Here is a 144,179-nt window from a genome sequence, read left to right on the forward strand (position 1 = left end):
TTCCTCACAATTAAAATTGTTTTTGTTGTTGAATAGTTTTCAAAAATGTTTTAGATATTAACCCCATATTAGATATACAATTTGTAAATATTTTCTCTTATTCTGTGGGTTTCATTCCCTTCATAATGTATTTTGATGAACAGATACTCATAATTTGAAGCCCAACTTATGCATTTTTTTCTTGCCTGTACCCTAAGAAACCACTATCAAATCTAAGGTCAAGAAGATTTTACTCGTGGCTGGGGATATGGCCTAGTGGCAAGAGAGCTTGCTTTGTATACATGAGGCCCTGGGTTTAATTCCCCAGCACCACATATACAGAAAACGGCCAGAAGTGGCGCTGTGGCTCAAGTGGCAGAGTGCTAGCCTTGAGCAAAAGGAAGCCAGGGACAGTGCTCAGGCCCCGAGTTCAAGGCCCAGGACTGGCCAAAAAAAGAAAAAAAGAAGATTTTACTCTCTAAGAATGTTCTAGTTTTGCTTCTTAAAGGTAGGTCTTTGATCCGTTTTCAGTTAATTTTTGGATGTGGTATAAAGTACGTATCTTTTATTTTTGTATGCAAACATCCAGATTCTCTAGTACCGTTTATTAAACACAGTCCTTTCTCTAGTAAATAATGTTAAAATTCATTGTGTATGTGAAGGTTTATTTCCATTCCATTCTACTGTCTCTCTGAATGACGATGACAATGGCACACATCTTCAAAACTAATGTTTCTTTTTGTATTTTTTTCAAGATCTCATGTCCTTTAGATCAGACTGGAACTCAATGCATACCTGGAGTCCACTGCAGCATGGTCATATGGACACGGACGTGGCACACTGGGGCTGTGCGGCTGTGGTCACATGGACAGGAACAGGTCACACCTGGGGTCCAGTGCACAGTGGTCATAAGGACAGGAACAAGGCACATGCTGGGACTGCAATGGGATTGTGGAGACCCCAGGTGGGAGCTGCTCTGGAAGGAGGGCTGCATAAAGAGATCAGTTAGTTATAATCCCAACTCTACATCTAAAAGGTACGTGCTCACAACGCCCTTAACTCTGCAAAGTTCAGCTTAGTCTTTTACTTTCAATCTATAGAGCAGAAGTTGTATTTGCTACCTCCCAGACCTGTCAGCGATACAGTGAGTGACATGGATGCCATGTAACAGCATGCATTCTACCATGGACTTATCTGCCACACACACATCACTTGGTTATATGATGTGTTCTGATTAGGTCCTTACATTAAGTAAGATTTTCTGATGACAGTTGGTTCAATTTGAAGTGTTTCAGTGAGAGCTTTGTAACCCGTCATATGTCAATACCTGGAAGCAGGTCTCTATAGCAGACGGCTTTAATCTTCTGCTGCACACCAACCAGTGAGGGGAACCCATAAGTATGGAGCCTGTGTGGGTGAAGCACGGAGTCACCTGGGAAGTTGTCATCTCCCTCCTGATTCCTTTGTGTTATTGTCTGTGACTTGCAAGTGCTAGTCACAACAGAGGTCTGTGTAAAAGATAAAATAAGCATAAACAGCAAAAGCTTTCCCCTCGTCACTTTAGCTTCAAGGAGGAGCAAAGGGCAGGGCTCTGGTAGCAAGTCATGTTGGGGCTCCCTTGATAGCTTCACACCAATCCACAGAAGGCAGAAAGAAATCTCTTCATCTCTGCATATTAATTAAGGAGGACAGATGGCCCATGATTATCCAACCATATGTAGGTCAAGGCTAAATAAATTAATAAGCAACTTAATTCTCAACCACCTCCACAAGCTTATGGGGCATCTATGAACAAACAACTGCCATAGAATCCTAGGAAACAGGAGGTACAGAAGGAGAGAGAATGCATTTTCTTCATTGTACACCAAGCTTCACAGCCTGGTAGGGGACATTTCAGTCCTTCCACCACATGTTGATTTCTAGATACTATTTATGGTGTTAAATGAGCTGAACATTATACATCTTAGTTGTTCATGTGTAAACTGTATAATGCAGCCATCAGTTTTTGTTTTTTTCAGTCATAGGGCTTAAACTCAGACCCTGGACATTGTCCCTGAGATTTTGTATTCAAGGCTAGCACTCCCACCACTTTGAGCCACAGTGCCATCTACCATTCTCTGGTGGTTAGAGATTTAGAGTCTCACAGACTTTTCTACCCAGACTGGCTTTGACCCATGATATCCTCTGATCTCAACCTCCTTAGAGGCTAGGATTACAGCCATGAGCCACCAACACCTGGATCAGTCTCTTCTAGTTAGGCTTTCCTTAAGTGATTACTTTAGGGGGAAAATGCAAAGGAAAATAAGAGCCTAGAGCAAATTTAAAAAAAAAATCTCACAAGAAGGCCATATGTTCTGGGGCCAAAGGAGGGATCAGACAATAGGTTCTATAAAAGTCCAGGTCAGTACAAAACCATTGCATCTAGGACTGCTGAAGGCAAAAATTGATCCATACCTGAAGAGTCCATGGTGGAATTTGAGTACTGGTGTATTCCTGGGTCTCCTAGAACTCCCTGTAGTTTTTCCTTTCTTCTGTTCTTGCTCCTCAGAATGTGGTCACTTGTGTGTCACTGGATTCTTCTCATTCCCAGAGTAAAAATGATGGCTTCTTTTCAAGCCATCATCTTGCTCCTTCTCTCAGTAACTTTAATGTTTGAGTGTTGTTTCTTTGTGTGCTAGTGGCTAAGCCCAGTGTTTTGCTTAAGAGTTACTTTACACATTAAACTAGAACCAAGGCAAGTTAAAGCAAACTTAAGCTTTCTTCTCATTTTCCCTTCCATTCCCATGTAACTTTGTCATCCTTCCTTAAGTCCTCCCAAACAGGGTCCTTTGTCCCTTAGCCTATGCATGTTACATATTTTTAAATTATCCTTTATATCACAAATAAAGTTCTAATTTTCATTTTGCCAATCCTGTGGCTTGAACTCAGGGCCTGAGCACTGTCCCTGGCTTCCTTTTACTCAAGGCTAGCACTCTACCACTTGAGCCACAGATAATATCATAGAAGTAGCTCAAAAATCTTGAGAAGACACTATACTAAAAGACAATTATACTAAAATTATATTAAAAGACTTAATATGCTAAAAGACAATTTCTCTATCCACAGTCCCCAAAGAGAGTAAGTGCTGATTCAGGGACAGAGGTTCTTTAGGCCTTGGTCATTTTCAACATCTGGTTCCCACAGAGCTAAGAAAAACAAGATGGGGGGGCTGGGGATATAGCCTAGTGGCAAGAGTGCCTGCCTCGGATACACGAGGCCCTAGGTTCAATTCCCCAGCACCGCATATACAGAAAACGGCCAGAAGCGGCGCTGTGGCTCAAGTGGCAGAGTGCTAGCCTTGAGCGGGAAGAAGCCAGGGACAGTGCTCAGGCCCTGAGTCCAAGGCCCAGGACTGGCCAAAAAAAAAAAAAGAAAAGCAAGATGGCCTACAGGTATGGGCACAGCTAGGTCTGGAAGTGAAGCCCTGACATCCCCTCCACCCTGCCTTCCAAAACTAGGCATCAAGGCTAGCATGGACTACAAAGAGACCCCATTTTGAAATAAAACAATTTCACCCAGAGAAAGGAACTACATTTTGTAGACTTGGAATATCATCTGGAAAAACAAGACTAAACAATAGCACATTCTGACTTTTCGAATTTACTGAGGCAATATGTGACCTACTGTTAGAAACTATTTTATTGCTGGGCCCTAGTGGCTCATGCCTGTAATCCCAGCTACTCAGGAGGCGGAGATCTGAGGATTTTGAAGCCAGCCGGGGGAGGAAAGCCCCTGAGACTCTTATCTCCAATTAACCATTTAAACCATTCAAAAACCAGAAGTGGCTCAAGCTAGTAGAGTGCTAGCCTGGAAAAAACTCAGGGATAGCGCCCAGGCCCTGAGCTCAAGCCCCACGACCAACAAAATACAAAAATAAAAGAAGATACATCTGACCATTTGTTTCCTTGTATGTACCTCAAGAGAATCGCAAACTTTAAACTGAAAGGACTTCATTCATCTTATTTATTTTTTTTTTTTTTGGTGTGGGTGTGTGTGTGCTTGAACGCAGGGTCTAGGCATTGTCTCTGAGCTCTTTTGCTCAAGCCTAGCACTCTACCACTTTGAACCACAGTGCCACTTCTGGTTTTCTGGTGGTGAATTGGAGATAAGTCTTACAGCCTTTCCTGCCTGGGCTGGCTTTGAAATATGATCCTTTGGAGTAACTATGACTACAGGTGTGAGCCAACAGCATCCAGCTTCACTCATCATTTCTAACCATGCACAAGTCTGTATTTATTTATCAATAAAGAAATAGTTCATGCTATTAACTAGCAAATAACTATTTCCTGATAACTAGGAAAATGCTAATAACTTGGAAATAATAACTATTTCCTAAAAACTAGGAAAATGCCTAACAAGGTAATGATGAGTTGTAGAGACACGATGATTAGGAATTCAAGAATAATCAATGTAACTATCATCACAAAATGGAGTAAGAGTTTGCCAAAATCTCTCTCCCCTCCCCCTCCCTCCTTCCCTATCCTTCTTTCCTTTCTTCTCTTCCTCCCTCCCTTTCTCCTCTTCTGTCAAGTCTACAAATCTGACTAATTCTATTCTGCCACCTAGTGGCAATATCATTAGGCATCAGTTTCCCATGCAAGAATAAAATAATAAAATTCACTTAAGCTCTAAGAAATTAATTGAAAGAGTGTGCACAAGAGAAAGTCACAACATTCCACCAAGTGCAACATAAGAAGCATAGGAGAATGCCAAAGTATAATCTCAACCTAGCAAAACAAGTTAAAAAAATAAAATCTAGAGCTGGTGGTTCACGCTGTAATCCTGTTCAGGAGGCTGATATCTAAGAATCACAGTTCCAGCCATCCCAGGCAGGAAAGTTCTGAGACTCTTGTTTCCAATTAACCACCTAAAAACAGGAAGTGGAGCTCTGGTTCAGACAGGTAGAGCACTGGCCTTGAGTGCAAAAGCTCAGGAACATCACCCAGGCCCTGAGTTCAAGCCCCATGACCGAGCCAAAAAAAAAAAAAAAAAAAAAAAGAGAGAGAGGCATTGACCAAAAAGCATTGTACTATAACTTGAGTCATGGAATTAGTAGCCCCTTTATATAACTACTTAGTAATAACAGTACAAATAAAATAAAATAGAAAAGATGATAAAATGATTAAAACACTATTTTTGCCTTAGTTTTAACAAAGATGTATAATAATCAGTGATGAAGGATGCAACCCTCTTAGAGAACCTTAAAATTGATTTTAATTTAGAATTTCAGCTTTTAGAAATTTATTCTAGGTGATCACTCCTCATTTATATACAAATATTGATCTGCAAAGGATATCACCAATCAAATTAAGTTAAATAATTGTTCATAACATCCAAACATGCCATAGCTCAAGTTCAACCAAAGGCAATTAAGTAAATTGCATCTATACACTATAACACTATGTAACTAGCAAAAAAAAGAAAAATGTTTTAATTCAGAACTATCAAAACATCAGTTCAACTCCACTAATTAAAAGAGTAGGTTACAATTCTTGATTCTGTACATATAGTGCAATATTATGTTTTTCTTTTTAAAGAAAGTACTACTGGATATTGTATGTATGCTTATCTGAATGAGGGAAGGGAAAGAAAAATGAGGGAGGGTGTAACAAATATGAAAGGAAATGTACTCACTACCTTATCATGTAACTGTAACCCCTCTGTACATCACCTTGTCAATAAAATTTAATTTAAAAATTAAATTTAAAAAAATCAAAAAGAAGGTACTTTTTTTCTTCTTTGTGCTTTTCTGAGTTTTCCAGTGTACATATATTGCTTTCAAAATTACTAACACATATTGTAAAATTTATTATTTCATAAAAATACACTATTCCAGTGCTGGGAATATGGCCTAGCGGTAGAGTGTTTGTTTCATATACATAAAGCCTGGGATTTGATTCCTGAGCACCACATAAATAGAAAAAGCCAGAAGTGGCGCTGTGGCTCAAGTGGTAGAGTGCTAGCCTTGAGCAAAAAAGAAGCCAGGGACAGAGCTCAGGCCCTAAGTTCAAGCCCCAGGACTGACAAAAAAGAAATAAAAACTGCACAAAAAAACACAATTCTCCAATCAAATTTACACTTTCATATTTAGCTGAGTAGAAATAATTTTGAGTTAAATAAGATTTCACATGTTTGTGTTCAACACAAAAATGATATTAAAAATCTTAAATGGTTTCAAGAGACCATTTAAAGCTAATAAGCATGGTTTAAAAATTTCTCACTAAAAATTTAGAACTACATACCTCTTTTAAGAAAACACTTGGGGCTGGGATGTAGCTCAGTGGCAAAGCACTTGCCTCACAAGTGCAACGTCCTGGGTTCAATCCCCAGTACCAATAAAGAAAAAGACAAAAGAAAGAAAGAAAGAAACACTTGCTGGGTGCTGGGTGCTGGGTGCTCAAGTCTATAAATCCTAGCTACTCAAGAGGCTGAGACCTGAGGCTCATGGTTGAAATACAGCTGGGGCAGAAAAGTCAGTGAGGCTCATATCTCCAATTAACCACCAGAAAACCAGAAGTGGCACTGTGGCTTAAAGTGGCATAGCACTAGTCTTGAGCAAAAGAGCTCAGGGACAGCACCCATGCTCCATGTTTAAGCCCCATGACAGACCAAAAGAAACAAAACCCAAAAAGACCAAAAACAAAAACCACTTAAATTCAGAGACCAGTGTCTCTTGACACTGGACACTCCTACCTATTAAGGAGACTGAGCTATAGAGGATCAGAGTTGGAGAACATGCTGGGTAGAAAGGTCCACAAGACTAAGCTGGATGTATGGCTTATATGGTAGCGTGCCAGCAAAGGAAGTATGAGGTCCCAAGTTGGGGGTTCTGAGTTCAGATCCAAGTACCAGCATATAAACACACACACACACACACACACACACACACTCTCTCTCTCTCTCTCTCTCTCTCTCTCTCTCTCTCTCGGGTTTATTGTTCTAAATATTGATTGTTTTGCATAATTTTTATAACATCTGACTAAAACTTATTTTCTGAATAATAAATTTCAAATTGACTTGCTTCTAAAAATTAAAGCATCAAAATTACCCCCGGGGAATAAATATTATAAAACTTCAAAAGATGATCACTTACATATGACAAATAACTGAAAACCAATATATTTACTGATGAATACCTCTTTTTCCAAAGGAGAATATATAAGATTACATGTCAGGGTGTGTGTGTGTGTGTGTAAGAATTTTGGGTGGGAGCTATTGCCTGGCAAATAACCCAGGCTTCCCACATGCTAAGTAACTGTGTTCCATCATTAAGCAACACGCCAGCTGTATTTTAATATTGCAATTTATAAGAAGATATGTGGGTTGACACAAAAAGAAAATAATACATTTAGTGTGCAGAAACTACCCGTTTCTGCCAATATGTAAAATACTTGTGAATCCTATTGTATGTAGTAAAATGAATGGAAGTTTAATAACTGAAAGTTCATTTATAAAATATAATGGTCTTCTACTAGTACAGTTTGAATATTATAGCGTTCTGAGTATATTCTAAATAAAAATAGTTTAAAAGTCAATTAAAATAATCCAGAATAAGTGCTTTATTTTTTTTAAATCCCACCCAAACTCAAAAACCATCATTTATACCACTGGCAATAACAACAACAAAAGAAATCAATGTTATAACTCCTAAAAATACTTATAAGCATAAAGCAAAAATTAGAAAAAAACAAAAAGGAAAAACAATATTACCTTTAAATGGATAATTTAGCTACTTGTGACATGCCCATTTGCAGATGTACTAATAACAGATTCATTTGAAGCAAGATATTTGTTTATAGCAATATTCCAACCAATCCTAAAGTTTTCAATTCCATGTGCAAGTTCTAATAGAATCACAAAATTGAATCTCTTCTAATATATAACCATTTTATGCCAATTCAGAAAACTCTATCCAACACACCAATAATGAAAATCATGAGGTACAACTAAAAGGAGAAAAGCACAATTCAAAAGTCAACGTACTTCAATGTAACTACATATTTCTACTTTTATTTTTAAAGCTTTATATACCTAAAATACATATATCATATTTTCTTTGTGAATTTAAAAAATATATACATCATCTTCCATTGTTTTCCATGTCCAAATATGAATTGATAGTGAGGTCATTTGCTTCTTTAAGAGCTCTATAGAAGAGATGAATACAACTTACTATATCTTCTTTAAAAAGTATGAGCTGAAATGTCAGGCATTCCTCATGTTACTTTTAAATGTATTTTAGGAATTTTGTCTTGTAAACATAGCATTAAAGAAATACCAAGGCCAAAGTGCATCACTGGGGGGCACACACAAACTATCCTTGTTTGTGACATTAGGGAAAGTACCTGTGAAATTTATCTTGCTAGAAAAAAATGCTACCGCTTTTCTCCCTTTTTGTTTTATCTGGTTATCACAATTAAACATCAGAAGATTTTCCGACATAAATACTGATGTCAATGTTGATTTTAAGGACACACGACTTTCATAACAGTCTATTTCTCAGGCATTGTTGAGACTGAGGCAGCACTAGTCTGGTGTGAACTGTTGCAGGGTCTTACGAAGTATTCCTTCTGGGAGAGTTTACTGTGACGTTCAGCTCACTGGCAGATGTAGGCTTAGCACCATTTGGTGGCTTTGTAGAGGAATTAGATGGAAATCTATGACGATTATGCTCCTCACCAGAAGTAGATGAATGTCTTTTTCTTCCAAATTCCTCACCAATAGGGTGCTGCAAATTATGAAAGGCAGCGCGGTTTACAATTTTACTGTCTCCATCCTTCAGAATCTAAGGCCAGATTTTTCCAGCAGGGAGAAAATTATTTTGGTGCTCCAGTAGATTTTTATCAATACAGTGATTCCCTACAGCACTTAATGTATTAAACTTAAATTTCCTCCCTAAGCAAATCAAAGGCCTACTAGTATTTGTTCATTTTTTCACTCAACAGATACTTACAAAGCTCCCTTGTTTTGGGGCTTGAGCTACAGAACAGGGTGTAAGAAAAAGACATAGGCATTTCTACTGACTCCATTCCTGAGCCATCAAATCTATTTACCCAGAACCAAAAGACCAGAAATCAAAACTCACAGCAGAAATGGAGCTCATCTTCCATTTACTTTTCTGTTCTACATTTTAGTTCTTATTCTTTCTTCATTTCTGTAATAGTTTTCTCCTTTGTTCTTACTTTCTTACATCCATCCCATTTTCTTTGTTAAAGCTTTTCTTTTCCTTGTGAAATCAAACTGATTAAAGCCGTCTTTCCTGTCTGCACATAGCAAGGCTTGTCTTAATTTAATTAATTATAACTTTTGTGTGGTGCTGGAAATCTAACTTGGGGCCTTGCATATGCTTGGTAAGTACCCTACCTCTGAGTTCTATATCCCTTCCCTTAATTTTATTATGAAGAAACTCTAAATCGACATCAACATGTCACAAAAATTATATGGGTAAAAATACATTAAAAAGGTAAAAATTGGGGGGCTGGAAACACACCTCCGTATAGAGCATTTGCCTAACATGCACAGAATACTGGTTTTAATGCTCAGTACAAGAAATAAAACCAATTAAAAAAAAAAAAGTGTAGCTAGGTGCCCAGCTACTAAGGAGGCTGAGATCTGAGGATCACAGTTTGAAGCCAGCCCAGGCAGGAAAGTCTATGAGATTCTTTTCTTTTTTTTTTTTTTTTTTTTTTTTTTTGGCCAGTCCTGGGCCTTGGGCTCAGGGCCTGAGCACTGTCCCTGGCTTCTTCCCGCTCAAGGCTAGCACTCTGCCACTTGAGCCACAGCGCCCCTTCTGGCCGTTTTCTGTATATGTGGTGCTGGGGAATCGAACCTAGGGCCTCGTGTATCTGAGGCAGGCACTCTTGCCACTAGGCTATATCCCCAGCCCCTATGAGATTCTTTTCTTAAAAAAAAAAAAAAAATATATATATATATATATATATATATATATATATATATATATATATATATGAGCCACAGCACTACTTCGGCTTTTTCTGTTTATATAGTACTGAGGAATCAAACCCAGGGCTTCATGCATGCTAGGCAAGTACTCTACCACTAAGCCACATTCCCATACTACGAGACTCTTACCTCTAATTAACCACCAAAAAGCTGGAAGTGGAGCTGTGGTTCAAGTAGTAGAGCTCTAGTCTTGAGCAACAAAACCTCAGGAACACCACCCAAGTCGTGAGTTCAAGCCAAGACGGGCACATGCACACACTTACACACACACACACACACACACAAAGTAAACAATTTTCACTGCTACTGTGAAATTAGTAGCACATCCAGAAATAGCTTATCAAATCTATAAAATGCTTCACTGCAGTGTATCAAAATTAAAGTGAGCTGACAATTGTACTGTATTTATATAAGATGCTCATATTTAAGAAATGTTAGTGGGGCTGGGGATATAGCCTAGTGGCAAGAGTGCCTGCCTCGGATACACGAGGCCCTGGGTTCGATTCCCCAGCACCACATATACAGAAAACGGCCAGAAGCGGCGCTGTGGCTCAAGTGGCAGAGTGCTAGCCTTGAGCGGGAAGAAGCCAGGGACGGTGCTCGGGCCCTGAGTCCAAGGCCCAGGACTGGCCCAAAAAAAAAAAAAAAAGAATGGAAAAAAAAAAAAAAAAAAAAGAAATGTTAGTGGAAAAAATACCTTGTAATTTTCTGCTTAGAAATTGTGCCTGTGGCAAAGTGTAACTCCAAACTGAAAACTACAATATTCAAAACTGAAAACTAAAAAACAAAAATACAAATTTGGAGCTAAGAAAATCCTTGGTAAGGTGCAGAAATATGTGAGTAATGAAAAGAATAGAGGATGTATTGGTGATACTCATTAGACACTGGAAAATGAACTATACAACTTGTGGATGGGGACAGGAGGGAAAAATTGAGAGAGAGCAAGGGAAGGGGAGACACTGTCCAGAAAGAAATGTACTCATTACCTGACTTATGTACTTGTAGCCCCTGTGTACATCACATTTATAATAATAAAAATTAACTTTAATAAAGAATAAAGAACTTAAAAACTCACATCAACACGGAAGTCCTCTAATTTCTTAAACCTACAGAGGTATTCCTGAAGTTGTGGGTCAACAGACTGTGTTTTAGATTGAGAATATTTCAGATAGGCCCAAAATTTTTCTAGTCCATACAGCTGACCTGATAACAAAGAAGAATATGCATTGTAAGTTACATGGAATTCTTTTAAACTGACTAGGCATAGTGGTAACTATAATGCTAGTAATTCTAGCACTTGGAAAGCTAAAGCAGAATGGTGAGTTTAAGGCCAGTTGGGCTACATAGCAAGACTCTATCTCAACAAAACAAAAATAAAAGCCCCAAAGATCCATATTAAACATGTGGTTTGCGGCTGGGAATGTGGCTTAGTGGTAGAGTGCTTGCCTAGCACGCAAGAAGCCCTGTGTTTGATTCCTAAGCACCACATAAGAGCCAGAAGTGGGGCTGTGGCTCAAAAGGTGCTAGTCTTGAGCAAAAAGAAACCAGGGACAGTGCTCAGGCCCTGAGTTCAAGCCCCAGTACTGGCAAAAAAAAAAAAAAAAAAGACTAAACATGTGATTCAACTAGTAATAAATTATTTCTCTTCAATATATTCTTTCTTAATGGCTTGTCTTCTTGTTGCTCAAGGCTAGCAGTCTACCACTTGAGCCACAGCCCCACTTCTGGGTTTTTCTATATGTGGTACTGAGGAATCTAACCCAGGGCTTCATATATATGAGGCAAGCACTCTACCACTAAGCCATATTCCCAACCCCAATATATACTTTATAGATCCTGAAAGTAAGACATGCATTGAACTAATAAATTAACAACAATGATAGCTAACATTACTGAGTATATGTAGCAAATATTTAAGTGCCTTAGTATATGATACACACACACACATACATACATATTAATTTGAAACATAAATCTGTAACAGGCTGATAAAACAGGCTGGCAAGATGAAGGAACTTACCCAAAGTCACAAAGTTACTATGCACTGGAAGTAGAACTTTGACCAAGGGATCTGGCCTACCCCCTGAACTTTTTACCATGTACAATTGTGCCTGTCCAAGATTACCCACTGATATTACATAAAATCCTCAATTAGCACATTCGCGAATCCATAAAGAAAATACTTGAGAGCTTTAGTTTCTAACACTTCACAGAAAAAGTCTTCTGAACACCATTAAAGTTCTCCATCCTTTACCCATGAACCATAATAGACCTTAAATGGTTTACCATGAAGACATAAACTATAAATTCCTTATTTGTTGACAGATTTAGATTTATAATTTCTAAACAATAACTTTTGTTTTTACCAGATTCATAGTCTTTTTTGGTTTCTTCCTGGAAATCCTTAAAAATTTCTTGTCTGAATTTTTTTTCCAGTCCATAACTATAAAACCTGAACAGACATTCTAACCCATACCTATGAAAAGGAAACAGAAGTTTTACAGTAAATATTTTGCCATAATACCACATTAATATAAGTATTAACAATCATAGCAGTATTAATATAAACATACATAACATAAATAACTAAACAAGAAATGAGGCTTAATGTGTAGGTTTTTAGGAGAAATGCTAATTAGTAATGCTTAAATGATTGCTACTGTTTTTGATGACTCAGTACAGTGAAGGTGTGTGAGAATCTGTAGCCTTTGACAGCTTCAGACCTACAGTGTGTCTCTCCTTGGTATCTCTGTAGAAATTGGGGATATTTTTTATTTTTCTTAAACCAAAGTTTATAATCACATGTTTAAAAACTCTTGAATGCAATATTCACTCTAAAGAGATAATAAGGCCACTCTTAATATTTTGTACTTTAGAGTCTAGGTAGGTGCTTTACCACTATTGATGTGATGGACTCATTCAGTAACAAAGGTAAAAACCTAGTGAAATGGTGCCTAACAGATACTCCCTGCTTTGGTTATTAAGTACAATTAACAGTACATACCCTGATAAAAGATCACAAATCAGAAAAAAAAAAATTACTTGCTTTTCCCTATAGCTACCTAGAAAACCTGGGACAAGTTCTGCACAGTGGATCAGCCAACACCATGGGCTCAATGTCCAACAAACAGTGATGAGCAGAACCCATGAAAGGGAACAAAGCCATTAAAATGTTAGCAAAAGACCTTATACCGGTGACTCAATTAAAAGATAGAACAATTAAAAGATGCCTCAGGGGCTGGGAATATGGCCTAGAGGTAAAGTGCCCGCCTCATACACATGAAGCCCTGGGTTCGATTCCTCAGCATCACATATATAGAAAAAGCTGGAAGTGGTGCTGTGGCTCAAGTGGCAGAGTGCTAGCCTTGAGCAAAAAGAAGCCAGGGACAGTGCTCAGACCCTGAGTTCAAGCCCCAGGACTGGCAAAAAACAAAACAAAAACATAAAAGATGCCTCAATTAGAACCCCTAACTCCTGAGTGTCTTATGGAGTGGAGGTTATAACTTCTAAGGCTGATAGGCTGATATTCACAGGAAGCAGGATATGTAAAAGTATGGGTGATTTTTTTTTTTGTAGCTAAATTATTTACAGGATTCAGAGTGATTGTCCACAAGTATAAAGGCTTCCTGGCAAGCCAACAAGAGAAATGTACGATGCCAACTATATATTTATACTCTAATCCTTTGTGAGGCAAGCATTCTTGCCACTAGGCCATATTCCCAGCCCTTACTCTAATCCTTTGCTTTGGCAGCCAGAAGTGATGCCATTGGTTGAGCTTGTATGACTGAAAGTTACGTGATGGGCTAGGAATGTGGCTTAGTGGTAGAGTGTTTGCCTAGTATGCATGAAGCTCTAGGTTTGATTCCTTGCTACCACACAAACAGAAAAGGCTGGAAATGGTGCTGTGGATAAAGTGATAGAATGCTAGCCTTGAGCAAAAGAAGGTCAAGGACAGTGTCCAGGACCTGAGTTCAAGCCCCAGTACTGACAAAAAAAAAAAAAAAAAAGTGACACGATGAAGGCCTTAAAACTCAGAGTGACAAATGTGCTTTAACATTCCTCTACCAGGATTATCTTATATTGACTATATTAAATGAGAGCCAATGAATCTCAATCTTACCTAAAGTCCCCTATACCCTATGAGTTTATTCATTATTTGGCCATATTTGGATTTCTACTTTTTTAAACAGATTATTTAAAGACAAAGAGTGTTAACAACAAAATTAAAATATGCAACCTAATTTCTTGAGGTAAGAGCAAAGGCAAATGCTAGCCCTTTCAGTTGTAATTTATCATGCACCATGATGAGAAATCACTAACATTTGAGAAGTGGAGCTGTGCCTCAAGTTGTAGAGCACCAGCTTTGATTGGGGGAAAAAGAAACTTAAGATTCAGAAAGAACTTTATCTGAATTCTAGGCTTATAATCAAATATTATTATATTTAAAATAGGAATAAAAATAATCTTTCAAGAAAAGAACTTGTAAAGCTCTCGGACCAGAGCTGGCACACTGAAGAGATGTAGTAAATATGAATGCTGTTCTTCCTGAGTTCATCCTACTGGGGTTTTCAGTCCATGGTTAGTACTGATCTTCCCTCAATAACACATACTGTAAATATTAATGTGTTAGGTCCTTCACAGGTTTTGTTTAATCTTTACAATAGCTCTATGAAGATATCTATCATAATTTCATCCACTTTATGCCAACCCAAACAGAATAATCTCCAATTAATTACCACAAAGCAGAAGGGGAGCTTTGGCTCAAGTGGTAGAATGCTAGCCTTGACCAAAAAAGCTCAGAGACAGCACCAGACCCCTGAATTCAAGTCCCAAGACCAGCATACACATAAAAATTTTACCTTGGAATCAAATCAACACATGCAGTCACATATGTGTGTACATAAAATAAGTAGGTCTTATAAATCAGTTCCTAAATTTGCAACAATATATAAATCATGAGGCTAACTTCAGTGAAGTCTGATACTTTCTACTATAGTTTTAAAGCAAGTCAAAATCACTAAATTGGTTTTGCACCCTACTAAAGGGAAATAGATCACAAGGACAATGAGAACACTGAGATTAGGAATTACCTTTTGTGCCAACTTGGATAAACTGGAAGTCAATATTAAAGCCATGATAACTGTATAAATCTGAAAAGTGTGGTAAGAAAAAGTATAAAACAGTGCTGGGATTGATTATAGACCAGTATTGGACAGAAGTCACAGAAGCAAAGGTACATGTGTCATGTATTTGCTGTTCCCAACCTAAATAGAGATTTCAGACAAAAATTAAATAGGCTTTGTTTTTCACATAAGTCTGGAAAAATACAATTTTTATCATAAAGATTATTTATAGCACTTTAATCCTTTCAAAGGTCACAACATCTGATTAACAATCATTTATTTGAACTGGATGAAGAAAAATATTAGGTAAAATTGTTGAGTGAACATTTTATCTTTTTTCTTTCTTTCAACTTTTGTTCCTTTTCCCTTTTTCCGTGAACAAACAGCCTCCATGAGTCTACTTCACCCTCTTGGTCTTGTGGGTCTCATCCCTATAGGCACTTTCAGACCTCCCTGAACGTTGCTGAAGGAAACAGGCTCCATGAAGGACACAAATACCATGAGTTAGCAAAGCAGGGGGGCAAAGAAGAGACGTAGAAGCAGAGGCAAGAAATATATATTCAAAGCACAGAGATCTTGCTTCATTGAGAACATGTACTGCTACTTAAGAGTACTAGGGAGCTAGTGGGGAAAAAGTGAGGTTGGACAGGGAGGTCCGGGGACTTATGAGGAGCTTTGCTTTTTCTTACCTTAAAGAAAATCTTAAAACTTGATTTGGCTTTGAGCATGTATAAATTTGGGATATGTAGACACATGTAAATGACATCTACAAACAGTGGAGCATGGGAGGAAAAGTTATTTTTTCTCCTGAGAATTGCTACTTATTCTGGAAATTCCCAAAATCAACACCAAGAATTCACCAAGGGGGCTGGGGATATAGCCTAGTGGCAAGAGTGCCTGCCTCGGATACAGGAGGCCCTAGGTTCGATTCCCCAGCACCACATATACAGAAAACGGCCAGAAGTGGCGCTGTGGCTCAAGTGGCAGAGTGCTAGCCTTGAGCGGGAAGAAGCCAGGGACAGTGCTCAGGCCCTGAGTCCAAGGCCCAGGACTGGCAAAAAAAAAAAAAAGAATTCACCAAGGGGTGCAAAGGAGAATGAGAAGGTTCAAAGACTGATTTGGGAGAAATGAAGTGAGTTGAGTTTAGAGGGGGAGTGAGTGAGGATATCCCAGCTGTCCTTCCTCCTTCTAATGCTATGGAAGGAGTCCTCCTCTTGCTAGTTTCCCCTTCCCATCCTCCAGATCCAGATTATAGGAGAGAAAATATTTATAATTATATTTGGTCCTTGTGCCAGTCTCCAATGTTTCTACCAATCATACCATCAGTTATTTATGACCTCCTACAGTGTGGGGCTGATCTGTATGAGCATAACAATATGGCAGGAAAGTGACAGTATGTCATTTCCATATGTAGGTTATACAAGATACAGACCTTAAAGTTATCTTCCTTTCTTACATTACTAGTTAGTATGCATGAAGCCATGTTGTAAAATACCCTATGGGAGGGTACTGATAACCTCTGCCCAACAGTCACGTGTTGGAGCCTCAGGAGGATTCTCTAGCTCAATATACGTCTTCACTGACAGCAACCCCATCAAAAACAGATTGTATCTACTGGGAGATCTTGGGCCAGAACCCCCTGGATGCCTGGATCCTAGAGTCTTGATGCTACGGAGCTATGACTTAAAAAATGTTTGCTTTAATCTTCAGAGTTTGTTGGTAATTTGCAATGCAGCAATAGAAAATGGACACAGGATTCATTTCCATTATGTTGTACTACTTTCAGTTTGGTTACTTCAGTACTTGTTTCTTAAGTTATTTTTTTTAACTCGCCAAGTTAAAATAACTAGAAAAAATTTTACCTATAATTTTCTTTTGCATCTTCCCAAGCAAGTTGTCTAAATTCCTCATACATTTTTTTATTGAAGTGATCTCTGAGGAAAAAGGACCAGAAACGAAAGAGGGTATTCATTTCTTGGGACTGTCCAATTCCCAAGCGTTTTCTCTCTGGAAAAAAGTACAAATAGCAAACTATTTCAAAACTAAATATACCTTTAAAGCCAAGATAACTGGCATTTTGTATATGAGGCAAGCACTCTTGCCACTAGGCCATATTCCCAGCCATAACTGGCATTTTGTATAGCTTGAAATGAACAAAGCTAAAGCACATTGATCCTCAAAATATAATTGTATTTCTCAAAACAAAGGACAAATACTAACTTATTTTATGATAATATGCTTGCTCAAATAAGAAAAATTTAAGTAACAAAAATATATGCTAAGTTTTATTTCATAAAGTATCTAAGCTCTAATAAGTAGATTATATATATAAACAAACTGAATTAAAGCCATTATTTACTTATAAAAAATTAAATAATGTTATTCAGATACTCCATGAAATAATTTGAATTTTTAGATTATTTTATTTTCAAATATATCTAGATAAAGCACAAGCATCTTACCATTTAGACATCTTCGACGATACTTGTGATATACTTGTTGGGTAAAGCCATTTTCCTTCAAAAGTTCATGGGAAGGATGCTGGAACTTTGGGAATGAGTGAGGAGTACATCCACAACTTCCTACTAGCCGTACACTTTCTGAAGGTAAAGCATTTGAACTGCTGTTTAAGAAGGGGGGGAAAAACTTCAAACGTAAATACCCAGAAACAAGGGTATATACTATTTTTCTTAGTAATGAGTGCCTGAACAGTATAAGAGAAAGTAGTCCCTATTACTCAACTGACATACAGATCTACATATGTCCAACACACAGGTGAATTCAGATACTGATAAGGAACAAAATCATAAATTTTCAAACTAAAACAGCAAGAACATAACTAGCTCATTATCTTTCCAGATCTAGTATTTTTAAGCAAGATTATGTTTTTATTATCATTATACCACTGAAGAAATTTTCAATTTAACTTGAGTAACATTAATATAACACTGAATGCATAGAAAAAAGGGACAGAAACTAACATAAAGACAAAGGTAATTTTCTCAAAGGCAAACTTGCAGTTCTCCAATTCACTTCAGCTTCTGAAATATCACCCAAATCTACCTTTGTTTTCAACTGTACTCTATTACTCAAATGCAGGCCTTCCTGTTCTTTCACTTTATTTAAAGTGATTTTCCTGACAAGGACCTAAATCAATGGTTCTCAAAGACTAGATACTTAGAGGGGTCTTAAGAGCCTTCAGAAAGTCACCAAAATCAAAACTGTGTTCATAAAACAGTAAGATAATGTGCCCTTTCTATTGTGTTAAAATTTGTTCTGATGGCACAAAAGTGATTCATATCTGTGAAACTCTTAATCCCCAATTAGCCACCAAAAATCTACATGTGAGCTGTGGCTCGAATAATAGAACATCTGCCTTGTGAGAAAAAGCTAAGGTACAACCACCAGGCCTGAATGCAAGCACTAGTTCTGGCACAAAAGGAGGGGGGGGAGGGAGAGAGGGAGAGCGGAAGGGGGAGAGGGAGAGGGGGAGGGGGAGAAGGAGCAAGAGAGGGAGGTGGGGGGGGAAGGAGAGGGAGGGAGGGAGGAAAGTAGGAAGGGAGAGGGAGAGGGAGAGTGAGTGAGAGGGAATGAGGGAGGGAGGGAAGAAGGGAGCGAGGGAGCGAGGGAAAGAATGAAGAGAAGAAGATAGACAAAGATAGGAAGGAAGGAGGGAAGAAAGGAAGAGAGAGAATGAATGAATAATGGGTATCTTAAGGTGAATGTAAAGCATTTGTATGATTCCCTCATTCTTTTTCTCTTCTTTCACTTTTTTCCTTTCTTTCTTTCCTTTCTTCCTTCCTTTTTTTCTTTTGCTCCCTCTTTTCCTCCCTTCCTTTTCTTCTTGTGGTGATATTGGAGCATTAAGCTCCTTAACTACTTCTCTCTCTCTTTTTTTTTTTTTTGGCCAGTCCTGGGGCTTGGACTCAGGGCCTGAGCACTGTCCCTGGCTTCTTTTTGCTCAAGGCTAGCACTCTGCCACTTGAGCCACAGCGCCACTTCTGGCCATTTTCTGTATATGTGGTGCTGGGGAATTGAACCCAGGGCCTCATGTATAGGAGGCAAGCACTCTTGCCACTAGGCCATATCCCCAGCCCCTTCTCTTTCTCTCTTTTTTTTTTAGGTCCAAGACCAGGACTTGAACTCGGTTCCTGCCACTTTTGCTAACTGGCTAGTGCTCTACTAAGCTACACCTCCAACCTTCCCTAGCTACTTCTCAAGCCACTTCTTGCCTTTTTTGTTTTGTTTTGTTTTGGTTTTGGTTTTTGTGATAAAGCTTCCTCTTTTACATTTGCAGTCCTGTTACCTCACTCAGCTTGGAAAGACATTATAAATGTGATATTATACATATGAATAGCCACACTCACCTTGGAACACCACTTTTAACTAGAAAAACTAACAAACTATAGATATTTATGATTGGTTTTCAGTTGTTTCCTTGAAAATGGACAAAATGAAAACAACTGAATATTTGATTCTAACGATAAACTTTAAAATTTCAAACACAAATGAGATTGGTGGTATTATAAAATGGTAGTCATCTTAGAATATAGTTTGAGAACATGTCCATACCAAGATCTGCGCACAGATTTTTACAGAAGCTTTATTCATAATTGCCAAAACTTGGACACAACAACATGTCCTGTGATAGGCGAGTAGGTAATGAAACTGGTATACCCAAGGAAAAGACTGTTAACACTAAAAAGATATGAGCTACCAAGCCGTAAAAATACATGAAGGAAACTTAAATATACATTCTTAAGTGAAAGAAGCCAATCTGACAGGGTATATATACTATGGTTCAACTATAAAGACATTCTGGAAAGACAAAACTATAGAGACAGGTCAACAGATCAGAGAATGCCAGAGGAAAGAATGAACTGGTGGAGCACAGAAGACTTTTAAGGTAATGAAACTATTCTATATGGTACTCTAGTAGTAGACACATGTCATTCTACATTTGTCCAAACACATAAAATGTCTATTGGCAAGATAACAAAATGTCTATCAGAGGCTATGTGCTTTGACTGATAAAGCAGTGTGAATGTGGATTTATCAGACGTAACAAATGTGCCACTCAAGTATGAAATGATAGTAAGGAGGAAGGCAATGGCATGGGGTTGTGGGAGATGAGGCCTACGGGAAATCTGTATTTTTCCCATTCCATTTTACTATGTACCCTTATACTGTTTTCTTTTATTAAATTTTTTAAATTATTTATTGTCAAAGTGATGTACATAGGGATTACAGTTTCATATGTAAGGCAGTGTTTTAAAATATAAGATCTAGTAAAAATAATCTATCACTCATCATTATAAGTTGTCATCTCTGAATTAAGTTCCAAATAGGAAGGGACGATATCTATCTTGTTCCCTGTTGTATACTCAGTACCTAGAAAATCACATTATGAGTCCCTGTTTTACTATGTGTATTACTTAATAGAAGCAAACATACCCTATGATATGAATCACTAAGAAAGATTTCTTTACCTACATGTTTTAACTAAGCTAAATATTAATAAGGATCAGCCCCATGTCTTCTAGGATTACAAGCATGAGCCACTAGCACCTGGCCCCTGTTCTTTTTGAAAGGAGAAAACACATCATACTGCTTTGTACCTAACTGGGACTCAAATGGTTTTCTCAATGGTCTTTTTCTGAGATAAGTAACAGCCTTTAAAAAAGGCTTATTGGGCTGGGAATATATGGCTTAGCGGTTGAGTGCTCGCCTTGCATGCATGAAGCCCTGGGTTCCATTCCTCAGCATCACATAAACAGAAAAAAATGGAAGTGGCGCTGTGGCTCAAGTGGCAGAGTGCTAGCTTTGAGCAAAAAGGAAAAGCCAGGGACAGTGCTCAGGCCCTGAGTCCAAGCCCTAGGACTGGCAAAAAATAAAATAAAGCAAAAAAAGGCTTATTACAGCAAAGTGAAAAACACATTTCCTGCTAATAACCAGATAACCAAAACAATTTTCCCTATAAGGAAAAAAATCCCAAATAAAGTATTTTGTTTCCTATTCTTTGTATAGTTTGAGTAGATTGCTTAGCAGGTAAATTCAATAAATATTTACAAGAACCTAATAAATGCTATTAAGAATTTGGGATCTTCCCAAAGATAACTTTCAAAGACCTATGTATGTTATAAGTCTAAGAATCCACATTTGTTTAAAAAAAAATGACTTAAATGGAAAACAAACTGCCTACTATATCATCCCCCTACTATACTTATTTTATTTATTTTTTTAACTGTAGTTTTTATTTGTTTTTTTTTTTTTGCCAGTTCTGGGCCTTGGACTCAGGGCCTGAGTACTGTCCCTAGCTTCTTTTTGCGCAAAACTAGCACTCTGCCACTTGAGCCCACAGAGCCACTTCTGGCCGTTTTCTACATATGTGGTGCTTGGGAATCGAACCCAGGGCTTCATGTATACAAGGCAAGCACTCTTGCCACTAGGTCATATTCCCAGCCCTATACTTATTTTAATACTGTCTTGAGTTTTCCCTTCTTTTGATTCTTTTTATCTTCATTGTCTTGTAATTTGCTGACATTGATTTTTAAATATTCCCAAATATCAAACCAGTATCATTTTTAACAAACTTCAAATCAAAACAAAAAAGCAAACAGGGTACCTGACAGAGGATGCTCGTGGCTCATGATCTCTGGAATCCATCACCCAACCAACATGGCACTCTAGAGGGGGGTCTGTATTGTGCCCTGTTTTCCTCTTTCGTGGACACTAAAGGCAAAAAAGTCAGACATTGCAATTACTTTTGGTAGTGTGAACTTCAAAAGTAAAACCCTCTGACTCTAAGGATGACACATTATGAAATCATATGAAGTCACAAAACTCAAGCATCTCACATATAAGTTACAAAACCTAACAAGCATGGCTCTTTGCACCTTCTGATACCTTTAAATATACCACTCAATTATAAAAGAAGTTATTGCCTGTTGGGTTTTTGGGTTTTTTGGTTTTTTTTGAGCCAATCCTGACGCTTGAACTTGGGGAGTAAGTGTGGTCCCTGAGATTATTTGCTTTAAACTTTGCAATTCTCAGATCTCAGGCTACTGAGGAGCTAGGATTACAAGCATGAGCCACCAGTAACTGGCTAAAAAACTATTTCTTAACCCAAGAAAACTTCTATGGTAAAAACACCATTGTAAATAAATTCTTACAATCTAAAAAATGAACATTAGCTGGGCCCTGGTAGCTTACTCTTGTAATCCTAGCTGCTCAGGAGGCTGAGATCTGAGAATTCCAGTTGAAAGCTAGCTCAGGCAGGAAAGTCTGAGACTCTCTTATCTCCAATAAAGAAACACAAAGCAAGAAGCAGAGCTGGGGCTCAAGTGGGAAAACACTAGCTTTGAGCAAAGAAGCTCAAGGACAGTGCCCAGGACCTGAATTTAAGCCCTAGGATAGGCACAGAAATAATGCGCATTAGGGTGCTGGTGTAATCCTAAGTACTCAAGAGGCTGAGATCTAAGGATCATGGTTCAAACCCAGTCTAGGCAGGAAAGGCTGTAAGACTCATTCTGTAATGTTAAAGGGCATAAAATACAGACTTCATAACCCTAGTCGTTTTGTGTACCTTAAAATCAATGGCTTTTTGTTATTTCACAACAGGATAAAATCTAGGTGTTTTGTTAGGATCTTGTAACCTGGATGTTCAGGGTGTTTTAAATGTCTTTGCTGAATAAATTCTAGGAGATTCTGGAATTGCTGTGCTCACAAGCTATTTGATATTTCAGAAGCAACTTCAGCAATAATGGCTCATACACACAAACAGCTTGTGAGCTCATTTATCAGTAACACCAGAAAAATAGCTCAATGCTAGGAAAATATTTTACTTTGAGAATAAATTCTATATTTTTCCAGGTCCAAAGGATTTTTCACTAGAAATGTTTCAAATGTATTACAAAGAATTCTTAAAAACCCACATGCTTGGCAACCTTCATTTGCCTTTAAAAAGTTTTTATTTTGTTCTGTTTATGATTTTTTTTCCTTTTCAATGAAAGGCTGAAACTCACTGTGTTATCTTCTCTAATCTCACTTCTTTTTCTGTTTTTCTCCCCAGAGACAACTCTTTTTTTCTTTTTGGTCCAGTTCTGGGTCTTGAACTCAGGTCTCTGAGTGTTTTTGCTCAAGGTTAGCATTCTACCACCTCAGCCACAGTTCCTCTTCTGGGCTTTGATTATTAGATGGAGATAAGAGTCTCAGTAATGTTCCTGCCTTAGCTGGCTTAGAACTGCAAGGCTCAGATCTCAGCCTCCTGATTTTCTAGGATTACAGGCATGACCCACCAACGCCAGGCAACAACTAAGCTCTTAAATTTGGTATTTTGATTACTGTTAAGATCATTTTGCACAATTAACTTTAAATAAGTAGTTTCATACTTTTTTCTTTTTAAACCAGTCCTGGGGCTTGGACTCAGGGCCTGAGCACTGTCCCTGACTTCCTTTTTGCTCAAGGCTAGCACCCTACCACTTGAGCCACAGCTCCACTCTGGCCTTTTGTTTATGTGGTGCTGAGGAATCAAACCCAGGCCTTCATGCATGCAAGGCAAGCACTCTACCACTAAGCCATACTCCCAGCCCCTCATACTTAGAGTGAATTTATACTTTCTAAGTTTTTGATGTTTTATTCTTTTCGTTATTTCTAAATTAATAGTGTCCTATTATACAAATCAAAATTTATCTATTCTCCTCCCACAGAGATGAACACTCATGCTATTTCCCCATCACTGGCACAAAAAGAAAAAGAAAGAAGAATGGTATTAATGATCTAAGCTTCTATTCTAATAAATTAGGAAATTATGAGCAACATAAATTCAAGCATGAGGATCAAAAGAAGAGAGTCAAGTAGCAGATACTAACAAAACCAGAAGAAAAAACTATAGTCCCAGATACTCAGAAGAGCAAGGCAAAAAAATCAAAACCAAAGCCAGGCGTTAGTGGCTCATGCCTGTAATCCATAATCCTAGAGACTCGGGAGGCTGAGACTTGTGATTTGAAGCCAGGCTGGGCAGAAAAGTCCCCAGGGAAAAAAGTCTCTGTGAGACTCTTTATCTCCAATTAAGCACTCAAAAATGGAAGTGGAGCTGTGTTCTAGTGGTAGAGTTGGTAGCCTTGCACACAGTCTCAAAAACAACATCCAGGCCCCGAGTTCAAGTCCTACCAAAAAAAAAAAAAAGGCTCAAAACCAGTCCCAAAGTCCAAGCCAAAGGTTGAAAACCAGCCTAGATAAGATAGTAACCATTCACAAAATAAATAGTATCTAATACATATAAACTTGCAAAATTTTGAGTTGGAACTTAATCAACCCCTATGTCAAACTAACAGATTTTTAAAAATCAGATTAAGTGAAATCATGAGGCTGCAGTCGGAAAGCTGTAGAAGGTAGAAACTCTGTAAGACAAACAAGCCAGTTTCTTCAACGTATTGTAGGAAACAATAAACTGTAAGGAGAAAATAGTAATCAACTGACTAAGAAGTAACTATCAATCTCTCATAAAATTTGGGTCTAGAGATTTGAGGAAATTGAAAAAAGAAATGAATAAGGAAATCTGGACTCTATATGTTTGACATTAAGGAATCCTATTACTTTTAGATATAATAACATGATGTTATCTGTAGTCCTGGGGCTTGAACTCTGGGCCTGGGCACTGTCCTTGAACTTCTTTTTGCTCAAGGGTAGCACTCTACCACTTGAGTCACAATGTCACTTCTGGCTTTTTGAGTAGTTTATTGGAGGTAAGAGTCTCAAGGACTTTTCTGCCAGGGCTGGCTTTGAACCATGATCCTCAGATCTCAGCCTCCTGAGTAGTTAGGATTACAGATATGAGCCACTGGCACACAGCAATTATTATCTTTTAAAAAACACAGAAGGACTCACTGCATGTCTGAGGGTTTCACTACCTAATTCATTCATTGCATGTTTGAAGTTTTTTTTGTTTTTTTTTTTTTTTGCCAGTCCTGGGGCTTGGACTCAGGGCCTGAGCACTGTCCCTGGCTTCTTTTTGCTCAAGGCTAGCTCTCTGCCACTTGAGCCACAGCACCATTTCTTGCCGTTTTCTGTATATGTGGTGCTGGGGAATTGAACCCAGGGCTTCATGTATATAAGGCAAGCACTCTTGCCACTAGGCCATATCCCAGCCCTGTTTGAAGTTTTTGTAAACATTTTTCAAGAAAAACTAAAAAAAAAAAATTAGTTGCACTTGCCTGGAGATGTCAGATTCAGTTTATACATCTCCCAAATATATGTATTTTTTCTATTACAGAATTTTTATTGGTCTGGGAATGTGGCTTAGCAGTAGACTGCTTGCCTAGCACACACAAAGCTGTGGGTTCTATTCCTCAGCACCACATATATAGAAAAAGCCAGAAGTGGTGCTGCAGCTCAAAAAGAAGCTAGGGACAGTGCTCAGGCCCTGAGTTCAAGCCCTAGGACTGGCAAAAAAAAAAAAAACAGAAAGCTACAGTTAAGAACTGCAATTTTTGAGTCTTTAATATGTTTTTCTTTTCCTGTTTCTTTTTTGTCAACTTTAACTGTTATATTAAAGTAAATCCTTGCTAAAAATCTTCAAACAAAATAAGTCCTAAAATTATTAAACAGATGGGAAAAGAGCCATTTTTTTCTTCTCTTCTATACCAGTACAAGGGCTTGAACTCAGGGCCTCATTCCCTTGCTCAGCAGTTTCTGCTCCTAGGTATTGTTCTACCACCAGAGCCATGCCTCCACTTCCAGCTTCTGGCTGGTTAATTGGAGATAAAAGTCTTCCGAATCTGTGTGCCTGAGCTGCCTTTAAACCTTGACTCTCAGATCTCAACCTCCTGAGTAGTTAGGCTTGAACTGCCAGCATGCAGTCTGAAGATATATTTTAGAATCCATAAAGGCACTAGTGTATTTGATATATTTATATGGAATACAAAATTCTTTACAGAATAGTGTTAAGTAGCTAACACAGAATAACATAAAGGTCACCATTTTATCATAAGTGCAGTAACTGATGGAGCCAAAAACTTCTGAATAGGGCTGGGGATATGGCCTAGTGGCAAGAGTGCTTGCCTCCTATACATGAGGCCCTGGGGTTCAATTCCCCAGCACCACATATACAGAAAATGGCCAGAGGGGGCGCTGTGGCTCAAGTGGCAGAATGCTAGCCTTGAGCAAAAAGAAGCCAGGGACAGTGCTCAGGCCTTGAGTCCAAGCCCCAGGACTGGCCAAAAAAAAAAAAAAAAAAAAAAAAAATTGAATAGAAGCTAAAAAACTGAATATAGGGGCTGGGGATATGGCCTAGTAGCAAGAGAGCTTGCCTCGTATACATGAGGCCCTGGGTTCGATTCCCCAGCACCACATATACAGAAAACGGCCAGGAGTGGCACTGTGGCTCAAGTGGCAGAGTGCTAGCCTTGAGCAAAAGGAAGCCAGGGACAGTGCTCAGGCCCTGAGTCCAAGGCCCAGGACTGGCCAAAAAAAAAAACTGAATATAGCTCATTGGGGATTATAATTTCATAGAATCACTCTCAAGGTCACAATTACAAAGGGAGAAAGGTACCTTTACAATGAAGAAATCTAGTAGGCATCATCATCAGTTCTGACCACATCAATCATTTACGTATCTCTTGAGGTACCCTGAAGAGACTGCATCACATATGTAATGTTCCTGTAAAAGATATTAACCCAAAACTAGTTGTGTGAAAATTCAGGTAAATCTCAAACTATTGGTTTGGGACCTTTATAAATGTTAAAAATAAAAAATTTAAAACAGGGTAGTGAAACTCTTCTAAATGAAACACTAAAATTATCTAACCTACAATGTATTATGTGATTACTGGTTGAAATTTTATTTATTTATTTATTTTGGCCAGTCCTGGATCTTGATCTCGGGGCCTGGGCTCTGTCCCTGAGCCTCTCTGTGCTCAAAGTTATTCCTCTACCACTTGAGCCACAGCACTACTTCCATCTTTTTCTGTTTATGTGGTACTGAGGAATCGAACCCAGGGCTTCATGCATGCTAGGCAAGCACTCTACCAATAAGACATATTCCCAGTCCTAGAACTAATATTTTTTAAAAGACCATTACATGTTATTGATAGTATATACAGTGACAAAATAAGCAAATGTGGTAATAATGTTGGTGAATGGCATCCTGCTGCTTGTTATAAATTTTCTTGAAACCTTTTATTGGCGATACGGGATTTTAACTCAGAGCCTTGCACTTGCTAGGCTAATCTATTTGCTAAGTAATCTATTACTTGATCCATGCCCCCAGCCTTTATTGTTCTCATTACTTTTCAAATAGGGTCTTGCTTTTTGTCAATACTAGCCTGGATTACAATCCTACTTATGCTTCCTGTGTAACTGGAATAACTTATTGCATACAGCTTTTTATTGGTTGAGGAGATGGGAGTCTCATGAATATTTTAACCAGGCAGACTTCAAACCATGATCCTACCAACCAGGCTCTCAAATAGCTATGACTATAAGTGTGAGTCATCATACCCAGCATGTTCTTGAAAACTTTCTGAAGGTTTCAAAACAAAGACTTGGGAATACATTATAGAGGTGGATTATTAATATGAAAAGATAGTAGTAAAATCAGTGAGACAAATAACTATCTTCAAATGTATACATCTTATCTGGGATTCATACTGCCACAAATAGGATCGGGTGTTAGAGCAACAAATATTTCCCTCACTTGGTTTCTCCTAAAAGGGTCACAGGTGTTTCGACTTTTTCACCTTCTACTTGAGGCAATACGTAATAGAGTTTGATGGTAGGATGAGACAGTTGACAAAAAGAGTTGTTTTTTTTAAGGATAAAGATTACCAACAGGGGAAAAAAGCAGAAATAATGCTACAGATGAAATAAAATATATTATGATCAAAGAAAAATTTGTCTTCTTCAAGGAAATTAAGTATAATCATATCTATTAGGAATTCTTATGATGACTAATGGTCTATCTCTACTGTTCTCTGATACCTTAAAAGTCTGAAGTGGAACTGTGGCTCAAGTGGTAGAGTGCTATCACTGAGCAAAAAAAAAAGCTCAGGGATGGGTTCCAGGTCCTGAGTTCAAGTCCCTGAACCAGCAACAAAAAAAATTAAAATAAATGTTCTATCCTTTTCTAGGATACTTTCTTTGAATTATTCCAAACTAAAAATTTCAAAATATTTTCATCAGTTTTATTTTTAATTTTTAAAAAGTTTTAGTGTGTGTGTGTGTGTGTGTGTGTGTGTGTGTGTGTGTGTGTGTGGTTTTGCTGCTCGTGGGGATTGAACTCTCTGTCTGGGCACTGTCCAAAGCTAGTGTTCTACCACTTGAGCCACAGTGCCACTGTTGGTTTTCTGATAGTTAATTGGAGATGAGTCCCATGGACTTTCCTGCCTGGGCTGGCTTTGACTCACGATCCTCAGATCTCAGTCTCCTGAGTAGCTAGGATGACAGGCATGGGCCACAAGCACCTGGCTTCAAATATATTGTCCACTTTTATTACATAATTTTGTTATGCTAGCCAATGAACGACTGACCAAACCAATGCCAAGAGGACTTTATCCTAAGGTATTTTTCTATTATGTTCTATAGTCTATTATTACATTTAAATCTTCTCAGTTCCTTATTTCTTGCAATAGTACATTTTGAATTCAGGGCCCTATACTTGCTCAGATTATGCTCTAGCAATGTCTTCAGCCCGTCTTTTTGGAGATGAAATTTTGTCAACTTTTCTGCTCAGGTATTTTCTGCAATCCTCCAGATCCTGGCCACCTGAGTAGATTACTGGTGCTAGGACTTCTTTTTTTTTTTTTTTTTTTTTTAATACTGGTTCTGGGACTTAAGCTCAGGACCTCAGGACCTGGGCAATGTCCTGGCACTTTTTTGCTCAAGGATAGGTGGTCCACCACTTGAGCTACATCTCTACTTCAGGCTTTTTTTTTTTTTCTTCTTTTACCAGTGCCAGGGCCTGGATTCAGGGCCTGAGCACCATCCTTCACTTCTTTTTGCTCAAGGCTAGTTCTCTACCACTAGAGCCACAGCTCCATTTCCAGCTTTTCTAATGATTAATTGGAGATAAAAATTTCATGAACCTTCCTGTCTGAGCTGGTTTTGAATTTCAATCCTTCTGAGTAGCTAGGATTACAGGTGTGAGTCACCAGTGACTAGCTTGCCAAGAATTCTTTTTTTCTGTTGTGGGGCTTGAATTCTGGGCCTGGGTGCTGCCCCTGAGTTCTTCAGCTCAAGGTTAGTGCTCTACCTCTTGAGCCACAGTGCCATTTACGGTTTTCTGGTGGTTAATTGGAGATAAGAGTCTCACAGACTTTCCTGCTTGGCTGGCTTTGAACTATGAGTCTCAGGTCTCTACCTCCTGAGAAGCTAGGATTACAGGTGTGAGACACTGGCGCCAGGCTTGTCCAAGGTTTTTTTTAAATTATTATTTTTTTGCCAGTCCTGAGGGTTGGACTCAGGGCCTGAGCACTATCCTGGCTACGTTTTTGCTCAAGGATAACACTCTACCACTTGAGCCACAGCACCACTTCCAGCTTTTTCTGTTTATGTGGTGCTGTGAAACCCAACCCAAGGGGTTCATGCATGCCAAGGCCAAGGCCACTACCACTAAGCCACATTCCAGGCTGCAAGAATAATTTTTTTTTTAGGAGAACATTTGTTTTTATTTTTTTTTTCAAATTTTTATTATCAAACTGATGTACAGAGAGGTTACAGTTTCATACATTAGGCATTGGATACATTTCTTGTACTGTTTGTTACCTTGTCCCTCATACCCCCCTTCCTCCTCCCCCTTGCCCTTCCCCCCCCCCCAGGTGTTCAGTTCACTTACACCAGTTTTGCAAGTATTGCTTTTGTAGTTGTCTTTTTTTTACCCTGTGTCTCTCAAATTTGGTATTCCCTTTCAATAATTTTTAAATGTTGTATAAAGTAAATGTCCAACTCTAGTTTGCCCAACTCAATTTGAAGAGGCTCTCCTAAATTAGTGGTCTTGGTATACTTATTTTAAAAAAACACATAAGCACATATATGGAGATTTCTGGGAATATTTTTCCATTAGTCTAATATGTCTGTCTTTATTGTTGTACCACAAACTAGCTACAGGTTTCAACTTATTTGGTAAATTCACTGATTTTGTTTAATTTCATCAGAAACTGTCAGACTGCCTTCCAAGTGGCTGTAATATTTTGCATCAAACTCTAAGGAGGCGTTCTTCTAGTTCCACATCTTTGACTGGATATTGACAGTCCTAATTAGATGTTATATTACTGCATGGGTCTTTGCCACTCTCTAAAGATGATAATGCAGCATCTAGTCATCGGCTTACTTGCCACTTGTTTAGCTTCTTTCATGAAGTCTTTCTATATCTTCTCACTAATTTTAACTGTTTTGTTTTTTTTTGGGGGGGGTGTTGTGGTCAAGGGGCTTGAACTCGGGGCCTGAGCACTATCCCTTAGCTCTTCGCTCAAAACTAGTGCTCTATCACTTTGAGCCATAGTACCACATCCTGTTTTCAGATGGTTACTTGGAGATGAGTCTCAAGGACTTTCCTGCCTGGGCTGGCTTTTAAACTTGATCCTCAGATCTCAGCCTCCTGAGTAGCTAGGATGACAGGCCTGAACTACCAGCACCTGGCTGATTGTTTTTTGTGCTGCACTTTTAGTAGTTATTATGTATCTTTGATAACAGACTTTGTGGAATGTTTGACCAATATTTTCTCCAACTCTGGTTTTCCATCAATCCATCCATCCACCCATCCATCCACCACTTGTTCACCCATCCACCACTTGTTCACCCATCCATCCATTCATTGTGGTGTTAGAGACTGAAACCAGTGCCTTGTATGTTTTAGGTAAATGATCAACCACTGAGCTATTTTATCAAGTCCCTCCATACTCTACCAAGTATCTTTCACAGAAAGATATTTTTAAGTGTGAAGTCTAGCTCATCAATTATTTATTTCATAGGCTGTGCTTTGGTGCTATATCTAAAGAAATGTGAAGCCAAGGTCATATATATTTTCTCTTAGGTTGTTTTGTATCCTTTATGTCTATAATGCTCTTGGGTTAATACTTTTCTCACTTTGGGGTTTGTTTTTTTTTTGGGGGGGGGGGTTTGTTCCTGGGGCACTGTCCCTGAGCTCCTTTTGCTCAAGGCTACTAACTCACTAGAGCCATAGCACCATTTCGTTTTTTCTGGGACTAATTGGAGGGCTGGGAATATGGCCTAGTGGCAAGAATGCTTGCCTCATATACATGAAATCCTGGGTTCAACTCCCCAGCACCACATATATAGAAAACAGCCAGAAGTGTGCTGTGGTTCAAGTGGTAGAGTGCTAGCTTTGAGCAAAAAGAAGCCAGGGACAGTGCTCAGGCCCTGAGTCTAAGCCCCAGGACTGGCAAAAAATAAAAATAAAAAAAAGTCTCACAGACTTTCCAGCCTGGGGTGGCTTCCAACCATGATCCTCAGATCTTAGCCTCCTAGGATTATAAGCATAAGCCACCAGCATGCCTGGAGATTTTCTTTTTGCCTGTATTAGGACTTGAACTCTTGGTGCTATTTAGCTCTTTCACTTAAGGCTGGCACTCTACCAGTTGAGCAACAGCTCTACATTTTTTGAAGAGTATGTCTATACAGAGGTTATTTTGTATGTGATGTTCACTTTTTTTTTTCCATCACCATTTTATTCACTGGGTTACCTCTGCTCCTTTGTCAAAGATCAGGTGACAGGACTAGAGGTATTTAGTACAGTTAGGCAGAGTGTATGCTTGGTATGCAAGAGGCCCTAGTTCTATCATTTGCACCACAAAAACAGTAACAAAGAACAAGAAGTTTTATAGTTCTTGCACTTAAGACATTTAATTCATTTTGACTTTTATTGTGTGATATAAAGTAGAGAAAGGCTCAACTCCTTTGTATGTGTCTGTGCCTCACACCTGTAATCCTAGTTATGTCAGGAGGCTGAGATATGACTATCAAGGTTCAAAGCCAGCTCTGGCATAATCAGCAAAATGACAAACTGGGAATATGGTTCAAGTGGTAGAGTGCCAGCTGTGAGTGAAAGAGCTGAAAGCATAGTCCTTAAGATTATTCTGATCTAAAACGACTAGGAGGGGAGAGATCACAAAGATTAAAGAAGAGATAAATCTGATTGAAAATAGAAAGACCATTCAACAAATAAATAAGACTAAAAGCTGGTTCTTTGAGAAAATAAACAAAATTGACAGACCCCTTGCAAGACTTACAAAAAAAAGAAGAGACTCATATACGTAAAATCAAGGACTACACCGGAAAAATTACAATAAGTACACACGATATTCAAACAATCATAAGGAGCTATTTCCAAAACCTCTACTCAGCAAAAAACAATAATTTTACAGAAATGGATCAATTCTTAGAGAAGTACAAACTGCCCAAACTGAACAAAGAAGAAATAAATCAACTAAATAAACCAATAACTTACAGTGAGATACAGGAGGTAATCAAGAACCTCCCTACTAAGAAAAGCCCAGGCCCAGATGAATTCACCAATGAATTCTACAAAACCTTTAGTGAGGAGCTAATACCAATACTCCTCAAACTCTTCCGCGAAATAGAAACAGAGGGAGAAATCCCAAACTCATTCTACGAAACTAATATCATACTCATTCCCAAACCAGGCAAAGACCCAACAAAAAAAGAGAACTACAGACCAATATCACTAATGAACACAGATGCAACGATCCTCAATAAAATATTAGCTAACAGGAACCAGAAACTGATCAAGAAAATCATACATCATGACCAAGTAGGCTTCATCCCACAGTCACAAGGATGGTTCAACATCCGTAAATCAATCAACGTAATTCACCACATAAACAGATCTAAAATTAAGAATTACATTGTTATCTCAGTTGATGCCCAAAAAGCCTTTGACAAAATACAACATCCATACCTATTAAAAGCTTTGGAGAGAACAGGAATAGATGGAACATTCCTCAAAACAATAAAAGCCATATACAACAGACCAACTGCTAATATCATATTAAATGGAGAGAAACTTAAATCATTCCCCCTAAACTCAGGAACAAGATATGGACGCCCACTCTCCCCACTTCTGTTCAACATAGTGCTGGAATCCCTAGCCATAGCAATAAGGCAAGAGGAGGACATCAAAGGGATCCACATCCGCAAGGAAGAAATCAAGTTATCCCTATTCGCAGACGACATGATCTTATATCTGAAGGACCCAAAAAACTCAGTACCCAAACTCCTACACCTAATAAACCAATTTGGCAAAGTAGCAGGATACAAAATCAATCCACAAAAGTCAGCAGCTTTTCTGTACACCAGCAATATACAAACAGAAAAGGAAATTATGGAAACAATTCCATTTACAGTAGCCAAAAAAAGAATAAAGTACCTAGGGATCAACTTAACCAAGGATGTGACGGACCTATTTAATGAAAACTACAAAAATCTAATAAGGGAAATCAAAGAAGACACAAGGAGATGGAAAGACCTCCCATGCTCATGGGTAGGCAGAATCAATATAGTGAAAATGGCCATATTGCCCAAATTGTTATACAAATTCAATGCAATCCCTATCAAACTCCCAGCCACAGTCTTCACTGAAATAGAGAAACCAATCCATAAATTCATATGGATCAGCAAAAAACCTAGAATAGCCAAAGCAATTCTAGGCAAAAAAAGCAGTGCAGTAGGTATCACAATACCAGACTTCAAGCTCTACTACAAGGCCATCATAACAAAAACAGCATGGTATTGGTGTAAAAACAGATCGGAAGACCAATGGATTAGAACTGAAGACCCAGAAATAAAACCGCACTCTTACAGCCAACTGATATTCGACAAAGGAGCTACAGACATACAATGGAATAAACATAGCCTCTTCAACTACTGGTGCGGGGAAAACTGGGCAGCCATATGCAGAAAACTCAAAGTAGACCCACGCCTATCACCATGCACCAAGATCAACTCAAAATGGATCAAGGACCTCAACATCAGACCTGAATCCTTGAAACTACTGAAGGACAGAGTAGGAAAGACGCTAGAACTTATAGGCACTGGAAGGAACTTCCTGAATAGAGTCCCAGGGGCACAACAAATAGGGGAAAGACTCGACAAATGGGACCACTACAAATTAAAAAGTTTCTGCACAGCTAAGGACATAGCCACCAAAATAGAAAGACAGCCAACGATATGGGAAAGGATATTTACCAGCACAGCAACAGACAAAGGCCTGATATCTGTCATCTACAGAGAACTCAAAAAACTAAGCCCCTCCAAGCCCAATAAACCTATTAGGAAATGGGCAAAAGAGCTAAAGAGAGACTTCACAAGAGAAGATATAAAAATGGCAAAGAAACACATGAGGAAATGCTCAACATCCCTGGTAGTAAAGGAAATGCAAATAAAAACAACCCTGAGATACCATACCTCACCCTAGTTAGAATGGCCTATACCCTGAACTCAGGCAACAACAAATGCTGGAGGGGCTGTGGGGAAAGAGGAACCCTTCTCCATTGTTGGTGGGAGTGCAAATTAGTATAACCACTTTGGAGAACAGTATGGAGGTTTCTCAAAAGGCTCAATATAGACCTACCCTATGACCCAGCCATACCACTCCTAGGCATCTATCCTAAACAGCAAAACCTAAGATATCAAAAAGACATTTGTACTTCCATGTTTATCACGGCACAATTCACAATAGCCAAAATATGGAAACAACCCAGATGCCCCTCCACAGACGAATGGATCCAAAAAATATGGTACTTATACACAATGGAATACTACATAGCGATTAGGAATGGTGAAATATTGTTATTCGCAGGGAAATGGTCAGAACTCGAACAAATAATGTTGAGCGAGACAAGCCTAGAACCCAGAAAACAAAGGGGCATGATCTCCCTGATATATGACTGTTAACAAAGGGAGACGGAGAGACAGTAGAGACCAAGTCTGTGAATACTATATATGTTCTTGATACATTGTATATTGTATATATGTCTACCTGACCTAGAGAAGGGATAGAAAAACAGCTGGTAAGATATCACAAGAAATGTACACACTGCCCTACTATGTAACTGTACTCTTTTTGCACAACACCTTGTCAAAAAATTTGTGTTCAAGTAATAAACAAACGAAAAAAAGATTATTCTGATGGTCCTAAGTCACTCAAATTGCCCCATGAATTTTATATCCTGAAAAATACCACAAAAAAAGCTTTGATGTAGGCTGGGAATGTGGCTTAGTGGTAGAGTGCTTGCCTAGCATGCATGCATGAAGCCCTGGGTTCAATTCTGAAGCACCACATAAACAGAAACAGCCGGAACTGGTGCAATGGCTCAAGTGGTAAAATGCTAGCCTGAGCAACAAAACAACAACAACAACAAACAAAAACAGGACCAGTGCTCAGGCCCTGAGTCCAAGCCCCAGGACTGGGGGTGGGGGAAGCTTCGATGTTCATAGGGATTGTGCAAATCTATTGGTTAGAGTTGGTTGCTCTTTTGGCTGGGAATGTGGCTTGCATGCACGAAGCCCTAGGTTCCATTCCTCAGTAGCACCTAAACAGAAAAAGCTAGAAGTGGTGCTGTGACTCAAATGGTAGAGTGTCAGCCTTGAGCAAAAGGAACTCAGCGACAGTGCCCAGGCCCCAAGTTCAAGCTCCAGGACTGGCAATAGAAAAAGAAGAGGGAGGAGGGGGAGGGGGAAGAGGAAGAGGAGAAGGAGGAATAAGAGGAAGAGGAGGAGGAGGAAGAAGAGGAAGAGAAGGAGGAGGAGGAAGAAGAGGAAGAGGAGGAGGAGGAGGAGGAGGAGGAGGAGGAGGAGGAGGAGGAGGAGGGGAGAGGAGGAGGAGGAGGAGGAGGAGGAGGAGGAAGAGGGGGAGGAGGAGGGGGAGGAGGAGGAGGAGGAGGAGGAGGAGGAGGAGGAGGAGGAGGAGGAGGAGGAGGAGGAGGAGGAGGAGGAGGAGGAGGAGGAGGAGGAAGAGGAGGAGGAGGAAGAATCGGTTGCTCGTTCTAAAACTTTTTCTTTAAATCTTATACCGTCTTCTCTTTTTGACGTGTTTCATGCAAATAACTTACATAAACTTTTTTTCCTCTTGGCCAGTCAGGGACAGAGTGTCGTCCCTGAGGTGTTTTGCTCAAGGTTAATACTCTACCAGCTCCACTTCTAGTTTTTTGGTAATTTGTGATAAATGACTCACAGACTTTCCTGCCTAGGCTGGCTTTAAACTTTGATTCTCAGATCTCAGCCTCTTGAGTAGCTAGGACTACAAGCCATAAACTGTTAATTAACTCTTTACCTACTTAAAATGCTTACATTTAACTGGGCAATAGTAGCTCACACTTGTAATCATAGCTACTCAGTAGAGGCTGAGATCTGAGGATCATGGTTTGGTTTGAAGCCAGCCCTGGCAGGAAAGTCCCTAAGACTCTTAGCTTCAATTAGCCACTTAAAAAAAAAAAAAAAGAAGGTAGCTCAGTGGCTCCCCTTGAGCAAAAGGAGCCCAGGGACCACACCCAGACCGAGTTTAAGGCCCAGGACTTGCAAAGAAAAAAAGATTTTGAATTTAAATATACCACTTTGTTTTTGTGATGTATCCTCGCCCCCAATTCCAATCTGTCCTTTCTTCCTTGCCTTTTCTTTCTTTTTTTGCCAGTCCTGGGCCTTGGACTCAGGTCCTGAACACTGTCCCTGACTTCTTTTTGCTCAAGGCTAGCACTCTACCACTTGAGCCACAGTGCCACTTCTGGCTTTTTTCTATATATGTGGTGCTGAGGAATCGAACCTAGGGCTTCATGTATACGAGGTGAGCACTTTACCACTAGGCCATATCCCCAGCCCTCTTCCTTGCCTTTTCTTATTCCATGTGTTCCCTGTCAAACTTCAGAATTATGTCCTCTATTAAAAAAAGCGGGCTGGGAAGATGGCCTAGTGGCAAGAGTGCTTGCCTCATATACATGAAGCCCTGGGTTCGATTCCCCAGCACCACATATATAGAAAATGGCCAGAAATGGCGCTGTAGCTCAAGTGGCAGAGTGCTAGCCTTGAGCAAAAAGAAGCCAGGGACAGTGCTCAGGCCCTGAGTCCAAGACCCAGGACTGGCAAAAAAAAATTAAATAAATAAACAAAAAAAAAGCCATCCTTCAAACTGTAATGTGAAAATGTAACAACTTTAAAATTAGTCTGTATTTTTCCAGATAAGTACCTGTAAATAATAGATTTATTGCTCTACCAATAGATAGGTTATCTGAAACCTATTTAACATTAACACCTAATTGCTCTTTTGTACATTATTAAGTTTATTCATGTATTTATTACTTGCTTTGCTCTGCAGTCCTTTGACAACTAGAACTTTTATTTTACTTCACAGAGTTCCTTTGATGAGGCCTTTCTGATAACAATTGGCCATTATTTCAATATCTTTTTTTTTTTTTTTTTTTTTTGGCCAGTCCTGGGGCAAGCTTGGACTCAGGGCCTGAGCACTGTCCCTGGCTTCTTCTTGCTCAAGGCTAGCACTCTGCCACTTGAGCCACAGCGCCACTTCTGGCCATTTTCAGTATATGTGGTGCTGGGGAATCGAACCTAGGGCCTCATGTATACAAGGCAAGCACTCTTGCCACTAGGCCATATCCCCAGCCTTATTTCAATATCTTACTTGAAAGATATTTTTGTGCAAGGCATACATTTTTAGGTTGATAGTCATTTTCTCTGGCTATATTAAAGTTGTAGTTCCATTGTTTATATGACTCTTCTGCTACTGTTGGGAAGTAACTTGTCAATTAGAGCTTTCTTTTGAAAGTACTGTATTTTTTTCTCCTCTGTTAGCTATGATACTTACCTTCAGTTCTGAAAGGATTCTATAGACTACCTTTTTAAAATATTGACTCTTCATTCCTTTTTCCTTTCTGGAATTCTGACTATGTATTATAGATGTTCTCTATTACTCTACATAGTCCAAATTTATTGCTTGCCTTTGTTTTTTTCAAAAACTAAAAGGCTTTATAGCAAATTCTACTCAGAGTTTTACAAGTTATCTGAAACTTACCAAATAATAGCAAAGACTATAGAATTCCATTTTATATCTGCTTTATATATATTCTATCTCTTTGTTTCTCTGTGCTAATTTCTGTATTTCTTGTATAAAGTTCACATTCTCCAATTGTGTCTAATCTGCTGTTAATACTTGCAATTGATTTCTATAGTGAATCTTGGTACTTTTATTTTATCTGTACTTATATTTCTTTCCTTAAACACAGAGGCAATCCATATTTCCATAAAGATACAGGTAATCCCTATTTTGATGAATAACTATTATCTCTATTATTTTAAAGTATAGTTCTATTGTTTTTTCTCATTCTCAGGTAGGTGTAACAATTCATTTCTTTATTTGACTACTAACTCTGTGTGCTGCTCTTTTCTAAAAAAAAACTCTTGAGTAAAATATATGTGGTCTATGATAGATGTAGATAGGATCTTCATTGGTTTATGGTAGCTGTCTCTGAAACTAACAGATTACAATCACTTTAAATGTACAATTAGGGGTTATTTAGTCACCAAGATAGTGTGAATCTAGGTTGCATAATTAACTCCAGCCTTTTGCATAGAACCACCAAGGAAATACTGTATTTCATAAGGAAGAAGGTGGAGAAGCAAATTAAGTTATTTACTACAGTTTATTCCTTTTTTATATCAACTTAATAGGATAAGGACTTATTTAAGAATCCTCAATTTTGGCTGATCCCAAGTTTATATCTTTTGCCTGTTTTTATAGTTTCAGCCAAGGTAAACTATTCAAATTCCCCATATTTTACAATGCTATTAAGAACAAACCTTGAATCAGTATTCCATTTCTCTAATAATAAGTTATCATGCAGATCTCTGGATATTCTCTCCTCCTGGAGCCAGTATTTGGAATCTACACTTCACACTTTTCTATACAACTATAAAATAGTTCATCGGGGCTCAGATCTGAGTCTTCTCATTTTTTTATTTCCTGTGTCACTAGTTTACCTTACATTACCAACATCCATTTACCAGATGGATAATCTCTTAACAGCCTCCTAAAAGAAATTCTACCTTACACAAGTAATGTGAAACTTATCTAGTAATAGCAAAGATCTGCTTTGCATATATTCTGTATCTTTGCTTCTCTATGCTAGTTTCTCCCAATCCACTCTTGGTCATGTGTAAAACTCTGAATGTAAACTTTAAATAAATTCCAAACTGAGCTGGGTGCCAGTGGTTCATACCTGTAATCCTAGCTACTCAAGCCACTGAGATCTAAGGACTGTGGGTCAAAGCCAGACAAGACAGGAATGTCTCTGAGACTCTGGATTTCCAGAAGTAGAGCTGTGGTTCAAATGGTAGAGCCGCAGCCTTGAGCAAAAGGGGCTCAGGGATAGTGTCCAGGCCTAAAGTTCAAGGCCCAAGACCGGGGGTGGGGTGGGGGGGAGGGAGGAAACTGAACTATTTAACATTGTCCAAATATTGGTGTATAATGAAACTACTGTCTACACATTTGTAATAACCTTTTTGCATAAACTATGGACAGATTTTTTTTTTTTAGCTTCTCACATATGACAGACTCTCTTTTGTTGTTGGTGGTTGTGGGGCTTTAAACTCAGGTCCTATCCCTAAGTTCTTTTGTTCAAGGTTAGCACTCTACTACTTTGAGCCACAGTTCCACTTCTGGTTTTCTGGTGATTAATTGGAGACGAGTCTCATGAGTTTCAAGGTCTTTCTTGCCCAAGCTGGCTTTGAACTGCAATTTTCAAATCTCACCTTCCTGAGTAGCTAGGATTACAAGCCTGAGTTACTAGTGCCTGGCAAACATGCCAAATTCTTTCCCACTGCAGATCCCTGATACTTACTCCTCCCTTCTTGGAATATGATTTCTCTATTTTTTTATTTTTTATTTTTTGGCCAGTCCTGGGCCTTGAACTCAGGGCCTGAGTACTGTCCATGGCTTCTTTTTGCACAAGACTAGCACTCTGCCACTTGAGCCACAGCACCACTTCTGGCCATTTTCTATATATGTGGTGCTGAGGAATCCAACCCAGGGCTTCATGTATATGTATATGAGGCAAGCACTCTTGCCACTAGGCCATATTCCCAGCCCGCTTCTCTATTTTTGCATGGTTAATCTTTGTATTTCAGATTTCACTATAATTTGATTCTGTCAGATGACTTCCTTGATTACCTAATGCAACACCATCCTGTGTTTTTCTTTCATAATACTTATTCTAATAATTAGTGATTGAGTACTTACTGTATGGTCACTTAAATATCTGGAACACAGTACTTTGTGAACTTTTTTTTTGTCAGTCATGGGACTTGACCTCTGGGCCTGGACCCTGTCCCTGAGCTCTTCAGCTCTTCATCACTCTACCCTTGAGCCACAGCACCATTTCTGGTTTTCTGGTGGTTAACTGGAGATGAGTCTCATGGCCTTTCCTGCCTGGGCTGGCTTTGAACTGCGATCCTCTGATCTCAGCCTCCTGAATACCTAGGATTAGAGGCTTGAGCCATCAATGAACATTTTGCTAAATGATTTCTCTTCTTTTCAATAGACCCATGGGAGAAGTATAAGTCTCATGAGAAGTGACATTTTCAGCATGAACATATCAAAACCAAAGAAAGTGAAGCAAACATTGATTACATAGATAAAAATCAGATCTAGATTGGATAAATACTCAAATATATCCATAATGCTTAAAGCTAGATGACAAAGATTACTGTATATGTAAATTATATAACATATAAGTGAAAAAAAAAAAAAGAAACGAGGAGCCAAGAAAGAAAGCATACATCTAGTGAAGCTCAGAAGCAAGGAGTTCCCTATTTCAACCACTAGCTGGCCAGCTTTTCATTCCATAACTGTGACTATTTCTGACCGATATAACTTTTCTATTTGGCATAAAATGCTATATAACTTTCCCCAAACATTTTATCTTACTACTTACTTAACTTTCAAGGCTTTTCTGAAAATTTTAATGGCAGAAAAAGATCCCTTGGGATGGCCTCACATACATGAAGCCCTGAGTGGCGCTGTGGCTCAAGTGGCAGAGTGCTAGCCTTGAGCGAAAAGAAACCAGAGACAGTGCTCAGGCCCTGAGTCCAAGCCCAGGACTGACAAAACACACACACACACACACACACACACACACACACACATACACACACACACACACACACAAAGAAAAAGATCCCTTGTTTTCTGTGTAACTCTCTCTCCCCCCCCCTCCTTTTTTTTTTTTTTTTTTGCCAGTCCTGTGGCTTAAACTCAGGGCCTGAGCACTGTCCATGGATTCTTTTTGCTCAAAGCTAGCACTCTAACCACAGCGCCACCTCTGGTCTTTTCTATATATGTGGTACTGAGGAATTGAACATAGGGCTTCATGTATACAAGGCAAGCACTGCTGCGATTAGGCCATATTCCCAGTCCCTCCGTGTATCTCTTTAATTCATTTCTAAAGAAACTACTGTGGTTCTCTTTTATTATTCTACCTTGTCTACTAGGATAATGGCTAAATTTTGAGGTGATATGCAAGATATCCAGAGCAAGATTTCAGATATTTGTATTTATAGCACCAAAGTAATGACTGGACAAGGAGGAATTGCCAGTTTAATGCTCTACTATGTCCCAAGCTATTTCTACTGTTGCAGAGCATACATCATGGACTAAGATGAAGTGGAATTTCTAAAGCTACTAGCCCATGTAGCTTAGATAATAGCCAGGTTAAGAATGAGTATATAAATTAAATCTATCCATGATAACTTCACTTTCTAATTCCTTCACATGAAGAAGGGCCTTCTTACTTCCACCTGAAAAGAGCAAGTATGAATGAGAAAAGAGGTTTTTCATAGTTAGAATATACATTACACTGTCAATTAAAATTATTTCTTAGATTGTGACTATCAAATACATCAAGGAATTTCTGAACTAAACGTAATTTATTTATATTCAAAATTCCATAAGTCATGCAGTTTAACAAAATGCCAGCATTATTATACAATTAGTCGGGAGAAAGATGTTGGCCAGAAACTATTACCTTTATGGTTGTGAGTGTGCTTTCATCTTCTTCTGTCCAGAGATCCTGTTCATAATAATGTAAGCCATCATTGATAACTTTAGCTAGTTCCAATGTAATTTTTGCAGGAGATGTGTGGTTGTCTGTTTGATCTTCTCCAGGATATTTTCTCAAATATGATGGTGTCTGAGTTACAATCAAAATCTTGTTTAAATCCTGGTCATTAATTTCATAATCTGAATCATGATCAGACCAATCATTAAGTGTGTTTTTTGGTCTCATTTGTTCCATCTCTTCATCAAATAAAAAATCAACTTCTTGTTCTGGAAAATATAGTTGATTTGATGTCTCTTCACATACAGACACTGATTCCTGAAGTTAAAAAAATGTTACTTTCATGAATGTTTCTATTACTTTTAAAATAAATGTGATATAACAATATTACAAATAGGTATCAAACTTGTATGTTTAATGACTAGTTTAGACGCCAAATTTTCTAAAAGAAAATTTAGTAGTATCATTTTGGCCTAATAGAAAGCAATTTCTAATGCCAGGCACCAGTGGCTCAAACCTGTAATCCTAGCTACTCAGGAAATTGGGATCTGAGGATCATGGTTTGAAGCCAGCCAAGAAAAAGTCCTCCTGAGACTCCATTATCTCCAAGTAACCACTCAAAAACCTGATGTGATAATGTGAGGTTCAGGGACAGCGCACTGAATTCAGAATTAAGTTGAAAACTAAAGAAAAACAAAGTATAATTAAAAGAGGATTATAATAAAGTCCTTTAGATTTTGAGTGGTTCTGATTTTTTCAATTAGATCATGAAAAAAATGTCCGAAATGGGGAAATTGTCCAAAAAGAAATGTACTCTTTACCCTACTTACAGTACTGTAATACCTCTAATATATGTATATATCATCTTTACAATAATAAAGAGGAAAAGAAAAAAAACCCTAGAGATGTGAATTTGCATGCCTTTTAATTCAGAATTAGAACTAGAACCCGAGTTTTAAGTTTCTTCTTGTAAGTACTGGGATTTGAACAGTCTTGTACTTGCACAGCTGGCACTATACTTCTTAAGCCATGCTCCTAGCCCTGGTTTTGTTGTTTGTTTTTTAATGTTTGCTGGCTATTTTGGAGATGGTAGTCTAGTGGACTTTTCTGCCTGGTAGCTTCCAACTTTGATCCTCTGAATCTCAGCTAAGATTACATGGTGTGAGCCATTGTCTTTTTGGTTAGAACCAGTTGATCAGCCAGAAACTAAAGTCTTTTCACTTTCACATTTAGTGTCCTTTGGTAGTCTAAGACTACTTTCACTGTATATATACATGTATTCATACATAAGCATATATATGTATGTATTTGTATGTGTACATACGTGCATATACATGTTGGTACTAGAGCTCTTGATCAGCTTTTTCTGCTCAAGGTTGATACTCTACTACTTCAGCAAGTACTCCAATTCTGGCTTTTTGCTGCATAATTAGGTAAGAGTACCCTAGATCTGCCTCTGCTGGCTCTGAACCTCAATCCTTATATCTCAGCCACCTGAGTCTCAAGAACTGCAGACATGAGCTACCAGAACTGGCTAATATGACTGCTTTTTAATCTCACAATGCAATGGTCTCTTAGTTGATCCTTCTATACGTTCTTTATCCCATCCTAATTTGTCCCAATTTTCACATCATTTTTCACTCTTACTTGGCTTTTCCCTTTCAAGGCTGGTGCTCTATTAGCTGAATCACACCTCCACTTCTTGCTGGTGAATTAGAGGTAAGAGAGTCTCGGAGACTTCTTCCCACCCTACCCTAAAAGAGAGATCAGATCCTCAGATCTCAGTTTTGAATAACTAGGATTACAGGTATGGGTCACAGGTGCCCTTTTTTGTTGTTGTTTTTGCTGATAGCACTTAGCTGTCCATCTACCAATTTACAATTTGAGCCACTCCAATCTCAAATTTCTGCTGGTTAACTGGAGAAGTCTGTCTCCAAATTTCCTGCCCAGGCAGGCTTCAAAACAGATTGCCCAAGTCTCAGCATTCTTAGTGGCTAGGATTACAGGTTTTTGGTTTTTATTCATCTTATTTTGTTTTGTTTTTATGACCATCTTACAACTGTGGTTAAACAAACAACTATTATTTTAAGAGAACTCCACAGGTCTATAACTAAACAGCATATAAAACTATGTGTCTAATTTCTATATAACTGTACAAATATTTGAAGTTAAAAGGTAAGGTTAGCCAGGTGCTAGTGGCTCACACCTAAATAATCCTAGCTACTCATGAGGCTGAGATCTGAGGATTGAGGTTCAAAGCCAGCCTGGGCAGGGAAGTCTGTGAGACTCATCTCCAAATTAACCACCAGAAAATTGGAAGTGGTACTGTGGCTCAAGTGGTAGAATGCTAATTTTGAGCTAAAGAACTCAGGAACAGCACCCAGACTCAGAGTTCAAGGCCCACCACCAACCAACCAACAAATAAATAAATAAATGTAAGGCTAATAATTCATGCAAACACTAAGTGCTCTATTTTTCATACCATGTACATTGAGCTAAATGAATATTATTGTATATATGAGATACATTTGTACAACAGGACACAAGTCTATTTGGGCTTACTGGTATTGTTCACTAAATTTGAAGTTCCAAAGTTAAGATGTATCTTGATGCTATACAGTATACTTCTACTGTACCTAGACACTTTCTAGATTTTACTCCACAAGATAAGTTAACCTTTTTGTAACGTCTGTGTTAATTGTGATAACTGTTGGTGGATCCTCTGTATATTACATATATTTGTGTTCCCAAATAAAGTATATAATACTAAGCTGCCAAGCACGGGAAAACACTTCACCAAGGCAGGTGTCTCTAAATTTTACCCTTGTGTAGGTTTGTGTGCATATGTTCCTAATCATAACTAACAAAACCTAATGGTGCAAGTTTAATGTCATCATTCATAAGATGTCATGTGTACTATAAATAACAAGCCTATTCTGTCATTATTAAACTGTTTTTCAATTTTTTTTTTAATTTTTTGCCAGTCCTGGGGCTTGAACCCAGGCCTTAAGCCCCATCCCTGGCTTCTTTTTTTTTTTTTTTTGCTCAAGGCTATCACTCTACCACTTGAGCCACAGTGCCACTTCTGGCTTTTTCTATATATGTGGTGCTGAGGAATCAAACCCAGGGCTTCATGTATACGAGGCAAGCACTTTACCTCTAGGCCATATTCCCAGCCCTAACCACAGTTTTTGTCATCTAGTTTGGATCCTTATGGCATATGGGATTAAATTCATGGAAAACAACTCTAGTAAGCACTTGTTTATGAGCTTGATTCTATTTTTATGACATTGAATCTAATGCTGAAAATAGCCAAGGCACTAATGAAACTTATTCTCTACAGCTTAATGTAGTGTATCATATTGTAAATGAATGGCTTTTGATTAAAAACTGGAAACACTTAGCAAGGAAATTAAGGTCTGTGACCCTAACCTGTGGAGACTTATTACAGTATACAGAATGATCTCTCCTTAATTTCATGGGCTCTGTAGATACTGTATCACTCCATAAAAGGCATAGATCTCTCTATACAAAGTGAAGCCATCTAGCTCACATTGTAACTCCAGTGCATCTAATTTTTTTCTAACTTTCTGAGACGGAGAAACAGTTCAAAATTTTCCTGTGGAATGGCTGGGCTCTATAGAATTTGGATGCCTGGGCCTTGAAGTAAATGACCAAGCCCCTTTACAAGACTTACCCAGGACTTGATGAGAAAGCACTAAAAAAGCCTCTCAAGGGCTGGGGATATAGCCTAGTGGCGAGAGAGCTTGCCTCATATACATGAGGCCCTGGGTTCAATTCCCCAGCACCACATATACAGAAAACGGCCAGAAGTGGCGCTGTGGCTCAAGTGGCAGAGTGCTAGCCTTGAGCAAAAAGGAAGCCAGGGACAGTGCTCAGGCCCTGAGTCCAAAGTCCAGGACTGGCAAAAAAAAAAAAAAAAAAGCCTCTCAAAACTTAAAAAGGTATACTGGTATTTGCCCTAGGCTTGGGAAATTTGGATCTATGTAAACTTTCACTGTATATGCAAATAAAAGGCAGGGCTGGAAATGAAAGTTCTCATTCAAAGCTGGGGAAATATTACACAGCCTATGCTTATTTTTAAAAACTCTTAGATGTTATTGTATCCATAGACATGCTTCATGGATTTGTATTTCAAAAAGTAGCCTAAGGACTAAAAAGGTTTGCTTCTGAGTCATGAAAGGATTTAAAAACAACCTTCTAACCCTCAGAGACACGCAACGTTAAACACTGTTCAGAGAGGGTAGCTATAATTTAATAATTAAATCTAAAATAAACAAATGGACTGAGGTTACCATCTTTATAATAGTTATCAATCCACTATGCTATCTTTATGAACGGCAAACGTTTTCAGTTAACTTCACAATCTTTAGTGTTTTGTTGTTCTTTTAAAATGTCTTAAACCAGCTTTATCTAAACAGGAAATGCAGGTTTTCACAAGTTTTGTTTTTTGTCTCTTTTAGTAGTAAAAGAACAGTTCGATGTCTTCTTTGGCAATTTTTTGCCAAATACATTTCCCATCACCTCCTAAACAAGAAAACTGACTTTTTGGTTCCCTTGCTAGATAGGCCAGAAGTAGACCAGATAGGAGACAGGAAAATTATTCTCACCATACCTCTTTTTAAGTGTTACAAGATTAGGACATATGTGAGGGGCCTTCTCCTTTAAAATGGTAAAAGTCTAGGAACTCTTCAGGGATGGAAAAGGAGAAAGAAAGCATATCTGCCAAAAGGAAGTCCTGCAGATTTACCTTAAAAACTTAGTAAAAGGGGCTGGGAATATGGCCTAGTGGCAAGAGTGCTTGCCTCATATACATGAGGCCCTGGGTTCGATTCCTCAGCACCACATACACAGAAAATGGCCAGAAGTGGCGCTGTGGCTCAAGTGGCAGAGTGCTAGCCTTGAGCAAAAAAGAAGCCAGGGACAGTGCTCAGGCCCTGAGTTCATGGCCTAGGATTGGCAAAAAAAAAAACAAAAAACTTAGTATAATAGCTGGGTGGTGGTGGCTCACACCAATCAATAATCCTAGCTACTCAGAAGACTGAGCCTGAGGTTTGAGGTTCGAAATCAACCCAGACAGGTAATTCTTGTATCTAAGACATATCTTTAAAAAGCTAGAAATGGGCATGTGACTTAAATAGCCTTGAGCAAAGGAGTCAAGCAAGAGCACAAGGCCCTAAATCCAAGCCCTAGTACCAGCACCAATTTTTTTTTAAATAAAATGGGTTTCTACTACATAACTGTGTTTAACATTTTAACTTTTCCAAATTTTACACATGTATCTGACAAATGGAAACGTCACCGGGCTGGGGATATGGCCTAGTGGCAAGAGTGCTTGCCTCATATACATGAGGGCCTGGGTTCAATTCCCCAGCACCACATATACAGAAAATGGCCAGAAGTGGCGCTGTGGCTCAAGTGGCAGAGTGCTAGCCTTGAGCAAAAAGAAGCCAGGGACAGTGCTCAGGCCCTGAGTCCAAGCCCCAGGACTGGCCAAAAAAAAAAAAAAGGGAAGCGTCACCAACTGTAATACTGTAGTCAGGCTACCCTATGGTTCATTTGACTTAATATAACATACCTTTAATTTCACAGGGAATGGGCAGTGTCGCTTTTTTACTTCCATCCATGGTTCTGAATCCAAGTCGGGTAAACTGGTTGATAAACCTCTAGACATTGCTTGAAGATTACTTGTTTCATTATTTTGATTTGGGCTCATTGGACTTCCAATTCTTGGATAATTTGGGGCAGACCCTAAAATTTTAAATTAGTTGCAAGTTAAAACTGTTCTCTTTATGAAATACATTTTCACATGCATTCTAACTTCAAGCATATCCATATGAATCACTAATTATGATGGTAATCTATTTGGGAACCAAGTTATCAGTGAAATCTTTACTTAAAACCAGTAAGTTATAGTTAAATCATACAATTTCAACTGCTCTTATATATAGTTATTCTATAGCATTAAGGCAAAATTAGATGATTATTTCATTAGGATTTAAAGTAGCCATTACTCTTACTTTTCACACTTAAGATTAATTTACTAAATGCAGGCTACCCAATTATCATCTCGACTCATAATGAATACTGAAAAGTACATGTCACTACATTAAAGTGTCCAACTTCAGCAATAACTTTCAAAATATCTAAAAACTGTTGGAATTTAAAAGGCCCTTTTCATATTAGGCATGCCAGTTTATTTAGAATAAAAATGTATAATATAATCTATAAAATTCAAATTATTTTCTTTATATTTTTCAAAAATAAGAGCATTTTTAAGTTTTATATTTTCATCCTAAGATGCAATATAGACTTGTTTTTAAAAGTATAAACTGAAACATGTTACAATCTCAAAAACATGAATTTTTAAAGTAAAATTCCAAAATTCATCATTTATTCTCAATTCACTGAAAATTAAATTACACAACTGAATGTTACATCAGAAAGCTGAAATAAATCCATAGCAACAAATCTTTTCATTTACAAAATTAGAGGCATATTGCAGGACTGGGGCAGAAGTGCTCTGGAATTTTTACTTCCATATACATGATGGCTTTAGTACTTCTCCCAGATTATTTTAGCAACATATTATTTCTGAAAAACTTCTAATTTGTGCTTTCAATACAGTAGACATTGACTGTGAGTGTACCTCCATGTCAGAGAACTTGCCTTCTGTGTGTGAGGCCCTGGATCAATATCCAGAGCCACAAAAGAAAGCAAAAACAAACAAAAAACAATTTTGGTATATACATCTGTGGTTAGCTGGGGCTAGGCAGTAGAATGAATGGTACAGATTGACCGTGAAGATACCAGAAAATTTGGGGGTGTCAGGAATTTGTTATATCTTGATTCCACTGTTGGATACACATTCCTAAAATGGATGGACAAATGTGTGTAAATTACAATTAAAATGTTTAAAAAACAATTTTTGTAACAGCAAATTTTGCAACTAGTTATATGCAATTATTGAGCACTTGAAATGTGGCTTTTTAAAGGTGCTCATAACAAGTGCCAAATGTAAATCATAAAACATCTGCTTATCTTACCTTCTGAAATACTACCAAAGTTTAACAACGAGCATATGTTGTAAATAATATGTGGATATAATAAATGATCTAATGAAAATAGTGCTGAACTTAAGTGTTTTGTAGCGAATAAACTTTTTAGATACATACACACACACATTTCTATTGGATACTGCTGTTCTACATCATTCTTGACTAATGGTATATCAATCGATCCTTTTAAAATCGTACAAATGAAATACAGGGCTTAGATTTCTTCACACTGAAAAAGCTGTATAGTTAGGAAAAAATATTAACTCTTAGGTACTTTCTAATACTATGAACTTATCTATGTTAATACAGGAAATAAAACTTTAAAAGGAGACAATCACACTATCCTGCAGGATGTAAGGCGTGACTTTGTTCCCTACTCAACTACCTAAATGTGAAATACCTAAACTACTACACATAGTTCACTTATGAATAACAGGAACAGCAACCAGCATATAGTATAAAAATCAGTAACTACTATTTTAATGTTAAAACTTAATTGTCTAACATCCATTTAACAGTTTATTATGTAATCATCCCCAAATGCTCATTAAGCTTGAACTACCCTTCCACCATAAAATACGTTTCATTGTTTGCGAAAAATATGTTCTTAGAAATGGAATTACATTAAAACACCAAAGAATTTGGATAAGACAAAAAATGTAAAAGACTGAATAAGACACTTTATATTTAGGTTTGTACATATGTCTTGGTTATAGTTAAAAATATACTAAATGATAGAGTTTAAGAATAATATAGCCAACCATGAATCTTTCTAGACCAAGTGAATTTAAATAATTTGAATTATCAAGTCTATTTACATACACATAAATTGTTAGGACACATACTTCAATGGTTTTGTTAGTTACAATTTGTAAAAGAAAATTCATCTTTCCTGCTTTTCCCATTAAGTAAAAATTGTCAGGGCTGGGGATATGGCCTAGTGGCAAGAGTGCTTGCCTCGTATACATGAGGCCCTGGGTTCAATTCCCCAGCACCACATATACAGAAAATGGCCAGAAGGGGCGCTGTGGCTCAAGTGGCAGAGTGCTAGCCTTGAGCAAAAAGCCAGGGACAGTGCTCAGGCCCTGAGTCCAAGCCCTCAGACTGGCAAAAAAAAAAAAAAAAGTAAAAATTGTCAGCTCGGCTTTCCAAATACAAATTGCCATATACACTCATATCTAGTATGATTTTTCTTCCGTTTGCCAGGAGGATATCACAATTCTGAAGAATTACACTTTCTAAAGGATTATATAGTTTTTGTGTAACATTTTCAAACATTTCTGTATGTCATTTTCAAAGGAAACTCCACTGCTTATTTAATAATCATTTTGTAAAGCAAAACAGATCAAGACAATCAGGAGCCTAAGTTCTCAATTTCCTGAATAAAATCCTTAAACTGATAGTATAATACTTATGTCCATTATCAGGGGAAAAACCTCATTTCAAAAGTAATCTTACCATTCTCATAATCAACCTTTTGTGGTGCATTAAGGTCTTCTGCTCAGTGCAAATGTCAACCCATGTTACAATTCAACCTCCAAAGAGGAAAAAATAGAATTTAAATCTTAGATAAAGAGGATGGATTATATTAAAATATTTTACCATATTAAAATTTTAAAGTATATATCCAAGGTCATGTTTTTAAATCTTAAGGTAGCTACATTTAATAGCCTGTACTTCCCTTTTTTTCCCCTTTAAAATTTTTTTTGTACAGGTAGTATGGTTTGAACATAAAAGTTTAGACTCTGTCCCTTAGCTTTTTTCATTCAAGGCTGGTGTTCTACCACTTGAGCCAATTACAGATTTTGCTGGTTAATTAGAGATAGGAGTCTCATAGACTTTCCTGCTTGAGCTGGCTTTGAACCATGGTCCTCACATCTCAGCCTCTTGAATAGCTAGGATTACAGGAATGAGCCACTGGTTCCTGGCCACTTCCCATCTCATTTCTACTTCAATTTTTTTTTGTGACATATCACTTCTCCACTGACTTTAGGAAACTAGCTTTTCTTATCACAAGTGAATTGTTACAGTCAAAATTTTGGGATTCATAGAGAACGGTTATATACATATTTAGTCCTCTGACCTAAAATAAGCCACCATAGTTCTAAGAACACTCCATCTGTATTTCTTCATTTAATCACCTACCTTCTTATAAAATAACATTGTGTAAAATATCTAATATTTGTTCAGGCACCAGGCAATAAAATCCTTGAGACTCTTATATCCAATTAATCACGAAAAAACTGGAAATGGATCTGTGGCTTGGCTCAAATGGTAGAGCACTAACCTTGAGTAAAAAAGCTCAGGGACAGCAACCAGGGACTGACTTCAAGCCCCAGGACTGTGAGGTATGCACATACATGCGCACACACACACACACACACACACACACACACACACACACACACACACACCATTTGTGAACCTTTATTATTCCCTGACTTTTTTTTGTAGACATGTATGTGAATGCCATTAGTATGTTAAAAAAAATCACAAAAATGTACAAAGCATTGATTTTATTCTTGCAATTTTATTAATAATGCACAAATGGTCAATAGACAGGCATCACCAATTTGAATGACCTATCTTTGCTATCCTGAGAGAAAGGAAATTTCTATAGTATCCAACTTACCCAACAATTGCTCATAAGATGTTGAAAAATATCATCTTGGACCCAAGTTTACACAATAAATAAATGTAACTTATACAATCAGTCATCATATCTTTTTAAAAAATAAACAAAATAATTAAAACAATGTCACTTTTCTTCAACATTTAAAACACTCACCCAAATTTCTAACTGGAAATAGAAGAGACTAACAAGAAATATGAGATAAAAAGTATCTTTGAAACTGTCCATCATGGTTTATTGATGGACAGCTCTCTCATACTGATGTATAAAAAATACATTTCTTAAGAGTAAAGTAAAAATACCCTTATTTATTTCTTAAATTTCTTACTACTTACATGTCCACATTAATAAATCTTATAGTCCATGTGAAACACCATGACAACATGTGTTTTGAACTATAACTACTGAAAGGAAAATCAAATAGCAAAGGAGCTAACAATCTGGGAAATGCTACTCAATCCTCTCTTTCTGCTTTATTGATCTGGGCACAAGTATATATGCTTGGAAACAAAACACAGAATCTTGCAGTATTTCCACAATGATAAAATTAACTTTCCCACCGTGAATAAAAGTAGCCCATGAAGCCCAGGCTAATTTCACAGAAATAGGCAGCTCCTGTAATAACAATAGTAGTCTTCTGGTCTGTCTCACATCATCCCATAGGTGGTTATCTCCACTGTAGTGCTGGCCCAACCTCCTCCACAAGGAGCTGAGAGTAGATATTCTTGCACAGAAGGCAGTCTGGTCGCTCTCATTTCTGCAGCACAATTTGTCCAATATTTACAATGGCATTTCAGTGAGTCACCTATTCCACTGCGTATTCCGACCAAATGACATCCAAGAGCATCAGTAGATCATCACCCTGACTGAAAAAAGTTTAAGCACACATTTTTTTCCCAAGAGGGAATGTCTTTAAAATGATCCAGGAAAAAAAAAATCTTAATAATAAAGTAGTTTTGGAAACTCTATAAACAACCAGATTAAATTTAGAACCCCAATGGTGCTTTAGAAGGTGGGTCATCTTTATCTTTCAAAGATTAAGGTTAATGCATATTGGCAGCAAAAGAAAAGGAAAGCTATCCCACTCCTGAGCCAAAATTTCTAGACTACTCAAATCTCACAGGAGGAGAAACTGACATAATACATCTTTAGTCATTCAGTAAAATTAAGATAGGCAGGACTTCCACAGGTAATGGGAACACAAGAGCTCCAGCCATAATTCTTAAGATCCTTAATTAAATTATAGCTCTTTGTGGGAAACAATGTGAATAGAATGAAGAGAATTACAATTCATTTAGTTATCTTTAATTTTTCTACTAAAGCCAATAAAATAAAAAAGATAGGTAAATGGATCAAACAGCCCACTGTTACGCTGTTTGCTGTAGAAGAAAAGCTGTTACCTGTATGTGAGCAAAATGCTTGGCCTGGTACAAACTCTGGGCAATCAATCAATTGAGAGAAGTCTGTTTGTGGCACATTTCGTGGAGGAGGGCCTGGGATTGGCCATTTTTCTGGCTCTATCTTTTTTCTCATTTTTTCATCCACAATTTCTACTTCTGTACTATCCTTCAGTGCCTAAAAATAGAAATTTTGAGCTATTAAAGATCCCACTCAAAAAGACCAATTGCATCTTATAGCTGTAGTAACTAAAAACTTTAGCAGATTATCTTTCAGTTATTAGATGTAAACATATCCATGAAGTAAATAGCTATTAATAACAAAGAGAATTTTAAAACTATTTGTTCCTGTAAAATAGCAAATAATTGAACTTAATGCTGATTTAACTTGTACCTTTTTTCACAATTAGAACAGTCACTTAGGAACCAAATAGAAGCCTACAAACTTTTATCAGGGGTTTGTTTTTTGGTTTTAGCTATTTATTTTTGTATGTGTACATGCTAGTATTGGGGCTTGAACTCAGAGCCTGGGCACTATCCCTTTGCTTTTTCACTTAAGGCTAGTGCTCTATCACTTGAGGCGCAGCTCTTAACTTCAGCTTTTTGTTGGCTAATTGGAGTTAAAGAGTCTCACTGACTTTCCTGGCTGGCTTTGAATCACAATCTTCAGTTCTGGGGCTGGGGATATGGCCTAATGGCAAGAGTGCCTGCCTCATATACATGAGGCCCTGGGTTTGATTCCCCAGCACCACATATACAGAAAACGGCCAGAAGTGGCGCTGTGGCTCAAGTGGCAGAGGGCTAGCCTTGAGCAAAAAGAAGCCCGGGACAGTGCTCAGGCCCTGAGTCCAAGCCCCGGGACTGGCCAAAAAAAAAACAAAAAACAATCTTCAGTTCTAAGTAATCCTCCTGAGTACCTTGGGATTACAATCCTAACAATCACAATTTTAGATATTCACCAACAAAAATTAAAATGCACATCCATAAGAAGCTTTACTCATACATAACCTCCCAAACAAGACAATTTAAATGCCTTAACAAAATGTAGGTATAAACAGTAACATCTACACTATGGAATACAAGTCAATAATGTAGAAGAAGAAACTATTGAGGTGTGCAACATAAACGGATCTTAAAAGCACCATGCTTAGTGAAATAAACCAGAAAAGAACCATGTCTGTTGTTCCATGCCTTTAGTTCCAACACTGAGGACACTTAGGCAGGAGAACGGAGCAGTGTGAGCAGTGTAAGTCTGGCCAATGAGACCTTGTCTAAAAAAAAAAAAAAATCATAAAGAAAGGCTACAAATGCCAAGATTTATTTATTTATATGATACTGTGGAAAAATTAAAAATCAGGACTAATAAGGACAAAAATGTTTTTGCCAGGAGGTATATGCAGAACAAGATGGCACACAAGGTAAAAAAAAAAATTCTTTATGCGTGTGTATGTGCTGATCCTAGCTCTTGAATTCAGGAAGAGTCTGTGACACTGAACTGTTTTGCTTAAAGCTAATGCTCTATGACTTGACACACAGCTCCACTTCCACAAGGTAAATTTGATTGCTATATTTGTAGAAAACAGGAGATAAAATGTCTAAAGCACTTCAGAAATAAGGCAGATAAGCCTTCATAAATGAAGGCAATAAACTAGAAAGACTAGAAATTAGCCCCTCTGCCACACATAAAAAACCATAAACTGTTTTATAGTAAACTTGGCAATTATATGATCAAGAATACTCAAAATTAAATTTTGAAGAACCAGGATTAAAACAAGTGGTAACATTAGCAATTTGTTGTGGTGTTTTAAGATATTTTATGTTCTGCAAAATAGAAATAAGGTATGAATTGTTTTCTGAGCACTACGGTCAACTACAGAGTGTCAGGTTTTGTTTTTGTTTTTGCAGGTCCTAGGGCTTCAACTCATATAGGCACTACCCCTGAGATTTTTAACTCAAGGCTAGTACTCTACCCTTTGAGTCACAGCTCTACTTCCGACAAGGGTCTCAAGGACTTACCTGGCTAGGCTGGTTTTGAACCAAGATTCTCAGATCTCAGTTTTTTGGGTAGCTAGGATTACAGGCATGAGCCACTGATAACTAGCCAGTTGGTCAACTTTTTCTTTTAGACTAGTTTTGAAACTCATCGACCTGAGGAGCAAGGACTATAGATATGCAACACCATATTTCATATTCTTTTTTGTTTTTTTTTTGAGGACAGCTTTAGACAAGTCTCGCTATGTAGTCCAAGCTGGGTAAAACTAACAATCCTTCTGGTCCCTACTTCCAGAATAGTTATAGGAACACACCACCAAGCCTGCAACCTTTTAAAAATAATTTTATATTTTAGAAGAATTTCATATTCACAGGAAAACTGAGTTGAAAGTACAGATTTGTCTTTTAATAAATACTTACCTCTAAAATGAGATTAAGGTTTGTAGTGAGAGCCTGGACACGGTGAAAACCAGCAATCAAGGAAATAGGCAAGAAACCTTGTTCATCCATTTTTCTCCGAAGAAAGAAGTCTCGTTCTAAATTTTCTATACTAAAATAATATTCACTGACAAAAGTAAACAAATTTCACCCATTATTCAATAACATAAAAATCTCTACTGCTTATACATCATCAACCATCATCAACTTCTATGAAAATAATTGGGTTTAATAGCAACACTAATATGCAGAGTTTTTTTTTCCTTATAGATAAGAACAAATTGATAGCTCTTCTGACTTCAAATTTAGTACCCAGAAAGCAACTAAAAAGAACTACGAATATGGTGCTGCTGGCTCACATCTATGATCCTAGCTATTCGGGAGGCTGAGATCTGAGGATTGTGGCTCAAAGCCAGCCTGGACATTTACGACTGTAAACTTGTATTGCCAATTAACCACCAAAAAGCTACAAGTGGAGCTGTGGCTCAAGTGTAGAGTTAATTAGCCTTAAGAACAGAATCTAGGCCCTGAGTTCAAGCTTCAGAAATGGCACTAAACAAAACAAAACTATAGTCCAGTGGTTCATGCTTGTAAATCTCAGTTACTTAGGAAGCTGTAATCTGAGCATCACAGTTCAAAGCCAGCCGGGGAAGAAAAGTCCATAAAACTTCTGTGGTGGTCATGGGGCTTAAACTCAGGGCCTGGGTGCTGCCCCTGAGCTGGGGCACTGGTAGATTACACCTGTAATCATAACTGTAGGAATCATGGTCCTCAGATCTGAGTCTCTTGAGTAGCTAGGATTACAGGTATGTACCCAATTGGCTCATTTAAATTTTAACATAAAACATCTACTTACAAATAATGAGGCAAATTTGTTTTATTTCAAATAATATGTAAAATTTTTATATTACTACACTTATTCATATTATGCAATTTTTTTTGGGGGGGGGGAAGCAGTCCTGGGCCTTCAACTCAGGGCCTGAGTACTGCCCCTGGCTTCTTTTTGCTCAAGGATAGCACTCTGCCACTTGAGCCACAGCACCACTTTTGGCCGTTTTCTATATATGTGGTACTAGGGAATCGAACCCAGGGCTTCGTGTATATGAGGCAAGCACTCTTGCCACTAGGCCATATTCCCAGCCCATATTATACAATATTTTACACAGAAAAATAACCTAAACAGCAGGGAAAGCAGATAGCATAGGAACACAAAGCAAATAGAAAAATGAAAGTTTTACTTATTTTATTAATTGGTCCTAAAAAAAACAAATAATATTATCATCCTCCAATTTTTACTAACCATTAAAGTCTGATATCGCTAGAAAAAAGAAATTAAAAGTTTGGGGCTGGGGATTATGGCCTAGTGGCAAGAGTGCTTGCCTCCCATACATGAAGCCCTAGGTTCGATTCCCCAGCACCACGCATACAGAAAATGGCCAGAAGTGGAGCTGTGGCTCAAGTGGCAGAGTGCTAGCCTTGAGCAAAAAAAAGAAGCCAGGGACAGTGCTCAGGCCCTGAGTCCAAGGCCCAGGACTGGCCAAAAAAAAAAGAAATTAAAAGTTTGATACTGTAACAAATTTACTTACATTTGACGCTTAATATACTCTTTAAGCAAAGTTTCTTCCACAGGATACAACTGCACACCTGTACCATCATCATAGTAATACATCATACTGGTATTAGGTTCTGTTTGAAATGGCTGATCAGCCCTTTCACCATGTTCTCGATAACCATATGAATAATCAAAGTTCACTTGATGTGAAGGAAAAAAGAGGGACACATTAAAAACAGCTAAAGAAAAAGCCAAACTGAAGTGCTTTAAGGGAAAACAAATATTAAACTAGCTGTACTATTAATTTTTTTGTCTTTTCTTTTTGGGTGCTGAGGATAAAACAAAGGACACATTGCATTGCTAAGCAAGCACTTTGCTACTGGGCTACATCCAGCCCTAAATTTAAAAAGAAATTAGTTTAAGCCAGGCACCAGTGGCTCATGCCTGTAATCCTAGCTACTCAGGAGACTGAGCTCTGAGGACTCAAATTCAAAGCCAGTCCAGGAAAGTCCATGAGACTTTTTCTTTTTTTGCCAGTCCTGGAGCCTGACTTCTTTTTGCTCAAGGTTAGCACTCTGCCACTTGAGCCACAGCACCACTTCTGGCCTTTTCTATATATGTGGTCCTGAGAAATCTAACCCAGGGCTTCATGTATACGAGGCAAGCACTCTTGCCACTAGGCCATATTCCCAGCCCTCCATGAGACTCTTATATCCAATAAATCACCAGAAAACCAGAAGTGGTGCTGTGGCTCAAAGTAGTCGAGTAGACCACTAGCCTTGAGATGAAGAATGCAGCAGGGACAATGCTCAGGCCCAGTGTTTAAGCCCTACAACCAACCTCCCCAAAAATTAAACATCAAAATCCATCTTATTAACAAACAAAAAATCATGTCATACATCGAGGATTTCCTCTGCCTCGTCCTCTTCCTCGTCCTCGGCCTCTTCCTCGGCCTCTAAAGGAACCTCGGATATTACCTCCCTCACTTCTCACACTGGACACTTCATCTTGATCATCTCTCTTTTCTCTATCTCTTCTCCAACCTATTAAACAAAAACAATTTTTATAAATTCCAATTTACAATAAAATAATACAATCATCTTTTAACAATACAGTAATGACTTTCCCCCATATTAAAGTAGTTTATAGTAGCCAGGCAGTCTTCAGATAGATATACATTAAGAGATTCAACATCAATTTGTTGGAGGGTCCATAAAAGGAGTGGTATATAAAGACGACATTCCATTTAGTAATTAATATATTAGTTCTTCATGTACAAAATTTCAAGCCTAGTGAGTCTGTACTATATAAAATTCCACATGAGCATGGCAGCTCATGCCTATAATTCCAACTACTAGGGAGGTAGAAATTAAGAGAATTGAAGGAGATAGCTTATTAGGAGGACCATAGTTCAAGACCAGCCTAAGTGTTTTAGGAAGAAGGAGACAGTAAGGTAGAGAAGGACAGAGGCTGATCTGGATACATGGTTTATGATGTGTAGAAATGTCACAATAACCCCCTTAACTAATATATGCTAAGAAGTCATTGTTTAAAGGAAAAAAACAAAAATGAAAGGCTGAAAGAGAAATATAACAAAATAATCAACTAAATTAAAAATATGGGTAATCTTACATGGTACAAGACATATAATTAGGTTGCCGAATGTCAAGGCTCTTGTGTGAAAGTTGGTCTCCAGAATGGAGTTATTGGGAGATTATGAAACCAAGAGAAGGTGGAACATATGGGAGATCCTTAAGCTCTTTAGAGGTATGCCCTTGGAAGGAATTTACTTTTGGCTTTTTAGTAGTTAGTTGGAAATAAGAGTCTCAAGGACTTTCCTGCCCAAGCTGGCATCAAACTGAAATCCTCAGATCTCATCCTCCTGAGTAGCTAGGATTACAGGTGTAAACCACTAGCACCCAGCTCTTTCCTGCTTCTTGACAACAAATTTGGCCATTTGATCTGATGTGCACCCATCATGATATGCGACACTCACCAAAGGCTCATCAATGGGGCCACCAATCTTGGACTTGAATTTCTGCAACTATGTGCCAAAAATAAACTAATACACAGGTAAGTTGTCTACACTAAGTATATTGTTATACGAGAAAGCACAGAATCAAGCAGTCCATGCACAGGTATTTACTTAAAAGAAAAAACAGCCAAAATGTGGAAAGAAGCCAACAAATGAATGGGTAAAAGGGGTATATGCAACCAACTGTTAAGTAGGTAGATAAAACTACTGATGAATGGCAAAATATAGATAAATCTGAAAAGCAATGCTGAGCAAAAGGAAACATAAGAATATGCAAAGTAGTCAGATATATACACCTATAATAGTACACATAGGTTGAGTAGAAGGTGAGGTCATTCTGGCTAAATAATGATACCCTCAAGATAGGAAAGTAAAAAGAAAAGGGGGTAAGAAGGAAATAAAAGGGCAGAAAGAAAGCAAAAACAGGGGGAGATAGAGGAGAGGAGAAGGAAAGGAGGAAGTTTTGGCTCTCAGCCAAAACTTTTACTTTGGTTAAGTTAAAAAAAAAAAAAAAAGGCTGGGAATGTGATTTGGCAGTAGAGTATTTGCCTAGCATGCATGAAACCCTGGGTTCTATTCCTCAACACCACAGAAACAGAAAAAGCCAGAAATGGAGCTGTGGCTCAAGAGATAGAGTGCTAGCCTTGAACAAAAAGAAGCCAGGGATAGCACCCAGGCCCCAAGGATCTGGGTTAATACCAACTCAATTCAATAGTGATTATAATATCACCAATAATAGGATAAACATACCATAATATGTATTCTCATGTGATAAACAAGAAAATTATGTATCTTTTGTAGGAAGCATTCCTATCATTAATCTGTAACTCAAATCAAATCAAAACAGCAGACAATCCTAAGTAAGAAATCTCTCTATATAATACAAACACCTTGTTATTTTTAAAAAGACAAAAATCAAGTGTCACAAAAGACAAAGCAGAACTTTTAGGGAATAATGATTATTAAGGAGAAAAATTGCCAGGCCTTGGTGACTCACACCTGTAATCCCAGGAGGCTGATATCTGAGCATCGTGGTTTGAAGCCAGGCAGTAAACTACACAGAAAAAGCTGGAGTGGGGCTGTGGCACAAGTGGTAGAGTGCTAGCCTTGAGTGTAAAGAGGCTCAGGAACAGCACCCAGGCCCTGAGTTCAAGCCCCGGGACTGGTAAAAGAAGTAAAGAAAAAGAAAAACTAGGACCAGGAAGGGAAGTTTTAAGAAATATTTAAAAATCTGCCTATAGGCAATCATATTGTATTAATGTTAAATTTCACTGTTGTGCTATAGTTAAACTTTTTTTTTTTTTTTTTTGCTAGTCTTGGAGCTTGAACTCCACTCTACCACCAGGCCACATTCCCAGCTCAGTTACACTATTTTGTTTTTTTGTTTTGTTTTGTGCCAGTCCTAGGGCTTGAACTCAGGGCCTGCACACTGTCCCTGGCTTCTTTTGTGCTCAAGGCTAGCACTGTACCACTTGAGCCACAGCGCCACTTCCGGCTTTTTCTTTATATGTTGTGCTAAGGAATCGAACCCAGGGCTTGTGTATACGAGGCAAGCACTTTACCACCAGGCCATATTCCCAGTCCCAGTTACACTATTTTTATAAAATATATTCAGGGACTGGGGATATGGCCTAGTGGCAAGAGTGCTTGCCTCGTATGCATGAGGCCCTGGGTTCAATTCCCCAGCACCACATATACAGAAAACGACCAGAAGTGGCGCTGTGGCTCAAGTGGCAGAGTGCTAGCCTTGAGCAAAAAGAAGCCAGGGACAGTGCTCAGGCCCTGAGTTCACGGCCTAGGACTGGCCAAAAAAAAAAAAAAAAAATATATATATATATATATATTCAGAAGGTATTTAGGACAAAAGGAATAGGTATGTCTGCAACTAACCCTCAAAAGAATATAACACACATAGTTCTTAAAATAATAAGCATTAAAACTAAATTCTCTCCTTAAGTCATGTTTCCATTAGAATGTTACTTACTTCTTGTATCATTTCTCCTGTTATTATGCACTGATTTATTTGTATCAGGTTGACATCTTGAGCTGTTCCGAGATCCAGGCCTTTCTTGACTATCTGGTCTTACATCATCCAAGTGGAGTGGTACCCATTTGTGCTTATTAGCTTAAAGAAACAACATAAAAATCATAATAGCAGTACAAAATTTTCACTAAAGTTTTGCAATTCTGAAAGCGCAATAAATTTTAATATGGAAGTGGAGCTGTGACTCAAGTGGTAGAGTCCAGCCTTGAATGAAAAAGCTATGAAACAGCTCAGAGGCCTTGTATTCAAGCTCCAGTACACACACACACATGCACACGCACATGCATACATACATACATACATACATACATACACACACTTAATTTATTTTGGCTTTAAAGGAATTATTTGTATAGTACCAAAAGACTCATTTTCCTTCTCACATAGTATAGAGCCTTGTCTAACTTGGTACAAACATTTCTAAAACTCAAGAGATTGAGTCATCACTGGAATTATTTCATATAAATGAAGTATTTACTTTTCTGTTTAATTCAGATGATGAGCTATTCAAAACAGCACATTATCTCTTGCTAATATTTGATTCTTAGGCTTTAGATAGCATAATCTACATAGTTGAAAGCAAGACTATTCATAAAAACACACTGAATTGGGGCTGGGGATATGGCCTAGTGGCGAGAGAGCTTGCCTCGTATGCATGAGGCCCTGGGTTCGATTCCCCAGCACCACATATACAGAAAACGGCCAGAAGTGGCGCTGTGGCTCAAGTGGCAGAGTGCTAGCCTTGAGCAAAAAAGAAGCCAGGGACAGTGCTCAGGCCCTGAGTCCAAGGCCCAGTACTGGCAAAAAAAAAAAACACTGAATTTTAGAACAGTCTAAATAGGAACTTATACAGGACTATTACTGAGTGACATTTCCCAAAACTTAAGAGACACAAGTAAGTATAAAATATTTGTCAGGATTTTTAAAAATAATTATAATCTATTTTCCTAACTGGGGGTGGCAGGGAGGAAGAACATGGGCATGGTGATACATATTTATAACCCCAGCACTCACAAGGTTGAGGCAAGAGAAATTTTTAAAACTGAGGCCAGTATAGACTATACAGAAAGACCCTGTCTCCATACCTCAAAAAAAAAAAAAAAAAAAAAGAAGAGAGAAAAGCAGAAAGAGAAAGAGAAAAGAGGAGCGAGGGAAAAAGGAAGGGAAGAAAGGGAGGGAGGAGAAGAGAAGGAAGGAGATACAGTAAGTTAACTTTTACTGAGACTGCACAATGTAACCAAATTTTATGGTTATGGGAATATGGCTTAGTAGTAGTAGAGTGCTTGCCTAGCATGCATGAAGCCCTGGGTTCAACTCCTCAGCAATGCATAAACAGAAAAAGCCGGAACTGGCACTGTGGCTCAAGTGGTAGAGTGTTAGTCTTGAGTATAAAGAAGCCAGGGACAGTGCTCAGGCCCTGAGTTCAAGCCCCAGGACTGGCAAAAAAAAAAAAAAAAAAGGAAGGAAGGAGGGAAGAAGGGAATGGGAGGGAAGAAGGGAAGGAAGGAAGGAAGGAAGGAAGGAAGGAAGGAAGGGAGGGAGGGAGGGAGGGAGGGAGGGAGGGAGGGAGGGAGGGAGGGAGGGAGGGAGGGAGGGAGGGAGGGAGGGTAAAATTCTAAAGATTACATTGACATGATTGCATAGTTTAGGTTTTAAAAATTACCCTGCCCAACCTACATTTTCTACCAAAAACTAAAAAGATGCAAAGGAATAACTAGTAAAGTAACAGAAGGACAAGAAATATTAATATGCAGCTATATTACTGATATCCTGTAAATCCTGCCAACCTATAGATTCAATGGAGAATATGAAATGTTTTGAAAGTATTAAAAAGTATTAAAAAGTGTAGTAACTTTTAAAACCTTTAGTAACATCAATGACAAAGTCTATCAGGCATAAGAAAGCCTTTCTTTTAAAATAAAGTGTAGGGCTGGGAATATGGCCTAGTGGCAAGAGAGCCTTCCTCGTATACATGAAGCCCTGGGTTCAATTCCCCAGTACCACATATATGGAAAACGGCCAGAAGTGGCGCTGTGGCTCAAGTGGCAGAGTGCTAGCCTTGAGCAAAAGGAAGCCAGGGACAGTGCTCAGGCCCTGAGTCCAAGGCCCAGGACTGGCAAAAAATAAAAATAAAAAAAAAATAAAGTGTAGTCTAGGATAGTAAATCACGGCTTGATTACTTTAATAGTGACCAATTGTGTGTGTACGTGCCCATGAAGCTTAAACTCAGGGCCAGGATGTTTACCAGAGCCTTTTTGCTCAAGGCTAGCATTCTACCACTTGTGCCACAGTTCCACTTCTGGCTTTTTTTGGTTAATTGAAGATAAGAGTTTCATAGGCTTTCCTGTCTGGGCTGGCTTGGAACCATGATTCTCAGATCTCAGCTTCCTCAGGTAGCAAGGACTACAACATGAGCCATCGATGCCCAACTTGACCAGTTTTAATTGAAACAATAAATAGGCCAAATTTTAGAGCAAGATATCTTTCTTTTGGGTGGGAGGAGGCTTGGGACTGTCCCTGAGCTTCTTTTGCTCAAAGCTAGTAGCACTCTACCACTTGAGCCACAGTGCCACTTCTGGCTGTTTATGTGGTACTAAGGAGTTGAACCTAGGGCTTCATGCATGCTAGGTAAGCACTAAACCACATTCCTAGCCACAAGGTACCCACCCAACTTTATGTATGAATTCTAGACAGCCAAAAGTAAACCACTTATGTATCCCAGAAGGAGAGAAAAAAGTAAATGATAAAGTGCTTTAGAATAATCCAGGTATTGGTGGCTCATGCCTGTTATCCTAGCTACTCAGGAGGCTGAGATCTGAGGATCACAGTTTGAAGCCAGCCTAGGCAACAAAAGTCCCCAGGAGCCTCTTATCTCCAATTAACCACTCAAAAATAGGAAGTGACCTCCTGTGGCTCAAGTGGTAACAAAGAGGCTCAGAGACTGCACTCAGGCCCTGAGTTGAAGCCCCACAACTGACAAAAAAAAAAAAGACAAAAAAAAATTATGGACTTACTTGTTCTTCTCTATCTATATGTTGTCTCTGTATGTTGGTACTGGGGCTTGAACTCAGGGGCAGGGCACTTAAGTTTTCCACTCAAGGCTGGCACTTTACCACTTGAGCCACACCTCCACTTCTGGCATTCTTTTATGCCTCCTACTAGAACTTGAGGACTGGAACTGAGTACCTGATGCTTTTGCTCAATGGCTAGTGCTCTACCAGTTGAGCCACTCCTCCAGCCTTTATTTCTGTTGTTTGGAGTGGTTCTTAACTATGTTTTTTTTTTTTTCCAGTCTTTTCTTGTTGATACTAGGGATCACTTTGCCACTGAGCTACAATATCCCAGTCCTATTTCTGGCTTTTTGATAGTGAATTGGAGATAAGCATGTCATGGACATTTGTGCTCAAGCTAGCTTTGAACTTTGATCTTCAGATGTCAGTACCTGAGTAGTTTACAGGTTAAAGCCACCAACACCTAAATGTTCCATCTATTTTTAAGTAATTAGCCTTTGTTTATCTAATTAAGGGAGCCTAATGTTTAACCTGCATATAAGGACTAGTCATTCATCATTTCTGTACAATAAATGCTTCAGTGGCTTCCCAAAGCACCCAAAATTCTAAATTTAAATTACCAAGGCCCTATGTAGGTAGTCCTGGCTTTGTACACAGCCTGTGTCTCCCACTGCATCTCCTTGCTTTTCTCTCTATGCCAGAACACTGAATGAATTTTACAAAGAAGATAATAGAAATCTGTAATGTTCAGGGGAAAAAATGGAGAGGGTATGGCTGAAGTGACAGAGTGCTAAGGTCAAGTACCAGTAAAAACCATGGAAAAATGGGGGCTGGGAATATGGCCTAGTGGCAAGAGTGCTTACCTCATATACATGAAGCTCTAGGTTCAATTCCTCAGCAACACATATAAAGAAAATGGCCAGGGCTGGGGATATAGCCTAGTGGCAAGAGTGCCTGCCTCGGATACACGAGGCTCTAGGTTCGATTCCCCAGCACCACATATACAGAAAATGGCCAGAAGCGGCGCTGTGGCTCAAGTGGCGGAGTGCTAGCCTTGAGCGGGAAGAAGCCAGGGACAGTGCTCAGGCCCGGAGTCCAAGGCCCAGGACTGGCCAAAAAAAAAAAAAAAAAAAAAAGAAAATGGCCAGAAGTGGCGCTGTGGCTCAAGTGGCAGAGTGCTAGCTTTGAGCAAAAAGAAGCCAGGGGCAGTGCTCAGGCCCTGAGTTCAAGGCCCAGGACAAAACAACTTTGAGATTCCATTTCACCCCAGTTAGATTGACCACTATCAAAAATTCAAACAACAAATGTGGGCCAGGATATGGGAAAAAAGGAACTCTAGTGCACTGTTAATGGGAATGTAAACTAGTACAACCATTCTAAATCTAGCTGGCAGTTTGGACGTTCCACAAAAAAAACTAGAACCTCCTTATGACCCAGACATACCACTCTTGGGGACCTAACCAGAATGTTACCAAATTATGTAAACAGCCCTGATGTCCTACAGTAGATGAGTATGTTATGCCCAGATTGTTCTGTAGTTATTCCAGGAAGCTTCAGGGCCCAGTCAGGCCCAAGCTACAATATAGAGGTGCAATGGCTGCTCATGTTCTTCAAGTAGACCCCCCAAAAATGTGATACGTATACACAGTAGAATTTTACTAATCAAGTAGAAAGAATAAGATGATGTTATCTGCAGGGAAATGGATGGACCTAGAACAAATCATGTTAAGTGAGGTAAGCCAAGCTCAAAGAGAAAAACAGAAAGTTTTCTCATATATAGAAACAAGATCTAAAGTATAACGAAATATGATAACCTATAGAGGACTCAAGGCATTCACACACACAGAATTAGACCAAAGAAGGACACCAGTAGAGGAGGAACCCAAAGACACAAGTCTCCTGAACACTTAAAGCACTATTTATCAAATTGAATTCCAGGAAACAAAAATATGGATTATATATGTTGTTGGCAGTAGTGGTTATATGTACTTCTGTTTTCTCTTTCTACTTCCTTTTCTTAGGGGACTAAAAGGAGGGTGGTGCAGAAAGAGAGGGAGGAAGAGTGAACAAATGCAATCATGGTATTTAGTATATACTATGTGGAAAATGAACTATGCAACCTGTGGGCAGAGACAGGAGGAGAAATCTGGGAGAAAGCAAAGGAAGGGGTGACATTGTACAAAAAAAAAAGTGCAAAGTACCTGAATTTTAACATGATAACCCCTTAAAAACAATAAAATTATGTACTTTTAATTGGAAAAGAATTTTCCCTTTGAAATTTATTTTCCCCGTTTTTTTTTAATAAGGAAATTCTATGAAGGTGCTTTGAAGGAAAACATTGACTACAATTGTTCTGTCTTCTCTTGGAAAAATGAAGTATTGGGCTGGGGATATGGCCTAGTGGCAAGAGTGCTTGCCTCGTATACATGAGGCCCTGGGTTCAATTCCCCAGCACCACATATACAGAAAATGGCCAGAAGTGGCGCTGTGGCTCCAGTGGCAGAGGGCTAGCCTTGAGCAAAAAGAAGCCAGGGACAGTGCTCAGGCCCTGAGTTCAAGCCCAGGACTGGCCAAAAATAAAAAATAAAAATAAAAAAAATAAAAAAATGAAGTATTGGGCTGGGAATATGGCCTAGTGGTAAAGTGCTTGCCTTGTATACATGAAGCCCTGGGTTCGATTCCTCAGCACCACATATATAGAAAAAGCCAGAAGTGGCGCTGTGGCTCAAGTGGTAGAGTGCTAGCCTTGAGCAAAAAGAAGCCAGGGACAGTGCTCAGGCCCTGAGTTCAAGCCCAGGACTGGCCAAAAATTAAAAATAAAAATAAAAAAATAAAAAAATGAAGTATTGGGCTGGGAATATGGCCTAGTGGTAAAGTGCTTGCCTTGTATACATGAAGCCCTGGGTTCGATTCCTCAGCACCACATATATAGAAAAAGCCAGAAGTGGCGCTGTGGCTCAAGTGGTAGAGTGCTAGCCTTGAGCAAAAAGAAGTCAGGGACAGTGCTCAGGCCCTGAGTTCAAGCCCCAGGACTGGCAAAAAAAAAAAAGAAAAGAAAAATGAAGTATTTCATTTTCTACAAACTCTCTAAAAAGTAGGGAGCAGTTTCAAACAAGATTTAATTGAGAAAATAATTATCACCTAACTCTAGGTGATAATGAATGAATATACAAATGCATTTCATAGAGCTTCCTTCTATTTTCTTGCAAATAATACAAGCTAAATGCAAAAACTGGGGAAAGCTACTTTAGAAATGTTCTATAAACAAGTGAGCTAAAATTACTGATGACTTATCCTGAAGAAATATAAAACACATACTGATTACTACTAAAGATAAAATGTTAAAAATAATTCATTACTACAACTTTCTTCAACAATTTAAAGAGAAAATAAAGAAAAACTGACCTCTCTTTCTTTGATTACTTGATTGAGCCTCATCCTCACTAATGTTTTCACTAGGACCATCTGATTTTGCTTCCCGATTTTCTTTGCTCTCACCATTACATCTCTTTTCAATCTTTTCTTCTTTTTCTTTTCTAATTTGTAGCTTCTTATTTCCTTGGTTGATGACACTCTGAGACTGCAAAAAAAGTTCTGAATGAAATCACTTTCATTAACAATTTTACTACATCCAAAAGTTTGTGCAATAAACTCTACTTAAGTATTACAAAACAAATGAAAAAGTAATTTATTACAATAACTACTAGGTGACAAGGCTCACAACTGTAATCCTAGCTACTACTCAGAAGGTTGAGATCTAAGGATTGTGGTTCGAAGCCAGCTCAAGCAGGAAAGCCTGTAAGACTCTTTTATTTGGTGCCAGTCCTAGGGCTTAAACTCAGGGCCTGGACACTGTCCTTGAGTTCTTTTGCTCAAGGCTAGCACTCTACCACTTTGAGCCACAGCACCACTTCCGGCTCTTTCTGTGTTTGTGGTACTGAGGAATGGAACCCAGGGCTTCATGCATACTAGGCAAGCACTGAACCACTAAGCCACATTCCCAGCCCCTGTAAGACTCTCATCACCAACCAACTACCAAAACTGGCAGAAGTGGAGCTATGTAGATCAAGTGGTAGAGCACCAGCCTTGAGCAAAAACGCTCAGACATAGCACCCAGGCCCCTGAATTCAAGTGCCAGGATTGGCAACAACAAAAAGAAAAAGAAAAAAAAAAGCCAAATGAGAGCTCAAGGCCCTCTATTCAAGCCAGGACACCAGAATAAAACAAATCACAAGAAAACAAACAACAACAACAAACATACATGGAAGGGCTACAGTTACAAGATAGTGGTATGAGGCCTAGTACCATTAAAAGAAGATACACCAATGGAAAATATGTATGACAAAGCAGTACTATGTACTTTAGGTAAATGGAATTACAGTATATTTGTCTTTGTTGTTGGCTGGATGATTTGACTTAATGTCCTCAGATTCATCTATGCTATGGCATAAGTAAAAATACCTTTTTTGGCTAAGTAAAAATACCTTTTATATCCTTTTAAGTAAAAATACCTTTTATATCTGGGTGTCAGTGGCTCACGCCCGTAATCCTAGCTACTCAGGAGGCTGAGGTCTGAGGATCCTAGCACTGGTGGAAATGTCTCCAAGAAACTCTCTTTAACCACTCAAAAACTGGAAGTAGAGCTGTGGCTTAAAGTTAGGTAGAGCACTAGCCTTGAGCAAAAGAGCTTAGGGACAGCACCCAGGCCCTCTGTTCAAGCCCCACGACTGACCAAAATAATAATAAAAATATATAGGAGCTTGGAATATGGCCTAGTGGTACAGTGCTTGCCTCACATACATGAAGCCCTGGGTTCCATTCCTCAGCACCACATATATAGAAAAAAGCCAGAAGTGTCTCAAGTGGAAGAGTCTGGCCTTGAGCAAAAAGAAGCCAGAGACAGTGCGAAGGCCTTGAGTTCAAGCCCCAGGACTGGCAAAAAAAAAAATATATATATATATAATACACACACACACACACACACACACACACACACACACACACCTTTCTTTTAGGAGTTGGCGATTTAGCTTAGTGGAAGATCATTTGCCTGTCAAGTGAAAGGCCCTAAGTTTGGTTCTTAGTTCTGTTAAAAAAAAAATCCTTTAAACTCTATTTGAAAAGAAAAAAAATGACATCATTAACCAGAGATATGAAATTAATGAAATAGCATTATACATATAATGACTACCACTTTTATAAATAATATTAAATACTGAGGATGAAGAAACTATAACTACCATATGATGTTGGTGGGTATGTAAGGTCTGGTATTTTTTTTTTTGGCCAGTCCTGGGGCTTGGACTCAGGGCCTGAGTGAGTACTGTCACTGGCTTCTTTTTGCTCAAGGCTAGCACTCTGCCACTTGAGCTACAGCGCCATTTCTGGCCATTTTCTATATTTGTGGTGCTGAGGAATCGAACGCAGGGCGTCATATATATGAGGCAAGCACTCTTGCTGCCACTAGGCCATATTCCCAGCCCCAGGTCTGGTATTTTCATTTGTTCCTTTCTTTTTTTTGGGGGGGGGGCAGTTCTGGGGCTTGAACTCAGGGCCTGGATGCAGCCCCTGAGCTTTTGCACTCTACCACAGAGTAACAGTTCCACTTCCAGCTTTTTGCTGGTTGACTGGAAATAAAAGTCTCACAGACTTTCTTGCCAAGACTGGCTTCAAATCCTGATCCTCATATCTCAGTCTCTTCAGTAGCTAGGATTACAGGTGTGAGGTATGTAAAGTCACCCAGCAAGTCTGGAAATCTCTTTAAAAGCGAAACAAGCCAGGTATTAGTGGTGACTCACACCTGTAATTCTAGCTACTCAGGAGACTAAGACCTAAGGATAGAGGTTTGAAGCCAGCCCAGATAGGGAAGTCCATGACACATTTACCTTCAATTAGCCAGCAAAAACCCAGAAGTTGGGGGTTAGAGGCTTGGCTCCAGTGGAAGAGTGTAAGACAATAAGCAAAAGCACCAGGTACTGGGTATGAGTCCTGGTCTCAAATACCACCACCAAAAGGCAGGAAGAAGAGCTGTGTCTCAAATGGTAGAGTGCGGGGCTGGGAATATGGCCTAGTGGTAAAGTTCTTGATAAATTGTATATTGTATATATGTCTACCTGACCTAGAGAAGGGAAAGAAAAACAGGGCGTAAAATATCACAAGAAATGTACACACTGCCCTACTACGTAACTGTACCCTTGTTACACAACATCTTGTCAAAAAAATTTGTGTTCAATTAATAAATAAATTAAATTAATTTCAAAAAAAGCCGGAAGTGGTGCTGTGGCTCAAGAGGTTGAATGCTAGCCTTGAGCAAAAGAAGCCAGGGACAGTGCTCAGGCCCTGAGTCTATGCCCCAGGACTGGCAACAAAAACAAAACAAATAAACAAAAATCAAATGGTAGAGTGCTAGCTTTGAGTGAAAAGGCTGATAGTGCCCAGGTCTTTAAAGCCCAATACCCCCATGTGCGCATACACACAACACACACACACACACTCACACACACAGAGACACAAAAGCTAAATAGCTACCATAGATCTAGAGACACCTAAATATTAACCCAAGAAAAATAAAAGCATACATCCATACAAATTTTTGCATAGCAAAGTTTTATATAGTAGTTGTATTTGTAATAGCCAAAACCTGAAATCAGTCCTTATGTCCATCTAAAATAAGTGAGTAGACAGCTGGCGATGTGGCTCAAGCAGTAGAGCAGTACAAAACTATGGTGTCTCCCTCCCTCCCTCCCTCCCTCCCTCCCTCCCTCCCTCCCTCCCTCCCTCCCTCCCTCCCTCCGTCCCTCCCTCCCTCCCTCCCTCCGTCCCTCCTTCCCTCCCTCCTTATTCCAGTCATGGGGCTTGAACTCAGAGCCTGGGTGCTGTCCCTGAGCTTTTTCACTCAAGACTAGCTCTCTACCACTTTGAGCCACAGAGCCACTTCTGGTTTTCCAATAGTTAATTGGAATTAAGAGTCTCACAGGGACTTTTCTGCTCAGGCTGGCTTTGAACCATGATCCTCAGATTTCAGTCTCCTAAGTAGCTACTGTTACATGAGTAGGTCACCAGTGCCTGGCCTAAACTATGATTTTATCTACAATTCTACATGTATCGAAAATGCAAAATAATTCATAGTGACAATATTTTAGTAGTGGCTGATATGGTGAGGATGGATGGGGCAGAGAGAACTACAAAGGGGTATAAAAAAACTTTTGAAGGCAATGGTTTTATTTTTATTATGGTGATGATGGTTTTTGGGCCAAAACTTATCAAGTAGGTACTTTATGTCTCTATATGCAGTTTGTCCTATGTCATTTATATTTTAGTTAAGCTATTTAAGTTAATTTACACCAATGATATTGCACACTGACAAAGAGCAAATGATGATAGTGTCAAATGAAAAAAAAATGGAACCAGAAAATAGATAGTACCCTCTAAGAAGCCCTTGATGGGTCATTTTAGTGGCACTTTTCATAGCTAAAATTATTGGCCATGTGTGGAGATCCAAGCCTATAATTCTAGCACACAACACACAGGAGGATAAGAATAAAAAAAAAAAAATCATGAGTTTTGAGAATAGTCTGGGTATATGGTGAAATCCTACCTGAAACAAAGAAAAAAAAATCCATTGATTATACCCTCCTCCCTTGGTCATGGAGCTTGAGCTTGAACTCAGGGCCTAGGAGCTGTCCCAGAGCTTTTCTACTCAAGGCTAGTGCCCTACTACTTTGAGCCACAGCTCCACTTCCCATTTTCTGCCTGGCTGGCTTCAAACTAGGATCCTCAAATCTCATTCTCCTGAGTAGCTAAGATATAGATAGGCATGAGCCACCACCACCTGGCAATTGATATATATGCACGTGTGTGTGTGTGTGTGTCTACAGTTAGCACTATAATATATACTGAAGATTATAAAAAAAGTGTAAGTATGCAGCACAAATTTTAATATATACAATAGGCTTTGCCAAGCACTGCTAAGTCACTCCTGTAATGCTAGCTACTCAGAAAGCTGAGATCTAAGAACTGAGGTTTGAACCCAGCCCAGGCAGACAACTCTTGAGATGTTTATTTCCAATTAACCATCAAAAAGTAAGAAGTGGAGCTGAGGCTCAAGTGATAGCATGCCAGCCTTGAATGAAAAAGCTATGTGAGAGCAAGAGGCCCTGGTCAAGCCTCAATACTGGTACACATACATGTACACATGCACACGTAAATGTACACACACACACACAAAATTAATCTCTTTTTTAAGTATTACAGAATGATGACAACCATATGCCTCTACCACATGCAAACATAAGGTCACCTCCAGAGAATTCTAGATGAGAACATGTAAATGAAATAATGTATCTGATTGAGTAAAATTATAAAAAGGGTAAATGTCAAGTTATACAGACTCATAAAAACATAAACATTTTGAGCCAGCTGCCAGTGGCTGACAATTGTAATCCTAGCTAATCAAGTAGCTAAGACCAAGCAGATCTTGGTTTGAGGCCAGGCCAGGCAGTAAAGAGTCAACCATGATCAAGAAACCTGAGCAAGTAAGAAGCCCCTGATTTCAAACACATAATATTACTGGCAAATAACATTATATAGTGTAACAGTAATAATAAAGGTACTAGTAATATTTTACTTATGAGTTTTAATATGTGCTAAAATTATTACCAAAAAAAGTAGGCAAAGTTTACTCTGGGTGTATTTGAAGCTATGAGGTTACTAATACTATAGGTAGCACCATATGATAACGTAAATTAAACAAAACAGCAATCTTAATGGTTAATCAAGTCTTTTTATGTCCTTCATGGAAGTAATTCTTTAGATTTTAGATTTGGAGAGTGTTGTTTACTCCAGCCTTCCTGCATCAGTCTTCCAAGTGTTGGGACTACAGGCATATATCATGATACCCAGCTTTCTTTAGAGATTAAGTAAATTCTATATGTTGAAATGAAAACATGCTACTGTTTATTTCTTTTGTAAAAATGTCTTAAAATAATACTTACTCCAGTGTTCACTAATTCACCTGGTGTTGGCCAATTTGCCATATCACTGAAATCACTGGCCTAAAAAGTAACAAATAAGTATTATGCCTGTAAATATTTAGAATTTTTAAGTAGAAAAACTATTTGCTAAAAGTGTTAATAGTTTAAAAATTCATCTACATTTAATTATATGTAGACCTTTGTCAAATTAATTCAATGTTTCTCCATTAATTCAAATGTTTCAAACAGGGCTGGGAATATGGCCTAGTGGCAAGAGTGCTTGCCTCATATACATGAAGCCCTGGGTTCGATTTCCCCAGCACCACATATATAGAAAACAGCCAGAAGTGGCACTGTGGCTCAAGTGGCAGAGTGCTAGCCTTGAGCAAAAAGAAGTCAGGGACAGTGCTCAGGCCCTGAGTCCAAGGCCCAGGACTGGCAAACAAAAAAACAAAAACAAAAACAAAATCAAATGTTTCAAACAGAACATTTTGAAATAAAAATGTTTTGGTCTTATGATCAAACTTGATTTTAATTAAATTGAGATACATATGATAGTGGCATATGGGGATTATGAATATCTTTAAGTGAATATACATAATTTGAAGAAAAACATTTATAAGAATTTTATGAGTTAGTTCCGAAAACTTGCAAAATTAATATAGTTAAGAATCATTTCTTGTAAAGACATACCTTGTTTGATTTCTTTGTCTTGAGTTTTCCTGCTTTTGTAATTTTTGGGGAACTGAGCTCTAAAGAAAATACATAATTGTTACAAACCATTTCATTCAGCCTACTTAGCAAAATAAATATTATTCTAGTAATCTTGCCAACAAAATTCCAAGATATCACTAATACTAAATATGTAGATTCAGATTAGTTATCCATGTCCAAACCAATAAGTAGGAAATATTAAGTTAATATAGACACAAATGAATTGGTATACCAATCAAATAGACTATAACATGAGAAAATTAGAAACATGTTATCACTAAAGTTCAAGTCACTTTCTATTAGGGTTTTATTTCTTATACAACTGAGCATTCAGAAAATAGGTCAAAAGACTAAACTCCTCATTATAGGACACAACAGGTTTGGCAACTCTAACAGGTTGGACCCAGATTCAAGCCATAAAAGATACTAACTTGGGTTAGTAATGCACCTCAATGGTAAGAATGCTTGTATAAGGCCCTGGGTTCAATTCCTAGCAATGCTTCCTCAAAAAAAAAAAAATTGGAAAAATAAACATTTTAAAGGACATTATTGCATCATCACTTGTTCTTGTATGGAATGAAAGCACAGTGGTTGACAATAAAGATCTCAAGTTTGAGACCAGGCTGGACTATATGAGTTCAAGGCCAGCCATAAACATACTGTGACCTTGTCTCAAAAACCAGTATCATGGGTTAGGAATGTGGCTTAGTGACAGAGTGCTTGCTTAGCACACATGAAGCCCTGGGTTCAACTCCTAAGTACCATATAAACAGAAAAAGCAGGAAGTGACACTGTGGTTCAAGTGGTAGAGTGCTAACCCTGAGCAAAAAAGAAACTCAGGGACAGTGCCCAGGTGCTGAGTTCAAGCCCCAGGATTGGTTAAAAAACAAAACAAAACACAAAAAACAGACTTGAGATCTACATCTATAGATAATACAGTACAGTAAAAAGCAACAGCCAATTTAAAGAACAAGTACAAGTAGGTTAAAAATCAGGAAGGAGGTTAAAAATCTAGAAGCATATTTAAGATATAGAAGAACACTTATCAAAGGAAGAAGGTACCCAGAAGTGATGTTATATGTGTGAAATCCCAAATACTGCACAAGCTGAGGCAAAAAATTGAGACTCAATAGGTCAGTGAGACTCCCATCAAGGAAAAAAAAAACCACACACACAAAAAAGCTGGGGCTGGTGGCTCATGCCTATCTATAATTCTAGTACTCATGAGGCTGAGATATGAGGATCACAGTACAAAGCCAACAGGGGCAGGAAAGTATATGAAACTCTCATCTCCAATTAACCATCAGAAAACAACACCAACAACAAAATAAAACCCTGAGTGCTCACGGACAGCACTCAGGCCATGAGTTCACACATCCTACCATCACAAAAAAAAAAAAAAAAAAAAAAAAAAAAAAAAAAAACATGAAAGGAAAAGAAAAGAACAGGAGTTATTCTGGTCTCACACCTGCATGTGCGGCAATATTCCTTTCCCCCTTTCTATTTCTCCCAACTATGCCCTGCCCTGCTATACTAACTAAATCTTTGCTAATCTTAAAAAGAGAGTGGGAGGAGTTAAACAGAAGAAGAAATGAGAAGGGAAGGAGGAAGGAAAAGGAAGGAAGGGAGAAGAAATAGGTAAGGAGAAATAGGAGGGAGAAAAGAGAAGGGAGAAGAACGGAAAAGAAGGAAGAAAATAAAATGAGAACAGGAAACATACAAGAATTCTTGAACCTTACATTCTATTTTTTAAACTACAATTAAGTACACTGGATTTGTTTTATTTGTCTTTATAGTTTACGTAAATATATGTATAAGTGCATACATATGAACATGTACATACAGATTAAATATTTCATTAAGAAAAACTAAATGCCATAGGAAAAACATGCAGGCAAGCAGAACCAAAAAAAAAGAATACCATAGGGAAGAAAAAAGGCCTAGGGCTGGGGATATGGCCTAGTGGCAAGAGTGCTTGCCTCGTATACATGAGGCCCTGGGTTCAATTCCCTAGCACCACATATACAGAAAACGGCCAGAAGTGGCGCTGTGGCTCAAGTGGCAGATTGCTAGCCTTGAGCAAAAGGAAGCCAGGGACAGTGCTCAGGCCCTGAGTCCAAGCCCCAGGACTGGCCAAAAAAAAAAAAAAAAAAGGCCTAAATCTCTAATAAAAATAGTATTTACTCAGAAGGCTCAGATCTGAAGATTGCAGTTCAAAGCCATTCCAAGCAGAAAAGTGGTAATACTTATCTCCAATTAACCAACAAAAAGGCTAGAAGTGATAATATGGTTCAAGTGGTAGAGTGCTAACCTCTTGCAGAAAGGCTCAAGGACAGTGTCAGGCCCTGAGTTCAGCACCAGGACTGGCAAAAAAACAACAAAATAGTATTTAAAGATTATCTACCTGTGCCCTCCCATGAGTAGGCGTATCCGCCTGTATCATGTGAGCCTGGCCAAATACATGCGCCAAGTCTAACTAAAATGATAGGCTGGTTCAAACAGTTGCTATGAGGCAGACTGTAACTCCATTGGCCACCTGCGTGTGACCTGGCATGCTCTGTAAGTGTTGTAACCTCATTGGCCACCTGCGTGTGGCAAGCTTGACCATGTGGTGTTTGCCTTTATAACCGGACCTCCGCCGTGGCCTGGGGCGCACAGTCCCAGCCCCAGAGTCTGGGCTACGGCCCTAGCCAGTCTGGGCTGCTTTTTACAGTCCCAGTTTCAGCTCCCAAGTCTGGGCCTCGCCCCTGGCCGGTCACTTCGCTTTTTTACTTCCCCAATAAATCCATCTTTTTACCTGGAAAAAAAATTTCCTCAATAACATGGAAAACATGTTCCAAATACTGCTGATTTAGTGAGAAAATGTTATAAAGTAGAGCTATATACAAACTACTTGATATAATGGAAAATAACATAAGAGATCGTCATTTTATTACAAATTAGTTAAGATTTTTTGTGGTTGCAGGGAAAGTTGAAACAGCATGGCTTCTGTCTATATCGATGTCTAGACTCACCTCCAACTCACTATCCTCCTGCCTCAGCCTCCTGAGTGCTAGGATTACAGTCTTGTGTAATGATACCTAGCTAGACATTACTATGGCAAGATGAAATGAATGACAATTACTCTGACCACACAAAAATCAAAGCCAACACTCTAACTTTCACAGTATATGATGCAATTAAAGTATATGTAACATATAGAAGTGAACATTTTTATTAATTTAAAAATCATTACATTGGGCTGGGGATATAACAGTACTACAGCTCTTGCCTAGCACGCACAAGGCTAGGGTTTCAATCCCAAACAACTCCCCCCTCTCTAAAAAACAAAAACAACCCCAAAAAACTAACCAAAAAAAACCCCACCTATGGTTCCATACTCTAAGAATATCTTTTCTTTTTCTTCTTTCTTTATTTTCCTTGTTTTCTTGCTTCTTTCTTTCTTTTTTGTGAGCCAGACCTGGGGCTTGAACTCAGGTCCTGGAGACTGTCCCTGAATTTTTTTACTCATTGCTAGCACTCTACCACTCAAGCCATAGTTCCACTTTCAGCTTTTTTGATGCTTAATTGGTGATAAGAGCCTCACAGACATTCCTGCCTGGGATGGCTGTGAACTGTGATCCTCAAATCTCAGCGTTCTGAGTAGTTAAGATTATGGGCATGAGCCACCAGTGCCCAGGCTCAAATACCTTTCACTCATGTTCAAAAAGATAAAACCTTGAAACAAATCTAAGTGTTTCCAAGAATATATATAGACACATGAACATATAATCTATATATCTCCATTTTTCAAGTATCAATAGTGAGACATTATATGCCAGTACACAATTCTTTATTACTCTCAGCATACATTATTAGTGGGGAAAACTTAAGATATCCCCACACATTATACAACATACATGTGTAGCAGAATGTAATGTATTCCAATCAGTCTCACTCCTCTTCCCTCTTCTCTCCTTCCTAAGATAATTTAATAGATTTCATCATTCTATTTTCAATACACTCTGAACTAGATCAGTAACTAATTTTTGTGGGTGTGATCCTTGGGATCATGTGAATGAGGCAAGTGCTCCACCATTGAGCTATACCCCCTTCTCTAACATATTACTCTTTAAGCTGTAGAAATGTACAGGGAAATGATTTCTAAGCAGGTAAGGAAAATGATTTGGCAGGAAAACTTGTTTTTCAGTAGTGGGATTTGAACTAAAGGCCTTCAACTTGTTCTTCAGCTTGCTGGGCTAGGTAGGACTCTACTACATAAGCCACTTCTCTCCAACTGCTCTTTTGCTTTTTTGATTTTTTGGAGATGGAGTCCTGAAGACTTCTGACCCATCTGGCTTGAAATAATCCTCTAGCTCTCAGTCATCAAGTAGCTAGGATAAAAGGTATGAGCCACCAGTATCTGGCAGGTAAAACGTTAGCTAAACAAAGAGAGGATTTCATTGAGACATTTCCACTCAATTTCCCATATTCTATTACTCCCTTCTCCCTTCCTAAAAAGTTTCAAGAAATAAAAAGTTATTTTTTAAGAGCTTGGATATTCAAAAACTGCAATCTAAGGGTTAATCATCCTAATTTTCATGATTATAATTCTTATAAATTTTTTTGTTGGCCATAGTGCTTGAATTGTGGGCCTGGGCACTGTCCCTGAGCTCTTCAGCTCAAGGGTAGTGCTCTACCACTACTCTAATAATAAGAATATCAATTTACAGTCATATGCATAAGCAACATGCCAACTGACAAATACCCCACAATGTAACAATTCCACTTCCACACCATAGAAAGGCATATACCCACAACAGGAACATAAAAAATGTTCAGTTTCATCTAAATAAGAAATTTGAAATCGGGGGCTGGGAATATGGCCTAGTGGTAGAGTGCTCGCCTCATATACATGAAGCCCTGGGTTCGAATCCCCAGCACCACATACATAGAAAACGGCTGGAAATGGCGCTGTGGCTCAAGTGGCAGAGTGCTAGCCTTGAGCAAAAAGAAGCCAGGGACAGTGCTCAGGCCCTGAGTCCAAGCCCCAGGACTGGCCGAAAAAAAAAAAAGAAATTTGAAATCGGTGATTTGAACAGTAGGTCAAAGGTGGATGGAGTAGAGCTATGGCTTAAGTGGTAGAATGCTAGCCTTGAACCAGGGGAGGAGGGGTGGTGGTGGAGCTAAATTAGCAGTGTCAGTTGACTCAAGCCTACAGTCCTAGCTACTCAAGATTCTGAGATCTAAAAACAAGTTCAGGGGTTGGGAATATGGCCTAGTGGTAAAGTGCTTGTCTTGCATATGTGAAGCCCTGAGTTTGATTCTTCAGCACCACATAAATAGAAAAAGCTAGAAGTGGAGCTGTGGCTCAAGTGGTAGAATGATAGCCTTGAGCAAAAAGAAGCCAGGGACAGTGCTTAGGCCCTGAGTTCAAGCCCTAGTACTGGCAAAAAATAAAATGAAATAAAAAATAAAAAGTTCAGAGAAACACTCCAAATAACTAGCAAAAAGTGGGAACTAGGGGCATAGTTTAAACGGTAAAGCACTAGCCACAAACAGAAAGTAAAGTGTGAGAACCTCTAAGATAAGCCCAGTATGGGGGGAGGGGGTGGTAAGAACCAGTAAACATTTTAACTGAAAACAATGGGGAATAAAAGTAATTTCTGTCTGTTTGGTTTTGTTTGTCCTGGGGCTGGAACTCAGGGCCTGGATGCTGCCCCTGAGCAATCTTTTGCTCAAGGCTAATACTCTACTACTTTGAGCCACGGGGCTACTTTGGGTTTTCCGGTGGTTAATTGGAGTCTCACTGCCTTTCCATCCAGGATGGCTTTGAACTTTGATCTTCAGATCTCAGCCTCCTGAGTAGCAAGGATTATATGTGTGAGTCACTGGCATCTGGCTGTTTAAACTGTTGTTGCTGTTTCTTAAAGCCTGGTAATCTAAAATACTATAGCTACAAGCTAGTGATTAGTACATCTCAGATTTTCATCTTCAAAAATGGCCTCTTGGGCCATGTGGCTATTTTTTATGTTCTTGGAACATTGTATATTGTATGTATGTCTACTGACCTAGGGAAGGAAAAGAAAAACAGGATGTAAGATATCACAAGTAATGTACACACTTGCCCTACTATGTAACTGTACCCTTTTTGCACAACACCTTGTCAAAAAAACTTTTCTTTAATTAATAAATTACAAAAAAATTATGATATGAAGAAAATAAAATGAGGCTAGAGTAAAAAAATAAAAATGGCCTCTTGGGCTGGAAATGTGGCTCAAGTGGTAGAGTGCTAGCCTTGAGCAAAAGGAAGCCAGGGAAAAGTACTCAGACCCTGAGTCCAAGCCCCAAGACTGGCAAAAAAAAAAAAAGTCTCTAAATCTGTCTTAACACAAGGTTGAGACATAGCTCTGGGGTATGGGAAAGATGTTTCTGGTCTCATGATGGAACAGAAACCTAAGTTTCTTGAATAGGTCAAGCTTTGGCTGGTTAGAGTGCTTTAACTAGATTTCCACAAACAACACATAACCACAACTACTAGAAAATATTTTACAAGAGTGTATCTCACAAGAATGAGGCATCAAGAATCTGCTTCAAATATATACACATCTCCAGATTCTCAAGTAGAGAAAATGTATGATTCATGTATTGAAATTCCTTCACATTTCCCATAATGTGCGTATAATTATAATACTTAAAATAACCTTTCTGCCAAACTTCTGTGGATTGAATTCCTTTATCTTATTAATAAGAGTGTCAAAAACCTCCGTTTGGCCAGCATAGAACTGGTTTAAGTTTGCTATTATAAAAGAGTTAAAATCCTTCCCTTTCTAAGAATATCCTATTTTGTAGAATGAATTCTACAGGTATCATAGATTGGTAACTTAACTATCCTTATTTCTACCCTCTGAGACCTAAATAATTTCCGGATCTACATGTTCAAATCATTATTCTATTTTTCCCCCTTTCTTTTGATAGGGGGCCTCACTACTTTATTCAGAAGGTCTCAAACTCCTAGGCTCAAATGATTCTTGGGCCTTAGGCTTTTGGAGGAGCTTTTGGTACAGGTACATGCCACTATTATACATTTATTCTTTCTTACTTAGGAAAATAGGCAGCCAAAGCACTCTTGACTGCATACAGATGGCACTCTGGGGCTGGGAATATGGCCTAGTGGGCAAGAGTGTTTGCCTCATATACATGAAGCCCTAGGTTCGATTCCTCAGCACCACACATATAGAAAATGGCCAGAAGTGGCACTGTGGCTCAAGTGGCAGAATGCTAGCCTTGAGCAAAAAGAAGCCACGGACCGTGCTCAGGCCCTGAGTTCAAGCCCCAGGACTGGCAAAAAAAAAAAAAAAAAAAAAAAAAAAAGATGGCACTCTGATGTGGGCATAATGGGCATAATGGCTCATACCTCTAATCCCAGTTACTGGGAAAGACAATTTGAGGCCAGTATGTACAACTTAGAAAGACACCATCACAAATAACTAAAGGAAATGAGTTCACCCATTTCATTTATTTATATAACTAGAAACAGACCCAGAAATCTTAGAAGAGTCACCTAGTTAGTAATAAAAGTACTAAAACCCAGTTCCCAAGCAGTACATTCCCACACTACAATCTCTTATCTAAATCAACTTAGTTATTTAAATGCAAAACTTTGTGGGAAAACAGTGTGAAAGTACAGGCTAGGAAGAGACGTTACTATTTTGTTCCAAGTCTCCAGAAAGCAATTGCTAAGTGTGTAAAGTGAATCCCAAGAAAGGAAGTACTGCCTACACAGACACCAACAAAACTAAAATTACTATGAATCACATCACACTCTGAGTACTACTTTATTTGGAGCAGGGAAGGGGATGAGGGAGTCGAGGCAGTATTTCACTACTTCAAGCTGGGTTCTATCTGATTACTTCCTATCCATACCCTTTTAGGTGTCAATTTATTCTTAACCTCCAAAGAAGACTGGAGACAAAGGGATCAATAGATATTAATATCATACAAACTGTTAAGTGTTTTTTAGGTAATTGGCAATTAAAATTCCTGAATTTTATCAGGTGCTGTGGCTCATGCTATTCAGGAGGTTGAGATCTGAGGATCGAGGTTCAAAGCCAGCCTGAGCAGGAAAGTCCCTAAGACTCTTATCTTCAATAAACTACTAAAAAAAAAAAAAAAAACAGAAGTGGAGCTATGGCTCCAGGGGGTGGAGTGCTAGCCTTGAGCAAACTGCTCAGACCCTGAGTTCAAGATCCAGGACTGGCAAAAAAAAAAAAAAAGTTAAGACTGGGCTGGGGATATGGCCTAGTGGCAAGAGAGCTTGCCTCGTATACATGAGTCCCTGGGTTCGATTCCCCAGCACCACATATACAGAAAACGGCCAGAAGTGGTGCTGTGGCTCAAGTGGCAGAGTGCTAGCCTTGAGCAAAAGGAAGCCAGGGACAGTGCTCAGGCCCAGGACTGGCCAAAAAAAAAAAAAAAAGTTAAGACTGGTGCTGTGTTTCAAGCCTGTAATCCTGGCTACTCAGGAAGCTGAGATCTAAGGATCATGATTTAAAGGCAACCCTGGCAGGAAATTATGTGAGACTCTTATCTCCAATTAAGTGCCAAAAAAAGCTGAAGGTGGAGTTAAGGCTCAAGTGGCAAAGCACTAGCCTATGAGTAAAAACACTCAGGGACAGCACCCAGGGTTGGAGTTCAAGCCCCAGGATAGACACAAATATAAGTAAAAATCTAAAACATACAAAACTGCTTTTATAGATAACAAGGACTTTGTATCTTTGCATTGTATGAAATATATATAATTATAAATATATATTATACTGTGTATAAATCTAGAAGTGAGATAGTCAGTAAAGTGATCTACTGGAGCTTTTTCTTTTCGCTAAGTTTTTGTTTGTTTTCTTTTTTTTGCCAGTCCTAGGGCTTGGGAACTCCGGGCCTGAGCACTGTCCCTGGCTTCTTTAGCGCCACCTCTGGCCGTTTTCTATACATGTGGTGCTGAGGAATCGAACCCAGGGCCCCATGTACACCAGGCAAGCACTCTACCACTAGGCCACATTCCCAGCCCTTTTTTCGCTAAGTTTTAAGGAGACTTTGCTTAAGATTTTTCTCTTCAGTTACTAACAGACATAAGCAGATCTTTCAGCTTACAAGAAATTACAACAATATTAAATGTAGAGAAAAATTTTAAGATTTTCCCCCGCAAGTGTCAAAATATATAAATTCATAAAATTCCCATTAGCATATTTCAGCTTAATTTAGAAGGCAAAACTGACTTATTTGACATTTTTCACTTTAGCCTTTTTGACTTTTTTTTTTTTTTTCCAGTCCTGGGCCTTGGACTCAGGGCCTGAGCACTGTCCCTGGCTTCTTCCCGCGCAAGGCTAGCACTCTGCCACTTGAGTCACAGCGCCACTTCTGGCCATTTTCTGTATATGTGATGCTGGGGAATCGAACCCAGGGCTTCATGTATACGAGGCAAGCGCTATTGCCACTAGGCTATATCTCCAGCCCCTAGCCTTTTTGATTTTTTTGAGGCAGCTTCTCTTCTTGTGATGTACCAGGCTGGTTTCAAAGTCTGGAACCTCATGCCTCTACCTCTGACTCTTGACTGCTTGGATTACAGGCTTACACCACCATGTTGGCTCCATTTTTTTTTTTTTAACTTAACTTACTAAAACCGAAGTCAAGCCGAGGGCCATTGTTACATTAGGCAGTCTTCAAATGCAATGGCATACTCCGGTCTCTTATTACACGAAGAAATCTGACATTTTATTGGGTGCACAATCCATCAGTCAACTATCCCACTTCAATTAGTTTCCAACACAATCAAAGCATTTCAATGCCAAATACATGCAGGAGCTCATATTTAATACAACTCCTTGGCAGTGTTTTTGAAAACATTAGGATTTTCGGCTTCTGAATTATTTAAAAATAAATGTGCTTTCACTTAAAAGTAAATCCCTTTACTCCTACTTGCTTCGGCCCTCTCGGATAGGTACACAAAATCTTTCCCATAGAATGCACTGCAGTGTCTAAAGTTAGTAGCCTCCCCAAGTCTCCAACACGTGGAGGCAAAACCCAACAACCAGGCCGGGCCAGCCCCGCAAAGGTGCCAAGTTAACACCACCCCCCCACCACCGCCACCACCGCCCCCCCCCCCCCGTGCCCCATAAGTCAAGGAGAACCCGAGGCCCCACCTCTTCCTGTCACTCCCTCCGCACTAGTCCATTTATGTAAATAGCAGCAAGAATGACACCTAGGAACGAAGCCCCCCCCCCCCCCCGGCAGTCCGGAGCCGAGGCCCGCACGCCCGAAATTCCCTCGCGGAGGGGTCTCCCCGCCGCCCCAGCCCGGCCCCGCCCGCCGCGGCGCTCCACCGACCTGCCTCCAGGGTTTCCAGCGGGGACAGCAGCGGGCCCGCCCCGACCGGGGACAGGTGTCGAGGAGGCTTCCTGGTCCAAGGATTCTCCTTCGGCGGCGGCGGCGGCGGCGGCGGTGGCGGCGGCGGCGGCGGCGGCAGTGGCGGCGGCTGCAGTTTCTCCTCGGGGCCCGCCGCGGCCGGCGGCTCGCGGGCTTCCTCGGCCGGCGGCTCCCGCGGCGGCGGCGGCTCCCCGCCGAAGGGGCCCCCCGGGCCGCGCGCCTTGTGCGCCAGGTGCAGCGCCAGCGGCCGCACGGGCACGGCCGCCTGGGGCACGCTGTGTCCCCGCACCGGCGCGGGCGACGGCTCCCCGCGCGCCCCCGCGCTAGTGGCCGCCTCGGCCCGCTCCTCCCTCACGGCCTCCTTGCGCTCCCGCTCCGGCGGCGGCTCCGCCGGCCGGCTCGCCGCCGCCAACAGCGACGCCCTCTCCACCGCCGCCGCGGGCTGGTCCTCCCGAGGGCGAGCGGCCGGCACCGGGGCGCGAGCGGACATGGTTCCCTTGCCCCAGCCTCCCCAGCCGGGGAGGGCCCGGGACCAGGGAGCCCGGCCGCCCGTCTCCCCACGGGGGCTGCGACTGACTCGGGCCTGGGACAGAGACCCCGGGAGCCCGGCCGCCGCCCGCCGAGGCAGTGCAGCGCCCGGCGTGCCGCCCTCCCCGCGCCGAACGGAGCACTAACCGCCCGCCGGCCCAGCCCTCCGCGGCAGCGCACGGCCGGAGCCCTCCAACACGCGCCGGGCCGCCCGGAGCCTCGCGCCCTCAGCCCGCGCGGACAGCGACAGGAGCGGCCGAGCGGCGGAGCCGGGCGACGCGCCTCAGACCCAGTCAGCGCTCGAGCGCCCCAGCCGGTAACGCTCGGGGGCGGGGCGCGCAGGGGGCGGGGCGCGCAGGGGGCGGGGCTCCGCGGAGACTGACGTGGCCACTCACCGGTTGCAGCTCGGGCCCCGCCGCGCGCCCGGACCGGACGGACGCGCCCGCGGGGTGCCGCCCCGCCCGCGCCCCGCCCCGCCCCGCCCCGCCCCGGCGGCCGGCCGAGGGCAAGGGAGGGCAAGCCCGACCCTTCCGGGGCCCGCGAGCGTCGGCCTCCCGCGGGGCTCACGGGCGGGCCGCGCACCGGGCCTCGGCGGCTCGCGGACCCTCCCGCCCGGCTCCCGCGGCGGTAAGCAGCGAGCCCGGGGCGGGGCCGCCGGCCAGGGGATCGGGGCTGCGGCCCGGGGTCGGCCCGGTGGTCCTCTGGCCTGGGCCCCGGAGCCCAGCCGAGGCGGCGTCGCGCAGCCGCCACCGGGCCGGCCCTTGGGCTCCCGGCGTCCGAAACTTTGCTGGGTAAAAGTTTCCCTCCAGCGCGGGGCGCACGGTCCGAGGCAGGCAGCCTTTCTATCTTTGGGGGCTCGCCCGCACTGGGACCCCGAAGGCGCCCCTGAGTCGAATAAACGGTTAGCAGCACGCCGCGCTTCCCATTTTCTTACCACTTGATTGCAAATTAATATTATCAATGTTCCCCCAGGTGGAAATAAGCCCGAGATCTTTCTACTTCATACTCGAGTTAGGAATGATGCTGCTTTTGCGTGTGTTTTGCGCCTGTGGGTTAATGTTAAGTTCAGGAGCAAAGTCTCTGAGAACCGTTTTCCTCCAGTGATTTTTTTTTTCTTTTTGACAGTCCTGGGACTTGAACTCAGGGCCCAGGCTGTCCCTCAAGGCTACTACCGCTCTACCACTTGAGCCGCAGCGCCACTTCTGCCCTTCTCTGTTTATGTGGTGCTGAGGAATCGAACCCAGGGCTTCATACATGCTAGGCAAGCACTCTTACCACTAGGCCACATTCCCAGCCATCCTCGCGCCCCCCCCCCCCGCTGAAATTTTTATACCCAGACCAGTTAAACATCGGTGTATCAGTGTTCACCACTTCATGTCTTACAAGAGCTACAAAGAATTTTTTTCTTGTTTTATTTATCAGAAATATGGTTTACCTGACCCTAGCTTCCTGAAACTGGATGCAATTAAATAAGGATTATATATGTCCATCTATAGTCCCTAGAGAGATGCCATCTTTACTAGATCTGTATGGGTGAAGCTTTGTATTTTTAACTTTCAAAACTTGCTGTTCTTCCTGGCACCAGGGGTTTTGTTGTTTTTGCCAGTACTGGAACTTGAACTCAGGGCCTGGGTACTTGTCCCTGAGCTTCTTTTGCTCAAGGTTAGTACTCTACCCTTGAGTCTCAGTACCACTTCATGTTTTTTGTTTGTGTGGTACTGAGGAATAGAACCTAGGGTTTCATGCATGCTAGGTAAACACTCTACCACTAGGCCACATTCCCAACCCTGGTACAAGGCTTTTTAGAGTTTGTTCAAGCAGTCCAAAAGCCTATCAACAAGCTATGACTTAGCATATTATTTCTGACTTGCCATGCAAATACATGTGGTTTACGGACTGAGTCAGTTGGAAAAAGGTAATGTGGATGGCTTACTGAAGTTTGATTTCTAGGAGTCTTAGTGATGATGTTGTCTTTTTAGGTAAAAAGCCATTATAGTCCACTGGTAAAACTCATGGAAGGGACCCACCATTGCTTGAACCCAGTGCCCAGTGAAATACTGTGAAAGCACTATTAATAATAACCCTTTATAGTAAGCAATCATTTTTACAGTTTATCTTTCCTTTAAATAAACTCTTATGCAATAAGCTATTGGGACTGCAGATTTGACTCCTTACTTGGCAGCTGATAGATCCTTCCTTGGGGCTTTGGCTACTTTACTCAAGGACTGTCAGCTTGTAGCTAGAGCCTACATTGCCAGCCTAAGTACAAGCTCCATGGAACCCTTAAAGAAGTTACTTGAAGCTGGGTGTTGGTGGCTCCTGACTATAATCCAAGCTACTCAGGAGGCTGAGATCTGAGGATTGCGGTTTGAAGCCATCCTGGACGCAAAAAGCTATAAGTGGCATTGTGGCTCAAGTGGTAGAATGCTAGCCTTGAGCACCAAAGCTCAGAGACAGTGCTCAGGCCCTGAGTTTAAGCCCCAGGACAAGAAAAAAAAAAGTTACTTGATAATCACAGTTTGATGCTAAAGCACAATTCTGCTCTATAAAGGCACTCTCCTAGCAAACAGCTTATACCAGACTGGTGACCATCACAAGCCTTAGTAAGTTCTAGATGACTCCGCAGCTGTTTTTACCCAGGCCAAAGGGAAGTACTTACCCTGATAGCCCAGCAGAAAGGTGTAACTGGTATTGTTGTGCCAAGTCGCGAAACCACCACCAAGAAGACCACCGAGACTCAGACATTCCGAAATGCAAAAGCAAGGCAAGGCTTTATTTAAGCGAGCTGCGACTCGGGCCTCGTCCTACCCACCGACACAGCGGAGGTTAGGAGGAAGCCCCGAGCTGTGATTACACAGGGCTTATAAAGGCAAAGAACAAGGTTACAAGAATCAGGTGTTCAAGCAAGCAAGATTAGGACACAGGTACAAATCTGATTGGCTCAGGGTTCGATTCTAAAATGGGGTTCATGTGGTAAAATGGGGTTCACGTGGTAAAATGGGGCCTGACTTCAAAGTCTGGCACTTCATTTCCCCCTTTTTCTTTTTGGTACCTTGGGAGCCAATCATGGCTCCATTCTGTCCATTTCAATGGCTTGCATGTCTAGGGGATGATATAGAGGTAAGGCATGGGCCAGTAGGGCCCAATGTAGTAACCAAAGGACCTGTCACCATTTCTTACAAGTATAGTCTCTGTACCTCTGTTTTGCATGCCTCTAGTTTATCCTGTCTCATCTTCCCAGAAACAACTCTGGTCCCTCGGTTTTAAAGGGGGGCTGATAGGTGAAGATCATCCATCTTCTGTAACTTCTTCAGGCTGACTCAGGGGTGTTGACCTTACCTAGCCAGGAACCTATAACCTTAGTCTACTTTACCAAGGGACTGCAGGATTACTGCAAACTGAAAATTAACTTTCAGCTATACAGACTTACCATTAGCTGTATAGTGTTTAGTATCCAAATGTAAGCAACAAAATAATACATAAACTTCTCAGCTGTGCTCTAAGGGTCGGGTGGCTATACCCGTATTCCTGAGCAAGCCCAAAACTACCTAAAATAAGGGTGTCACCTCACTTTGGAGTGAGCTGCCAAAATAACATCAACACTAGCCAGGGTAGTAAGGAAAGAATGCAAAAAGAAAATTATAACAATATTCAGTCTAACTTTCTTTTCTTGAGGCGAAGGCAAAGCGGCTGAGTTGGGTGGTGCTTGGAGACCTCCCATGTTCCACCACGGTAGTCGTCGTCCAGGGCAAAGGGGTCAGCTGGCCTGGCGTGGGAGCAATGAACCCAAGTGGCAATGCCGTCTAGGGTTCCTTCCACCGTGGTTCTAAGGATTTCAGTCCCCTGGTTTTTGAGACGAAAGCCGGTCCGTTGTCCGACCCAATGGTGGATGGGAAGCCATACCTGGGTAGGATTTCTTCCAGGATCTTCTTAGCCACTACATTCGCAGTCTCATGCTTTGTTGGATAGGCTTCAACCCATCCTGAAAAGATGTCTACAAAAACTAGCAAATATTTGTAATTTCTGTGAAATCTACTTCCCAATACACGCCTGGCCTATTCCCACAGAGGCGAGCTCCTTTAGTAATCTGTTGATTGGGGGCATTGGCAAGCTGACAGGCCTTGCAATTTTTAACAATATCTTCAATAAGTTGATCTCCTTGTCTAATTTTCACTTTGGTTTGTCGGAGCAAGTCCTGCATTTTTCGGGTTCCCATGTGAGAAGCTCAGATTCTCTTAAGGATCCCCTTACCCAGCCCTTGTGGCAGGATAAGTTTCCCTTCACAAGTTTTCCACCAGTCAATGTTTCCTTCTCTGTCCAGGGGTTTTGTGGGCCATGGGAATTTTCTTTATCCACTCCAAGCCTTCTTGGGAATACTGGGGCACAGGAGGCAAAGCTCGTGGCCCAGGGTCTACTAAAGTCTGTTCCCAGGAAGTCTGACTTGTCTGGCTGATTTAGGCAAAGGGATTTTCAGCACAGTCTACGTGCATCTGACAGCCAACACTTGCCCTCTCTTAATATGAAGCCCAGATAGGTGACTTCAGGTTTACAAATCTGTGCCTTTTAACATTCTAGTTTGTAAAAGTATTTTCCTGACTGGCTGGGGAACTAATCTCTGATGACCTAAAAAAAAAATTACCTATGCAGGCCTTTAACAGATCTCAATAAGGACACAATCGGGCTGGGGATATAGCCTAGTGGCAAGAGTGCCTGCCTCGGATACACGAGGCCCTAGGTTCGATTCCCCAGCACCACATATACAGAAAACGGCCAGAAGCAGCGCTGTGGCTCAAGTGGCAGAGTGCTAGCCTTGAGCGGGAAGAAGCCAGGGACAGTGCTCAGGCCCTGAGTCCAAGGCCCACGACTGGCAAAAAAAAAAAATAATAATAATAAGGACACAATCTCAGGTCTACAAGCTTTCTTTCCTGAACAGGTGTACCAGCTTAAAATTCTCACTGCCAGTCAGAGCTTTGAGTAGATGTGGGGGTTGGGATTTTAAACTATCCTCTCATTTGACAAACTTACCCTTACTAACCACTATCACAGATGACTGGCAAGTTCCTGCCCAGTAGACAGACATGGGCATTGGAAAGGCATGCTTATGAACTATTCTTCTGGGACTTCCCGGCTTTGATTAACTTTTTTTTTTTTTTTTTTTTTTTGGCCAGTCCTGGGGCTTGGACTCAGGGCCTGAGCGCTGTCCCTGGCTTCTTTTTGCTCAAGGCTAGCACTCTGCCACTTGAGCCACAGCGCCCCTTCTGGCCATTTTCTGTATATGTGGTGCTGGGGAATCGAACCCAGGGCCTCATGTATATGAGGCAGGCACTCTTGCCACTAGGCCATACCCCCAGCCCTTTGATTAACTTTTGAAAGGCCAAACAGGAGTGATTCTAGGATCTGACACCATCTCTGCCATCCAAGCAGTGGCTTACTGCCTCTGGATGCTCCATCACTTTTGTCCCAGGAGGAGTAGACTTTCCACTGGACTTGGACTCAGGGCCTGAGCGCTGTCCCCCAGCTCTCCAGCTAAAGACTAGCACTCTACCACTTTGAGCTCCACACAACTCCGTTCCTAGCACTCTGCTGGCTGATTAGAGACAAGTCTCTCACAGGGACCTTTCTTTGCCCGGGCTGGCTTCGAACCGCAGATTCAGATCAATGAGTCTTATAAGGGGCCACTTTAATTATAAACAACAAGGTGGTCCACACAGAAGTAGTTTTTAAGCATGCTCTCTTACCTGGAACTTATTAAGGGTCAGTATTAGATCTCGACAAACTTGTAGGAATCACCTGTGCGTCTCTGTGGGCCTGCTGGAAACGGTTACAAAAAACCTACAAAGAAGCTGGAATGGCAATTAAACATTTTGGTAGCCATAATTCTCCTTTTCTCACTTTGCAATAATTATTTAGGACAATTTTACTTCCAAATTTCTTATCTAGAAATGTATTCTTTTTTTTTATTGATTGGACATAATTTTTTTTTTTTTTTTTGGCCAGTCCTGGGCCTTGGACTCAGGGCCTGAGCACTGTCCCTGGCTTCTTCCCGCTCAAGACTACCACTCTGCCACTTGAGCCACAGCGCCGCTTCTGGCCGTTTTCTGTATACGTGGTGCTGGGGAATCGAACCTAGGGCCTCGTGTATCCGAGGCAGGCACTCTTGCCACTAGGCTATATCCCCAGCCCTGGACATAAATTTTTTTACAAGGTGTTGTGCAAAGAGGGTGCAGTTACATAGTAGGGCAGTGTGTACATTTCTTGTGATATCTTACGACCTGTTTTTCTATCCCTTGTCTAGGTCAGGTGGACATATATGCAATATACAATGTATCAAGAACATATACAGTATTCACAGACTTGGTCTCTACTGTCTCTCCGTCTCCCTTTGTTAACAGTCATATATCAGGGAGATCATGCCCCTTTGTTTTCTGGGTTCTAGGCTTGTCTCACTCAACATTATTTGTTCAAGTTCTGACCATTTCCTTGCGAATAACAGTATTTCACCATTCCTAATCGCTATGTAGTATTCCATTGTGTATAAGTACCATATTTTTTGGATCCATTCGTCTGTGGAGGGGCATCTGGGTTGTTTCCATATTTTGGCTATTGTGAATTGTGCCGTGATAAACATGGAAGTACAAATGCCTTTTTGATATCTTGGATTTTGCTGTTTAGGATAGATGCCTAGGAGTGGTATGGCTGGGTCATAGGGTAGGTCTATATTGAGCTTTTTGAGAAACCTCCATACTGTTCTCCAAAGTGGTTGTACTAATTTGCACTCCCACCAACAATGGAGAAGGGTTCCTCTTTCCCCACAGCCCCTCCAGCATTTGTTGTTTCCTGAGTTCAGAGTATAGGCCATTCTAACTGGGGTGAGGTGGTATCTCAGGGTTGTTTTTATTTGCATTTCCTTTACTACCAGGGATGTTGAGCATTTCCTCATATGTTTCTTTGCCATTTTTATATCTTCTCTTGTGAAGTCTCTCTTTAGCTCTTTTGCCCATTTCCTAATAGGTTTATTGGGCTTGGAGGGGCTTAGTTTTTTGAGTTCTCTGTAGATGACAGATATCAGGCCTTTGTCTGTTGCTGTGCTGGTAAATATCCTTTCCCATATCGTTGGCTGTCTTTCTATTTTGGTGGCTATGTCCTTAGCTGTGCAGAAACTTTTTAATTTGTAGTAGTCCCATTTGTCGAGTCTTTCCCCTATTTGTTGTGCCCCTGGGACTCTATTCAGGAAGTTCCTTCCAGTGCCTATAAGTTCTAGCGTCTTTCCTACTCTGTCCTTCAGTAGTTTCAAGGATTCAGGTCTGATGTTGAGGTCCTTGATCCATTTTGAGTTGATCTTGGTGCATGGTGATAGGCTTGAGTCTACTTTGAGTTTTCTGCATATGGCTGCCCAGTTTTCCCAGCACCAGTAGTTGAAGAGGCTATGTTTATTCCATTGTATGTCTTTAGCTCCTTTGTCGAATATCAGTTGGCTGTAAGAGTGCGGTTTTATTTCTGGGTCTTCAATTCTAATCCATTGGTCTTCCGATCTGTTTTTATACCAATACCATGCTGTTTTAGAAATGTATTCTTGATTTCCAAATCCTTTTTTTAACACTAACACATTTTAGCTTTTATCTGCATCGGAAAAACTGAAGCTCATAGGCATTCTGAAACCAGGTGCCGCCCTTTGCCTACGGGCTGCTTGTTTCAAAAGAGCCTCTTTTTTTTTTTTTCCTTCAGTCCCAGTTACTGCATGGTATGAAGACCTTTGAATTTTTCCTTAATGCAAGAATTACAATTAGAAATACTTATCCATTCAGCTTTCCAATAAATTAGTGAGAAACATTGGCCCATTTTGCCATTTCTTCCTACATACATAGAGTTAATGAGAGTTTACTTCTATCCCCATTAGTTTAGTATATATATATCCTTTTAAATCCAAATTTCTGACACTTAGCTCTGATTTTTTTTAATTTTAATTAAAGAACCCTGAGAAATCCTTTAAAGCATTTGGCAATGCCCAAACTTGATGACCCTTTGACTTTAAACTTAAACTTAGTTTTGCATCAGACTGCAGTCTTGAACATGTTCACACTCACACATGCACACACACACATACATTTTCAAAAGATCTTAAAGCGTGCAGAATAAGCATCGGCCGTACATTTTAAGACAAAAACCTTTAACAAACGATTTTTAGCATTCTCTAGCCTCATTTTCCAGGGCTTGATAGTTTTAGTAAAACATTTTTAGTGCACCAAACAATTTTCTGCTTAAGAAGGCTGGGTGGGGGTCCCCCTAGAGTTCTTTTTTGCGGACACTCTCACTGATTGACTGATTGTGGGCTGTCACCTGTACATCTTTCCAGTGAGCTAAAGTCAAGTCCAGGGGAGTGGAAGGAACGTTCCCCATCATCCGTTTGTCAGTCAGGCACAGCACAAGAAAGAAACACACAAAAATAATCACAGGCACAAAGACCAGACAACACTTACAGACAGACTTAGGGAGCCGCGGCTTACAGGTTCGACTGTGTCTCTCCTGCCCCTGTGAGGAGGCAGACCACACAGTCTCACTGTGTCTCTCCTGCCCCTTTGAGGGGGCAGACCACACAGTCTTGAGGCTCTCTCCCGTTCCTGTGTAGGAGCGGACCAGACAACCCCAAATATAGAGTGGACTAGACAGGCGCCCGTTAGAAGGGCCTCCCGGTCCAGTCCTTCAGGTCCAGGGTGGAAGTGGGAAGCCTGAGCCCCCTGTGGAGGGCTTGAGGTCCCCCAGGACTGCCCATACGAGCGTGTCCACTCCGGCTGGTCCTTCACTACCTACAGGTTCAGATTCAAGCGGCTGGCCTAAACAGAAAACAAAACTACAAATCACACAGACACAGACACACAGAATGAACTGCCCTATTTTCTTACCTTCGGAGTTTGGGGTCTCGGGGGTCTCTGGGGCCATCCCGGACAAAACCCCAAATGTTGTGCCAAGTCGCGAAACTACCACCAAGAAGACCACCGAGACTCAGACATTCCGAAATGCAAAAGCAAGGCAAGGCTTTATTTAAGTGAGCTGCGACTCAGGCCTCGTCCTACCCACCGACACAGCGGAGGTTAGGAGGAAGCCCCGAGCTGTGATTACACAGGGCTTATAAAGGCAAAGAACAAGGTTACAAGAATCAGGTGTTCAAGCAAGCAAGATTAGGACACAGGTACAAATCTGATTGGCTCAGGGTTCGATTCTAAAATGGGGTTCACGTGGTAAAATGGGGCCTGACTTCAAAGTCTGGCACTTCAGTATAAACACAGTCCTTCAATAAACATTTTTTTTTTTTTTTTGGCCAATCCTGGGGCTTGGACTCAGAGCCTGAGCACTATCCCTGGCTTCTTTTTGCTCAAGGATAGCACTCTGCCACTTGAGCCACAGCACCACTTCTGGCCATTTTATATATATATATATGTGTATATATATATATGTGTATATATATATATACATATATATATATATATATATATATATATGTGGTGCTGAGGAATCGAACCTAGGGCTTCATGTATGGGAGGCAAGCATTCGCCACTAGGCCATATTCCCAGCCCGGCATAAACTCTTAATATGCCCTTTTCTAATTATATAGAAGCTAGCTGTTTGGATCACTTTTTTTTTTTCCAGTGCCAATTCTAGGGCTTGAACTCAGGTAAACCCTTTTTGCTCAAGGCTAGTGCTCTACCACTTGAGCCACAACTCTACTTCTGGCTTTTTGATGGTTAATTGGAGATAAGAGTCTCACAGCCTTTTTCTGCCACTGCTGGCTTCCAACACCGATCCTCAGATCTCAGCCTCCTATGTAGCTAGGATTACAGGCGTGAGCCACGAGTGCTAGCTTGGCTCCCTTCTTTAGTCTGGAAACACCCTCTTGTGCTGCCCCCTGGTGTTGCAGTACTAAACCCAATAAAGGCTTCTTGCAAATGGTTTTGTCTACTTTTGATTTTAGTTATTGGTAGAGCTGAACAGAGGGGAGACAGAGGCAGCAGCCTCCTGGCAGAAGCTGTAGCTGCTCACTCGCAGCATCATTGGAGCACTCGCCCTCAGTGGCTGATCAGAGCCAGTGCTAGGGAAGCTGGAGCAAAGCTGGTATTTGAAACAAATCCAAGGACATGGCAGCAGCAACAGCAGACTCAATAGTGGAGCCAGCACTTTCAGTGGCCAAAGCAAACCTAGTGGCAGTAGCAGTACAGCAGATGGCAGTAGTAAAAAGCAGTGGGAGTCAGAAGCAGTTAACAGGTGGGGCAGGGGTAGCAACTGTCAGAGTAAAATTGGTAGGGAGCCAAAAAAAAAAAAAAAAAAAAAAGAGAGAGACTGCAGGCCCTGGTTGCAGAAAGAGCTTTAACATTTGCTGTCAAGTGCTAGGGTGCCTGACATCTAAGGCCTGAGAGCTGGCAACACTTGCTGTAGTGCTAGGGATTCCAGGAGCCAGCACACGTTCAAGAACTGTAGCACTAGAAGGCACAACTTTCTGCTGTTCACCACTGAGGCATTTCAAAAACACCAAGGGTAGTAGATAACTGGAAAAACTTTTTCCCTACCTTTTATTCCTGTCTTGGTACAGCAGAAGGACCCCAGCCAGCTGAGTAAAGTTAGATGGCAATTGTAGACTTAAGGACTGACTTGAGAGAACTTAGAAGTTGAGGTTTCAATGCAATGCTAGTTTTTGTGAAAGGAATTGGCTATTGTTCCACTCTTATATATGTAATAAAAATTCCTCGTTATACATAACTGCCTTTGGAAACAACTTATCTTCCTTTTGTCCCTTCATATCTACTCCATATCCTCCTCCTGCTGTCAATGTTTGTTTTGTTTTTTGAAACAGGGTCTCACCATAGAGCTCAGGCTAGTCTCAGACTTGAGAATCTGCTAACTCTACCTCTGAGTGTTGAAGTTACAGACATAACACCTTAACCAACAACTATCTTTCCTTTCTTTGCACTTGTGCCAGAGAAGTCTAACCTTTCTGGACTGTACCAACAGGCCCCCTTCACCCTTGTGGTATATGAAAGGAGTCAGGTATTAGGAAGCAGCTGTAGATTAGACTAGGAGAATAAGATCATACTTTATACATATTAAGACCATACTCATGGTCTAAAAAATACTTTCTATTACTATAAAGGTCATGTAGAGAGGGGTTGCACTTACATAAGTTTTCTTTTAGAGAGAGGGAAGAAGAGAGTGGGAGGGAAGACAGGAAAAGGAGGAGGAAGAGATGATGTTCATCTGCTCATTTGGTTCTAACTTGTCTATCCAAACAAAACAAGGAAAAAGGGTGAAAAAGTGCAGCAGTAGAGCACACCATAAACACCATAAATGGGAGTGAACTATGTAACTCTGGATGGAGATGGGAGGGAGGGAATGTGGGAGAGAATGAGGAAACAAATGACACTCTATGAAAGGAAATGTACTTAAATCTGACTTATGTAAATGTAACCACTCTGTATATCACCTCCAAAATAAAAAAATACATTTGAGAGGAAAAAAAATGTTAAGTCCTCTTGACATTCCTCTTGGGTGCTGATAACACACAGAAATTTTTTTTTAAAGTTTTTATTATCAAACTGAATTACAGAGGTTACAGTTTCATACATTAGGCATTGGATACATTTCTTGTACTGTTTGTTACCTCCTCCCCCCTCCCCCTTTTCTTCCCCCCCCCCCCCCCATGAGTTGTTCAGTTCATTTACACCAAACAGTTTTGCAAGTATTGCTTTTGTAGTTGTCTTTTTTTTTTGGCCAGTCCTGGGCCTTGGACTCAGGGCCTGAGCACTGTCTCTGGCTTCTTCCCGCTCAAGGCTAGCACTCTGCCACTTGAGCCACAGCGCCGCTTCTGGCCGTTTTCTGTATATGTGGTGCTGGGGAATCGAACCTAGGGCCTCGTGTATCCGAGGCAGGCACTCTTGCCACTAGGCTATATCCCCAGCCCCCCCCCCCCCTTTTTTTTAACCCTGAACACAAAGAAAATTTTTCCTTCAGCAACTATTCCTGTTTCCTGGGTCCTGTGTTCTTTTTATACTTCCTTCCTTTCTTCCTTCCCTCCCTCCCTACTTTCTCATTATGTAGCCTAGGCTGCCATGAACTATTGATCCTCCTGATGGTGTGATTATAGGTATATACCACTATGCACATTAAAACTACCTCTAACCAACAGCATCTAAGTGTGACTTGTTTTGGCCAGTCCTGGGGCTTGAACTCAGGGCCTGAGCACTGGCACTGGCTTCCTTTTGCTCAAGGCTAGCACTCTACCACTTGCACCACAGCGCCACTTCTGGCTTTTTCTGTGTATGTGGTGCTGAGAAATCAAATCCAAGGCTCCGTGCATGCTAGGCAAGCACTCTACCAAGAAGTCACATTTCCAGCCCCTCAGTGCAATTCTAATTGTAGCCAGGATTGAGATTCCTTGGGAATAGATATAGTGGGACTCCTAGATAAGACAATCCTTGTATTCTAGGAATGCAGTTTCCCAATTTCATATCAGATTAGAAGCTCTGGTGGCCAGGTCCAGAATTTGGCTTTAGGACTCCAGGAAATTCTTATGCTGACCATGTTTCTGATTAATTTTGGAAATTTCCTATTTGAAACATTTCGAAATGACAATTTTTTTTGCCAGTCCTGGTGCTTGAACTCAGGGCCTAAGCACTATCCCTGCCTTTTTTTTTTTTTTTTTTTTTTGCTTAAGGCTAGCATTCTACCACTTGAGCCACAGCACCCCTTCTGGCCTTTTTGTATATATGTGGTGCTGAGGAATCAAACCCAGGGCTTCATGTATACCAGGCAAACACTCTTGCCACTAGGCCATATTCCCAGCCCCCAGGCCCTGCTTTTATGGCAGCCTCTGCAAAGGATCCCATTCCCAACTCAAGTGAATCCTTAGGTTGGTACCCCCAGGTTTTGTTTGCAGTATAAATGTATCAGATAAATGCAAATATATCCAAGATTGAATTCACATTCAGATAACTAAGTTTGTCAGATTGCTTGTTTTTCTCAGATCACATCCATTTCAAGGAAAAAGTGGCTTTAGAGATATGAATACCATTCTATTAGTGCCTCCCTCACTTACTTTTGCCTTACTATGTAGGTAACAAAGGAGGTGACACTGTCCAAAAAGAAATTACTTGTTTATCTGACTTATATAATCCCTCTGTATATTGCCTTTATAATAAAAAAATTAGAAATTACAAAAAATAGCTAAGGAGAGACACATCTCAGTGTTTGTGTATTAGTCAAATGTGACATTTATTCATTTGTGAATAATACCACTTGAAAAAAACTTTTAAAAGACCTTTATTACATAAAATATTTGGAAATTATTTTTTAAAAATACACATGGATAATTGAACAATCTTTATAAAACACTGCCTTAAAAAGATACATTTTCATAAGACACAATCTAAAATGCATATGCCAAAATGGTTTAATGGAAACTACAGCATCAACAAATTATGAAATTCAGAAACTTCCTAATCACTGACCTATATGAGAGGTCTCCAACTTCAGGGCTGAGTAGGAAATACAAATAGAGACCCAGTGGCAAATCTGGGAATGACATACTCAAACTAAACAATTTTCAAAACATCTACCCAAATAAAATTGTGGGTCAAACTGGCTTGTGTGAGTCTGGCACCTGTGGCTCATACCTCAAAAGGCTAAGACCTGAAGTTCAAACCTAAGTCAGGCAGAAAAAAGCTCATTAAGACTTCATCTCCAATTAATGAGTAAAAAGCTGGCTGGAGGTATACAAGTGGTAACTTGTTGGTGCGGCTTACTAGTTTATAGTTCTTGTCTAAATAAATTTTAACATTTTCTATACCTAATCCTTAAAATGGAAGGAAAATGGTAGATGGCATTTCTGTGTGTATTTAAGACTACTTAAGCTACTACTGTATGGAGAATGAGTTTTAAAAAAAGCTCCAAGACAAGGTATGCTGTTTTCTGAGTTAATCAATTTAGATAGTGCATCAATATATTCTTAGAACATCCTGATAAAAGATGAAATTTAGCCAAGCACCAGTGGCTAATGCCTGTAATCCTGGCTACTAAAGAGGCTGAGATCTGAGGATTCAGGGTCAAAGCTAGCCCAGACAGGAAAGTTCTTGAGACTCTCATCTCCAATTAAGAAAGCCAGAAGTGGTAGAGCACCAGCATTCAGTGTGTTGTGGGTGGGGGAAAAAAGCTAAGATACACCCATGCCCTGAATTCAAGCCCAGGACTGGCACAAATGTGTGTGTGTGTACACGTGCAGGTCTGTACACACACACGCAAGTGCGCGAGCGCATGCATGCCCACTAGTCCTAATAGTTATACTGTGTTAGATAAAAGCAGTTCCAAAGAAGTTACTAGTTTGTCTGCCATCAATAAGTTCCTGTTAATTTTTGATAGTTATGGTAGAGGTATTAGAATGACAAAACCTTTAAAAAGGCCGAAAAGGCACATAATCTTTCTTTCTTTCTTTTTTTTTGCCAGTCCTGGGGCTTGAACTCAAGCCTGAGGAGCTAGGGCGCCACTTCTGGCCATTTGCTATATGTGTGGTGCTGAGGAATCAAACCCAGGGCTTCATGTATATGAGGCAAGCACTCTTTCCACTAGGCCATATTCCAGCTCTCTTTTTTTTTTTTTTTGCCAGTCCTCGGGCTTGAACTCAGGGCCTAAGCACTGTCCCTGGCTTCTTTTAGCTCAAGGCTATGACTCTGCCACTAGAGCCACAGTACCACTTTTGGCTTTTTCTATATATGTGGTGCTGAGGAATCGAACCCAGGGCTTCATGTATGCAAGACAAGCACTCTACCACTAAGCTACATTCCCAGCCCTCACATATTCTTTCTAGACTACTTTTAAATAATTCATAGACAACACAGATTTCAAACAAATAAAATTCAAATATACTTACTCCAAACCACATAATGCTCCAAAATATTTTCTTCTTTCTTTAGCATTTTAGCTTTCAGTTAAACCTTACCATAAAGCACCAAATCTAGCCATATATCACATTTAAGAATGAGTAATTCACATATAGAACTTTTAAGTCTTTCTACAGTTTATAGGGAGAAATCAATGTCCTTTACAGCTATTAAACTCTTACATTAACAAGCCAAAGCTGTTATGTATTTGTGCTAAAATCAGACGTTTAGGAAAATAGAAGAAATAAATATACAAGAAATTTAAGCACAGAATCCATCCACCAATTAATGCAAAGATCATTATTTCCATCTTTCAAGACTTGAAACTTTTAAGTAGATGAAATGTTTGGCTTCTGTCTCTCTCCAGTGATGGCTTCAGGCAGCTAGGTAAGCACTCTACTGAGCTAAATCCTTAGCTTCATAGTTTCTTTCTAACCCAATCTGTGATAAAAATGTGAAGTCTAGCCCATTCTAAGTAATCTTATCTTTATTTCAACATTATTATTAAAAGCAATTATTAAAAAAACTCAGTACTTGGGCTGGGGATATGGCCTAGTGGCAAGAGTGCCTGCCTCATATACATGAGGCCCTGGGTTCGATTCCCCAGCACCACATATACAGAAAATGGCCAGAAGGGGTGCTGTGGCTCAAGTGGTAGAGTGCTGGCCTTGAGCAAAAAAAGAAGCCAGGGACAGTGCTCAGGCCCTGAGTCCAAGCCCCAGGACTGGCCAAAAACAACAAAAACAAAAAAAAACCCAAAAAAAAACCAACTCAGTACTTTTTAAGACTTCAAATTTTATATACCATAAGATTTCAATGGGAAAAAAAGGATAAAACTAGATTATAAATTTGCCATATACCCAGAAAAGAAAGAGTTCTCAAATCAAGTGAACAGCAAAACGTCATGTAAGTGTACACAGCACAGGGTGATATACAGCAATTCCTTTAAAAATCAATGTGGTTCTTATGAATAAACTTATTTTAAATAAATTATTCATAATTAAAAATTTTAAGTTTTCATAAGTCATAACAGGAAAGAATGAATACATGGGATTCACACAATAACAAAATATTTTAATATTATGTAATTGAAATACTGTTTTAAAATTACTGAAATGTATTAAATGTTTATAGTAGACCGACCTAAAACACTGAGTTCCATACTAACTTGTTATATATAGAGTACTGTCTGCTTCTTATCACAGGATGAAAAACTCCTTTTGTAAGAAACCTTGATAGCTGCAATTTTACAATACAACGATCCAATTAGTTAGCATACTTATGGAGGAAGCGTTCAAATGCATCATAGATGGCTTGTCTAAAATGAAAAACAAAATCCAAATAATTAGCAAACATAGTGGGGAAGACAGAACTTATACTCTATTTCTAATATTATCTATGGTTTTCGATCTGTGCTCCTTTCTAAGCAGCTATAAAAGAGCCAAGTACCTGAGTGGTGTTTGGGTCCAAGTGACTTCACCACACTACTGGAATTTCCAAATGATGATGGATCCAAAAGCATCTTTTTATGAAGCACTTTTTTGTGCCTTTCTACACACAAACACGGACATGCACACACACACACACACACACACACACACACACACACACACACACACCACACAAATATCTTTATCACTGTTGAAAATCAATTACATAACTTTTCAGAGTCTGAAATTTACTTGACAGGTAATAACACAGACTTTTTTTGTTTAACAAGAGTATGTTCCTGGCAACCAAACTTAAGAAATCAAGTCTTGGGTTTCCTACATTAACTTCACTAGGAATCTCAATATTTCATTGTTCTATTGCTTCATAAAATACCCTTTCAAGTTTATTTCTTGTCCTATTACAAGAGCAAGCACTTTCATTACAGAATAGTCAGAAAACAGAAAAATATGGAAAATGAGAAAATGTCAAAATGCCAACACTCTAAGTGGGATTAATCTTTTCGCATGACCCACTTCCATTCCTTCAATGGAACAAGTACAGGAGCCATGCAATGCTAGTCTTCCATTGTTGTTTGTGGGACTTGAACTCAGGGCTGGAATGCTGTCCCTGAGTTATTTTGCTCAAGGTGATTGCTCTACCACTTTGAGTCATAGTTCCACTTGCTGTTTTTGAGTGGTTACTTGGGAGCTAAGAGTCTCACAAGGACTTTTCTACCCTTAGCTGGCTTTGGACCATGATCCTCAGATCTCAGCCTCCTGAATAGCTAGGATTACAGGTGTGAGCCACCAGTGCTCAGCTAGTCTGGATTATTCCAATTTTGGTATGTGTGCTGCTGAAGTGAACCCATGTACTTTTCATGTACTTCTTCCAGATTTTTATTTTTTGAAATAGGGTGTTGACATGTAGTCCAAATGTGACAAACTTTTCTAGCCTTCCCTCTCAGCCTCTCCAACGCTGAGATTATATATAGCTTTCTTGTTCAAAGTTAGCACTCTACCATTTGAGCCACAGATGCATTTCTAGCTGTTTGGTTGTCAATTGGAAATAAGTCTTATGGACTTTTCTGCCTGGGCCAAAATGAGACCCTCAGATCTCAGCCTCCTAAGTATCTAGTGTGGGGAATCCTCAGATCTCAACTTCCTTAGTTGCTAATATTAAAGGCATGAGCCATCAGCACCCAGCTCATGTTCAAACTTGGATAGAAGTAGCAATTACATGGGATACCAGAATTGTAAAAGATTTGATAAGTCCAGTCATTAGTACTAAAACCAGTATAGTACTTCTCATTTAGGATTTAATATTCACTTGCCAATAATAAAGCAGTTATTTTTACAAATGCTCTGAGAGAATTATTCATGTGGATGGAAAAAACTGTTAGATCTTACAAACCATAACATTCCTTCCAACACCTAAAATACCTGGCCATATTTAATAAGGATAATAAAAACTTGATAAAGGACATTGAAGATATCTTACATCCCTAGTACTTTGGAAGAAAGGATGGGATAAAGAGAAAAATGAGGGGAAAAAAGGGAAAGAGACTAAAACATACAATAAAAATATCTTTTTTGTATATGTTAAAGTGAAAAATAGCACCCAAACAAATAAATAGCCATTTCAATTTACCTGAAGAGTCCTTGCTTAAAAAGATATGCACTAATGTGACCCCCTTCTAGATATCTGATTTCACAACCAGGCCAAATTTCTTGTAGACTTCGAACTCCTGTTCGAGGAATATAGGCATCTTCTTTGGCTTGAACCACTATAATGAGGCTTGGGTCAACTGGAACTAAGTATAGAATTTTGACACATTAAAAAGCTCTAGGATTACTGTGCTAACTCATAAGTCATTTTAGCAAAACAACAACAAAAAACACAATACAGTAAATGAAACATCTGTCAAACTAAAACTTTTTTTGGAGCTAGTCCTGGTGCTTGAACTCAGGGCCTGGGCTCTGTCCCTGAGCTTTCTGGCTCAGTGCTAGCACTCTATCACTTGAGTCGCAGATCCACTTCTGGCTTTTGGTAGTTAATTGGAGATAAGTTTCATGGACTTTCTTGCCCTGGTCTGGCATGGAACCTTGGTCTTCAGATCTCAGCCCTCAGCTAGGATTACAGGCTTTTTTTTGGTCAGTCATGGGATTTGAACTCAGGGCCTGGTCTCCATCCTTGAGCTTTTTGACTCAAAGCTAGTGCTCTATCACTATGAGCCACAGGGCCACTTCTGGTTTTCTGGTGGTTAGTCTTATCAACCTTTTTGCTTGGACTGCCTTCGAACTTGAATCTCATATCTCAGCCTCCTGAGTAGCTAGGTTTCTAAAACTCTTTTGGTCAAAGTAAAGATTAACTATAAAGCTAGGTATTGGTGTCTGGCACTGGTGGCTCACGCCTGTAATCCTAGCTACTCAGGAGGCTGAGATCTGAGGACAGAAGTTCAAAGCCAGCCCAGGCAGTAGACAAGTAAAGTCCATGAAACTCTTTTTTTTTTTTTTTTGGCCAGTCCTGGGCCTTGGACTCAGGGCCTGAGCACTGTCCCTGGCTTCTTCTTGCTCAAGGCTAGCACTCTGCCACTTGAGCCACAGTGCCACTTCTGGCCGTTTTCTGTATATGTGGTGCTGGGGAATCGAACCCAGGGCCTCATGTATATGAGGCAAGCACTCTTGCCACTAGGCCATATCCCCAGCCCCCATGAAACTCTTATCTCCAATTAACCACCAGAAAACCTGAAGTGGTGCTGTGGCTCAAGTGGTAGAGCACTTGAGCTGAAGAGCTCAAGGACAGTCAGTGCCCAGGCCCAGAGTTCAAACCCCATGATGGACAAAAAAAACAAATAGCTAGGTGTTGGCTTGCTCTATAATCCTTCCTAGTTACTCAGAAGGCTGAGATCTAATGACCAAGGTTCAAAGCCAGTTCGGACAAACCCTGGAGAGTTTTATCTCCTATTAACCAGCAAAAATTCAAAGCTGAAGGGCTGGGGATATGGCCTAGTGGCAAGAGTGCTTGCCTCATATACATGAAGCCCTGGGTTCAATTCCCCAGCACCACATATACAGAAAATGGCCAGAAGTGGCACTCTGTCTCAAGTGGCAGAGTTCTAGCCTTGAGCAAAAAGAAGCCAGAGACAAAGGCCCAGGACTGGCCAAAAAAAAAAAAAAAAAGTCAAAGCGGAAGGTGTGGCTCAAATGGTACAGCACCAACTATGAGAAAAAGCTGAGCAAGAGTGTAGGCCCTAAGTGAGTTCAAGTTCCCATATTGGCGATTATCATAGTATTGATCCAACACAATGAAATAAATATTCTAAAGATATATTCAATGTATTTTTTATTACTAGTGCTGGAGACTGAATTCCAATGTTTCATATATACTAAGCACATGTGCTATCACTGAAGTATACTCCAACTCCTCTAATGTATGAGTGAATGAATGTATGGATGGATTTGGGCTTTTGAGACAAGTGTCTTGTTATATAGTCCAAGTTGGCCTTGAATCCAAGATCCTCTTGTCTCAGCCCGAGTGCTGGAACTATAGGTATGAACCACTACAGATAGCTTACCAATGTGTTTTTGAACATACAAGATGTTTTTACTTTCCATGTACAAAATGATACATTTAAAATGACCCATTTATTTTAGAAAATACATTCTAAAAATAACAAAAAAAACTCTGTATCTTTGGAAATATGAAATTACCTTGTAAAGCATTCTTAAATATCCTTAACAAATAAACACCAGCTAATACTATCAATTTAATATGGAAACTAGTACCTGAGAAATTGGCTACATGAGTACATTCATCCATGACTCCTTTCATAAATATTAAAGATTCTTTCTGAAGATTGTTTCTTCTTTGTTCTTTGCTGAGCAGGTGGTTTGGCTGTGAGTTGTAACTTGTATAGCAATTTTTGTTGGTTGAAAGTGTTTGATTCAAGCACTCTGTCTTAGAGGTATCTTGCAACAAGAGTCCTTCTGATGTAATACTGGTGGAAGTTTTACTAGAATTATGACATTCAACATGTTTTGGGGACACGGTTTGGTTTCTCATATCTAAACTTAAAGTTCTAGAAACCAGATTAAGGTTAGTTATCTTGTCTGTACTGTTAGGGAAGTATTTCACAAACTCTTGTCCCATTTTGAAAGAATCTGTCTGGATTGAAAAAAAAAAGCATTAATATAGACTAAAGGGTTGTTTCACTTTCTTTTTAAAACAAAGAAAAAAAAAGTACACAGAGGTGGATGCAATATATTATTCACATACAATTTGCATACTGTTTTTTGTTTTTTTTTTGGCCAGTCCTGGGCCTTGGACTCAGGGCCTGAGCACTGTCCCTGGCTTCTTCCCGCTCAAGGCTAGCACTCTGCCACTTGAGCCACAGCGCCGCTTCTGGCCGTTTTCTGTATATGTGGTGCTGGGGAATCGAACGTAGGGCCTCATGTATCCGAGGCAGGCACTCTTGCCACTAGGCCATATCCCCAGCCCTGCATACTGTTTTAATAAGTAATGAAAGGTTTATTTTGTACCGGTACTGAGACTTGAACTTAAGGCCTGGGTGCTGTCCCTTAGCTTTTTTTTAGCTCAAGACTGGTCCTCTACCACTTCTCACAGCTCCAACTTCTAGCTTTTTAGCAGTTAATTGGAGGTAAATGGACTTTACTGTTAGGGGTAGCTTTGAACTGCAACCCTAAACTCTCAGCCTCCTGAAAAGCTAGGCATGAGCCACTGGCATTGGCTGAATTTTTTAATTTTTAAATTAAAATTTTTAATCTTTTTTTCCCTTTAATTTGGTGGTAGTATTGGGGTTTGAACAAAAGGTCTTATGCTAGGCAACTGTTGTGTCACTTGAACCATGCTGTGAGCCTTTTTGCTTTAGTTTCCTTTTCAGCCAGTGGCTCAAGTTTTTGCCTCGGCTGGCCTCAAACTTCAATCCTCCCAATCTCTGCCTCCTGAGAAGCTGGAATTATAGGCATGCACCACTGCACTTGGTATTAAATCCTGCTTTAAGGCACATGCTACAAAATGGATCTTTGAACATAGTATGCCACATTAATAAGCCAGACACAAAAGGGCAATATCATATTGTCCCACTTGTATAAGGCCTTCACCACAGTCAAATTAATAAAGATGAAAAAAAAAAACAACAATGGTTGGATGCCAGAGGATGGGACAAAGGAGGAATGGGAGCTACTGTTCAAGTTTGGGAAGATGAGAAAGTTCTGTGTATTTAGAGACCTGTTTCCAGGTTGGGTGGCCAAGTTTTATTCTTGACCTACTCAATAGTTAGTGTGTTTGCATTCTGATGACTGTAATAAGCCGTATATTTCGGTTACATGTTCTCTATATAAGATTTATTTAAATATGGATTTTCTTCTTCTTTTTAAAACAAGGTCTTGCTAGTAGCCAAAACTAGCCTCAAACTTGCAATTTTACCCAGCATTAGGGGATTATAGATGTCTGCTGACAAGGTATACCACCATGTCTGATTAAAAATACGCCCTTTTTTTGTTGTTGTTTTGTTTTCTGCCAGTCCTGGGGCTTGAACTCAGGTCTTGAGCATTGTCCCTGGATCCTTCTTGCTCAAGGCTAGCACTCTACCACTTGAGCCAAGTGCCACTTTTGGCTTCTTTCTATATATGTGGTGCTGAGGAATCGAACTCAGGGCTTCTACATACCAGGCGAGCACTTTACCACTAGGCCATAGTCCCAGCCCCTCTTTTTTTTTTTTTTGACCAGTCCTCAGTCTTGACCTTAGGGCTTGGGCATTGTACCCGAGCTTCTTTTTGTTCAAGGCTAGCACTCTACCACTTGAGCCACAGCACCATTTCAGCCTTTTTGTTTATGTGGTACTGAAGAATCGAACCCAGGGCTTCATCCATGTTAGGCAAGTACTCTACTGCAAAGCTGCATTCCCAGCTCCTCTTTTTGTTCTTTGAAAAAGGGTCTTTCTATATAGCTGAGGTTGGCCTCAAGCTCACATCCTCCTGCCTCTGCCTCCTAAGTGCTAGATCACAAGTATGCACTACCATATTAAGCTAAAATGAAAAATACTGTTTCAAAAAAAACTATCATAGAAAAATTGATTCAGAAAATCAAGTTTACCCATGTAGAAATTAAAATACTTACTCCACAGTATTCAAGCATATGAACTATTTCTTCTTCATAAACTGTCTGAGTATAATATTGCTTCTCCAGCTCCCTCCAATTAATTGATTTACTCAATACACCCTAAAATAAGAACCTAAATTAGGATCAAATTATACCAGTTTTTATTTATTTTTTTATTATTATTATTTTTTTGGCCAGTCCTGGGCCTTGGACTCAGGGCCTGAGCACTATCCCTGGCTTCCTTTTGCTCAAGGCTAGCACTCTGCCACTTGAGCCACAGCGCCACTTCTGGCCGTTTTCTGTATATGCGGTGCTGGGGAATCGAACCCAGGGCCTCATGTATACGAGGCAGGCTCTCTTGCCACTAGGCCATATCCCCAGCCCCCTTATACCAGTTTTTAATCTAATACTTTTTGTTTTAATTATCAAGTAAAAGTTAATCACAGATTGATCTTGCCTACTTATTACAAAGGCTTGCTTACAAAATTTACCCTTTATAAGAGTCTGGTAACTTGACTTATAAACAGTTCTTACTTTAGTGTATAATTTTCCTTGAATGACAAAAGTGAGTCATTATGCCTGTGTTGCTTATATAAGCAATGTGTTTTTTGCTTAACACTATACTTCCTCTGCAATTTTAGTAGATTCTAGGCAAATCATTGACCTCAGATTTAAAACCTTGTTATGATAGGCTCAACACAATGAACATACCACACCATTTTTCACAACCTATTGCTTGAAAAATTAAGCACAAATTGAGATTCCACTGACCTCTCAGAAACTTGAACTGGCTTGGGGGGGGGGAGGGTGTGTGTGGGGGGGGAGGGTGTATGTGTGTGTGTGTGTGTGTGTGCGTGCGTGCGTGTGTGTGTGTGTGTGTTTGCTAGTTCTGGGGCTTGACCTCAGGGTCTTGGCCTGTCCCTGGGCTGTTTTACTCAAGGCTAGTGCTCTACCACTTGAACCAAAGCTCTACTTTCTTGTACTAGGTTTTGCTTCAAGTATGTTTTCCTTTTCCTGATTTTATGTCCTATCCTTTAGACATATATGATGAGTTTTGTTATTCCTTCTAAGTGAATCACCAGACCTTAAGGGTAATGCTGGGGGACTCTCAAGACAATTATCTTTAATTACACATATGTTGCTATTTACATTTTAATTGCAACTAAATTACCGTAGTGAAGACCCCAGAGGCTGTGGACCAAGACAGACAAGGAACCAATGGCATGGGCTTAGGCCAGTTGGATACTGCTAAGGAGGCCATCTGTAATTTAACAGAAGCTTCTGTGTAAAGTTCTTATTTATTCAAATGAAAAACATTCAATACTCAAAAGAACTTTCTATAATAATTGGCAAGAGAAGATACAAACCAGAAGTCTGAAAACATTTGTGACCTTATGAAATATAAATTCCAACAGTAATGTAATTTCTCTTTTACAAGTGACAAAGTATGGTAGAAATTTTTTGAAGGTGTTAGCGAAGATTTATTTTAGTATAGCAAAGCAGGGAGAAATGGAGGAAAAAGTATTACCTAATTCCAATGCAGGAAATAGGAGTTCAAGACTCCACTATTTTTTGCTAGGCGCACATCTATAATCCTAGCTACTCAGGTTGCTGAGATCTGAGGATCATAGTTTGAAGCCAGATCAGACAGGAAAATGAGGGAGAGTCTTATGTCCAATAAACTACCAAAAAGGTGGAAGTAGAAATGTGGTCCAGCCAGGCTCACGCCTGTAATCCTAGCTACTCAGGGAGGCTGAGATCTGAGAGGATCAAAGTTCAAAGCCAGCCCAGGAAGGAAAGTCCATGAAAAAAAGAAAAGAAAAGAAAAGAAAAAGAAAGAAATGTGGCTCAAGTGGTAGGGCACTAGACTTGAGCAAAATGCTGCTTAGGGACAGCACCCAGGTCCTGAGTTAAAGCACTGGAACAAGAAAACAAAAAAAAAAACTCCTTTTCCTTTTCTTTTCCCAGAGAGATAGCATTTCACACTGCAGTCTAGGTTGGCCTCAAAGTTGTGATGTTCCTGCCTCGGCCTCCTTTTTTGCTTTGAATTCTAGAACCTCCTGTCTTAGCCTCCCAAGTTCTAGGCTTAAAGGCATGTGCCATGATATATGGCTCTGAGTGATTTTTAAAACTTAATTTTGTAATTCAAATGATCCATAAAAAAATTTCATTTATTTATTTATTTTCATATATTGAGTGACTAATATGTACCATCTAATGAACAAGAACATACATATTCCAGGCCCTCATCAAACCAACTGCTTCATGGAGAAAAAAGGACTGTTAAGCAATTATAGTACTATGAAAAATCCTAATAAGAAATGAAGCATGGGGGTGCGGGGTGGAGGATTGGAGAGGAGAGAAGGTGGGAGAAAAATGGAAGAGGTAACAAGTTTGACAAAAAAATGTTCTCACTGCTTTTACATATGTAACTGTAACCCCTCTGTATATCATCTTGACAATAAAATTAAATTAAAAAAATAAAAGAAAAATAAAGCACAGTCAACAGGTAATACTGGAGGTCAGAGAAAGTAATCATGGATGGGAGCTATAGCAGAAGGGCAGCTCTTGCTTGCAAGGTATCAGGACACATGGGGACACTGGAAGGATGCTAGAGTAGCAAGGGCCCAGTGTAAAAACAGGCTATACCACTCTAATTAGGGTACAGAAGAAAATTAGTTAAGAAAATACTGGGGCTGGGAATATGGCCTAGTGGCAAGAGTGCTTGCCTCGTATACATGAGGCCCTGGGTTCGATTCCTCAGCACCACATATACAGAAAATGGCCAGAAGTGGCGCTGTGGCTCAAGTGGCAGAGTGCTAGCCTTGAGCAAAAAAAGAAGCCAGGGACAGTGCTCAGGCCCTGAGTTCACGGCCTAGGACTGGCCAAAAAAAAAAAGAAAATACTAATGAAGCTGTGGGTGCTGGTGGCCCATGCCTATAATCCTTGCTACTCAGGAGTCTAAGGAGATCTGAGGATTGCAGTTCAAAGCCAGCCAGGGCAAGAAAGCCAGGAAGCTGTAGCTCAAGTGGTAGAGCACAAGCCTTGAACATAAAAGCTTACAGAGAGTGCCTAGGCCTGAGTTGATGCCCCAGGACTGGCACCAAAAAAAAAAAAAAAAAAAAAAAAGGCTGACAGGAAAAGTCAGAGGCAGAGAAAGCAACTGAGAGTCCATTTTAGTACAGTATATAAGACAAAGGTAAAATAGATTACATATATGTATATGTATATATAGTTGTTTTTGTTGGTTGTAGAGCTTAAACTCAGGGCTCGGGGTGCTGTCCTTGAGCTCTTTAGGCTCAAGACTAGTGTTCTACCATTCTGAGCCATAGCTCTAATTCTAGTTTTCTAGAATTTTTGGATAAGAGTCTCATAGATTTTTCCTGCTTGGGCTGGCTTTGAACCATGATCCTTAGATCTCAGCCTCCTATGTAGCAAGGATTATAGGCATAAGCCACCAGCACCCAGAAAAATAGGTATTACATACATACCATTATATACATGTATGAAAATGTCACAATGAAATCCATTAACCCTATTAATGCATGGTTTAAATGATAGCTAAAATTTAGCAATTTTAGCCAGTTTACTAGCAGAAGTGGGCAAGTATAACTTGACATATGAAAAGTCAAAATTATACAATTAAGTTTTTAATAAAATATTAAATCTAAACATCTGAATTGTAACTGGGGGTCAGGGGGGTGCACAATAAATGCCTATATAAATCATACAAAAGTATCATTACTTCATCACTGGAATTATTTCTGCTTGCTACTTTCAAAAAAACTAAAAACATTATAACCAAAATGAATTTAAAAAAATAACTCAATTCCCTAGAGCTTACAAACACAGACAGTGAAGTGTAAGTTGGAATGAGAAGGCTTACGTGTCCTCCCATGGATATTCCGGTCATCCCTAGAGGGCCATAGCCTTCCCTCTCTAGCCAGTGCAAGAGAGCTGCAGATTCTAAAACAAGAGCTCCTCCCATCACAAAAAGGTCAGACACATTTTTTAAGCTGGACCTCCTAGCCTCAGAAAACAAAATAGAAAGTGATTTATTGCATGTATTTACATTTTAACACCTATAGACTGTTGTCATTTCATTTTATTTTATTTTTGGCCAGTCCTAGGCCGTGAACTCAGGGCCTGAGCACTGTCCCTGGCTTTTCCTTTTTGCTCAAGGCTAGCACTCTGCCACTTGAGCCACAGCGCCACTTCTGGCCATTTTCTTTCTTTTCTTTTTTCTTTTTGGCCAGTCCTGGGGCTTGGACTCAGGGCCTGAGCACTGTCCCTGGCTTCTTCTTGCTCAAGGCTAGCACTCTGCCACTTGAGCCACAGTGCCACTTCTGGTCATTTTCTGTATATGTGGTGCTGGGGAATCGAACCCAGGGCCTCATGTATACGAGGCAAGCACTCTTGCCACTAGGCCATATCCCCAGCCCCTTCTGGCCATTTTCTGTATATGTGGTGCTGAGGAATCGAACCCAGGGCCTCATGTATACGAGGCAAGCACTCTTGCCACTAGGCCATATTCCCAGCTGATTGTTGTCATTTTAAAAGACCAGAAAAATACAGTTGATCTTCATATTTTTATATTATGCTTCATTGTCCTTTACAGAAACTAAAAAGTAAAGGAAATGTATTTTTTTAGACCTGGTCTCTATATGTAGCCCAGGCTGTCCTCTAACTCTTGATCCTTCTACCTCTACTTCCCAAGTACCATGAACCACCATACCCCGCAGTAAACGCGCTTAAAAAGAATCCAAAGTTAACCTATTAATGCTTCTCTCTCTCTCTCTCTCTCTTTGGTGCCAGTATTGGGCTTCAACCAAGATTCTTGAACTTGGGCCACAACTCCAGTTTCATTTCTTTTCTGGCTAATGGTAATAGGTTGTTTTTTTTTTGGCCAGTCCTGGGCCTTGGACTCAGGGCCTGAGCACTGTCCCTGGCTTCTTTTTGCTCAAGGCTAGCACTCTGCCACTTGAGCCACAGCGCCGCTTCTGGCCGTTTTCTGTATATGTGGTGCTGGGGAATCGAACCTAGGGCCTCGTGTATCCGAGGCAGGCACTCTTGCCACTAGGCTATATCCCCAGCCCCAGGCTAATGGTAATAGGAATATTCAGATCTGTCTCCCCTCCCCTGGCTGTCTCCAAACCTCAGATCTTAGCCTCCTGAATAGCTAAAATTATAGATATGAGCCAATGGTGCTTGACTTAAAAGTTTCTTACTATATCATATTTGCAGACATAACCTTAAAATAAGAATAAAGTCAGATGGGCTCAGTGGCTTATGCCTATAATCCTAGCTACTCAGAGGCGGCTGAGATCTGAGGATCGAAGTTCAAAGCCAGCCCAGGAAGGAAAATCCATGAGAGTCTTATCTCCAATTAACTACCAGAAAACCTGAAGTGATGCTGTGGCTCAAGTGTTAGAGTACTAGCCTTGAGCTGAAGAGCTCAGGGACAGCTCCTAGGCCCAGAGTCCAAGCCCCACAACCAGCCCCCAAAAATAAAGAATTACATCAATACTCTTTGCTATAGTTTTATTTCTCCCTCCCATAATAGATGGATATTAAAACTCGGTATATTTAAAGAAAGGCAATCAAAATTTTTAATATTGCTGAAAATTGAATATAAAGACTGAAAAAATGAAAGTAATATGCACTTACACTTGGTCCTTTGGTTTTCTGCAGCCATTTAAAATTGTAGGTCAAAGAGAAAGTTTTAAAATAATTAAACACACTTCTGTCATGAAACATTAACATAAGCAAAACAGTTACATTTGGACACTATTTATTTATTTATTTGCTTGCTTGCTTGCTTGCTTGCCAGTCCTGGGCCTTGGACTCAGGGCCTGCACACTGTCCCTGGCTTATTTTTGCTCAAGGCTAGCACTCTGCCACTTGAGCCACAACGCCACTCCTGGCCGTTTTCTATATATGTGGTGCTGGGGAATCCAACCCTGGGCTTCATGTATACGAGGCAAGCATTCTTGCCACTAGGACAGATTCCCACCCTGGACACAATTTAATACTGAAAAAACTTTCCAATTACCTAAATAGAAAGCTTAGAACTTTTCAGGTTTACACAGCTTTATTGAGATATAAGCATATATCAAGTAATTCACCAATGTGAAGTGTAAAATTTAATGTATTAAGTATAGTCAAAGGATTCTGTAATTTTCAACTTAAATTTAAAATGAAGTTTATTTATATAGTTTATATAATTATGTTTACAAGGGAGGAAATACAGGAAACCAGAAGATAAAACTATTTTATATACAATCATATTAACACATTTGTGTATTTCTTTCCAGTATTTTCCCTTATGTACAGGTTTGTTTTAAATTTATTTTGCTTTCAATTGTTGCATACTTGTATCAGGTCCCATGGTCTTATTTTGTTTTTGGTGCCAGAGATTAAACCCAAGATCTTTGTTATCTTTTGTTTTGCTGGTACTATGACTTGAACCAACTGGCTCCTGCCTGCTTGGCTTGCTTGCCTATGGCTGTATACTCTAACACTTTACTTTAGTGGCACCTTTCCTATGCTAATCACAAATTCTACCACTGAGACTATATGGTTTTATATCTTGCTTTTAAATCACAAATACTTTTTACACATTGTAACTTTTAAAATGATTACTAACCCTTAAACTCACTGAATGTGTAGTATTTACTAAGAATTATTCTACACAGTATCTAATACTCTGAATAATCTAAGAGATGACTCTCACTTATCAGTGAGAAAACAGGTACAAAAAGGGTAAGTAACACGTACAAAGGTAGTAAGCAGGGGCTGGGAATATGGCCTAGTGGTAGAGTGCTTGCCTCACATACATGAAGCCTGGGTTTGATTCCTCAGTATCACTTATATAGAAAAAGCCAGAAGTGGCGCTGTGGTTCAAGTGGTAGAGTGCTAGCCTTGAACAAAAAGAAGCCAGGGCTTAGGCCCTGAGCTCAAGGCCCAGGACCCAGGACTGGCAAAAAAAAAAAAAAAAAAAGGTAGTAAGTAGTAGAGCAATAAACATGATACAATCAACACCATAGAATTCCAGTGTTATAAACTAATTTACTCAATTGTTTCTCTATTACATATTTCTTTTAATACCTTATTATTTAGTAATTATTTAAATATATTTCCCACCATTTTCTTTTTTTTCTTAGTACTTAATGCTTAGACTGAATTTTCCAGAATCAAAATCACTGTCAGGGGCTGGAGATATGGCCTAGTGGCAAGAGGGCTTGCCTCATATAAATGAAGCCCTGGGTTCAATTCCCCAGTACCACATATACAGAAAACGGCCAGAAGTGGCACTGTGGCTCAAGTGGCAGAGTGCTAGCTAGACTTGAGCAAAAAGAAGCCAGGGACAGTGCTCAGGCCCTGAGTCCAAGTCCCAGGACTGGCAAAAAAAAAAAAAAAAAAAAAAAAAAAAAAATCACTCCCCCCCCACCCCGCACTTTTACCACTGAGCCTAGACGTGAAACATCTTAAAGGTCCCAAGACCAGTGGTAAAAATGCTTTAGTAGAGCTGTCTAATTTTCAGATATTAATATTGACTGTGCTCAGTTTAGTTGTCTCCCTAGTACTGTGCTTTTAAAATCATTGGTAATTGTTATTTTAAACTTTACATTTCTTTTTCTTTTCTTTTGGCCTGTCCTAGGGCTTGAACTCAGGGCCTGGGCACTAGCCCTGAGCGTCTTTTGCTCTACCACGTGAGCCATGGTGCCACTTCTGGCTTTTCTGTTTATGTGGTATTGAGGAATCGAACCCAGGGCTTCACGCGTGTTAGGTAAGCACTCTGCCACTAAGCCACATTCTCAGCCCTATATTTCTTTTATTACCAGCAATATTGAGCATTTCTTTATACCTGTGCATCAGGTTCTGTTCTTCTATGAATAGTCTGACATCATCTTGAAAATTAGTTAAGTATTGCACCTTTACTGCAAATGCATTTAAAGCATGAGTTTCTTTACTCACTTATTAAAATCCATAACTATCTGAAGAACAAAAATGAAATTTATCTTTATCATCCAATGAAACTATAATCCTTAGGTTTGTTTTCCCGGAGATAAGGTATCATTGTGCAGCCTAGGTTGGCCTCAAACATAATCCTCGTGCTTTAGCCTCCTGAGCAGATGGGATTATAAGAATGAGCTAACGAGGAGATAACAAACAGTACAAAAAAATGTATCCAATGCCTAATGTATGAAACTGTAACCTCTCTGTACATCAGTTTGATAATAAAAATTAAAAAAAAAATAATGAGCTACCATGTCAGACTCCTTCCACTGCATTTATTTTTTTATTTTTTGGCCAGTCCTAGGGCTTGGACTCAGGGCCTGAGCACTGTCCCTGGCTTCCTTTTTGCTCAAGGCTAGCACTCTGCCACCTGAGCCACAGCGCCACTTCTGGCCCTTTTCTAGATATGTGGTGCTGGAGAATCGAACCCAGGGCTTCATGTATACAAGGCGAGCTCTCTTGCCACTAGGCCATATTCCCAGCCCCTTCCACTGCATTTAAAGAGACATAAAATAACCTTTCATTCCTTTTTGTTCTTGCTTTTTATTTTCTACACTGATGAATGAATTTAACCAGTTTGGGAAAGTTGGTTATTACGTATCATTCCTATGAACAAGTTTCTTAAGTATCACAAAGGATATAGTACGGGTTTTCTAACAACAAAGAAGCTATTCGGGCTTCTTTAATCATAGGACGGGCCATTAGTGTTCTTCTTCTCCAGTAATGCTATGGAAAGAAAAGCTAACATACTTAAACAGCACAAATAAGCACATATGTTAAGGAAATTACTTAAACAAATTATTTAGGGATTAAAGCATAAAAATTAAGTCTTACGTGGTCTCCTGTTCCAGCAAGATGAATGCATACCGGTCTGTGTTTGTTGTTCCATTCTTTAGGTACAATAAATTGGAACCTATTTTTAAAATAATGAAGTTCTCTTTAAAATAAAGCCAGCGCAGGCTCAAAAGTCTATGGGGCTCTTATCTCCAATTTACCACCGAAAACTGGAAAATGGAGGTTGCACAAATGGTAGAGTGCCGGCTTTGAGAAAAAAAAAAGCTAAGGGAGAGTGCTGAGGCCTTGAATGCAAACCCCAGTATCTACACACAAGAGATTTTTCAATTCAAACTTTCTTCTCTTCTTTTTCTTTTTGAGACAGAGTCTCACTATGTAATTCAGACTGGCCTAGAACTTATTACATAGCCAGACCTGGCTTTAAACTTAAGATCCTCCTGCCTCTGCCTCCTAACAAGAACTGGTATTATAGGTATATACCATCATGCCCACCTTCAATTCCTAAAATGTTTAAAATTATTTCCAAGAAAGTATCCTGTAGAATTTTAAGTTAATTTGTAATTGATTAAACTACTATATATGGAAAAATTACAAAGATATTGTAGATTTTCTTACTTTCAGTATGTTAAGATATTCAATACAACAGGAACACATTATTCTTTATCTAGTTTAATACCAAAACTTTATAAATGTGTGATAAATTTTTAACAGGCCTAGTGATACAGCTCTCCCCTTTCTCTTCGTAGGAAAAACACTTTGCTATACAAGCTGTTGAAATAACTACAAAATAATGTACTTATATTTCTACCCATGTAGTATATGAGAGAATGTGATTCATTAAAATTCTGGTACTTGGAGATAAAGTGAATCCATGCCAGAAAAAAGGAAGCACAGTTTTCTCTACTTGTCATGTTTTCTCTTCTCTTCTCCATGTGTGGTACTGGGCCTGAACTTAAGGACTCAAGCTGTTGACTGGCTTTTTCAGTCACAACTGGCACTCTACTTGCTTGAGCCCCCAAACTTTTGGCTGGTTAATTGGAGATGAGAATCTGGGAGAGCTGTATGTCAGGGCTGGCTTCAATCTTGATTGTCATTATACAGTCTCCTGAGTAGCTAACATAAACCACCTGTACCAGGCTGTCCTTATTTAAGGTACTTTCCTATATGACTTATATAACAAATTGCTATTTTTACCATTTATAAGTATACAATATAATGGTATTAAGTGTATATGCTTTGTTGTCCAACTATGACTACCTATCCATCTTCAATTTTTTTTTTTTTTTTTTGCCAGTCCTGGGGCTTGGACTCAGGGCCTGAGCACTGTCCCTGGCTTCTTTTTGCTCAAGGCTAGCACTCTGCCACTTGAGCCACAGCGCCACTTCTGGCCATTTTCTGTATATGTGGTGCTGGGGAATTGAACCCAGGGCCTCAAGTATATGAGGCAAGCACTCTTGCCACTAGGCCATATCCCCAGCCCCCCATCTTCAAATTTTTTTCATCTCCCTGAATGGATTTTTTTTTTTGCTATTACTGGGGTTTAACCTCAGAGACTGTTGCTTGTTCAACTTATTTGTTTGATTTTCTACCTCTTCTGGCCACACCTCCAGCCTGGCTTCTTTCTGGAGATAGAATCTCATGGACTATCATTGAATTGAGATCTAGGGATCTCAGCTTTTTGACTATGTTACAACATGAGCTACCAGCACCTAGCTAATAGACTTCTTTCTCTTTTTAATTTCCTTAGCAGTTGACTTTTAAGAATTTGTATCATAGTCCGGTTCTGGTGGCTCACACCTGTAATGCTAGCTACTCAATAAGCTGAAATCTGAGTATTACAGTTTGAACCTAGTCTGGGCAGGAAAGTCTATAAGACGTGTATCTGCAAATAGCTACCAAAAAACAGAAGTGGCAGTGTGACTCAAGTGGTAGAGCACTAGCCTTCAGCTGAAGAGCTCCGGGACAAGGCCCAGGCCCAGGCCCTGACTTCAAGCCCCATGGCCAACAACAACAACAACAACAACAACAAAAAAAAAAATTAAAGGAGAAACAACATATTAGAATTAACAAATGTTTACTAAATAATGCAGAGGGGAAAAAAACAGTAAAGTATATTGTTCTTTTTATGTTTGCAGGTACTGGAGCTTAAACTACAAGTCCTGGGCACTGTTCCTGAGCTTTGTTGCTCAAGACTAGCACAGCACCACTTGAGCCAAAGCTCCACTTTGGCTTTTTGCTGGTTAATTAAAGAGAAGAATCTCATGTACTTTCCTGCCTGGGCTTGCTTTGAACCTGAATCCTCAATAGCCAGCAAGATTATAGGCATGATCCACCAATGTCTGGCATTTGTACTTTTTAAACAGAATTAAGTGAAACATGAAAAAGAAACCAGGAGATAACCTGGTTTCAACATTAACTTAAATTTAAAACAACTTAGCTGGGCATTGGTGCCTCACTTTTGTAATCCTAGCTGCTCAGGAAGCTAAGATCTGAGGATTGTGGTTTGAAGCCATCTTAAGCAACAAAGTCTAAGAGACTCTTATCTCCAATTAACTACCAAAAAGCTGTAAGAGAAGCTGAGGCTCAAGTGGCAGAATGCTAGCATTGAGCCAGAAAACTCTGGGACAGCACCTAGGCCCTGAGTTCAAGACTCAGGAACACACACACACACACACACTCTCTCTCTCTCTCTCTCTCTCTTTACTAATTTAACTTTCCAAACAAACATTCTTACCTTGCAATAACAGATTCAACTGGCATGATTCCAGGCACATAGTGGGCCATGGGAGAAACAAAGTGTCCATCTAAGATCTTACAGTCTGATTGTTCTTCCATCTAAAACAAAGGAAACCATGAAAGTAGACTGAGATACCTTGGTGTATCATAGACGTTTTTCTAATAAAGTCTGTTTGACTAAAATTTTATTTATTTATTTATTCATTCATTTTGCCAGTATGGGGGTACAAACTCAAGGCCTTGCTACCTAGATTGACTTTTTTGCTTACGGCTGCCAACGCACCACTTGTGTACACATCCACTTCCATTTAAAAAATTTTCTTCCCCCAAACTATTTTCAGTGCATACTATAGTTCCCTTTTAGTCCCACTTTGTTTCCAAAAGACATTGCTTCTACCCACATACTTTTATTTTCCTTACATACTGTTAACTACAATCTAGTTTGGAAAATAAACAATAAATCAAATTCATACATTGAAAGGCAAAAGCTCAAGATAAAATTCTAGTCAAGAGAACTCAATAGCATTAAAAAGTAAAAAAATAATCCTAAGAACAATTTGTAACTGCAATAATAATTGACCACACTCAAATAAGAGATGATATCAGCATGCTACAGTGGTTTAATGTTGGGCAATATATTGATGTAATATCTCTGTCAACAAATTAAATAAGGAAAAATAATTTCTATGTATTGAAAAAGCAATTTTTAGCTACATGCGGTACATGCTTGTAACCACAGATGTTGGAAGTTTAGGCAGGATGATAATGAGTTAAGAGGACACACTGGGTTATACTGAGATGTCTCAAAAAAAAAAAAGAGGAAAAACAAATGAAACAATAAAAACAGAACAAATAAGCAGCAACAACAAGAAATAAACAGCAGGGTGCTGGTGGCTCATGTGTATAATCCTAGCTACTCAGAAGGCTCCAGGTTCAAAGGCAGCCAAGGATAGAAAGTCTGTGGGAACCTTATTTCCAATTAACGCCAAAAAAAAAAAAAAAAAAAAAAAAAAAAGGAAGTGGAGGTTTGGCTCAAGTGTTAGCATGCCAGCCTTGAGCTAAAAAGCTAAGAGACAGGGTCCAGGCTCTGAGTTCAAGTTCCTGTACTGACTCAACAAACACACAGATACACAGACAACAGAAGTCAATTCACTCATATTCAATTTCTAAACTTATTTTCCCCTCAAATATCTACTTTTAAGGAATTTGTGGCCAGGTGCCAGTGGCTCACACCTGTAATCGCACCTAAGCAAGAGGCTCAGATCTGAGGATGGAAGGTAGTCTGAGCAGCAAAGTCCATTAGACTGTTTTTTTCTTTTTGTCAGTAGTGGGGAATCAACTCTAGGCCTGGACACTGTCCTTGAGCTCTTCAGCTCAAGGCTAGTGCTCTACCACTTGAGCCACAACACCACTTCTGGTTTTCTGGTGGTTAATTGGAGATAAGAATCTCATGGACTTTCTTGCCCTAGCTGGCTTTGAAACTCAATCCTCAGGTCTCAGCCTCCTGAGTTGCTAAGATTACAGGCATGAGCCACCAGCATCAGCTCTAGGACACTTTTATCTCCCGTTAATCACCAAAAAGTTAGAAGTACATCTGTGGCTCAAGTGGTAGAGCACTAGCCTTATGTAAAAAGAGCTCAGGGATAGCAGCCAGGCCCTGAGTTTAAGCCCTAGGACTAGCATCAAAAAGAAGTTAGCTTTAGACTAATGAAATTCAATGACTTTCCACTTTTGATGACATTAGCTTATAAAATCAGTAAGAAATAATGTTTTCCTGTTCTTTGTAGATAGTTACAGTGGAAGAACCTGGCCATACAGCTGCACCTTCAGGAGCAAGCATCAGTACCAATTTCAATTGTTTTTGCTGATTAGACAGTTATCTGAAAATTTGTCTAGGGCTGGGAATATGGCCTAGTGGCAAGAATGCTAGCCTCGTAAACATGAAGCCTTGGGTTCGATTCCTCAGCACCACATATATAGAAAATGGCCAGAAGTGGCGCTGTGGCTCAAGTGGCAGAGTGCTAGCCTTGAGTAAAAAGCAGCCAGGGACAGTGCTCAGGCCCTGAGTTCAAGGCCCAGGACTGACAAAAAAAAAAGTCTATCAGGAAGTTTTTTTTAATTTTTTTTTTTAGGGGGGGGGTCGTGGGGCTTGAACTCTGGGCCTGGGCACTGCCCCGAGCTCTTCAGCTGAAGGCTAGAGCTCTACCACTTGAACCACAGCACCACTTCAGGCTTTCTGGTAGTTAACTGGAGATCAGAGTGTCACAGACTTTCCTATCCAGACTGGCTTTGTACCTCAATCCTCAGATCTCAGCCTCTTCGGTAGCTAGGATTACAGGCATGAGCTACCAGTGCTCGGCCAGTTTTTACACTTTTTCACATTGGTAATGTCATTAAAACTTACTTATATATGTGTAGAGGTGAAAAATAAAAGTTGAATCTTAGCTACTCAAGAGACTAAGACCAATGAATAAGAAGTTCGAAGCCAGCCTGTGCTGAGAATCCAAGAATCTTTTTTTTTTTTTTTTTTTGTCAGTCCTGGCGCTTGGACTCAGGGCCTGAGCATTGTCCCTGGCTTCTTTTTTTTTTGCCCAAGGCTAGCATTCTGCCACTTGAGCCACAGTGCCACTTCTGGCCATTTTCTATATATGTGGTGCTGAGGAATCGAATCCAGGGCTTCATGTATATGAGGCAAGCATTCTTGGCACTAGGCTATATTCCCAGCCCAATCTAAGAGTCCTATATCCAGTCCATCAGCAAAAAGCTTGACTCTCAGCAACTTAGGAGGTTGAGATCTGTGAACAGAGGTTTAGACAGCCTGAGCTGACAAGTTTTGTTTTGGTTTTTCCTTTTTTTTTTTTTGCCTGTCCTGGAGCATGAACCCTGGACCTAAGCTTGGTTGGGTGCTTTCCCTGAAGATTCTTTTGTTCAAGGCTAGCGGTCTACCACTTGAGCACCTGAGCCACAGAGCCACTTCCAGCTTTTACTGTGATTAATTGGAGATAAAGAGTCTCACAGGGACTTTTCTGCCCGAGCTAGCTTTGAACCACAGTCTTCAGATCTCAGCCTCCTAAGTAGCTAGGATTACAGGTGTGAGTCACCAGCACCGTTTGGTTAGACTCTTATCTACAATTAAACACCAAAAGTGGAGCTGTGGCTCAGGTGGTAGGTAGAGCACAATCCTTGAGCAAAAAAGCTTAGGGACAGCACTTAGGTCCTGAGTTTAAGCCCCAGGACTGGCTCAAAAGAAAAACAAAAAAGGTTAAATTTTTTTTTTTTTTTGGCCAGTCCTGGGCCTTGGACTCAGGGCCTGAGCACTGTCCCTGGCTTCTTCCCGCTCAAGGCTAGCACTCTGCCACTTGAGCCACAGCACCGCTTCTGGCCGTTTTCTGTGTATGTGGTGCTGGGGAATCGAACCTAGGGCCTCGTGTATCCGAGGCAGGCACTCTTGCCACTAGGCTATATCCCCAGCCCAAAAAAGGTTAAATTTTGATATGTGAATGGTATTTTTTTTTTTAAAGATACTAGGGCACAGAGTTTCTCAAATTTGTCTGCCATGCTGGCTTTAAACTGATATCTTCATAAATTATCCTCCTGACTAGAATACATGCAAGAACCACTGGGACCCTGGCTTTGATATCTAAGTGTTTTGGGTTTTTTTTTTTAAATTTTTAAGCCAAAGGAGGCATCTATAAGAATGTATTGAGTCTATCACCAATAACACCCTGAACATGCCTGATCTCATATGATCTTGGAAGAATGTACTACAAAATCTTAATAGCACTCCCTGAAAGAAAAGGAGTTAGTAGTAAAAGGTAAAAGACACTAGAGGAGTTTTTAGCTTGTTATGGTTTTAAACGCCTTTAATATTTTGGTTAGGAAAAAAGAAAGGGAAAGGAAAACAAAAGCAGAAAATAGAAATATTTGCCAAAATTAGAGTAAGAGAAATGTTTGAAATCCATATGATATAGAAACAAAAGTTTTGATATGAAATTTTCAATGACAACATTTTTTAGTATTGAAATCTTTTGAAAAAGCATACTTTCTAAGGATATTTGATAGATAAGACATTCAAGTAGTTATTTTGGTTACAGGTCAGTGAGGGATGTGTTAAGTATAGCTGTCTCTGTGGCTTCTCCAATAGTATATCAGAGATCCAATTACAGAAAATCATAGATTACAGAGCAGTGATGGGTATGTGAAGTACAGCCATCAGTGTGGCTTCTCTAACACAGTGTATCAAGGATCCAGTTACAGAAAACCAGATTACTACAGAAAAAGCTAGTTGCTTATAAAACAATTTGAAAAACAGTTTCATCTATATATTTTACAGCATTTTCTTCCTACCACTCTCTCAGCAATTAACTACATTTCATAATACTTTTCCCTGTCTTTTGTTGTCTTGAAAATAATTCCTATGTGCAAACTCACCAACTAGATACATCATTCTCCTTCAATACTATTACTATTCCTTTCATAATATTCTTCTCTAATAATGAATAATTTACTTTAACCCTCTTGAGGCTATGGATACAAAATGAGACTCAGAAAGACCCAGTCTAAGTATATAAATACATGTTTGTATTTAGGTAAACACTAAGTGATATATATTATCCACATACACACACATATATACATGTATATGTAAATATATTCAGTTATTAAAAACATCTAGGTGCTGCGTGACAGTGGTTCATGCCTATAATCCTAGTTACTCAAGAGGCTGATCACAGTTTGTAGCCAAAGCTAGCAGAAAAGTCCATGAGACTCTTATCTCCAATGAACCAACAAAATGTTGGAAGTAGAGCTGTGGTTCTAGTGGGGGTGCTAGCCTTGAGCAAAAGAGCTCAGAGATAGCACTCAGGCCTTGAGTTCAAGCCCCTAAACTGGCATACATACACACACAAAAATCTGATCAGGGTGCAAATAGCATTCTTTAAATATTAAATGAAAAAATCCACTGCACTAGTGTCTTAGGAGTTACTGTTATTGTACTCTACTCCTGGCATATACTTACATTAAACCAAAATTTCTACACATGCATTTTGTCCATCTGAATACCTTATCAATGTACACTGGATAATCGCTTGAAACCAGATTCTGGCATCTTTCTCGATTTCCAATTATCTTTCTGAATTCAAAGAGTCTATTAAAAAAAATGAGACAAACAGGAAAAAAAAATTCACTTTTACACCACTTATACTGAATGTACAGACTGATGAATAGTGACTAAAATGAACAAATAGCTTTTGAGCCATATTAAAACTTAATGATCTTCATTGAAGATTAGGCTATTGAGATTGTTTTTCAAACTACACACTAATCTCAGAAAAATAAGAGAAATAATATTGTCCAAAAAGTAATTAGACTGAAATTCAAAGGAACCAGTCCTGAAAATTGATTTTCTTAAGCCAGAATTTTCCGTGAGCTATAGATCATTCCAGGTTTCTGGTCATTACACATTCAAGTTACTGCTGAAAAGTCCATGCTTGGAAACCATGTATAATTCTAGTTAAATAATGAATTTTAAAATCCAGTTTGTGTGTTTAAGTTAAAACATAAATTGTTTTCCTTAATAGTCCATCTCATGTTATTAGGAGCTAAAAACTGAAAGAAAACTAAAAAGAAGAGTTCATAGTTTTGTTTTTTGTTGTTGTTTTTGTTTTGCCAGTTCTGGGGCTTGGAATCGGGGCCTGAGCACTGTCCCTGGCTTCTTTTTGCGCAAGGCAAGCACTCTGCCAACTTGAGCCACAACACCACTTCTGGCCTTTTCTATATATGTGGTGCTGAGGAATCAAACCTAGGGCTTCATGTATATGAGGCAAGCACTCTTGTCACTAGGCCATATTCCCAGCCCCTTCACATAGTTTAAGATGCTTAATTTCCTGGATAATCATTTTATATTTAAGGATAAAGGATTTTATAACTAAAATCTAAAATGTTTACTAAAGCAATAAATTCAAAACATGTATTCAAGTAAAAAAAATTACCTTTTGAGATCCTCTGGCCTTCCCCATCCTCTGATAAAAAGTTTTGTGAGGAGAAGTCTACGATATAGAACATCTAACTTGCTTACACCCATTAGTAGCAAATACCATCTAGAAGAAAAAATGTAAATGACTTTAAAATATTTTTTTAAATCAAGACAGCAAGTCAACTTTTAAAATGACTTTAAAATTTTATTTATTTATTTTTGGCCAGTCCTAGGCCTTGAACTCAGGGCCTGAGCACTGTCCCTGGCTTCCTTTTGCTCAAGGCTAGCACTCTGCCACTTGAGCCACAGCGCCATTTCTGGCCGTTTTCTGTATATGTGGTGCTGGGGAATTGAACCCAGGGCCTCATGTATACGAGGCAAGCACTCTTGCCACTAGGCCATATCCCCAGCCCTAAAATATTTTTTTAATCAAGGCAGCAGGTCAACTTTCTAACCACTTCTAAATATCAGATAGAATTAAGGATTGAGAGTAAATTCTTGAGTTTATCCTCTAAAAATATACAGAATTTAGCAAAAAATGAATTGAGACAAAAAAGAAAATGAGGAGCCTCAAACTGCAATGAACTGGTAGAGCAACATCTTTCCATTCTCTGTATAATAAGCAGCTACAATTTGTTAGACAATAGAAAGGAACAATGCAAAGTAATATTTACCTAGTACTATATCGCCAGCCAGGCACTATTTAAAAAACTGCAACTCTCTCTCTCTCTGATTTAGACCTACCAATAACCCTGAGAAAGATACAGTATTCCAGTTGTACAGAAGAGGAACTTGAGATAGAGACAATAGGTGATTCACCCAAGGTATCATATAGGTAGTGTGAAACAGACCTAGACTCTAATTCTAGGCATAAAGCTCAAGATTTATTATACAACCTGACTCTATACTAGTGAACAAAAAGCAATAGCAGTGTTACTATTTTTATGTCATTTCTCTCTCAAGTATTTCTAAGGAATTTTTACTATCTACTTCAATCTTTCAAATTAAAAGTTGAAAACCAAGGTCAGAGAGATCCAAGGCACGTTTTCCCTCATATGCAGAAGCTAGGTTTGAAGTACACTTGGACATGACAAATTATACAGGAGTCTAGGCATTCACATACAGTGAGATCAAATGAGGATACTCTTACAGGAGGAACATAAAGGCTTAATGTGGAAATTAACTCCAGAAAATGGAAACAAGAGGTTTTATCTTTATCTTTGTTCTTTTCTTTTTCTTTATCCTGTTTGTTCATGTATCTGTTTAGGGAGGTCAGGGAGGGCACAGAAATGGGTGAACAAAGGGTGAATAAATGCAGCAGTAGTACTCAGCAGACACTATGTTGAAAATGAACTATGAAATTTGTGGACAGGAATGGGAAGGTAAAACTGGGAGAGAGTGAAGGAAGGCGTGACACTATCCAAAAAGAAATGTACTCATTTCCGGACTTAGGAAATGACAACCCCTCTGTATACCTACTGCCTTTATACCAACAATTTTGTTTATTTGTTTTGTTTTTGTTGCCAGTCCTGGGGCATGGACTCAGGGCCTGAGCACTGTCCCTGGCTTCTTTTTGCTCAAGGCTAGCACTCTGCCACTTGAGCCACAGCGCCACTTCCGGCTTTTTTCTATATATGTGGTGCTGAGGAATCGAACCCAGGGCTTCATGTATACGAGGCAAGCACTTTACCACTAGGCCACATAACCAGCCCTATACCAACAATTAAAACAATTCACAATAGGTAAATAAAGAGAGGAAAAATATGGCTGGAAATGTAGCTTAGTGGTAGAGTACTTGCCTAGCATGTATGAAGCCCTGGTTTTGATTCCTCAGTACTATATAAACAGAAGAGGGCTGGAAGTGTCTCTGTGGTTCAAATGACTGAATGTAGCCTGGAGCAAAAGAAACTCAGGGACAGTGCCCAGGCCTTGAGTTCAAGCCCCAGGACTGGTAAAAAAACAAAAACAAATTAAAAGATGCACCTTTTGATTTATAAGTAAAATATGATCCCGATTCAGGATTTTTTTTCTAAGTGCATTTTTATCAGTGAATTTTAATAAGTGCTTCTCATTTGCTTAGCCAATGTGAAAGAGTAAAACTAAGTGAAACAAAAATAGAAGTGCTAGTACAGAGCCATGGTATAAAAATATCTTTCCTAGAAATGAGCTCTATTTTTACAGTGACATCAAGATCTATTATGTCATTTAATATTATTATCGCCTATCTCTCTGGTAGCAGCTAAACAACCAAACTCTTATTTTTTTCTGGACCTGTTTCTCACCCTCCTGGGTCCCAAGGCATAAGTGAAATTAAGAAAAAATACCTCTAGGGCTGGGAATGTGGCTTAGTAGTAGAGTGCTTGCCTAGCATGCATGAATCCCTGGGTTCAATTCCTCAGTAAACATACACAGAAAAAGCTGGAAGTCGCGCTGTGGCTCAATGGGTAGAGTGCTAGCCTTGAGCACAAAAGAGGCTCAGGGGCAGTGCCCAAGCCCTGAGTTCAAGCCTTAGGACTGGCAAAAACAAAACAAAACAAACAAAAAACCCTCTAAGTCCTTTTCCTCTCATCTCCAACAATATCTTGTTTTCATTTTGTAATCTAGTATGGATTCAAAAACACATTTCAAGTTTAGCTATTCATCAATGGAAGGTGCCTGATTGGATACTTATAATAAAGTCACAAACGCGACAAAAATCAAGTGACAGCAATAACACAATCATATAACTAGCATTGAATGTGGCTTAGCGGTAGAGCGCTCGCCTAGCATGCTCGAAGCCCTGGGTTCGATTCCTCAGCACCACATAAACAAAAAAAGCCAGAAGTGGCGCTGTGGCTCAAGAGGTAAAGCGCTAGCTTAGAGCAAAAAGAAGGCGGGAACAGTGCTCAGGCACTAAGTCTCAAAAAAAAAAAAAATAAGGAACTTACAAATACTAGGCGAAAAGAATTAAATGTGGGTCTCAACGCGGCCAGTCCAACACAGTATGGATCTGAGTAAGTTAATCTCTTCGTAGCAATTCATGATTAAGGGAGAGAGAGAGAGAGGAGGGAGGGGTACTTATTTCGTAGGATCTTGATCCAATGAAATCACTTGACAAAGTAACTAGTTTTACCAGAACATAAACTTATCTAAGCCATGGACTAGTCTGGAGCCTAAGAGCAGTGATAAGATGTTAATAAGTAACTCGGAGCATCTCCACCGGGGGCAAATGGTGCCTTTGTCTGACCTCCAGAAGACCACGGCTCCGGCTGCGTGGCCAGGTGCAAAGCTGGGCCCCGAGTGTGCGCGGCTGCGGGCCGGTGGGTCAGAAGCGGAGGGTCGGTCCCGGTCCCGGTCCCGCCCCACGACCTCTTCAGAGCCACAGCCCGAGGGGCCGCGGCGCCCTCCACCTGCCCTTGGAGGGCGGAGCCACCGCCCGGCGCCGTACCGGACGGGGCTCCGAGACTCCGGGCCCGCGCCCCAATCCCCGCCGCCGGCACGCACGCTGTGGCGGGCGGCGTGGGAGCTGGGCCCGCCGGCTACTCACCGGCCGCGCGGTGGATGTGCAGCGGGCGGAATCGCCCGGCGCCCGAGACCGCACTTTCCCGCGGAGCCCCTCCGGGAAGCGAGCACGGCAGAAACACCGCAGGGTTCACCGGCGCTCGCCGGGCTCCCCCCCTCGGCTCTCCCGCGCAGCCCCGGCGCCCGCCGGGTTCCCCCGCTCGGCTCTCCCGCGCAGCCCCGGCACACGGCGGAGGGCTCAGCCGTTAGTCGCCGCCTGGAGCACAGCGCCCCGCCCAGACCCGCCCACTTCCGGTGTCCAGCTGCGGCGCGCACGCGTACTTACAGGCTTGTTTTGACGGCTTCGGGCCGTCGGAAATAGACGCGAGCAGGTGTCGCGAGAGTTGGCCGCGCGTCCGCCGGTGGGGGCCGGAACGATGGCGAGCCCGGGAACTGAGGCGGAGCGCGAGCCCCTCTTAGGCCACCTCACGCCCGGAAGCAGGTGAGCGGGCGCCGGTGGACGCGTCAGGCGTCTGTCCCCGGGACTCCGGCGCCCTCCCGCACGGCTCAGACAGGCTCCTTGCCATCCGTGAGCCGCCCGGCTTGGAGCGCCTGTGGGCCGCCGAGGTCTCGGCGTTGACCCGGGCAGGCCAACAGCTGCTGCGGACGGGCTGCCGGGGTGGGTCGGCGAGGAGAGCATCTCGTCAAAGACCTGGAGCCGTTTGGGCGGGCCGAGTCCGGGGGCACAGGTCACAGCAGCTCTTGCCGTAGCTGGAGTTTGTTGTGCTAATGCCTCGTAGTGAGTGATCAGGCATTTAATTTCCACATTGCTCATTGTAAGAAAATAGTAGGGTCATTAAAAATACAATACTACTGGGCACTGGTGGCTCACACCCGTGAACCTGAGGAACTGAAGTTCAAGACTAGCCGGGCCAGAAGAGTCCTGGAGACTCTGCAATTAACCAGCACTGTGCCAGTTTGGAAGCATAGCTCAAGCGGTAGAGCAGTAGCTCTGAGCTCTGACTTCAAGGCCTGGGACCAGCACGCGGGCATATATGTATTGAGTATACATACATATGCACATACACGTACACTAAACCGGTTTTGGTGGCTTAGAGCTGTAAGCCTAGCTGTTTGAGTCGTGAAGGTCATGGGGTTGTTTGAGAGTAGCCTGAGCAAAAATTCACCGGACTTAGCCAGGTATTGGTGGCTCACTCCTGTAATCCTAGCTACTCAGGAGGCTAGATCTGAAGATCGGGATTCACAGCCAGCCCAGGGAACAAAAGTCCCCAAAACTCTTATCTCCAATTAATCACAGGAAAAGCCAGTAGTGGCGCGGTGGCTCACGTAGTAGAGTGCTAGCCTTGAGCAAAAAAGCTCGAGGACCACACCCAGGCCTAGAGTTCAAACTCCTGGATCGGATCAGCAAAACAATAAAATAATTCATTGGACTCTTCTGGATGGGTGGTGTGTTCCTGTCATACCCTGTGAGGTGGGGGAGCACACAGGGGAGCACAGTCCAGGCTGGGCCTGCTTAAAGTGAGACTCTTCAAAAGTAACCAACATAGCCGGTGCTAGAGGCTCATACCTGTAATCCTAGCTACTTAGGAGGCTGAGATCTGAGGATCGCGGCCAGCCTGGGCAGTGTGTGAGACTGATCTCCACTTAATCACCAGAAAACCAGAAGTGCAGGTCTGGGAATATGGCCTAGTGGCAAGAGAGCTTACCTCGTATACATGAAGCCCTGGGTTCGATTCCTCAGCACCACATATCTAGAAAATGGCCAGGAGTGGCGCTGTGGCTCAAGTGGCAGAGTGCTAGGCCCAGGACTGGCAAAAAAAACCAGATATCACAAGAAATGTACACACTGCCCTATGTAACTGTACCCTTTTTGCACAACACCTTGTCAAAAAAATTGTGTTCAATTAATAAATAAATTAAATTAAAAAAAAAAACCAGAAGTGGTGCTGTGGCTCAAGTGGTAGAGCCCTAGCTTTGAGCTGAAGAGCTGAGGGACAGCACCCAAGCCGAGTTCAAGCCCTATGACCTACAAAAAAATAACCAATACAAAAAGGGCTGTCAGAGTGGCTGAAGAGGGAGACTGCCTGTCTAACAAGTACAAAGTCCTGAATTCAAATTCCAGTACTACCAAATGTATATATGTACATATATGTGTATATGTGTGTAACTAAAAAAAAAAAAAAGGTATAAGGTGAGCCAAGCGCTGGTGGCTCATGCCTGTAATCCTAGCTACTGAGGAGGCTAGGATCTGAGGATGAGGATTCAAAGCCAACTGGGGCAGAAAAGGCCCCATGAGACTCCAATTAAACACTCAAAAGCCGGAAGTAGAGTTGTGGCTCAGTGTGGTAGAGCACTATTCTGGAGCAAAAATATCTCAGGGACAGGGCCCAGGCCCTGAGTTCAAGCCCCACGATCAACAAAAAGTAAATAAAGGTGATGTATAGAGGGGTAACAGTAACATAAGTCAGGTGAAAAATACATTTCTTTTTGGACAATATCATCCCTTCCTTGCTTTCTCCCAGTTGTATAACTTTTTGTGTATGTGCCTTAAATTTAGACCAGGTAGGATTGAATGGGTCATATTTTGCTTAGTGTATAATTATATTATATGTCCAAAATTCTAGCATATTGGTTTTCTAGTATAAGCATCTGAAGTTGTATTTTTCTGGAATGCTGCATTATGCTTAAAATCTTTTCTTTACGGGATGGTATATTCAGTTTTCAGGTACTTCAAATGTATCAGAAATTAATGTAGTTGACACATAATAAATCTAAATATTGTTGTTCTCTTTTTCCTACTTACCATTGACATCGACATCATGTTTGGGAAAAAGAAAACCAACTTAAAAGAGCTAACGTCTATTTTTTTAAAAAATAATCTAGTAAGAAGGGGCATAGAAATCCAGAGACAAAGGATGAACAAATGCAGCAGTGATACTCACTAGACACCGTGTTGAAAGTGAACTCTACAACTAGATGTGTGGAGGAAAAAATGGAGTGAGGAAAGGGGTGACATTGTCCAAAAGAAATGTACTCATTACCTAACTTATGTAACTGGAACCTCTGTACATCACCTTTATAATAACAATTGAAAAATCTTCCTACCATGTCCATAAACGGGTAAAATTAATACTGTGAAAATGGCTGTACAACCAAAAGCAATCTATAGATTCAGTGCAATTTCCATTCCTTACAAAGGTAAAAAGTGAAGTGCAGCTGCTATGGAAATCCAATGTCTTCAGCAAGCTAAAAAGGAGCTACCATGTAATCTTGCTCTACCACTTTTATACATATATCTGGAAGAATGTAAGTCAATATAGATTTACCTGTACACTTAGTGCAGCACTATTCATGATTTCCAAGCAATGGAATCAGCCTTGGTTACTGTCAACCAATGAACAGATACAATGTATAGTCATAAAGAAGAATGAGGACTGCGAATATGACCTAGTGGCAGAGTGCTTGCCTCGTATATATGGATCCCTGGGTTCGATTCCTCAGCACCACGTATATAGAAAAAGCCAGAAGGGGCGCTGTGGCTCAAGGGGTAGTGTGTTAGCCTTGAGGAAAAAGAAGCCAGGGTCAGTGCTCAGGCCCTAAGTCCAAGCCCCAGGACTGGCAAAAAAAAAAGAATGAAGTATCATCTGGAGGAAAATAGATAGTATATAGATCATTAATTGAAATAAGCCAGACTCACAAAAATAAATATTACGTGTACTGTCTCATAAACAGGATCTATACCTAAAATAAAAATGACATGAGCCCAGGTCTGCAGGCACATGCCTGTTATCTCAGCAGTTTGGGAAGCAGAGATCGGAGGGATCCTAGTATGAGGCTGGCTTGGGCAAAAAATTACTAAGGCCTACTTCATCTTAACCAGTACCTCAGCACTGTGACTTATTCTGGTTATATGGAAGTGTAACTAGGAGGAATGAAGTCATGACTGACAAGGGCAGAAAGCCAAAAATTAGCTAAAAAAATGAAAAGGTCTGGAAGTGTGGCTCAAGTGGTAGAGCACCTGGCCAGCAAGTGCAAGGGCCTGAGCACACACTGTAGTACCTACCCCACAAAAGTGCAAGGGCCTGAGCACACACTGTAGTACCTTCCCCACAAAAGTGCAAGGGCCTGAGCACACACTGCAGTACCTACCCCACAAAAGTACGAGGTATGAGCACACACTGCAGTACCTACCCCACAAAAGTGCGAGGTATGAGCAGACACTGCAGTACCTACCCCACAAAAGTGCAAGGTATGAGCAGACACTGCAGTACCTACCCCACAAAAGGACATGAGTGTAGAAAGGGGAGTGTTTGGGGGAAAGTTGGATGGGGAAGAAAGGAGAGGATGATGATGAGGTGAATCTTAACGTGAAGGGTTAACAGGATTGATGAGAAAGACCAATAGAGTAAATTTTATAAAAGCACATTATATGATGTATATCCCAATGAAGCATTATATACACACTTATGCGACAGTAAGCACACACACTCATTTAGCACTTGTCAGAGGTAGGAGGATGTCCAGTTAGTGTGCTTGCCTTTAGTCCAAACCAGAGGCCTATTCCGAATATCATCCCAGTGAAGATGACACTAGAACTTATCTGTTAACCCATCCCAAGGCTGATACTCTCTGATTGCATCAGACCTTTCTTTCATTACTTCTTTCTTATTTTTCCTCCCTTCACTTCCCTCGCCCCTCCCTGCCTCCTCCTGTCCTTTCTTCTCTCCCTCACTCTTTCCTTCTCCCTCTCTCTCTCTCTCTTTTGCCTATACTGGGTCTTGAACTCTTTTTTTTTTTTTCCCAGTCCCTGGCCTTGGACTCGGCCTGAGCACTGTCCCTGGCTGCTTTTTGCTCAAGGCTAGCACTCTGCCACTTGAGCCACAGAGCCACTTCTGGCCATTTTCTATATATGTGGTGCTGGGAAATCGAACCCAGGGCTTCACGAATACAAGGCAATCACTCTTGCCACTAGACATATTCGCAGCTCCTGTGTCTTGAATTCTTGCTTGGCTTTTTCTCTCAAAGCTGCTGCTCCACTACTTTAGCACTTCCACTTTCAGCTTTTGATGGTTAATTGGAGATGAATCTTAGGACTTTTCTACTGGGGTTGGCTTTGAACTTCAGTACTCAGATCTCAGCCCCTGAGTTAGGCTTACAGGGTGAGGAGCTCCCAGTTCCCAGTTTTGTATCAAATCCTTCTAGAGTCACTCCATTACTTCTGTTGACATATGAAGCCAAAATAACTTGCTGCAGCAAAGTTTATTTACTGTCTCCAAGTACACCATGTCATAGGATGATAGTAATTTTTTTTTGCGGGGGGGGAGGGGGGGTGGCAGAGTCTTGCTATGTAGACTTAGCTGGCCTTGAAATTGCAGTCCCGTTTCCAGCCCAAAAGTACTAGGATACTAACATGTTTCATTATACCTCATTGTTTTTTCTTGTTAAAGCCATCTTGTGTCTCTCAAGTATCCGTATACAATGATACACAAATGTTATCTGTGAACATTTAAAAAAATCTTACTCATAGATGAATTTTTGTACCAGAAAAGAATATATTAGTAAATGAGCCTGTCATATCATTTTTTTTCATGCCTGTACTGGGGCTTGAACTCAGGGCCTAGGCACTGCACCTGAGCTTTTGTACTCAAAGCTGGCATTTGAGCTGCAGTTCCACTTTTGGCTTTTTGGTAGCTAGCTGGAGATAGGAGTCTCAGACTGTCCTGCCTGGGATGGCTTTGAACCTTGATCTTCAGATCTCAGTAGCTAGGATTATAGGCATGAGCCACCAGTTACCAGCTTCATTTTAGTGGCTATAATATATGAAAAAATTACTACTGTATAAAAATTCTTTAAATGAGATAAGGGGTATTCAACTTTATAAATATAAAGTGTTTAGAAACAAAAATGTTTCAGACTTTGAATTTTTCCCAATTTTTAAAAATCTTTTTTTCTTTCTTTTTTTTTTTTTTTGCCAGTCCTGGACCTTGAACTCAGGGCCTTAGCACTGTCCCTGGCTTCTTTTTTTGCTCAAGGCAAGCACTCTGCCACTTGAGCCACAGCTGGCCATTTTCTATATATGTGGTGCTGAGGAATCGAACCCAGGGCTTCATCTATACGAGGCAAGCACTCTTGCCACTAGGCCATATACCCAGCCCTGATTTTTCCCAATTTTGGAATATGTGAAGATAATTCTATACAGTATTTTTAATGTACTTGCATTTTGACTACTTGTCATATAAGATCAGTTGAAGAATTTTCCACTTAGGGTATCAGTACTCAGAAAGTTGCAGATTTTAGTGTATTTTGGATTTTCAATTATTGATGCTCACTTGTATTACCTTTTTCTTCTTTGTATCTAGGGAATGGGATGCTATAGAAACCGAAGAACATTATAAGAGCCGGTGGAGATCTATTAGGGTTTTATATCTTACTATGTTTCTCAGCAGTATAGGTGAGTTTTAGAAATTATACATCCTTTTAAAATTTCATACAAAATATTCTTTACTCATTTAATATTTTAAGATTAAATGTGAGTGCTGGGAATATGGCCTAGTGGCAAGAGTGCTTGCGGTGTATACATGAAGCCCTGGGTTCGATTCCTCAGCACCACATATATAGGAAATGGCCAGAAGTGGTGCTGTGGCTCAAGTGGCAGAGTGCTAGCCTTGAGCAGAAAGACGCCAAGGACAGTGCTCAGGCCCTGAGTCCAAGCCCCAGGACTGGCAAAAAAAAAAGATTAAACGTGCCATTTCTAAGTTCAATAGTATTAAGTATATTCACATTGTTATATAATATCTAAAATCTTTTCATCTCTCAAAACTGAAATGTTATACTCAAGTAACTGCTTACTTCCTCCTTCCCTAACCCTGGCAAACACTGTCCTACTTTCCAGTTCTATGAATTTGACCACAAAAATGGAATCATAAAGCCAGGTGCCAGTGGCTCACACCTGTAATCCTAGTTCTTCAGGAGTCTGAGATCTGAGTATTGAGGTTTAAAGCCAGCCCTGGTATGAAAGTCCATGAGACTCATATCTCCAGTTAACCACTGACTGACAAAAAAAAGAAAAATGGAATCTTAAGTCTGTTACTCTTTTGTGACTAGCTTATACCATTTCACATAATGTCCTCAAAAGTTACTAGTATCAGAATTTCCTTTATAAGGCTAAATAGTAGTATAATGTAGTCATGGCCTATAATGTTTCCGTTAAGCCAGTGCTTTTGTTAATAAGTATAAACCACCACACAACCACTTTCTAAAATGCAGAGGAATAGGACCTAGCTTGCTCCTCAGAGATATTTCTTCTGGCAAGCAGCCACCTTAATGGTTACATTCTTAAGTTACTCTCCCAAGGACTTTTTTTAAATTAAGGAGCCAGTGTGATGTGTTTTTGCTACTTTTTCTGGTAACTTGTTAATAACCAAATGATCTGATCTGAAATTTACTGTCCTGTGAAGAAATGATGTCATATATAGTCCAGAATTTAGCTTCACATCGCTTCTCCCCTTCAAGGTATCTGCTGCTGGGAACTGCCACTTGGCTTCTGCCCGCTGTCAAATCTGCAGACAGTGGCTTCTGTTTTTATATTGTTTGGGCAGTATTAGAGTTTGAACTCAAGACCTTACACTTACTAGGTAGGCACTGTACCATGGGAGCGATGCCTCTTGGCCTTTTTTCTAGTTTTCAAATAAGGATTCACATTTTATTTGGACTGGCCTGCACTATACTGCTCCTCTGTGTGCCTCCCATGTCTCTGGATTGAGTCATAAACCACCATTCTCAGCTTTTTACTGCTCACATGCAATCTTAGGAACACTTTGCCTGGACGGGCCTTGAACTTTAGTCACCCCAATCTTTGCCTCCTAAGTAACTAGGATTAAGATATGAGCCCCTGCACTGGCTTTTCATTTTTTAACTTTTATTTTTTTGTTGTTCATGGGGCTTGCACGCAGAACCTGGACACTGTCCTTGAGTGCTTTATGCTAAAAGTTAGGGCTTTACCACATTGAATCATAGCACCACTTCTGGTTTTCTGGTGGTTAATTGGAGATAAGAGTCTCACAGACTTTGATGCCTGGGCTGGCTTTGAACTATGATCCTCAGAGCTCAGCCTTCTGAGTACCTAGGATTACAGGCATGAACCACCAGGACCTGGCTTACTACATCAGTCTTTATAGTGTTTAGTATTTTATATTCCCTTCTGATAACTAAAATCTCCTTCTTTATAAGTTAGGCAATTTGTATATATATATTTATAGGTTCAGAATATTTAAAAATGTGTATTGTGCTTTGAAAAAGCATATCTATAATATCAATTATATTGTCATAACTAATGAAACTTTCCCTTTCACAGGGTTTTCTATTGTGATAATGTCAATATGGCCATACCTCCAAAAGGTTTGTACATTTCTATCTATTCTTCTCTTATGTGACTGTAGTAGAGTTAACTCTTACTTAGGTATGCATCTTAGAGAATCTCATTAGTGTTCTGTAGTTTAATTCATACTAGAATAACCTAGAGAGATAATACTTTCTCAAAAGAAACATAAGTATGGTTAGCATATACGTTATTGTGTAAACAATAGCATTGTTTGATATAGAAGTGTGTTGTGCTAGGAAAATATGATTTATAGCCGAATAGTCACTGGCAAAAGAAGATATCTGATCATATACTTATAAGTCGCTTTTACATCCCATCATTACCAATTCCTAATAAAAAGGAAACTAAACTAGAAATAGTCTAAAATTCCAAAGTGCACAGATGGTATTTATGCAGGATAATTTCATCTTTTTCCCATAGAATTAATTTGGGTTGTCAGAAAAGATTGTAAAAGCCAGGCGTTGATGGCTCATACCTGTAATCCTGACTATTCAGGAAGCTGAGATCTGAGGATAATGGTCCAAAGCCAGCCCAGGCAGGAAAGTCCGTGAGACTCATCTCCAGTTAACTGCCAGAAAACTGGAACTGGAGTTGTGATTCAAAGTGGTAGAGTGCTAGCCTTGAGCAAAATTGCTCAGGGACTGCACCCCAGGCCCTGAATTCAAGCCCCACAACCTACCAAAAATTTTTTTGTTAAAAAAAATTAAGTCATTTATACTTGCCTCTTGCTATTCCAGTAGATTGATTTTTAGGACCTCCAAAGGGTACCAAAATCTGTGTATGCCCAAGTCCTTTATATGAAACAATGCAGTGTCTGCATGTGGTCTACGTACATCTTTCATGTGCTTCATCATCTCTAGCTCACATATAATACCTAGTACAATGTTAATATATAAATACTTATCAAATTGTGTTTTAGAAGGTAATGATAAGAAAAAATAGCCTGTGTATGTTTAGTGTTCAGGTGGCATATGGATAGTGTTTAATATTGTAATCCTTTCCATCTTTTTTTTTTTGCCAATCCTGGGGGCTTGGACTCAGGGCCTGTGCACTGTCCCTGGCTTCTTTTGCTAAAGGATAGCACTCTACCAGTTGAGCCACAGTGCCGCTTATGGTCTTTTCTGCTTAGGTGGTACTGAGGAATCGAATCCAGGGTTTCATGCATGCTAGTCAAGCGCTACCACTAAGCCACATTCCCAGTCCTGAAGGCTACCTTTTATTCATTCTTCAAGTTTTTGCCCTAGTGTCACCTCCCCTGAAAAGCTTTTTCTGACTGTCCTTAACCTCAGTTTGGGTCAAAAGGGTTTCTATGAATAATTGGCCACCTTTATCCTCTGATTGTACATTTGTGTATTCAGTCATTTGCAGATTGAAAACATTTGTAAAAAGAAAAAATCTTTTTTGTCATTATTCTCTGAACAGTAAAACATAACAGCTATACATAGCTTACATAGCTTTTACATAGCTTTTGCATTGTATTAGGCATTATAAGTAACCAAGGGCTGACTGATAATGTATAGGAGTATTTACAGAGATTATATGCAAATACATTTCATACAAGGGACTTGCAAATCTGCTACTTTTGATATCTTCAGGAGTCCTACAACCTTGGTGCCCTATGGATACCAAGGGGCAATGATATTTCCATATCTTTTTAATCATTAATGTTTACCATGGAATGTTGTAACAGTGTGTTTAGTTTACTTAACTTTCCCTAGCAGATTGTTAATATGATTAGATGGTTTCAATAGAGCACCAGAACTAGTAAGAGTTGCTGATAGGAATTCAACAGTACAGTTTGATAGTTTCTTACCCAGATTATAGTTTTTCTCTGTGATCTAGCAATCATGATTCCAGGTAGTAATCCAACTGATTTGACATTTTATGTCAACACAAAAATATGTATACAAATGTTTATAGTTGCTTTATTCATAATTGTCAAAAGGCAAAATCTTTTCGTAGATAACAATTCCTAAAGCATTGTACTTTTTTCTGCAGATTGATCAGACAGCTGATGCAAGTTTTTTGGGCTGGGTTATTGCTTCATTTAGTCTTGGCCAAATGGTAGCTTCACCTATATTTGGTTTATGGTCTAATTATAGGCCAAGAAAAGAACCTCTTATTGTTTCCATCTTTATATCGGTGGCAGCCAATTGCCTGTATGCCTATGTCCATGTCCCAGCTGCCCATAATAAATACTACATGTTGATTGCTCGTGCACTGGTGGGATTCGGAGCAGGTAACATATTCACATGTGTGTGCTTGATTGTGTTCACTTTCATTCATTCTAACTTTTATGGCTCTCTCTTCTTCATTCCTTCTCAGTTTTCCTTTCATCAGTGTCTCTGTTACTTGCTGGTCTCTCTTTCATTCTCATGTTTCTTCATCCTTCAAGAAAAAGATTAAGTTTTACATCTTGGAGCCATTTCAGGACATCTTAACCCTTAGTAGAGCTTAACTTTTTAACTTGTCTACTGTTTCTGGAATTAATTATAGTCTTTTACTCTTTTCATCCTTGCTCATAAATTAGATAATAAGCTTTCTGAAGTTAGAGGCAGTTTTTATTGTTGTTGTTGTTACCAGTCCTGGGGCTTGAACTCAGAGCCTGGGCATTGTCCCTGAACTTCTTTTGCTCAAGGCTAGCACTCTACCACTTGAGCCACAGCACCACTTCTGGCTTTTTCTGTCTATGTGATAGTGAAGAATCAAACTCAGGGCTTCATGCATGCTAGGCAATCACTCTACCACTAAGCTACATTCCCAGCCCTAGAAAGTTTTTGATACATTTATTTATTTATTTATTTATTTATTTATTTATTTATTTATTTATTTTTCCAGTCCTGGGGTTTGAACTCAGGGCCTGGGCACTCTCCCTGAGCTTCTTTTGCTCAAAGCTAGTACTTTACCATTTGAACCACAGTGCCAATTCCAGCTTTTTCTGTTTCTGTGGTACTGAATAATTGAATCCAGGGCTTCATGCATGCTAGGCAAGCACTCTACCACTAAGCCACATTCCTAGCCCAGTTTTTGATACCTTTTTTTTTTTTTTTTTTTTTTTGCCAGTCCTTGGCTTGGACTCAGGGCCTGAGCACTGTCCCTGGCTTCTTTTTGCTCAAGGCTAGCACTCTTCCATTTGAGCCACAGTACCACTTCTGGCCGTTTTCTATATACTGGCCGTTTTCTATATATGTGGTGCTGGGGAATCGAACCCAGGGCTTCATGTATATGAGGCAAGCACTCTTGCTACTAGGCCATATTCCCAGCCCCAGTTTTTGATACTTTTAAACACAGCCTTTTGAAGATAATTTTAGAGTTTGTTAATTGTTATTATTCTTCTGTTTCTTTGTGTGTATGTATGTGTATGCTGGTCTTGGGGCTTGAACTCAGGGTCTTGCCACTCTGAGCTTCTTTTGCCCAAAGTTAGTGCTCTACCACTTGAGCCACATTTGTACTTTTGGCTTTTTCGGGAGTTAATTGTAGATACGAGTCTCACGGGGGCAGGGGGGAGGGCTGGGAATATGGCCTAGTGGCAAGAGGGCTTGCCTCGTATAATTGAATCCCTGGGTTCAATTCCCCAGCATCACATATATAGAAAACAGCGAGAAGTGGTACTGTGGCTCAAGTGGCAGAGTGCTAGCCTTGAGCATAAAGAAGCCAGGGACAGTGCTCAGGCCCTGCGTTAAACCCCAGGACTGGCCAAAAAAAAGGGTCTCATGGACTTTCCTGCTTGGGCTGACTTTGAACCTTTATCCTGAGAGCTTAGCCTCTTGAGTAGCTGGGATGACAGGCATGAGGCACCAGCATTTGGCATTCAGCTTCAGCTCAAGTGGTAGAGTGCCAACCAACCAAGCAAGCATGTGTGCAAGCCCCCAGTACGGGAGTGGTTAAAAAAGAATCTATCATAATCATTAGTCTACTTTCTGAATAAGTTCAGTTTTCTGACGAAAACAGTTTGACATTTTTGTAATATTTTAATTCATTTAAAATTCTTTTTGTATTAGTAAAATACTATATTCTGGGGTTTTTTTTGTTTTTTGTTTTGCCAGTCCTGGACCTTGGACTGAGGGCCTGAGCACTGTCCCTGGCTTCTTTTTTTTTTTTTTTTCTTGGCCAGTCCTGGGGCTTGGACTCAGGGCCTGAGCACTGTCCCTGGCTTGTCCCTGGCTTCTTTTTGCTCAAGGCTAGCACTCTGCCACTTGAGCCGCAGCGCCACTTCTGGCCATTTTCTGTGTATGTTGTGCTGGGGAATCGAACCCAGGGCTTCATGTGTATGTGAGGCAAGCACTCTTGCCACTAGGCCATATCCCCAGCCCTATTCTGTTAATTAATTTGTCCAATAAAGATATCTTACATGCTTTGTATGATCATAAAGAGGAAACAGTAGTGTTGGCCAATATTTTTTATCTGTTTAGAACCAAATTAAGTCGGGGCTGGGGATATGGCCTAGTGGCAAGAGCACTTGCCTTGTATACATGAAGCCCTCGGTTCGATTCCCCAGCACCACATATACAGAAAATGGCCAGAAGTGGGGCTGGGGATATGGCCTAGTGGCAAGAGTGCGTGCCTCGGATACACGAGGCCCTAGGTTCGATTCCCCAGCACCACATATACAGAAAACGGCCAGAAGTGGCGCTGTGGCTCAAGTGGCAGAGTGCTAGCCTTGAACAAAAAGAAGCCAGGGACAGTGCTCAGGCCCTGAGTTCAAGGCCCAGGACTGGCAAAAAAAAAAATATTAATTAAGTTGAATTTTATCAATTGAAATATTTTTTTTTTTACTTTGGGTTACTATATTTTTCCATAGGAAATGTAGCAGTTGTTCGATCCTATATTGCTGGTGCAACTTCTCTTCAGGAAAGAACAGGTTCCATGGCAAACACAAGTACATGCCAAGCACTAGGCTTCATTCTGGGGCCAGGTAGGTGGCTCTACTTGGCAATTCTTAGATCTGAATGAAGAAAACCTTTTAGGTTCATATGGTAAATGCAACTTTAGACTAATTAAAAAGAAAGAAAGACTTAAAATATGTGTGTGTGTGTGTGTGTGTGTGTGTGTGTGTGCATGTGTGTATGTGTGTGTTGGCATGTGCAATACTGAGGATCACATGTACCAGGCAGGCACTTTGTTGCTGAGCCATATTCCCCAGGAGGAAAATTAATAATGTGTATTAGCAGTGAGGTAAAGCTTATTTTACTTTGACACTACTGCTCTAAATTTAAATGTCATTTGTAGATGAGGACACTAAGGCATAGACATTCTAAAGAAGGTTCCCAGTTAATCAATGAGAAGTGAAGGGATAACCCAACTATTTCTGACTCCTTCGAATAATCACTTAGCTTGACATCTTTGCAAGAACTTATTTTTTATTTCCTTTTGTTACAAACATTTCTAATGAACTATATTATTTAAATTTCATAATATATGATATAACATTTATATTTAGCACATGTATTTCTATATATATTTTATTTTACTTTTTTTTGGCCAGTCCTGGGGCTTGAACTCAGGGCCTGAGCACTGTCCCTAGCTTCTTTTTTTTTTTTTTTTTGGCCAGTCCTGGGCCTTGGACTCAGGGCCTGAGCACTGTCCCTGGCTTCCTTTTGCTCAAGGCTAGCACTCTGCCACTTGAGCCACAGCGCCACTCTGGCCGTTTTCTGTATATGTGGTGCTGGGGAATCGAACCCAGGGCCTCATGTATATGAGGCAAGCTCTCTTGTCACTAGGCCATATCCCCAGCCCCTGTCCCTAGCTTCTTTTTGCTCAAGGCTAGCACTCTACCACTTGAGCCACAGTGCCACTTCCAGCTTTTTCTGCTTATGTGGTGCTAAGGAATCAAACCCAGAGCTTCATGCATGCAAGGCAAACACTCTACTGCTAAGCCATATTCCCAACCCCCTTACTTTATTTTTTGCCAGTCCTGCGGCTTGAACTCTGGGCCCTGCAGTATCCCTGAGCTTCTTTTGCACAAGGCTAGTGCTCTCCTACTTCACAGCCTCCTAAGTAGCTAGGATTATAGGCATGAGTCGCTCACACCTGGCCGTATGTAATATTTCTGAAAGAAAATAAAATACTAGAGATAGGGATGTAGCTTAGTGGTAGATACATGCTAAGAATGCTCAGGTGATGGTTGACTCCCCAACATTACCTTCCCATCCAAAAGAGGAAGATAGTGACAAATTACTTGAGATATAAGCTTTTGTATATGTGTATATCAGTGTTGCAACTTTTTTTTATTGTTTCCCTAGTCGTCTTAGTTAATTTTTCCTAATTACTTTCTCATGAAATTATAAACACATCTGTCACAAATGTTTTATGTACTGTATATATTAGTGCTTTGTATATGAAAACAGTTAAGTTGTCTGCTGCAACCAAGTCAATTTTCTTGGCTCTGCTGAGAATGCATAATGGTGATATTTCCAGTTCTGTGATGTCTTTTGTATATGTTTGGCCTGTGCCTCCCATATAATAATTCATCTGGATACAATTTAATTAGTTTTTCAGACTTGTTTTGTACTCATTGGAGAAAAAGGTGTGACATGGGATGCCATTAAGCTGCAGATAAACATGTACACAGCACCTGTTTTACTTGGTGCCTTCCTGGGAATTTTAAATATTATTCTGATCATTACTGTTTTAAGGTAAGTAGATGGGAATGATAAGCTTCTTTGGCAGATTGTGGAATGTAGTAAGTTATGTCATTATTGAAGGATAAATTAACCCCATGAAGTCCCTGAGCTATTGTGCTACAGGTTGGCACTCTACCACTTGAGCCACAGCTCTACTTCCTATTTTTTGGTGCTTAATTAAAGATAAGTGTTTCCCAAGCCAGGGTGCTGGTGGCTCACGCCTGTAATCCTAGCCACTCAGGAGGCTGAGATCTGAGGGTCCAGGTCAAGGCCAACCATGGGAGGAAAGTCTGTGAGACTGTTTATCTCCAGTTAACCACCAGAAAACTAGAAGTGGAACTGTGGCTCAAAGTGCTACCCTTGAGCAAAAAAACTCAGCAACAGCGCCCTGGCGCTGAGTTCAAGCCCCATGACCAAAAAAACAAAACAAAACAAAAAAACCCCACCAAAACCAACAATAACAAAATCAAAGTTTCCCAGACTTTCCTGCTTGGGCTGGCTTTGAATTGCAATTCTAGATCTCAGCCTTCTGAGTAGCGAGGATTACAGGTGAGCCACTGGTACCTAGTCATATTTTTTGATAAGCTTATGAATGTAGTACCAGTGACTATAATAATAGCTTGACAAATGAGAGCACATTTGGAAGATCTTTTTTTGTTCCTGAGCCACAGCTTCATTTATGGTTTTCTAATGT

The 144,179-nt window shown here is 40.2% G+C and overlaps 3 protein-coding genes and 1 long non-coding RNA gene across 12 annotated transcripts in view; 2 read left to right on the top strand and 2 right to left on the bottom strand.

The window, feature by feature from the left end:
- Positions 1 to 720: 720 nt before the first annotated feature.
- Larp1b (La ribonucleoprotein 1B) lies at positions 721 to 85,272 on the bottom strand. Of its 4 annotated transcripts, XM_048333779.1 has the most exons (18): positions 84,570 to 85,272; positions 84,422 to 84,536; positions 74,039 to 74,097; positions 73,367 to 73,426; positions 67,779 to 67,953; positions 61,303 to 61,443; positions 58,183 to 58,326; positions 57,318 to 57,483; positions 55,714 to 55,858; positions 53,305 to 53,479; positions 47,793 to 47,965; positions 42,161 to 42,511; positions 21,730 to 21,836; positions 17,567 to 17,727; positions 16,967 to 17,111; positions 12,348 to 12,457; positions 11,057 to 11,184; positions 721 to 1,487 (listed from the first exon to the last, which is right to left on the bottom strand). In XM_048333779.1, the coding sequence occupies exons 1-18, from the start codon at positions 84,948 to 84,950 to the stop codon at positions 1,293 to 1,295; spliced, it is 2,931 nt and encodes a 976-aa protein (XP_048189736.1). In that variant the 5' UTR covers positions 84,951 to 85,272; the 3' UTR covers positions 721 to 1,292. The 4 variants fall into 4 exon arrangements, with proteins under 4 accessions (XP_048189736.1, XP_048189737.1, XP_048189738.1 ...); XM_048333780.1 differs by lacking the exons at positions 721 to 1,487; positions 11,057 to 11,184; positions 12,348 to 12,457; ... (2 more) ...; positions 21,730 to 21,836; positions 42,161 to 42,511 and adding an exon at positions 43,500 to 43,947 and having other exon boundaries at positions 84,570 to 85,264; XM_048333781.1 differs by lacking the exons at positions 721 to 1,487; positions 11,057 to 11,184; positions 12,348 to 12,457; ... (3 more) ...; positions 42,161 to 42,511; positions 47,793 to 47,965 and adding an exon at positions 51,783 to 52,661 and having other exon boundaries at positions 84,570 to 85,258.
- Positions 85,273 to 97,748: 12,476 nt separating this feature from the next.
- LOC125341712 lies at positions 97,749 to 106,527 on the top strand. The gene is made up of 3 exons (XR_007209061.1): positions 97,749 to 98,083; positions 104,585 to 104,591; positions 106,513 to 106,527. It is a non-coding gene; the product is annotated as an uncharacterized LOC125341712 (long non-coding RNA).
- Positions 101,011 to 128,730, bottom strand: Abhd18 (abhydrolase domain containing 18). Of its 6 annotated transcripts, none has more exons than XM_048333823.1 (13): positions 128,508 to 128,730; positions 124,998 to 125,105; positions 124,069 to 124,153; positions 119,006 to 119,106; positions 116,311 to 116,389; positions 116,118 to 116,202; positions 113,125 to 113,152; positions 111,344 to 111,482; positions 108,629 to 108,718; positions 107,476 to 107,577; positions 105,123 to 105,501; positions 102,985 to 103,147; positions 101,011 to 101,224 (listed from the first exon to the last, which is right to left on the bottom strand). In XM_048333823.1, exons 2-13 carry the CDS (start codon positions 125,087 to 125,089, stop codon positions 101,173 to 101,175), a joined length of 1,395 nt encoding a protein of 464 aa, XP_048189780.1. In that variant the 5' UTR covers positions 125,090 to 125,105; positions 128,508 to 128,730; the 3' UTR covers positions 101,011 to 101,172. The 6 variants fall into 6 exon arrangements, with proteins under 6 accessions (XP_048189780.1, XP_048189781.1, XP_048189782.1 ...); XM_048333824.1 differs by lacking the exon at positions 128,508 to 128,730 and adding an exon at positions 123,474 to 123,531 and having other exon boundaries at positions 124,998 to 125,020; XM_048333825.1 differs by lacking the exons at positions 124,069 to 124,153; positions 124,998 to 125,105 and having other exon boundaries at positions 128,508 to 128,729.
- A 128-nt stretch (positions 128,731 to 128,858) lies between these two features.
- Positions 128,859 to 144,179, top strand: part of Mfsd8 (major facilitator superfamily domain containing 8) — a 30,370-nt gene continuing 15,049 nt past the window's right edge. Inside the window, exons 1-6 of the mRNA XM_048333822.1 lie at positions 128,859 to 128,963; positions 134,842 to 134,933; positions 136,836 to 136,879; positions 138,861 to 139,101; positions 141,664 to 141,777; positions 143,353 to 143,497. Of these exons, the coding sequence (XP_048189779.1) occupies positions 128,899 to 128,963; positions 134,842 to 134,933; positions 136,836 to 136,879; positions 138,861 to 139,101; positions 141,664 to 141,777; positions 143,353 to 143,497 (701 nt within the window). The 5' untranslated portion in view covers positions 128,859 to 128,898. The remainder of the gene's footprint in view (positions 128,964 to 134,841; positions 134,934 to 136,835; positions 136,880 to 138,860; positions 139,102 to 141,663; positions 141,778 to 143,352; positions 143,498 to 144,179) is intronic.

This window comes from Perognathus longimembris, chromosome 24 (assembly GCF_023159225.1).
Source record: "Perognathus longimembris pacificus isolate PPM17 chromosome 24, ASM2315922v1, whole genome shotgun sequence".
NCBI lineage: Eukaryota > Metazoa > Chordata > Mammalia > Rodentia > Heteromyidae > Perognathus > Perognathus longimembris.

Bases quoted from the DNA above. Each gene is read 5' to 3' on its own strand.
- Larp1b (XM_048333779.1), bottom strand. From the start codon at position 84,950: ATGTCCGCTCGCGCCCCGGTGCCGGCCGCTCGCCCTCGGGAGGACCAG. The intron at 84,537-84,569 runs CCGCCGCCACTG...CCGCCGCCGCCA, and splicing joins GCCCCGAGGAGAAACTGCAG to CCGCCGCCGCCGCCGCCGCC. The intron at 67,954-73,366 runs GTAAGTATTATT...CTTTTTTTGCAG, and splicing joins GTGAATTAGTGAACACTGGA to TCTCAGAGTGTCATCAACCA.
- Abhd18 (XM_048333823.1), bottom strand. From the start codon at position 125,089: ATGGGTGTAAGCAAGTTAGATGTTCTATATCGTAGACTTCTCCTCACA. The intron at 119,107-124,068 runs GTATTCAGATGG...CCTTTGTTTTAG, and splicing joins ATCCAGTGTACATTGATAAG to ATGGAAGAACAATCAGACTG. The intron at 111,483-113,124 runs GTAAGTGCATAT...TTCTGAGGCTAG, and splicing joins AGAAAACCAAAGGACCAAGT to GAGGTCCAGCTTAAAAAATG.